The sequence below is a fragment of the Scyliorhinus torazame genome, chromosome 15 (assembly GCF_047496885.1).
Source record: "Scyliorhinus torazame isolate Kashiwa2021f chromosome 15, sScyTor2.1, whole genome shotgun sequence".
In the NCBI taxonomy this organism is placed as follows: domain Eukaryota; kingdom Metazoa; phylum Chordata; class Chondrichthyes; order Carcharhiniformes; family Scyliorhinidae; genus Scyliorhinus; species Scyliorhinus torazame.
Window position 1 is genome coordinate 91,466,467 of NC_092721.1, and position 144,179 is coordinate 91,610,645.

Here is a 144,179-nt window from a genome sequence, read left to right on the forward strand (position 1 = left end):
GAAACTAACAAACATGGTGAGAGAGCTGAATGCCTTCATGGAGCAGAGAGGGGCAGCGGACCCGTGGAGGTCCACATACCCAAAAGAGATCGTCTCCCAGGTACACAGAGCTACTCTAGAATCAACTTAGCGGGGAAGTCAGTGTTTCTAGGGGTAGTAGGAGCTGAATACTCTGCAATGTTATCTCTGACCACGCTCCACATTGCGTGGACGTGAGGGTAGACACGTCCGGGCTCAACACGCCCCCCCTCCCCCCAGCCATGGAGGCTGGCACAGTCCTCCTTGCAGAGGAGGCATTTTGCAATCGGATATCGCAGGCCACGGTTGGGTACATTACCAACAACCAGAAAGGGGAGACCTCACCTTCCACATTCTGGGAGGGGCTGAAAGCGGGTATCAGAGGGGAAATTATTGCATTCAAGGTGCACAAAGACAGGAATAAGAGGGCGGCTAGGCAACAGCTCGTTGACTCCATATACTGGAGGTAGATCGGAGATACTCCACGGCCCCAACCATGGAACTGCTGACAGAAACAAATGAATTGCACATGGACTTTGACCTGCTCTCCACTGGGAAAGCAGTGCATATCTCCTCCAGACACAGGGGACCTTTATGAGCAGAGACAAAACCGGCCACCTGTTCGCTCACCCACCGCGCCCCCCCCCCCCCCCGGCACCCATCCCATCCAGCGAGATATACTCAAATAGCCCAGTAATAGTAGCCATGCTTCGAACTTGGTACCAAATGAGGTCGCATTTTGGTCTAACCGGAATGTACACCTGGCCCCCATCTGCAACAGCCATACGTTCACTCCTGCAACAATGAACACCACCTTAAAAGGTGCAGACAGGTCGAGGGGACTTTGACAGTTAGGGACATATACACGGATGATAAAATAGTGACCCTGGGGGAAGAGGGGTTCCAGCTCTCGAGAGGGAACAACCCAAGATATATTCAGGTCAAAAACCTCCTCCACAAATGACATATCCCAGATACCAGGACACTCACTAGTGTAAAGACTACTGGACGCAGGTGCCCTATGGTTCGCGGGGGGGGGGGGGGGGGGGGGCTGTGCTGACATGTATGGGACATGTTGGAGGAGACACGCTTACCCCTGGCTGAGACAACGGAAAAATGGAATGAACTCGGCATGGAGTTGGGGGGGGGGGGGGAGGACTCGGATCGAACCGCTGAATAAGGCAAACCTCACCTCCACATGCGCAGGGCTGAGTCTAATGCAGCTAATGGTGGTGCATAGAGCACACCTAAACAGAACCCGAATGATCAGGTTCTCCCCGGAGCTGGAGGACATATATGAAATGGTGCCAGGGAGGCCCGGCCAACCACACCCACATGTTCTGTCCTGCCCCAGATTTGTTGGGTACTTGACGTCCTTCTTTGAGGTCATGTACAGGGTTGTGGGAGTGAGGGTGGCGCCATGCCCAAAAGAGGTGGTCTTGGAGGTGTCAGATCAGCCGGGCATTTCATGGGGAAGGGGGCTGAGGCTCTAGCCTTTTCCTCCCTGCTCACCCGTCGCAGAATCCTGCTTGGCTGGCATTCGGCAGCACCACCCAAGGCTGCAGACAGTCTGTCCGATCTGGCAGAATTTCTCAGGCTGGAGAAAATAAAATTTGCCATCCGTTCACCAACTTGTTTCAAGACTTGTTCGGAGCCAACTACCAATAAAATATGGAGGAGGGCAGACATGGGACTCGTCACGGAAAAGAGAGCATGTGGGGGGTGGAGGGCAATGCACACAAGTGGATCGTGGGGGACAAGCAGAAGGGACAAAAGCCACAGAAGACCGGCTAGTAGGCAAGCTAAGGCCTGAACCAAACTACACAAGTGTCTGTAAATACATGTTTTGGCCATGTTGGAGAATGTTAAATATGCAAGAAAAGTACACCTGTTAAAGGGAGGGTGGTCATGGACACAGTGGTTGTTGGGATGCTCCTCTGTTGTGGTTGTCTTGGTTTAGTGTTGGTTTGTAAATTGTTGGGACACAAAATATGAAAACTCAATAAAAATATTTTCAAAAAAAGTTCCAGTTATGGCAATCTCAGAATCCCTAGTGCAGAAAATACCATTCGGCCCATCTAGTCTGCACCGACTCAACCAAGAGCACCCTACCTAAGCTCACTCCCCCACCCTATCCCCTTAACCCCACCTAACCTCCACATCTTTGAACACCAAGGGGCAATTCATCTTAGCCAATCCACCTAACATGCACATCTTTGGACTGAGGCAGTAGTTCTATTTTACGCAATGCAGCAGCTCAATTTCATTCCAGCCATTGCAATCTGTATGCATATGTAGTCATGCTGCATTGCAGGAATTTAAGGGGATAGAGAATATTTAGTTTGATAGAAATAATGTTAACAAAAAGTAGAGAAATCAATGAGCCATATTTTAGTTATAAAGGCCCACAGAGTGGGGAAATCGCTGGGAGGACAGGAACTCATTTACTGTGTCAGTGGGCTTTGCCATGACTTTTTAAACTTAGTCACAGTATTGGCATTGTTTCTGGGTGTCTCGACCAATCCTGACAGGAGAGGCAGGATGATGCATGGAAGGTGTCAAAGGAAGAATTTTTAGCTAAAGGCAAGAGGAGGGTCAGTTATCTTAATTGGCTAGCTGGCTAGCACGTGGATCAAATTAACAGCAACAGCACATGGTTTCATTCCCTAACCAGCTGAGGTAGACTTGGGGCCTGCCACCTTTAAAATTAACGTCACTTTGTGTGGTTCAGCAAATAGTCACCAAGACCCTGCATTTTGGCAGAGAAATCAAGATGACAACTGCCCTTGTAATGCAGTTATTTGCATTGTCAGCATAATGTCACGTGTTGATGCAGACTCGTTGGGCGGAAGGGCCCCTTCTGCACTGTGCGATTCTGTGAACATCCTTGAGAGTACAATTTTCATTTTCAGGAATTGCTCTGAATGAAAAGAGTAGACATATCTTTAGTCCAAATATCCCTCATGCATAATATTTCCACTGTTGGTGTGATCAGAGATATTTTTAACATTTCAGTTTCATGAACTATAGTTCAGGATTTTTCATTAATTTGAAAATCTGAAATTGAAATAAGTTTATTTTATTTACAAGAAACTTCTATATAAAAATGAAAAATTCAAAATTACATCTGCATCTCAGCAAGTGAGTATGTAATCACCAATTGGGGACAATGTTTGGAAGCTGTTAAATACATTCCAATGTTTTGGAAATTTCAGCAACACAAAAGGTATTTTTTTTTGCTTAAGTTTAAAGTTTAAATCCTATCGCTCAGAATTCAGTGGAACAGTCTGGAGAAAGTTCTGCATAGGAGGAGGTATCGGCATACAAAAGCCATCAATCATGGGCAGGGAGCAAGAGCTGCCATTAAGAGTTCCATTTTATAAACAAAATTGCGTCCTTCCATCTTATTCCACAATACTTCCTTGTATGGTCCTCGAAGGTGATTCCATTTATTGTCCTGCATCACATCACTCTTGGGAAGATCTTTGCACTGACTCCTAGGAAACTGGACCACCACTTTACAGCCACTTTCAGGCCCATTCCGTACTGTAAAAAAAAAGGATGCCACTTGAAAGGGAATTTTATAAATAATCACACCTTATTTGTGAATACAGTGAACTGTACAGAAATAGGACCATTTGAAAAAGTTGCTTTGTTTTCAGTGAGCAGGAAGAAAACCAAGTCTCAGTTAATATGCTATCATGGTTATATACAATTGATCATTTGTTATTTTAAAAAGTTGTAACAGGTAACATGAACTTGGATCATTGCAGCAGTGCTCTGGTGTCTAATCTATTATGACTGAAGGCACTTCCAGTGACCGGTTATAGACCAGCGGCCATGGCTATGCTTACCTTCTTCTACTGGCCATTGTGTGGAAGTGAAAACAAAATGAAGACAAGAATACATCAAGTTTCATTCAAAATGCACTTCGGCTGCAGAAGTATCCAGACTTGAACATAGAACGGTATAGCACAGAACAGGCCCTTCGGCCCACGATGTTGTGCCGACCATTTATCCTAATCTAAGGTCACCCTAACCGACACCCCTTCAATTTACTGCTGTCCGTGTGCCTGTCCAAGAATCGCTTAAATGTCCCTAATGACGCAGACTTCACCATCTCTGCTGGCAGTGCATTGTACCCACCACTCTCTGTGTAAAGAACCTACCTCTGACATCTCCCCTATACCTTCCTCCAATCACCTGAAAACTATGTCCCCTTGTGACAGCCATTTCCGTCCTGGGGAAAAGTCTCCAGGCCTATCCACGCCTCTCATCACCTTGTACACCTCTATCAAGTCACCTCTCTTCCTTCTTCACTCCAGTGAGAAAAGCCCTAGCTCCCTCAACCTTTCTTCATAAGACATGCCCTCCATTCCAGGCAGCATCTTGGTAAATCTCTGCACCCTCGCCAAAGCATCCACATCCTTCCTATAATGAGGCGGCCAGAACTAGACACAATATTCCAAGTATGGTCGAACTAGGGTTTTATAAAGCTGCAGCAAAACCTCGTGGCTCTTAAACTCAATCCCCCTGTTAATGAAAGCCAACACACCATACGCCTTCTTAACAACCCTATCAACCTGGGTGGCAACTTTGAGGGACCTATGTACGTGGACCCCAAGATCCCTCTGTTCCTCCACACTTCCAAGAATCCTGCCTTTAACCCTGTATTCAGCATTCAAATTCGACGTTCCAAAATGAATCACTTCACATTTATCGAGGTTGAACTCCATCTGCCACTTCTCAGCTCAGCTCTGCATCCTGTCAATGTTCTGTTGTAACCTGCAACAGCCCTCGACACTATCTACAACTCCCCCAACCTTCGTGTCATCGGCAAACCTACTGACGCACCCTTCCACTTCCTCATCCAAGTAATTTATAAAAACCGCAAAGAGCAAAGGTCCCAGAACAGATCCCTGCGGGACGCCACTGGTCACCGACCTCCAGGTGGAATACTTTCCATCCACTACCACTCGCTGTCTTCTTTCGGCCAGCCAAGTGTGTCCAGACAGCCAAATTTCCCTGTATCCCATGTCCCCTAACTTTCTGAATGAGCCTATCATGGGGAACCTGATCAAATGCCTTACTGAAATCCATATACACCACATCCACTGCCTGACCTTCATCAATGTGTCTCGTCACATCCTCAAAAAATTCAATGAGGCTTGTGAGGCATGACCTGCCCCTCACAAAGCCATGCTGACTATCTTTAATCAAACTATGTTTTTCTAAATAATCATAAACCCTATCTCTCAGAATCCATTCCAATATTTTGCTCACCACAGACCTAAGACTGATGGGTCTGTAATTCACCGGGATTTCCCTATTCCCTTTCTTGATCAGGGGAACAACATTCGCCTCCCTCCAATCATCCGGTACTACTCCAGTGGAGAGCGAGGACGCAAAGATCATCGCCAACGGCGCAGCAATCTCCTCCCTTGCTTCCCGTAGTAACCTTGGGTATATCCCGTCAGGCCCAGGGGACTTATCTATCCTGATGCTTTTCAAAATTTCCAGCACATCCTCCTTCTTAATATCAACCTGGTTGAGTCTATTAACCTGGTTCACACTGTTCGCATGAGCAACAAAGTCCCTCTCTCTAGTGAATACTGAAGCAAAATATTCATTTAGGGCCTCCCCCATCTCCTCAAACGCTAGCCACATGTTCCCTCCACTCACTATACTTGATCGGCCCTACTCTCACTCTGATCATCCTCTTATTTCTCACATGAGTGTAGAACGCCTTGGGGTTTTCCCTAATCCTTCCCGCCAGGGCTTTTTCATGCCCCCTTCTAGCTCTCTTCAGTCCTATCCTCTGATCCACAGCTCTGGTTCCCATCCCCCTGCCAAAACTAGTTTAAACCCTCCCGAAGAGTTCTCACAAACCTCCCACCCAGGATATTGTTTCCCTCCAGTTTAGGTGCAATCCGTCCTTCATGTACAGGTCCCACCTTCCCCAGACGATATACCAATGATCTACATATCTGAAGCCCTCCCTCCTGCACCAGCCCTGTAGCCACGTGTTCAGCTGCACTCGCTCTCTGTTCCTTGCCTCACTTGCACGTGGCACCGGTAGCAATCCTGAGATCACTACTTTCTTGTCCTGCTCTTTAGCTTCCAACCTAACTCCCTAAAATCACTTTTTAGATCCTCATCCCTTTTCTTAGCTATGTCGTTGGTGCCTATGTGCACCACGTCTTCTAGTTGCTCCCCCTCCCCCTTAAGAATCCTGTCGACTCGATCCGAGACATCGCTGGCCCTGACACCCGGGAAGGAATATACCTTCCGGGAGTCTCGTTCGCGACCACAGAATCTCCTATCCGTTCCCCTAACCATTGAGTCTCCTATCACTATTGCTTTTCTATTCTCCCTTCCCTTCTGAGCCACAGAGCCAGGCTCAGTGCCAGAGTCCTGGCCGCTAGGGCCTGCCCGGTAGGTCCCCCCCCCCTCCAACAGCATCCAAAGCGGTATACTTGTTTAGAAGGGGAACAGTCACGAGGGATTTCTGCACTGTCTGCCCGTTGCTTTTCCTTCCCCCAACTGTAACCCCTTGAACTCCAAAGAAGTTGATTCCTCATTCATTGTGCAAGAACTTTATCTTTAGGACACACTGACCTGAAATTGAATATTCGCCATTGGGTGAAGCCACGGTTATCGCAGAAGCATTTCCAATACTCTCCACTGGACCCAGGCCCACATGATTGCTGAAGCTCAATAGATGCCAGCCCATTACTTTGGCCAACTGCTGAACCGCATGGACCTGATGCTGCGACATCTATTAGGGACACCAAAGTAGAAAGATCATGTCTCTTGGAGCTTTAGGATTATCCAAAGATCCTAATTACAGATACAAACATAACATTCACTCTGCAACAAAACATACCACAGGTACTGTGCACTATTAGGGCAGCACGGTAGCATTGTGGATAGCACAAATGCTTCACAGCTCCAGGGTCCCAGGTTCGATTCCGGCTTGGGTCACTGTCTGTGCGGAGTCTGCACATCCTCCCCGTGTGTGCGTGGGTTTCCTCCGGGTGCTCCGGTTTCCTCCCACAGTCCAAAGATGTGCGGGTTAGGTGGATTGGCCATGCTAAATTGCCCATAGTGTCCAAAATTGCCCTTAGTGTAGGGTGGGGTTACTGGGTTATGGGGATAGGGTGGAGGTGTGGACCTTGGGTAGGGTGCTCTTTCCAAGAGCCGGTGCAGACTCGATGGGCCGAATGACCTTCCTCTGCACTGAAAATTCTATGAAAATTCTATGAAACCTCCATTTAAAAGTCTATATTTTAAAAATCAGAAACTGCATCAAAACTGATATAAGTGTATATTATAAAACATTCAAGGAATATTTTTAAAAATTCAAGGGATATTATAAAAAATTCAAGGATAAGCTGGCACCCCTGATGGTGGGGATGTTTGAAGAGGCGATAGGGAAGGGGGTGGTGCCACAAACCTTGGGGCAGGCATCGATTTCACTGTTGCTAAAAAAAAGATAAGGATCCGACAGAGTGTGGGTCGTATAGGCCCATATCACTTCTGAATGTGGACGCAAAAGTATTGGCAAAGGTACTGGCGGGTAGGCTGGAGGAGTGCCTCCCGAAGGTGATAGGTGAGGGTCAGCCGGGGTTCGTGAGAGGAAGGCAGCATTTTTTGAACATTAGGAGGGTTTTGAATGCCGTTATGGCACCGGCGGAAGAGAAGGAAACAGAGGTGGTTGTAGCATTGGACTCCGAGAAGGCGTTTGGCCGGGAACAATGGGGGTACTTGATGGCAGTTCTGGAGCGGTTTGGGATTGGACCAAGATTTGTGAACTGGGTAAAGCTATTATAAAAAGAGCTGAAGGCAAGTGTCCGCACAAACGACAGATTAACTTACTTGCCTTGCAGGTCAGCTGTTGAGTTCGGGAGTGAGAGCTGGGACCTTAGAATCAGCGCGGGAATTTTGAAAAGCGCGGGGGCTGCGAGACAGAGGGGACCATTTAAAAGGTTGCTGTCTGTGGTGAGGTGAGTACAGATTAACTTACTTGCCTTGCAGGTCAGCTGTTGAGTTCGGGAGTGAGAGCTGGGACCTTAGAATCAGCGCGGGAATTTTGAAAAGCGCGGGGGCTGCGAGACAGAGGGGACCATTTAAAAGGTTGCTGTCTGTGGTGAGGTGAGTACAGATTAACTTACTTGCCTTGCAGGTCAGCTGTTGAGTTCGGGAGTGAGAGCTGGGACCTTAGAATCAGCGCGGGAATTTTGAAAAGCGCGGGGGCTGCGAGACAGAGGGGACCATTTAAAAGGTTGCTGTCTGTGGTGAGGTGAGTACAGATTAACTTACTTGCCTTGCAGGTCAGCTGTTGAGTTCGGGAGTGAGAGCTGGGACCTTAGAATCAGCGCGGGAATTTTGAAAAGCGCGGGGGCTGCGAGACAGAGGGGACCATTTAAAAGGTTGCTGTCTGTGGTGAGGTGAGTACAGATTAACTTACTTGCCTTGCAGGTCAGCTGTTGAGTTCGGGAGTGAGAGCTGGGACCTTAGAATCAGCGCGGGAATTTTGAAAAGCGCGGGGGCTGCGAGACAGAGGGGACCATTTAAAAGGTTGCTGTCTGTGGTGAGGTGAGTACAGATTAACTTACTTGCCTTGCAGGTCAGCTGTTGAGTTCGGGAGTGAGAGCTGGGACCTTAGAATCAGCGCGGGAATTTTGAAAAAGCGCAGATTAACAACTTGCTTACCTTGCAGGCCAAGTCGATTTCAGCAGGAGCGGAGCAGGTTAGTCCATTTCTGCGGGGGCAGTGCGGAAGTGATTTCTGGGAGGTAAGTTTCTCCTTTAAATAAATTTTTTAAAAAATTCTAGTGTTTAAGGTGGGAACAGGAAGTCGACCCGCGGACGTCTGGGAAGACCCTCACCAATAAATTCTGGTGGAGAGGAAACCCGAGACACTACACGTGTAGTGTCTCCCACCCGCCCTCCTCCTCTAACCTAATAATAAAACCCTTTGGTGTGAGGTAAGTACCATATTTTATTATTGTTATTAATAATTTTTATTAGTTATTTTTTTTTTTTTTTTTTATATATAAAATTTTTTTTAAATTTAGTTGTTAGCCAGATCTTGGTAGAAAGTTAGAGGAATGGCAGGGAAGGGAGTGCAATGTTCCTCCTGCAGGATGTTTGAGGTGAGGGATGCCGTTAGTGTCCCTGCTGATTTTACCTGCAGGAAGTGCTGCCATCTCCAGCTCCTCCAAGACCGAGTTAGGGAACTGGAGCTGGAGTTGGAAGAACTTCGGATCATTCGGGAGGCAGAGGGGGTCATAGATAGCAGCTTCAGAGAATTAGTTACACCAAAGATTGGAGATAGATGGGTAACTGTAAGAGGGACGGGGAAAAAACAGTCAGTGCAGGGATCCCCTGCGGTCGTTCCCCTGAGAAACAAGTATACCGCTTTGGATACTTGTGGGGGGGACGACTTACCAGGGGTAAGCCATGGGGTACGGGCCTCTGGCACGGAGTCTGTCCCTGTTGCTCAGAAGGGAAGGGGGGAGAGGAGCAGAGCATTAGTAATTGGGGACTCTATAGTCAGGGGCACAGATAGGAGATTTTGTGGGAGCGTGAGAGACTCACGTTTGGTATGTTGCCTCCCAGGTGCAAGGGTACGTGATGTCTCGGATCGTGTTTTCCGGGTCCTTAAGGGGGAGGGGGAGCAGCCCCAAGTCGTGGTCCACATTGGCACTAACGACATAGGTAGGAAAGGGGACAAGGATGTCAGGCTGGCTTTCAGGGAGCTAGGATGGAAGCTCAGAACTAGAACAAACAGAGTTGTTATCTCTGGGTTGTTGCCCGTGCCACGTGATAGTGAGATGAGGAATAGGGAGAGAGAGCAATTAAACACGTGGCTACAGGGATGGTGCAGGCGGGAGGGATTCAGATTTCTGGATAACTGGGGCGCTTTCTGGGGAAGGTGGGACCTCTACAGACAGGATGGTCTACATCTGAACCTGCGGGGCACAAATATCCTGGGGGGGAGATTTGTTAGTGCTCTTTGGGGGGGTTTAAACTAATGCAGCAGGGGCATGGGAACCTGGATTGTAGTTTTAGGGTAAGGGAGAATGAGAGTATAGAGGTCAGGAGCTCAGATTTGACGTCGGAGGAGGGGGCCAGTGTTCAGGTAGGTGGTTTGAAGTGTGTCTACTTCAATGCCAGGAGTATACGAAATAAGGTAGGGGAACTGGCAGCATGGGTTGGTACCTGGGACTTCGATGTTGTGGCCATTTCGGAGACGTGGATAGAGCAGGGACAGGAATGGATGTTGCAGGTTCCGGGGTTTAGGTGTTTTAGTAAGCTCAGGGAAGGAGGCAAAAGAGGGGGAGGTGTGGCGCTGCTAGTCAAGAGCAGTATTACGGTGGCGGAGAGGATGCTAGATGGGGACTCATCTTCCGAGGTAGTATGGGCTGAGGTTAGAAACAGGAAAGGAGAGGTCACCCTGTTGGGAGTTTTCTATAGGCCTCCAAATAGTTCTAGGGATGTAGAGGAAAGGATGGCGAAGATGATCCTGGATATGAGCGAAAGTAACAGGGTAGTTATTATGGGAGACTTTAACTTTCCAAATATTGACTGGAAAAGATATAGTTTGAGTACATTAGATGGGTCGTTTTTTGTTCAGTGTGTGCAGGAGGGTTTCCTGACACAGTTTGTTGACAGGCCAACAAGAGGTGAGGCCACATTGGATTTGGTTTTGGGTAATGAACCAGGCCAGGTGTTGGATTTGGAGGTAGGTGAGCACTTTGGGGACAGTGACCACAATTCGGTGACGTTTACGTTAAGGATGGATAGGGATAAGTATACACCGCAGGGCAAGAGTTATAGCTGGGGGAAGGGAAATTATGATGCCATTAGACGTGACTTGGGGGGGATAAGGTGGAGAAGTAGGCTGCAAGTTTTGGACACACTGGATAAGTGGAGCTTGTTCAAGGATCAGCTATTGCGTGTTCTTGATAAGTATGTACCGGTCAGGCAGGGAGGAAGGTGCCGAGCGAGGGAACCGTGGTTTACCAAAGAAGTGGAATCTCTTGTTAAGAGGAAGAAGGAGGCCTATGTGAAGATGAGGTGTGAAGTTTCAGTTGGGGCGATGGATAGTTACAAGGTAGCGAGGAAGGATCTAAAGAGAGAGCTAAGACGAGCAAGGAGGGGACATGAGAAGTATTTGGCAGGAAGGATCAAGGAAAACCCAAAAGCTTTCTATAGGTATGTCAGGAATAAGCGAATGACTAGGGACAGAGTAGGACCAGTCAAGGACAGGGATGGGAAGTTGTGTGTAGAGTCTGAAGAGATAGGCGAGATACTAAATGAATATTTTTCGTCAGTATTCACTCAGGAAAAAGATAATGTTGTGGAGGAGAATGCTGAGCTCCAGGTAAATAGATTAGATGGCATTGAGGTAAGTAGGGAAGAGGTGTTGGCAATTCTGGACAGGCTGAAAATAGATAAGTCCCCGGGGCCTGATGGGATTTATCCTAGGATTCTCTGGGAGGCCAGGGAAGAGATTGCTGGACCATTGGCTTTGATTTTTATGTCATCATTGGATACAGGAATAGTGCCAGAGGACTGGAGGATAGCAAATGTGGTCCCTTTGTTCAAAAAGGGGAGCAGAGACAACCCCGGCAACTATAGACCGGTGAGCCTCACGTCTGTAGTGGGTAAAGTCTTGGAGGGCGTTATAAGAGACAAGATTTATAATCATCTAGATAGGAATAATATGATCAGGGATAGTCAGCATGGCTTTGTGAAGGGTAGGTCATGCCTCACAAACCTTATCGAGTTCTTTGAGAAGGTGACTGAACAGGTAGACGAGGGTAGAGCAGTTGATGTGGTGTATATGGATTTCAGCAAAGCGTTTGATAAGGTTCCCCACGGTAGGCTATTGCAGAAAATACGGAGGCTGGGGATTGAGGGTGATTTAGAGATGTGGATCAGAAATTGGCTAGCTGAAAGAAGACAGAGGGTGGTGGTTGATGGGAAATGTTCAGAATGGAGTTCTGTCACAAGTGGAGTACCACAAGGATCTGTTCTGGGGCCGTTGCTGTTTGTCATTTTTATCAATGACCTAGAGGAAGGCGCAGAAGGGTGGGTGAGTAAATTTGCAGACGATACTAAAGTCGGTGGTGTTGTCGATAGTGAGGAAGGAAGTAGCAGGTTACAGAGGGATATAGATAAGCTGCAGTGCTGGGCTGAGAGGTGGCAAATGGAGTTTAATGTAGAGAAGTGTGAGGTGATTCACTTTGGAAGGAAAAACAGGAATGTGGAATATGTGGCTAATGGAAAAGTTCTTGAAAGTGTGGATGAGCAGAGGGATCTAGGTGTCCATGTACATAGATCCCTGAAAGTTGCCACCCAGGTTGATAGGGTGGTGAAGAAGGCCTATGGAGTGTTGGCCTTTATTGGTAGAGGGATTGAGTTCCGGAGTCAGGAGGTCATGTTGCAGCTGTACAGAACTCTGGTACGGCCGCATTTGGAGTATTGCGTACAGTTCTGGTCACCGCATTATAGGAAGGACGTGGAGGCTTTGGAGCGGGTGCAGAGGAGATTTACCAGGATGTTGCCTGGTATGGAGGGAAAATCTTATGAGGAAAGGCTGATGGACTTGAGGTTGTTTTCGTTAGAGAGAAGAAGGTTAAGAGGAGACTTAATAGAGGCATACAAAATGATCAGAGGGTTAGATAGGGTGGACAGTGAGAGCCTTCTCCCGCGGATGGAAATGGCTAGCACGAGGGGACATAGCCTTAAACTGAGGGGTAATAGATATAGGACAGAGGTCAGGGGTAGGTTCTTTACGCAAAGAGTAGTGAGGCCTTGGAATGCCCTACCTGCTACAGTAGTGAACTCGCCAACATTAAGGGCATTTAAAAGTTTATTGGATAAACATATGGATGATAATGGTATAGTGTAGGTTAGATGGCTTTTGTTTCGGTGCAACATCGTGGGCCGAAGGGCCTGTACTGCGCTGTATTGTTCTATGTTCTATGTTCTATATCAGCTCAAGATACTTTTCTCTCCACCGTGGGACGAGGCAGGGATGGCCTATGTCCCCCCTGCTGTTTGCACTTGCGATTGAGCCGTTGTCCATCGCATTAAGAAGTTTGGGAGCATGGAAAGGAATAGTGCAGGGCGGGGATAGAGCATAGGGTGTCCTTATATGCCGACGACTTGCTGTTATATGTGTCGGAACCGAGTGTGTCGATAGGGGGAATATTGGAGCTACTGCGGGTATTTGGGTCTTTCTAGGGGGACAAGCTGAACCTAGACAAGAGTGAGTATTTTGCGGTGTCTCGGCCAGGGGTGGGGGCAGGGGTGGGGGAGCTCCCATTCCGTAGGGCAGGGACTCACTTTAGGTATCTGGGGGTGCAGGTTGCCCAGGAGTGGGGGAGGCTTCGCAGGTACAACATCTCGAGTTTGGTGGGGAGAGTGAAAGCTGATCTGGCAAGGTGGCATGGTCTCCCTCTGTCACTGGTGGGTCGGGTACAGGTGGTTAAAATAAATGTGTTGCCGCGATTCCTGTTTATTTTTCAATGCCTACTGATTTTCCTGCCAAAGACTTTTTTCAGGGAGATTGAGGGAAGGATTACGTCGTTCATATGGGGAGGGAAGGTGGCCAGAGTGAGAAAGGTGCTGCTACAGAGGGGAAGGCAGGCAGAGGGTATCGGTCTTCCGAACCTGATGTACTACTACTGGGCGGCGAATGTGGAAAAGGTGCGGAGCTGGGTCAGAGGGGTTGATTCCCAGTGGGTCAGAATGGAGGAGAGTCTGTGCAGGGGGTCGGGACTGAAATCACTAGCAACAGCGCCGCTTCAGATAGCTCCGGGGGAATATTCAGAGAGTCCGGTAATAATAGCTTCATTGAGAATTTCGAGGCAGTTTCGGCAACACTTCGGGTTGGGGGCAGGGTCAAGGGAAATGCCGATTCGGGGGAACCACAGATTTGAGCCAGGGAGGTGGGATGGAAATTTCTGGTAATGGGAAGAGAAGGGGAATAAGATGCAAAAAAATTTGTTTCTTAGGAGTCGGTTTGCAGGATTGAAGGAGCTGGAAGCAAAGTATGGGCTGGAACAGGAAGAAATGTTTAGGTACATGCAGGTTCGAGATTTTGCCAGAAAGGAGATACAGAGTTTCCCAGAGGAACCGGCCTCCACATTGCTGGAGGAGGTGCTGACGACAACGGGACTGGAGAAGGGGGTAGTGTCAGCGGTCTACGGAGCTATTTTGGAAGAGGATAAGGCACCACTGGAAGGGATCAAAGCAAAGTGGGAGGAAGAGTTGGGAGAGGATATGGGGGAGGGGTTCTGGTGTGAGGTGCTCCGGAGAGTGAACGCCTCCACCTCGTGCGCGAGGTTGGGGCTGATACAGCTGAAGGTGGTATATAGAGCACACCTCACGAGGGCGAGGATGAGCCGATTCTTTGAAGAAGTCGGAGATGTGTATGAACGTTGCAGCGGAGGGGGGCGCTAACCACGTTCATATGTTTTGGTCCTGTCCAAAGCTAGAGGATTACTGGAAGGAGGCTTTTAGGGTAATTTCCAAGGTGGTGCATGTGAAACTGGATCCAGGTCCCCGGGAGGCCATATTCGGGGTGTCGGACCAGCCAGGGTTGGAAACGGATGCGGAGGCAGATATCGTAGCCTTCGCCTCATTGATTGCCCGGAGGCGGATCCTGTTGGGATGGAGAGCAGCCTCTCCACCCAGTGCCCTGGCGTGGCGGGGGGACCTGTTGGAATTCTTGACTCTTGAGAAGGTTAAGTTTGAACTGAGGGGAATGACGGAGGGGTTCTACAATTCATGAGCATTATTCATTATGCACTTTCAAGAACTGGATAACATCGAACATTAGTTGGGGGGGGGGGGGGGGGCTATGTGTATTAAGGGTGACTATGGGTAATCCCTGATTCCTTTTTGTCATTTGTTTATGTAAACATGCGGGCTAACGTTTGGGGATTGGTGGGAGGATGGGATCGTTGTTATTGTTATGGGAATTGACATATTTGTTGCTGATTATTGTTTATTGTTGGTGGGTGTAAACTTGGGAGAAAATGTGAAAAAGGAGAATAAAAATATATATTTTTTTAAAAACTGATATAAGAGCAATGGTCTCAGACATTTCACCTAAGGCAGGATTGAACTTAACACTGTCTGTGCCTCATACATTCATTCCCATGTCTGTGTCTCAAAATTATGGAGAAAAGATTCTTCACATAAACTAGCCAATATAGGTGCAGCAATTCAAGTGTTCTGGAATTAAGGACAATATCGATAAGCTATATATTACATTGCATGGAAACTAAATTTCTATCCTTAAAAAAAAATTGGTGAGCAGTATTTGGATTGGATTGGATTTGTTTATTGTCACGTGTACCAAGGTACAGTGAAAAGTATTGTCCTGCTTACAGTCTAGACAGGTCATTCCATAGACAGATCATTCCATAGATGAAAAAACATAGGGCAAACATAAATACACAATATAGGCACAGGCATCGGGTGAAGCATACAGGAGTGTAGTACTACTCAGTAGAGGAGATGTGTGAAGGGATCAGATCAGTCCATAAGAGGGTCCTTTATGAGTCTGGTAACAGCGGGGGAGAAGCTGTTTTTGAATCTGTTTGTGCGTGTTCTCAGACTTTTGTATCTCCTGCCCGATGGAAGAAGTTGGAAGAGTGAATAAGCCGGGTAGGAGGGGTCTTTGATTATGCTGCCCGCTTTCCCAAGGCAGTGGGAGGTGGAGAAAGAGTCAATGGATGAGAGACGGGTTCATATGATGGACTGGGCAGTGTTCATGACTCTCTGTAGCTTCTTACGGTCATGGGCCGAGCAGTTGCCATACCAGGCTGTGATGTAACCAGTTAAGATGCTTTCTATGGTGCATCTGTAAAAATTGGTAAGAGTCAATGTGGAGATGCCGAATTTCCTTAGTTTCCTGAGAAAGTATAGATGCTGTTGTGCTTTCTTGATCGTGGCGTCGACGTGGGTGGACCAGGACAGATTGTTGGTGATCTGCACACCGAGGAATTTGAAGATGTCAACCATCTCCACCTCGACAGCATGGAACATACCACTGAGCAAATGAGCTTTAAATATCTTTAAAATTGCATAAAATTGTCATTTAGAGTCAGCATTTTAAGGAGTCCAAGCACAACCTGATATTTATGATTATGAACCAGTTTGAAAACTGCAACATCTCAGCAGCTGAAAGGCAACGGGTCTATTATAAACAAAAACAGGAAAAGTAGGGCTGCACGTTCAGGTCTAGACATCACATTTACGCCTTCATTCAAGTAAAGAATCAGGAGTTTAATGACGGTTCTATCAGGAGACTAGCAATCATATTTTCAACAAACAGTAAATTGTAAATAACTAAATAAAATTAAATGCCAATAGCTGCGTTATGAAAGCTCCAAAAATAAAAGCACAGAACTAAATCCTGCATTTTGGTTATCAGTGCCAAATTACTGAGAGTTTTAATTAACTGGAAATTCTCAAAGTGCAATTCATACATAATTGCAAAAACTAACTACAAAATATATTTAAATAGAAGCAGGAAGGAGGTCTTTCGGCTCTTCGAGCCTGCTCCTCCATTCATTATGATCATGGCTGATCATCAAGCTCAGTACCTCACTTCAGCCTTCCTCCCATATCTCCATTTAGCCCCAAGAGCTATATCTAATATCTAACTCCTTCTTGAAATTACACAATGCTTTGGCCTTAACTACTTTTTGTGGTTGTGAATTCTACAGATTTACCACTCTCTGGGTGAAGAAATTTCTCTTCACGTCCATCCTAAATGGTTTACCCCTTATCCTCAAACTATGACCCCTAGTTCTGGACTCCCCCACCATCGGGAACATTCTTTCTGAATCTACCCTGTCTAATCCTGTTAGAATTTTAAAAGTTTCTAAGCGTTCTCTTCTCACTCTTCTTAACGCCAATGAATATAATTCTAACTAATTTAGTCTCCCCTCGTATGACAGTCCCGCCATCTCAGGAATCAGCCTGGTAAACCTCCGCTGCACTCCCTCCAGAGCAAGGACATCCTTCATCAGATAAGGACGCCAAAACTGCGCACAATACTCAAGGGATAGCCTCAGAAAAATGCCCTATACAATTGCCGTAAAACATCCCTATTCTTATACTCAAATGCGCCAGCTTTGAAGGCCAACGTAACATTTCCTTACTGCCTGCTGAACCTGCGCGTTTACTTTCAGCAACTGATGCATGAGGAAACCAAGATCTCACTGAGTACCAACCTCTCAATTTATACCCAAACAAGTATTTTTGCTACTGAAATGGATAACCTCACATTTATCCAGGTAATACTGCGTCTGCCATGCAAATGCCCACTCACTCAGCCTGTCTAAATCTTACTGAAGCATCTCTGCATTCTCCTCACAGCTCGCCCTCCCATCAAACTTTGTATCATCTGCAAATTTGGAGATAATACATTTAGTTCCCTCGTCCAAATCATTAATATATAACGATTACAGTTGGGGTCCTAGCACAGGTCCCTGCAGTACCCCACTAGTCACTGCCTGCCAATTGGAAATATACCCATTTATTCCAACGTTTTGCTTCCTGTCTACTAACCAGCTTTCTATCCACCTCAAGACACTACCCGCAATCCCAAGCGCTTTAACTCTCACTGATCCCACCTAAACTAAACTAACTCCCCTACCCCCTCATTCCCTAACCCCCCCCCCTTATTGTATCTGCTAACAGTTTAATTTTCCCCGAAGAAGTCGATAAACAGCTGACACCTCCAAACGAACCCCAACATTGATCCTCTCTCAGAGTGAACTTAATTTTCTCAAGCCTCAGCAACCCGGCCATGTCGTTAACCTATAGCCCCGATTTTGGGGGCTCCGAGTCCCTCCACGCTAATAAGATCCCTCTCCGGGCTACCAATGAGGCAAAGGCCAAAACGTCAACCTCTCTCGCCCCCTGGACTCCCGGGTCTTCCGACACTCCAAAGACCGCCACCTCTGAACTCGGCGCTACCCTAATTTTTAGCACCGTGGACATGACATTGGCAAATCCCCCAAGCTTCGGACATGCCCAAAACATGTGGACATGGTTTGCGGGCCCTCCCGCACACCTCACACACCTGTCCTCGACCCCAAAAAACCTGCTCATTCGGACCACATTAAATTGTATCAGCTGAGCCTGGCACATGATGAGGACGTGTTGACTCTACTCAAGAGCATCTTCCCACAGGCTTGTCTCTAGCTCTTTACCCAGCTCATCTTCCCACTTGCGCTTCACCTCCCCTATCTGGGTTCCCTCCAACTGCATGAGCTCTTCATGAAATTTGAGACATCCCCTCCCCACCCCCGTTTTTCAAACTACCCTATCCTGTATTCCCTGTGATGGTAGAAGCGGAAAGGTCGAAACCTGCCTTCGTACAAAGTCCCTCACCTGCAGATAGCGAAACCCATTCCCTTTTTTAAAAAATATATATTTATTAAAGTTTTTTTAACAACACAAGTTTTCTCCCTTACAAACAATAACCCGCCCCCTCCCCGTAACAAAATAACAAGAACTCACACTGAGCAAGATATATACATGGCAAAATGGTATATTTACATAGCTTTATACACTGGCTCTCTCCCGCACCTGCCAGTTTCCCCAGCCCTTCATGTTATCTCTTGCTCATCCACCCCCCCCCCCCCCCACCCAAGCAATCCCCCATTCCCCCCCCCACCCACGGGTGGCTGCTGCTGACCGACCTTCCTCTAACGCTCCGCGAGATAGTCTAGGAACGGTTGCCACCGCCTGTAGAACCCCTGCGCAGACCCTCTCAAGGCAAACTTAATCCTCTCCAGCTTTATGAACCCAGCCATGTTGTTTATCAAGGCCTCCACGCTGGGGGGCTTCGCCTCCTTCCACATTAGCAAGATCCTTCGCCGGGCTACTAGGGACGCAAAGGCCAGAATGCCGGCCTCTTTCGCCTCCTGCACTCCCGGCTCGTCCACTACTCCAAATATTGCTAGCCCCCAGCTTGGCTTGACCCGAACTTTCACCACCTGAGATATTGCTCCCGCCACTCCTCTCCAGAACCCCTCCAGTGCCGGGCATGACCAAAACATATGGACATGGTTCACCGGGCTCCCTGAGCACCTTCCACATCTGTCCTCTACCCCAAAGAACCTGCTCAACCTCGCCCCTGTCAAGTGAGCTCTGTGAACCACCTTAAATTGTATCAGGCCGAGCCTGGCACACGAGGAGGAGGAATTAACCCTACCTAGGGCATCAGCCCACAGACATTCCTCGATCTCCTCCCCCAGCTCCTCCTCCCATTTACCCTTCAACTCTTCTAATAGCGCTTCCCCCTCTTCTTTCATCTCCTGGTGTATTGCCGACACCTTGCCCTCCCCGACCCATACACCCGAGATTACCCTGTCTTGAATTTCTTGTGCCGGGAGCAACGGGAATTCCCTGACCTCTCGCCTCACAAAAGCCCTCACCTGCATATATCTAAAGGCATTTCCCGGGGGTAACTCAAACTTCTCCTCCAGTGCCCCTAGGCTCGCAAATGTCCCGTCAATGAACAGGTCCCCCATTCTTCAAATCCCCACCCGATACCAGCTCTGGAACCCCCCGTCCATCTTCCCCGGGACAAACCGGTGGTTACCCCTGATCGGGGACCACACCGAGGCTCCCACTGCACCCCGGTGCCGTCTCCACTGGCCCCAGATCCTTAACGTTGCCGCCACCACCGGGCTCATGGTATACTTTGACGGCGAGAACGGCAGCGGTGCCGTCACCAACGCCCCCAGGCTCGTTCCTTTACAGGATACCATCTCCATCCTCTTCCATGCCGCCTCCTCTCCCTCCATAACCCACTTGCGGATCATCGCCACATATGCTGCCCAGTAGTAGCTCCCTAGGTTTGGCAGTGCCAACCCTCCTCGGTCCCTACTGCGTTCCAGGAACCCTCTCCTTACCCTCGGGGTCTTATTCACCCACACAAACCCCATAATACTCCTACCTACTCTCTTAAAAAAGCCCTTGGTGATCACGCTGGGAAGGCACTGAAACACAAACAGAAACCTCGGAAGGACCACCATTTTGATCGACTGCACTCTACCCGTCAGCGAGAGCCTTAACATGTCCCATCTTTTGAAGTCCTCCTCCATTTGGTCCACCAACCTCGTCAGATTCAGTTTATGTAGGGCCCCCCAACTCCTGGCTATCTGGATCCCCAGATACCGAAAACTCCCCGCCGCCCTCCTCAGCGGTCGGTCCCCTATCCCTCTTTATTGGTCCCCTGCCTGCAATACAAAGAGCTCACTCTTCCCTACATTGAGCTTATAGCCCGAAAACTCCCCAAACTCCCTTAGAGTCTGCATGACCTCCACCATCCCCTCCATTGGATCCGCCACGTACAGCAACAGGTCATCCGCATATAGTGACACCCGATGCTCTTCTCCCCCTCGGACCACCCCCCTCCATTTATTAGACTCCCTCAATGACATGGCCAAGGGTTCGATCGCTAATGCAAACAACAGGGGGGACAGGGGGCACCCCTGCCTCGTTCCTCGGTACAGCCGAAAGTACTCCGACCTCCGCCGGTTCGTCACTACACTCGCCACCGGGGCTCTGTAAAGGAGCTTAACCCAGCTGATAAACCCTCCCCGAACCCAAACCTACGCAGCACCTCCCAGAGGTACTCCCACTCCACTCGATCAAAGGCCTTTTCCGCGTCCATAGCTGCCACTATCTCCGCCTCTCCCTCCTCCGATGGCATCATTATCACGTTTAAGAGCCGCCGCACATTAGTGTTTAACTGCCTGCCCTTTACGAATCCCGTCTGGTCCTCATGGATCACCTCCGGGACACAGTCCTCAATCCTCGTGGCCAGCACTTTTGCTAACAACTTAGCGTCCACATTGAGGAGCGAGATCGGCCTGTACGATCTACATTGCAGTGGATCCTTGTCCCGCTTTAGGGTCAAAGAAATTGTCGCTTCTGACATTGTCGGGGGCAGGGTCCCCTCCTCTCTTGCCTCGTTAAAGGTCCTCACTCGTAGCGGGACCAACAGGTCTACGTACTTTCTGTAGAACTCCACCGGGAACCCATCCGGCCCCGGGGCCTTCCCCGCCTGCATACTCCCCAACCCTTGCTCAGCTCCTCCAACCCAATTGGTGCCCCCAAACCAGCCACCTCTTGCTCCTCCACCCTCGGGAATCTCAGTTGGTCTAGAAATCGTCCCATCCCCTCTTCCCCCGCTGGGGGCTGGGATCTGTACAGCTCTTCACAGAAGGCCTTGAATACCTCGTTTATTTTCGTCGCACTCCGAACCGTGACTCCCCTTCCATCTTTGATTCCCCCTATTTCCCTCGCTGCCATCCTCTTACGGAGCTGGTGTGCCAGCATCCAACTAGCCTTCTCGCCATACTCGTAGGTCGCCCCCTGCGCCTTCCTCCACTGTGCCTCCGCCTTCCCTGTGGTTAACAGGTCAAACTCCGTCTGGAGCCGTCGTCTTTCCCCAAGTAATCTTTCCTCCGGGGCCTCTGCGTATCTCCTGTCCACTCTCAAAATCTTCCCACTAACCTCTCCCTTTCCATGCCCTCTGTCTTCTCCCTATGAGCCCTGATGGAGATTAGCTCTCCCCTGATCACCGCCTTCAACGCCTCCCATACCAGCCCCACTCGCACCTCCCCGTTGTCGTTGGCCTCCAAGTACCTTTCGATACACCCCCTCACCTTCCCACACACCACCTCATCTGCCAGCAGTCCCACATCCAGCCGCCACAGCGGGCGTTGGTCCCTCTCCTCTCCCAGCCCCATTTCCACCCAGTGCGGGGCGTGGTCCGAAACGGCTATGGCCGAATACTCCGTCCCCTCCACCCTCGGGATGAGCGCCCTGCCCAGAACAAAAAAATCTATCCGGGAGTAGGCTTTGTGCACGTGGGAGAAGAAAGAAAATTCCCTGGCCTGCGGTCTTGCAAACCTCCATGGGTCCACTCCCCCCATCTGATCCATAAACCCCCTAAGCACCTTGGCCGCCGCCGGCCTCTTTCCAGTCCTTGATCTGGAGCGGTCCAGTGCTGGGTCCAGCACTGTATTGAAGTCCCCTACCATTATCAGGCCTCCTACCTCCAAGTCCGGAATGCGCCCCAACATGCGCTTCATGAATCCAGCATCATCCCAGTTCGGGGCATATACATTTACCAACACCACCTACGTCCCTTGCAACCTACCGCTCACCATCACGCTTGTCCCTCCATTATCCACTACAATAGTCTTGGCCTCAAATGACACATGCTTTCCCACCAATATTGCCACCCCTCTATTCTTCGCGTCCAGTCCCGAGTGAAATACCTGTCCTACCCATCCCCTTCTTAACCTGACCTAGTCCGCCATCTTCAGGTGTGTCTCTTGGAGCATAGCCACGTCTGCCTTCAGTCCCTTCAAGTGCGCGAACACTCGAGCCCTCTTCACCGGCCCATTCAGGCCCCTCACGTTGCACGTTACCAGCCGGATTGATGGGGCTCTCACCCCCCCGCCGACTAGCCACCTCCTTTTCTGGGCCAGTCCCGTGTCCGCGTCTCCCTCACCCTCCAGTCCCTCAGCCGGGGGACCTCCGTCCCGACCACCTCTTCGGTGTCCCCTTCCCTTTCGGCCAGTGCAGCAGCAACCCTTTCCCCAACCCCCTTCCCCCCCCCTCGATCCCTGTCTAGCTTTTTTGCTTCCCCCATATCACTCCCGTAAGTCAGCTGACACCTGCTGACCCCGGCTTCCCCCACCGTCCCTTTGACCGCCCCCCCGTGTGGGAGTCTCCCAATCAATATGCGTTCCTTCGTTCCCCTTCCCGCCTTTCTTCCCGCGCGCGGGAAAAAACCCCGCGCTTTCCAAAGCCTGACCCGCCCCCTCTGGCGCAGCTCCTGTCGCGGCCTTGTCTCTCTTCCCCCAGCCCATGTAGCATTTCCTGCGCGTGATTGACCCCCTATATACAACACCCATCACACGTCAACCCTCAAACATCCCCCCCACCCTCACAAACCCTCAGTTAGAGTCCAACTTTTCAGTTTGTATGAAGGTCCACGCCTCTTCAGGCGTTTCGAAGTAGTAATGTTGGTCCTTGTACGTGACCCACAATCGCGCTGGCTGCAGCATTCCAAATTTCACTCCTTTCCGGTGCAGCACCGCTTTGGCCCGGTTGAAACCCACTCTCCGCTTTGCAACCTCCGTGCTCCAGTCCGGGTATATTCGGATCTCTGCGTTGTCCCACTTGCTGCTCCGCTCCTTCTTGGCCCATTTCAGGACCCTCTCTCTGTCCGTGAACTGGTGAAATCTCACCACCATCGCCCTTGGCGGCTCATTTGCCTTGGGCTTCCTCGCCAGCACCCGGTGTGCCCCGTCCAGCTCCAGCGCCCTCGAAGGGGCCTCCGCGCCCATCATCGCCCCGATCATCGTGCCCGCGTATGCCACGGCATCGGCCCCCTCTACTCCTTCTGCGAGACCCAGGATCCGCAGATTCTTTCTCCTCGACCTGTTCTCCAGGTCTTCCCGCCCACCTCTTGTGTAGCACCTCGTGCCGCTCCACTCTCACCGCCAGGCCCAAGAGCTCGTCCTCATTCTCACTGACTCTTTACTGTACCTCCTGGATCTTCACCTCATGGGCCTTCTGGGTTATCCCTAGTCCTTCAATTACCGCCAGCATAGGCGCCAGCATCTCCTTGCGCAGCTCCTCAAAGCAGTGCTTGATGAATTCCTGCAACTCCGGCCCGCACTCAGCTTTGTCCCCGGCCGCCGCCATTTTGATTTTTTTCCTCGCTTCTCCCGCTGCTCCAATGCCGCTGCACTTCTGGTCCGGTCCATAAAAGTTGGAGGGGGACCTCTCTCTTCACTTCCCCACGGGTTGTCGTCCAAAAAAATTCCGTTGGGGCTCCTCCAATGAGCCCGAAAGTCCGTATTAGCGGGAGCTGCCGAATCGTGCGGCTTAGCTCCGCATAGCCACAACCGGAAGTCTGCGAAACCCATTCCCACCCGGCAATTCAAACTCCTCCCCAAATCCTCCAAACAAGGAAAGCTCCCATCGATAAACAGATCCCCCAGCCTCTCAATACCTGCTCTCTGCAACCTCAGAAACCCCCCATCCATCCTCCCGGGGACAAACCGGTGATTGTCACAAATTGGAGCCCACACCAGCGCTCCCTCCCATATGCTTCTGCCACTGTCCCCAAACTCTCAGACCCACCACCACCACCACCGGGCGTGTGGAGTACCGCGTCGGCGAGAATGGCAGAGGTGCTGTTACTTGTGCCCCCTTTTTACGCAGAGGGTAGTGGGTGCCTGGAACTCGCTACCGGAGGAGGTAGTGGAAGCAGGGACGATAGGGACATTTAAGGGGCATCTTGACAAATATATGAATAGGATGGGAATAGAAGGATACGGACCCAGGAAGTGTAGAAGATTGTAGTTTAGTCGGGCAGTATGGTCGGCGCGGGCTTGGAGGGCCGAAGGGCCTGTTCCTGTGCTGTACATTTCTTTGTTCTTTGTTTGTTGTTCTTTGCCTGTGCTCCTACATGATGCTGCCTTCATCAGCTCCCATACCGACCCCTTCCCCACTACCTGATCATGGCTATATTTTCCACCCAGTAGTAAATACTAAAGTTCGGCAGGACCAACCCTTCGCTTTCCCCCCCTCCACCACCTCGACTCTGCTCCAGCAGCACTTTCCTTACTCACGGGATTTTACCCGCCCACACAAACCCAGATCAGCGCATTGACCCGCTTAAAAAAGGCCTTTGGTATAAAAATAGGGAGACACTGGAAAACAAACAAAAATCTCGGGAGAACAGTCATCTGTAGGGCAGCACAGTGGCGCAGTGGTTAGCGTGGGACTATGGCGCTGAGGACCCGGGTTCAAATCCCGGCCCTGGGTCACTGTCTGTGTGGAGTTTGCACATTCTCCCCGTGTCTGCGTGGGTTTCACCCCCACAACCCAAAAGATGTGCCGGTTAGGTGGATTGACCATGCTAAATTGCCCCTTAATTAGAAAATAAATAAATAAATAATTGGGTACTCTAAATATATATATTTTTAAAAATCTTTACAGTCGGTACCCTCCCCGCCCGTGACGGCAGGAGCATGTCCCACTTCCGAAAGTCCTCCTTCATTTGCTCAACTAACCGGGTCAGATTTATATGCAACTGCCCCCATCCCCGTGCCACCTGAATTCCCGTGCCACCCAAGTACGAAAACTCCCTCCCACCACTTTAAATGGCAACACCCCCAGCCTCCTCCCCTGCCCCCTCGCCTGGATCACAAAAACCTCTCTTTTAACTATATTCAATTTATACCCCGAGAACTGGCCAAATTCCCCTAAGATCTGCATAATCTCGCCCATCCCCCCAGTGGGTCAGAAATATACAGGAGTAGGTCGTCTGCATACGGGGCCGTGTGTTCAACCCCCCCCCCCCCCCCCCCCCCAGACTAGTCCCTTCCATCCCTTTGACGCTCTCAGCACCATCGCCAATGGCTCTATAGCCAAGGAAAACAACATTATAGAATTCCACTGGGTATCCGTCCAGCCCCGGGGCCTTGCCTGACTGCATGGCCTCCAATCCCACCACTACATCAACAAGCCCGATCGGGGCACCCAGCCTCTCCACCAGCCCTTCCTCCACCTTCCGAAACTCCAAACCCTCCAAGAATTACCTCATCTCCTCCACCCCAGCTGGGGGCTTTGACTCATACAGCCGACTGTAAAATTCCTTGAACACCCCATTCACCCCCGCTGGGTCAAAGATCATGTTCCTCCCACTATCCTTCACTCTTCCTATCTCCCTGGCCGCCTCCTGTTTTCTGAGCTGGTGTGCTCCTACTGGCCTTCTCCCCATATTTATACTCCGCCCATCTTGCCTTCCTCAACTGCCCTACAGCCTTGCCTGTGGATATCAGACCAAACTCCACCTGCAACTTCTACCTTCCTTCAACAGACCCGCCTCTGGGGCTTCCGATTACATTCTAACCACCTGGAGGATCTCCCTAACCAGCCTATCCATCTCTGCCCCCTCCACCGTCTCCCTATGAGCCCGTACCGAAATCAGCTCCCCCTCCCCCCTAGCTAATGCCTTCAGTGCCTCCCATACCGTTGCTACCGTAACCTCCCCAGTGTCATTTATCTGCACGTAATTCTGGATGGCCTCCCTCACCCGCACACACATCTCCTCATCCGCTAACAGTCCTAACATCCAATCTCCATTGCGGGCGCTGACCCCCCCCCCCCCCCCCCCCCCCCCCCCCCCTCCTTGCTCACCCATAAATCCACCCAGTGTGGGGCATGGTCCGACACAAGAATCACCGAATGCTCGGCATCTACCACCCCGCCAGCAAAGCCCTGTCCAAAATGAAAAATCAATCCGGAAGTACACTTTGTGCATATGGGAAAAAAAGAAAACTCCTTCGCTCTTGGTCGTCGGAACCTCCGCGGATCTAGCCCCCCATCTGGTCTATAAAGCCCTTTAGCTCCTTCACCGCGGCTGGCACCCTCCCTGTCCTTGAACTTGACCGATCCAACCTCGGTCGGGGGGCGGCACTCTTCCCCCTCTTTCCCCCACCCGATCAACGATAACCCTTCTTAGGACAGCCTCCAGCCCGCGTCCCATGCCTCCTCAGGTCCGCCCTCGGGCGTCCACTGTCATCGATCCCCAATTTGTCTCCAAGCACCAGTCCCTCCACTGTCAGCAGGACAATACCCCCCTACCCCCCGAATAACGCATTTACAATCGCAACAAACCTATCACCTGCTTGCCCCCAGACTGCACTTCCGTAAGCTAGCTCGCCCAGCTAGTCTAGTAGCCCCCGCCCATGGCGCCAAGCATCCTATCCCCCACTGATCCCCCACTGACCCCCCACCCCCCCTCGAACATACATATGCAAAACATCACAATCCCCCAAACACAAAGAAGAAAATTCCACCCACCATCCCCATTAAGAACAAAGTTAACCCACAAAAACTGAGCAACGGCCCAAACCTTAGTGCAAAACAATACATACAAAACCCAAAGAGAAAATAAATTTTGTAGCATATCAAGAACAAACTACTCACCCCCAAGTTCAATGTCCTCCATCACCTGCCAGTCCTCTGTCCTGAACAAAGTTCATCGCCTCATCTGGCGATGCAAAATAAAGTTCCTGGCCCTCATAAGTGACCCACAAACGCGCTGGGTACAGCATGCCGCACTTCACCCCCTTCTTAAAGAGGGCCGATTTCACATTGTTGAAACTCGCCCTTCTTTTGGCCAGTTCCGCACCCACGTCCTGGTAAATACGCAGCTCGTTGCCTTCCCATACGCAGCTCCTCACCTGCCTCGTCAACCTCAAGATCTGTTCATTGTTCAGGAACCGGTGTATTCATGCCACCATCACCCTCGGCGGCTCATTCCTCAGCGGCTTCCTCATAAGCGCTGTGCACCCTGTCCACCTCCAAGGGTCAAGCAAACGCACCTTCCCCCAGCAGCTTCTCGAACATACGCGCCACATATGCCCCTGCGTCCGATCCTTCGCTGCCCTCCAGGAGGCCAACAATCCTCAGGTTCTGTCTGCACGATCTGTTCTCCAAATCCTCCACTTTCTCTTGCAGCCTCTTCTGGTGGTCCTTTATCAGCCCCATCTCCTCCGCCATCGCGGTTAGCTGCTTATCGTGCTCAGCAACCGCCTCTTCCACCTTCTAGATCGCCTGGCCCTGGGATTCCAATATCTGCTCCACACGGTCAATCCCCGTCTTAATCGGATCCAGGTATTCCTTTCTTTGCTGAGCAAAGTTCTCCTGGAGAAAGGCCACCAGTTGCTCTGTTGGAGGCCGGCAATTTCAGTCCCTGGCCCTCCGCCATATTCTCCAGTGCTGCAGACTCCACTCCAGTCTTCGACAAACGTTCTCTCCTTTTCAAACCACTTCTGGTCCACATATCCATAGACTGGTGTGGAATCCTTCCCATCTACTTCACCAGTGTCCTGTTTTGTCGATCCAATCCCCCGTAAATCGGGGGAAAAGGTCCCAGGGGCTAAATCACTGGCTTTGAAAGCAGACCAAGGCAGGCCAGCAGCACGGTTCAATTCCCGTACCAGCCTCCCCGAACAGGTGCCGGAATGTGGCGACTAGGGGCTTTTCACAGTAACTTCATTGAAGCCTACTTGTGACGATAAGCAATTTTCATTTCATTTCATTACAAAGGTCCACCACGAGTGGGAGCTACCAAATAAGCGACCACTCACTCCATGGCCACCACTGGAAGTCCTAAATTTATCCTTTTAATATCAAATAATATTAACTAGTATTAAATAATATTAACTAATATTAAGTAGGACCCTTATTCTCTGCTCCTTGTTATTATAGAATATATAAATGTACTCACCCAATCAGCTCTTTTGATTTCCTGGTTCTGCTTTCAGATTCACTTCTCCTTTATCCTCCCAGCTTCGTTCCCTGACTGTTATATTTTTCAGTTATTTAATTTTCAGCTATTTAGACACAGTTCCTAATCAGGTACTCACCAATCAATCAGCTTACTGCTTTCCTGTGACATTTTTCTCAAACCGCTGCCTGAACAGCTTTTCCCAGACTGCTTCACTGTGATGCTGACTGCAGGACACCTTTCCCAGGTACATAACGTACATAAATCAGCGATGCACCTTTGCCGTTTAGAGTGGGCCGTGGTGTTCTTCTTCTTGGGCAGTACCTCAGTCGAGGATGACTTGCTTCCACTCCAGCGAGGTGGGTTCTGCGGTGGCTGAATGATCCAATCCGGGATCCGCACAATCTGCCACAGGTTTGGCAGGCGGTGTTTGATGAGGTGGATGAGTGGGATGCTCTCAATTCTGCGCTCTCTTTCTGCTGTTTATGCTTGGCCTCTGCGTGCTCCACCCTGCTACGCTCGGGGTGATTGGTGCCTTCGTGGATGCTACTTCTCCAGTTTGTATATTCTAAGGCAAGCGATTCCCACATGTCGATGGGAATGTTGCATTTATTTAGGGAGGCTTTCAAACCAGCCTTATAGCATTTCCTCTGCCTTCCTAGTGATTGCTTGCCATTGCAGAGCACGGAGTAGAGCACGTGTTTCAAGAGTCTTGGGTCGGGCATACAGACAATGCGGCCCGCCAATCGTAGCTGGTCGAGCGTGACAAGTGCCTCAATAAGGGGGATATTGGCTTGGGAGAGGACTCTCACGTTGGTATGCATTACCGGCCAGTGGATTTGCAGGATTTTGCAGAGACAACATTGGTGATACCTCTCCAGGGATCAGAGGTATATGCTGTTCATTGGCCATGTTTCGGATACATATAGGATTTCGGGACCACAACCACTCTGTGGACCATGAGTTTGGTGCTGGATTGGAGGTCTCGGTCTTCGAACACTCATATCCTCAGGCGTCCGAAGACTGCACTGGCACATTGGAGTCGATGCTGGATTCCATTGTCGATGTCTGCTTGCACTGAGAGGAGGCTCCTGAGGTGTGGGAAATGATCCACATTGTCCAGATGCTCATCGCGGATCTTGATAGTCCGGGGGGGGGGGGGGGGGTGGAGGACACTAGTGTTGTGTGGCAGGAGCAGGCAGATAGCGATCCTTTGTTTTCCCGATGTTTATCGGAGACCACTCTCTCATATGCCTTGGTGAATGCGTCGCCGATAGTTTGTAGCAAGGCCTGAGTGCGTTCACACACTGCAGCTCAATGCCAGAGGTTAGGATGGTCTTGGTTCTGGCCGGGAAATGCCGGAGGTTGAACAGCTTCCCGCTTGTCTAGTAGGTCAGCTCCACTCCAACAGGGAGCTTCAGGGTGATGGGGTGGAGTGTTGCTGCAAGGAAAATGGAGAAGACCGTTGATGCAATGCACAACCCTGTTTGACCCCAGTTCGCACACGCATTGGGTCTGTGGTGGTTCCGTTGGTGAGGATCACAGCTTCCATGCCATGGGTGAAGCAGGTGGAGAATGGTGGTGAATGTCTGCAGGCAGACAAATTTGAGGAACCTTTTCACAATCGCTCACGGTTGATAAAGTCTAAGGCCTTTGCGAGATCAACGGTGGTCATGTACAGAGGTCGATTCTGCTCCCTGCACTTTTCCTGGATTTGACACGTGAAGATCATGTCCATCGTGGCCCTTAATGGATGGAAGCTGCACTGAGATTCAGAGTGGAGCTATTCAGCCATTGGGAGAGGCGGTTGAGGAGGATTCTCATGATGACCTTTCCCGTAGCGGAGACTAGAGAAATCCCTCTATAATTTCCGCAGTCGGACCGGTTTCCTTTCTTGAAGACGGTCACAAAAGGCGGACCTGATATCGTCCGGAATGCTCTCTTCCTTTCAGACAAGGGTGATGCTCTCCACCGCATTTTAATACTTCACGGCGAGCTGGGATTGCACTGAGATGGTTGCAGGTAGAGTGTTGTGGGATGGTGTCGATGGCACTTGTGCTGAATGGTCTGTCTTGGTTGAGGAGGTCCTCAAAGTGCTCTCTCCAGCAGGTGTTGACTGCCTCTTTGATGAGCGCCTCTCCGTTTACGGCTGTCAGCTGTGTGGGACGCAGACTGTAGATGGTTTTAATTGCGCTGAAGAAGCCATGCACATTGCGGTTGTCGGCGAGTTGCTGAGTCTCCTATGCTATTTCGATGCACCATCTGTTTTGTAGGTCGAGTTCTTTGTTGCACCAGTGGCAGTCACTGGACTCATAATTCAGAGACTCAGGACACGATCCAGGGACACAGGTTCAAATCCCAACACAGCAGATGGTGAAATCTGGGGCTGGTTTAGCACAGTGGGCTAAACAGCTGGCTTGTAATGCAGAACAATGCCAGCAGCGCGGGTTCAATTCCAGTACCAGACTCTCCGAACAGGCGGCGGAATGTGGCGACTAGGGGCTTTTCACAGTAACTTCATTGAAGCCTACTTGTGACAATAAACGATTATTATTATTATATGAATTTAGTGGAATTAAAATGATGACCATGGAACCATTGTTGACCCCATCTGGTTCACTAATGTCCTTTAGGGAAGGAAATCTTCCATCCTTACCCGTTTTGGCCTACATGTGACACATGTTGACTCGCAATGCCCTCTGAAATGGGAGGGCATTGGCAGTTAGGAATGGGCAATAGGGCAGCATGGTGGCACAGTGGTTAGCACTGCTGCCTCACGGCGCCAAGGACCCGGGTTCAATCCCGGCTCCGGGTCACTGTCCGTGTGGAGTTTGCACATTCTCCTGTGTCTGCGTGGGTCTCACCCCCACAACCCAAAAAGATGTGCAAGATAGATGAATTGGCCACGCTAAATTGGCCCTTAATTAGAAAAAATGAATTGGATACACTAAATTTATTTTTAAAAATAAAAGAAATGGGCAATAAATGCTAATCCTGCCAGCTATGCCGATAATTCCCTGAGCAAATAAAAATAACATTTAAAATATACAAAAAATATATATAAAATAGATCAATGTACAATTTTGATTTAAGACAGCAATAGCCAGTAAACCTAAATAATATGAATTTGCTATACTCATCCTCTTGCAGGAACTGTCCCAAAGAGGGCATCAGAAGTACTGCAGTGATTTGCCATCGTCTTCTACAGTATGGCTGGCCAGCAAACTCTCCAACTCTTAGCCCTGCCATCAGGCATACCGGAAGAATTCAGGCTGTTAACCACCGTGTTTGGCCTTGTTATGAATGCACATTCCATGACCTTCAAGTACTATACTACTATGATGAATTAAAAGCAGACTTGGATCATTGCAATTTCCTCGTTAAAAAGGATCCCTCAGTTCTCAACAGAACAGACGCCTTTCCACATGTTAAATTGGTAAATAATAAGTTATTTTACTCCATTCACCATGACCTGTTTATTCATGGATTCTGAAGTGTCTAACTGCTCCTCATTATGTTGTTTCCCTCATCTAATTACCTGGGATAGAAGGAAGTCTTGCAGTTCCTGCTCCTGGTGGGACAGTGTAATTACTCTTCCATCTCGGTGCACCACCTTAATCTGTTCAACACCAATGTTCAACTGTAGCTGAATTGATCTTAAACAGAGGGAGTGAAAAACTCACATCAATACAGCAGTTCATTTTTTTTTTTGAGCATCGTATCTTTTGAGGTATATGATGTGAATTTCAGATGCTGAAAATGCAAGGAATAAAATTAATCAAATATTTTATTTGCACAGTATTTGGAAAAAACAGGATGACTGCAACCTAGTCAGGTTAGTGAAAATCTTAATCCCAACCAAGGGCGTGACGGTGGCATAGTGATTAGCTCTTCAGCCAACGGCGCTGAGGACCTGGGTTCAATCCCAGCCCCGGGTCACGTGTGTGTGGAGTTTGCACATTCTCCCAGTGTCTGTGTGGGTCTCGCCCCCATAACCCAAAGATGTGCAGTTTAGGTGGATTGGCCATGCTAAATTTCCCCTTAATTGGAAAAAAATAATTTGGTACTCTAAATTTTTTTTAAAAATTAATCCCGAACTAAATAAATAGGTAAATGGGCAGCACGGTGGTGAAGTGGTTAGCAACGCTGCCTCATGCGCAGAGAACCCGGGTTCGATTCCGGCCCCGGGTCACTGCCACGTTAAGTGTGCATATTCTCCCAGTGCGTGCGTGGGTCTTACCCCACCAACCCAAAAATGTGCAGGGTAGGTGGATTGGCCACGCTAAATTGCCCCTTAATTGGGGAAAACAAATTGGCACTTTAAATTTATTTTTTAGAAATAGATAAATAAGAAAGAAGCTTATTATCTAAATTGTGAGAGATTCAGAAGAATCTGGATGTCCTAATGCATGAATCACAATAAGCTAGTATGCAAGTACAGGAAGCAATGAGGAAAGCTTATAAAATGTTATCATTTATTGTGACGAGAACTGATTACAAAAGTAGCGAGGTAATGCTTCAGTTATACAAAGCATTGGTGAGATCACATCTGGAGTACTGTGTACAGTGTTGGTCTTATTTAAGGAGCAATGCTAGAAGCAGTTCAGAGAAGGTTTATGAGGCTATTAATCATAGAATTTACAGTGCAGAAGGAGGCCATTCAGCCCATCGAGTCTGCACCGGCTCTTGGAAAGAGCACCCCACCCAAGGTCCACACCTCCACCCTATCCCCATAACCCAGTAACCCCACCCAACACTAAAGGCAATTTTGGACACTATGGGCAATTTAGCATGGCCAATCCACCTAACCCGCACATCTTTGGACTGGGAGGAAACCGGAGCACCCGGAGGAAACCCACGCACACACGGGGAGAACGTGCAGACTCCACACAGACAGTGACCCAAGCCGGGAATCAAACCTGGGACCCTGGAGCTGTGAAGCAATTGTGCTATCCACAATGCTACCGTGCTGCCCTTAAGAATGGGTCGGTCATCTTATGCGGAAAGGTTGGACAGGCTAGGCTTGGCTCCACTGGAGATTAGAAGAGTAAGAGGCGACCTGATTGAAAATCTCAAGACAAGATCCTGAAAATCCTTGACAGGGTGGATATGGAGAATCGAGAACTAGGGTGCCACTGTTTAAAAGTAAGGGATCACTCATTTAAGCCTGGGATGATGAGAATTTTTCTCTCTCAGTGGGTTGAGAGTCTCTGGAACCCCTTCCTCAAAAGGCAATGAAAGCAGACTCTTTGAATATTTTTAAGGCAGAGGTAGAGATACAAGATAAGCACGGTGCTGAAAGGTTATCGGGGGTAATCAGGAATGTGGGGTTGAGGTTACAATCAGCCATGATCTTACTGAATGGCGGAGCAGCTCGAGGGCTGAAGGGCCAACTCCTGCTTCGAATTCTTATATCCATATGCAAAATATTTCTTGCCAAAAGTTACATATTAAAACCACACAATGGGACAATTAACAGGAGATAATCCATGTGCTGGTTTCCACGAAAATGTGATCAGAGAATTTAGGATATTATAGTGAGAAGTGTTTGATCTCAAGGGTTTATATCAAATACTTGGCAGTGACACATATATTGACCCTTATAGAAAGTGTAAAGAGAAAAGTCAACACTGGGTTGAAAAATAGAGTAACTTTAATATTGCATCAATTCCATCAGTACTCACTTGCAAATCTGCTCATAGCCTTGAGAGGTTATTAATACTTTGACACTAGATTCATACACATCATTAATGTTTGACCAGTGAGCTTGTATCTGTGGATCCTCAATACAACTGGCCAAGCTATCAATTGTCCAAGCAGTTCTAAAATTAAAAGCATAAATGTTAGCTTCAACTTTGATAAGATTCTTATATTGTCCCATACAGCCAAAGATTGTAATAAAATAAGGACGTACAATTTGTCTACTTTATGATTTACACCTCGGTGAAGTGCTCAGGATGTTTTTGTAAATTAAGGTACTATATGAATAAAAATTCTGTACTGAACAATAAATTAATAACATTAAAGAATTCAACACAAACACATTCTACACCAAGAATTGATCTCTAGTGTACCACTGCCATTTCTTGTATACCTGGAAAATTATTTCAATATTTTCAAGATCGAACTGTAATCTCTATTAGGGAATCACGTTTGACCTTACCTCTGTCACTAACATGAAGAATATATTAAAGTGAATTATACTGAAATACGCAATAGCAAAATTTACTGCTCCTGGCATTTTCCAAGGATGCTGATACTATTACAGTATGTTCTTCTGTCTTGATTTCTATGCATGGACCTTGGTTCTTAGACTGACTGTAGACATATTCTGATATTTGCTTAACATCTGTTTATCAGTAATAAATCTAAACAGGTTACAGAGTGGGCATGTAATTCCTAGGCTTGATTCCAGCCCCCCTCTCTTGCGGGAGTAACACATGACTGACTGGAGTCAGTAGTACACCATCACCGTTGTCGTCATTAGCATACCCATCTGTGAACCTTTTATAACAAAGTTGCTTGCACAATTAATTCCAGCATTACTTACCTGCGTCTCAAAAAGATATGCTTAGCTTGTTTCATTATCTTCTCCAGTAACCCTTCATTTTGCTGCAAAGCACTAATCTCTGCTTTATCATATGCCTGAGGTCCTGCTAACCTCATTCTTTTCAGTCCAAAAGGTGCAGTTGCTGGGTGAGGCATCATTGAAGAACTCAAGGTCTGTTTATGAAACTGAAAGATAAAGAACAAATTTTCCCAGGTACAGATAACATTTTTTAAACAAATACTAGTTAACATCCTGGGACATTGCATATGTATCGTCAAGACCAATTAGAATCTTTTGGATCATTCAAGGGTTGAAGAGGCTGGGAAGAGAGAGCAAGAGAAGTGGTCGGGGCTAAAAAGGGCAAAGAATTCAGATCAATAGGAGTAGAGGCAATGAACAGCCAGTTCCATTCCAATCTTGAGACACCTGGCCCTCAAATATTACCAACCAATTATCAACACAAATCAATAGCACAACCACGGTAGCATCAAGAGATGCACACATCTGTCTACATATATCAAGCTTTACGGCTTTCACCTGCAGATATTTTTTTTTCACAACAGTGTAATGAAAAACTAACAAATTCTTAAATTTCCAAATCACAGTTCAAATTTCCTGTGCCAGTGTCATTCCCACACATTTACCACAGATGTTATTCAGCAAATTTCAGCTTTGTCTGCCATGTCGGACTTCACTTTGCTTTTCAGCCAATTTTTAGGTTTCCTCCCTCAACTGGCTCATTTAAAATTTACAGAGTTTAATTTGCACATTATTTTCTCCCCCTTCCCAATATTTCCCAGGCTCTCATCCCTTTTTTTAAGCATTGCATGCCTCCCTTTCCAGCCCTCATACCTCAGTGATATCCCTAATCAATAGTAGACTGGCACCAGTTTACTTCCCGTGCAAGTATGTTACCTACCAGCCTGTTTTGGTCACTGATCCTCCCTGTCAATTCAACAATCTGCACATTTTAAGAAAAGGATTTACAGAAATTTGTATTAAGTGAAAGGTCCAGTTTAAAACAGGAAGAAAATAGTCCTCCTGCTCTGCAAGACACCATTTCCTCAATTTTATTCAACAGCTTCTTCACCACTCAACATTTTTCAATGGTCTTCTTTATACGCAATGAAATAGAACAGATCCAATAATTGCCTTCCTACACAGGCTAATCCTTTGTATAATGAAAATGAACAAACGTATCTGCAATAATTTCATACAATATTCGTCCAGCTCCATTATTTCATGGCCTATTCCATCTCCATTATTAATTTAATTTCCCTTTACTATGTGCATTAATGATTCCATGACCCTTTAAGCGACTTGTAGATTCTCTCCCATCTCCATTATTTATTTTCCCCCTCTCTAGAAAACTTTATAATATTTATCCACCTTGAAGCCCTTCTTTCCCTATCAAAATCCAAAATCCTTTCCTTTATTAATGCACCCAACTAGCTTTGCAAGCTATACTAAGGGACCTCCACAATGTTAAAAATCTTCTGTAAACTTTAATTTGGTTAACAAAATTTATTTGCTCTATTAATGTAAAATGCAAATATAGGCTCTCACCACTAGATGTGGAGAATGGATTTCTGAAAACACAATTTTGTTCACCATTTGTTTTCAAATTTCTTCCCAACTATGTCTGCTGTTGGCAGCACGGTGGCGCAGTGGGTTAGCCCTGTTGCCTCACGGCGCCGAGGTCCCAGGTTCGATTCCGGCTCTGGGTCACTGTCCGTGTGGAGTTTGCACATTCTCCGTGTTTGTGTGGGTTTCGCCCCCACAACCCAAAGATGTGCAGGCTAGGTGGATTGGCCACGCTAAATTGCCCCTTAAATTGGAAAAAATTAATTGGGTAGTCTAAATTTTTTTTAAAAACTATGTCTGCTGCAATATTTCAGGACAAAAAGATTTTAAAAATAGCTTCAAAAATAGATGAATAATTTTAACATTTAAAATAGCCGATGGGACTCTAAGTTCTGTTCACAGCAACAACAAAAAAACATCCAATTTACAGCAGACCAGCACTGGCCATATTTCCCTCCCTTGCTTGCTCATGTGCAGTCCTGTTGGCAAAGTCTGCCCTCCCACAGCTTGTCCCATGCTAGTTCCTTTCCACCATGAAATTAAACCAGAAAAATGGTTTAAAGGTGCCGTTTGCTGCTCGAGAGAATCTTGGTAAAGTAGATCCAAATTAATCTCAACTTTTAAGTTTTCTAAATGTTTGGCACTTGCTCCAAAACCCTTACTCATTCCTATATGACTGTGACAAAGGGAAACAGTCCCTCCTTATTTTTATCTCTAACCTATGATGCGGCTAACCGCACAATTTCCCTTAAAGCCATTGCACTGTTGGCGAGATGGTTGGCTCTGCACTCACCTGATTCCATCCTTCTTTCAGTGATAGTCAAAGATTCAACTGCAATGGCTTCTCATCACATTAGCTCTGGTGCCCCCCAAGGATCTATCCTCGTTCCTAACACTTTCCATTTGTTATTTACATACATCCCCTTGATAGCATCATCCAAAAACACATCAGCAGTTTACACATGTTCAACACCATACTCCACCTCATCATCCTCACCTCTCTAATCCCTCCACCATCTGTAAATTTCCAGACTGCTTTTCCAATGACCAGCACTGGATGAGAAATTGAGAAGACCAAAGCCGTCATTGTCAATCCCCACCACAAACTCTGTTCCCTACCAGACTCTATTCTGTTCCCTCACAACTCTGATTGAATCAGACCAATTGCAACATTGGTGTCATACTTGATCCCAAGAAATTTTTCCAACCAAGTACTTAAGTCGTTGCTCAAACCATCTATTTCCCCTTCTGTAACACTGCCCGACACAGTTCCTGCCTCCATCTGCTGCTGAAACTCTCATCCATGCTTCTGTAACCTCTCGACTGCACTACTACAATGTACCTCTGGCCGGCCTCCCAACGTTTCCAAGGACAGAACTCCGAGAAGTCCCCAGCCCCGCCGAAGCACTCTCCACCCCCTCAAACAATCGGCTCAATCAACCCCAGCCTCGCACAAGAAGTCGAGGCATTGACCCTTTGCAGCACTCCACACCATAATCCTGAGAGGGGCTGCAATACGCATATGGACTAGGAAAATCAGGTTGGTAGCGGATCCCAAGAAAAGGAATTTGTGGAATGTCTATAAGATGGTTTTTTTGGAACAGCTGGTGGTACAGCCCACTATGAGGAAACAAGCAATTCTGGATTTGGTGACGTGTAATGAGGCAGACCTGATTGGCGAACTAGGTGAAGAAACCCTTAAGGGGCAGTGACCACAATATGATGGTTTGAGAGTGAGAAGCTAGAATCAGATGCAATGGTATTACAATTGAATAAAGACAACTACAAAGACATGAGGGAGAAGCTGGCCAGAGTTGCTTAATAATAATAATCTTTATTGTCAGTTTTTGGGGGTTATTCGGGAGGCGCAACAGAAATTCATCCCAAGGAGGAGGAAACATGCTAAGGGGAGGATGAAGATCCATGGCTGACAAGGGACATCAGGGACAGCACAGACGCTAGAGAAAAAGCATACAAGGTGGTGAGGATTAGTGGGAAGTCAAAGGATTGGGAAGCCTTTAAAAGTGAGCAGAGGACAACTAAAAAAGCAATGGGGAAGGGGGGATGAAATATGAGTGTAAGCTACCTAGTAATATAAAAGATAGCAAGAGGATTTTTCATGATATAAATGATAAGAGAGAGGCAAGAATAGACATTGGACCACTGGAAAATGAGACTGGAGAAGTAATAATAGGAAACAAAGAAATGGCGGAGGAACTGAATAGTTACTGAATAGTCTTCACGATGGAAGACACTCGTGGGATACCAGAACTTCAGGAGAATCAGGGAGCAGAGGGGAGTATAGTCGCCATCACTAAGGAGAAGGGTCTGGGGAAACAAAAGGTCTGAAGGTGGATAAATCACCTGGACCGAATGGACTACACCCCAAGGTTCTAAAGGAGATAGCTGAGGAGTTTGTGGAGGCATTGGAGGTGATCTTTCAGGAATCACTATTATAGGCAGGGAGGGTCACAGAGGACTGGAAAATGGCTAATGTAACACCACAGTTCAAGAGGGAAGGAGGCACAAGACAGGAAATTACAGGCCGGTTAACCTGATTTTGGTCATTGGTAAGATTTTAGTGTCCATTATTAAAGATGAGATTGTGGAGTGCCTGGAAGTGCATAGTAAAATAGGACCCAGTCAGCACGACTTCGTTAAGAGGTCATGCCAGGAGAACCAGTGGATGTGATCTATTTAGATTTCCAAAAGGCCTTTGACAAGGGGTCGTATAGGACTGTTAAATAAGTTGAGAGCCCATGGTGTTATGGGTAAGATACTGGCATAGATGAGAGGATTGGCTGACTGGCAGAAGGCAAAGAGTAGGGGTAAAGGGGTCTTTTTCAGGATGGCAGCCGGCGGCTAGTGGTGTGCCTCAGGGGTCGGTGTTGGGACCACAACTTTTCACAATATACATTAACAATCTGGAAGAAGGAACTGAGGGCACTGTTGCTAAGTTTGCAGATGATACAAAGATATGCAGAGGGACAGGTAGTATTGAGGAAGCGGGTGGGCTGCAGAAGGACTTGGACAGGCTAGCAAACCGGCAAAGTGGCAGAATACAATGTGGAAAAGTGCAAGGTTATGCACTTAGGTAGGCAGAATGGAGGCATAGGCTATTTTCTAAATGGGAAAAGGCTCAGGAAATCAGAAGCACAAAGAGATTTAGGAGTCAAAGTTCAAGATTCTCTTCAGGTTAACGTGCAAGTTCAGTCGGCAGTTAGGAAGGCAAATGCAATGTTAACATTCGTGTCGAGAGGGCTGGAATACAAGAGCAAGGATGTACTTCTGAGGCTGTATAATGTTCTGGTGAGGCCCCATCTGGAGTATTGTGAGCAGTTTTGGGCCCCGTATCCAAGGCAGGATGTTCTGGCCTTGGAAAGGGCCCAGAAGAGGTTCACAAGAATGATCCCTGGGGTGAAGAGCTTGTCAAAAGAGGAGCGGTTGAGGATTCTGGGTCTGTACTCGTTGGAGTTTAGAAGGATGAGGGGGGATTTTATTGAAACATACAGGGTACGGAAAGGTCTAGATAGCGTGAACATGGAGATGATGTTTCCACTGGTAGGAAAAACTAGAACTTGAGACTACAGCCTCAGACTAAAGGAACGATCGTTTAAAACGGAGATGAGGAGGAATTTCTTCAGCCAGACATTGGTGAATCTGTGGAACTCTATGCCGCAGAAGGCTGAAGAGGCCAAATCACTGAGTGTCTTTAAGACAGAGATAGATAGGTTCTTGGGGAGGGGGGGGGGGGGGGGGGGGAGGGGGGGGGGGGGGAATCAGGAGTTCTGGGGGGAAGGCAGGAGAAGGGGGGTGAGAAGCATATCAGTCATGATTGAATGGCGGAGCAGACTCGATGGGCCGAATGGCCTACTTCTGTTCCTGTGTCTTGTGGGCTTATAATAATAAGGCCCATCTTCCAGCTTAAAGTTTGTTATTTGCAAAATGACAGATATACAAGGTTCAAAATAGGTATGATGGCATTGCATCAGCCATTTGGGCTCTGTGGCATGAGGAATGTGATCCTTCACAAGCCTCCCGCACAAGCTGAGAATGTCCACTCTGGAACCCTTCTCATGGGGGTGCATCTATCTGCTCCTGTGTCTTATGGTCTTATAGAGGATTGGAATATACAGGCACAGGGGTTATGCTGCAGGGATACAAAACCCTGGTTAGATCTCAATTGGAGTACTGTGAGCCATTCTGGGCAGCAAATCTTAGGAAGGATATTTTGCCCTGGAGGGAGTGCAACGTAGGTTTACAAATGATACCTGGATTACTGCCCTAGTTACGAGGAGCGATTACTCAAATTAGGCCTGTTTTCACCAAACTTTAGAATCATAGAATTTACAGTGCAGGAAGTCATTCGGCCCATCGCGTCTGCACCGGTCCTTGGAAAAAGCACCCTATCCAAGCCCACACCTCCACCCCATAACCCAGCAACCCCACCTAACCTTTTTTGGATACTAAGAGCAATTTAGCATGGCCAATCCACCTAACCTGCACATCTTTGGACTGTGGGAGGAAATCGGAGCACCTGGAGGAAACCCACAGATACGGGGAGAATGAGCAGACTCCGCACACGGAGAGACGTGCAAATTCCGCACAGACAGTGACCCAAGCCGGGATCAAACCTGGGACCCTGGAGCTGTGAAGCAATTGTGCTAACCACTGTGCTACCGTGCCCCCGAAGGTTAAGCGGTGATCTGATCAAGGTATTCAAGATATTAACAGAGAAAGACAGGGTAGATAAGCTATTTCCACTGGTTGGAGATTCTAAAACTAGGGGGCATAGTCTAAAATTAGGGCTAGACCATTTAGGAGAGATGTTAGGAATAACTTCTTCACTCAAAGGGTTGCAGAGATTTTTAACTCTCTCCCACAAACAGTAGTTGAAGCTAGATCAGTTGTGAATTTAAAATTGGAGATAGACAGGTCTTTGTTAAGCAAAGATATTAAGGGCTATGGACCAATGGCAGGTATATGGAGTTAGGTTGCAGATCAGCCATGATCTCACTGAATGGCAGGGCAGGCTCGAGGGCTGGATAGCCTACTCTTGTTGCTTTAATTTTTTTTAATAAATTTATTTTTTCCAATTAAGGGGCAATTTAGCATGGCCAATCCATCTAACCTGCACATCTTTGGGTTGTGGGGGTGAGACCCATACAGACACCAGGAGAATGTGCAAACTCCACACGGACCATGACCCAGGCCGGGATTCGAACCCGGGTCCTCAGCGCCGTCGGCAGCTTCCTGTTCCTTTGCTATGGCTGAATCACAAGTGGCATTACTGACAGATATCAGTGCATTCACACACACCCTGAAATCTTCACGATAGTGAGACAGATTTACATACATTTTCCCATTATTTATAACTTTTTAAAGCAATTCAGATTACCAGAAATACAAACCATTTATTCTTCTAAATAATATTTATTATTCTAAAATGTCTCTTTCACTAAACTATGTTCCTAACCAACAATTCAGATCACTGGAAAGATAAACTAATTATTATTCCAAAATCTTTTCTTCACTAAATCATGGCCCTGATGAACTAAATAATCTGTTGCATACATCTTCCCAGCTATTTTAATGTTCAGTTTTGGCCAGGATTTCTACTTGCATCATCGTCAGTCATTTACCCCCATTTAAGTGACAGGAAATTGAGATTAGAAACGAACAACTTTAAATTGGCCCAGGTTTTGTCACTGTCACGACACCGGTACTGCCGTCAGTTCACTGTGAAGCTGACAGAAACTGCTAGCAGCTGCACATGCACAGTTAAAAGGGAGAAACCCAGAAGTCATTGTCAGTGATTCTTTTTGCCTCCATGCGGTGTGCTTTTGAAGTTCCCGCAGACTTTAGATATCGCTAAACTGACCTCTCTTATGCTCTAATAATCCTGTTGAAAAGTACCCTGTTTTAATTAGATGTAATTGTTGCCATTTGAACAATTTTGGTTTGTTCATAATTTTTTGAAACAAAAAAATGTATTGTCTGTTTCTGATATTTCAGCCTCTAATATTTATATGCCAAACTCTATTTGGCTCTCTCTAAAATGTATTTTTAAAAAGTAAATGAAATCAGTTCATTTTAGTTCCTGGTTTGCTGACAATGAGAATTCTTTCTCGTTCGGCTATTTCCCTGCTTAGCGACATCAATGTTGGTGGATGCCTGGAGATCTTATTGACTTGGTGCCAGATTCAAATTAACAACAGGAAAGACGAAAATCACATCACGGAGATCACTAGATCAATGTGGGAAACTTTCTTTGACGTCAGTAGCAAGCACTGTCGCTTCACTGCTGACAGTAAAATCTGAGCCACATGTCTATATAATTGCCTAATGCTTTGCACCAGACATCATACACAAGTTTAGGTTTCCAAAATATTATTTTTCCATTTGGTTGGTTCTTCTACTGTACTACATTTTACGATTATCAATCTAAAACACTAATTGTTTCTCCCTTCACATACACTGCCTTACATGCTAAGTATTTCCCGTATTTATTATTTTTATTGCAGATTTAAAACATCAACAGTACTTAGCTTTCACCTTAGCTTCGATTCTTAATTTTTCAGGTAAATATCACCAGATTCCAAATTGATTCCCATACAGAAGGGCCACAAGTTGTTTATTTACTTTAAATTCAAGTGTTGCTCATTTCATTGGTATGTTCTAAAAGAAATAGTTCAAAGATTTTTGAAATCCTTCAATACCTCTCTAATTAGCTGGTGAAGATTGTGTTCCAGCACATACAGATGGTCATCAGGCCGTTGCTTCTCAACAGATATTTTCTGGCCTTTTTTATCATTCACAAAGTGGCACAAGGAAATGGATAACTGCAAACCTGAAATACACCATTACATGAACTGATGAGTATCTGTACAGTACCTGAAAATGCAGCTTTTACTGTAAAGTCTATTAAAAGAAAAAATAATGTTCCCGTTTTATTAACTTTACATCTTGTAGTCAATAAGGGTACATTGTAAATACAAAAAAAGCCTCAAAGTCATTAAATTCATTGAAATCACTGCTTTGAGCGCACTTTCAACCCCAAAAGCTTTCATTGCATGAAGATCTGACATCAAACTAATTTTTGAATAATTCCACAAATCAAGTTTATATGAGTAAATAATAATTGACAATTCAAGGAGAATTCTGGATAACTTCTAGGTCAGTCACAATCTTCAAAAAAACACGTCATAGTCCCTGTAGCACCAAACTCTATCAACGTCTGGAAGAACAACATTTATTCCAAAGGAAGGATAACTTTCATTCAATATTCTGTACTCTGTACATCATGATGTACAGAGTATATAATATACACACGGTTTTCATTCTTAGTTCAACAATTGATGTCAGTCCATACTATTGTAAGCTAAGTTTATTTTCATTTAAAGGTCTCAGTCTTATGTGCAGTCATGTGGCAAAGCTTAAATGAGCAAGTTCGGAGAGAGAAAAATAAAATACGTGAAAGCAACAAGCTGTCCTAGTCAAGGTAACAATGTAGCATTTACTAGTGTTCCGAAAGACTGAATTAAATTCCAAGGTCAGGATATACAAATTATTTGTCACTCATTTGGAAAAATTGCATGAGCAGCAGAATATGAAATACTTCAAACAGATTGAGTATTACTGCAGTGCCAAAATCGGAATACCGAAATTAACTTTAAAATGTTATAATGGCTCAAAGTCTTATTCTTTTGTTCTATATAAAATCATTAAAATAATTTATAGTGAGTGGACTAAAATCTAACACAAGAAATATCCATACTCCTTACCTGGAAATGGTTGAGAGATGATCTGATTTTTCACTACAATGTGTGGTATCTGTGATTTAATCTGTACTGCTTCACGAGATAGCTGTGCAAAAATTTCTTTACACAAAAGAACATTCTGTGCTGCTTCTAGCTTGGTCTGCCAATGTGCTGTACCTGCAAGTGATGTAGTTTAACAACAACTTTTCAAACTATTTATTACAAAGTTTAATCACTGCCAAGATACATTTTTAAAGACACAATTATTTGAGGTCAGCTTGGCCTTTCACTTGATAGAAACAGGATATTTTTCCCCATCCAACCCTAATACAAAAACTCAAATCATTGATTACGGGTGGCACGGTGGCTAGCACTGTTGCCTCACAGCACCAGGGACCCAGGTTCAATTGCCGCCTTGGGTCACTGTCTGGGTGTCGTTTGCACTTTTTCCCTGTGTCTACGTGGGTCTCCTCCGGGTGCTCCAGTTTCCTCCCTAGCGGGCCTAGGTGGGGTGCTCTTTCAGAGGGTCAGTGCAGACTCGATGGGTCAAATGGCCTGCATTGTAGTGATTCTATTGATGAGCAGTACTGTCAGAAATTATTTTTGTTGTTCTGGTTTCTGATTGCACATTTAGGTTGGAAACAGAATTCTGCAAACACAACACTTTAGTGAAAGTTTGAAATAATCAAACTTCTTTCAGAATATAAATATTATTTAATATTTCTGCCAAAAGGTGACTTCTTTTCAGACAATGAAGCATATTTCAGCATAATGGATATTAGTTCTGACAGGTGGATGTTCGACCATTTAGGGGACAGGCCTTGATTTTCTACCCCCAGATACCTGCTATGTTGCCAGTCAGGCAGCCAAAGGCAGAAAATAGGCTATGTTTCAGTGTTCATGAACCAGTAGAATCCATCTCAAATGGGCACAAGTTTCACTTTAATAATCACTTGGGAATGAAAGAGTCCTTCAACATACTTGCAGTGTTAGAACGTGCAATATACATTTTGCAATGCTGCTAACTGTGATGGTGAAGGGGTACAGGTTTTCACAAAAGGCAAGTTCAGTTACATTTTAACTTTGTTTGTTCCGTTAGAACTTGGGTTCACATGGCCTTCATATTAATTGTTTAAATTTCTGGATATTTTCTGTCAATAGGATCTTTTTAAAAATAAATTTAGAGTACCCAATTCATTTTTTCCAATTAAGGGGCAATTTAGCGTGGCCAATCCACCTATACTGCACATCTTTGGGTTGTGGGGGCGGAACCCACGCAAACACGGGGAGAATGTGTAAACTCCACACGGACAGTGACCCAGAGCCGGGATCGAACCTGGGACCTCAGCACTGTGAGGCAGTGTGCTGACCACTGCGCCACGGTGCTGCCACCCTGCCAATAGGATCATGAGCAGCACGATGGCAGTTAGTACAACTACTGCCTCACAGCGCCAGGGACCCAGGTTCAATTTCAGCCTCTGGAGACTGCCCATGTGGATTTTGCAATCTCCCCATGTCTGCGTGGGTTTCCTCCGGGTGCTCCAGTTTCCTCCCAGTCCAAAGATGTGCAGGTTAGGTGGATTGGCCATGTTAAATTGCCCTTAGTGTACAGGGGTGTACAACGGTGTGCGGGTTAAGTAGGGTTGCAGGGAAAGGGCGGGAGCCTGGTTTGGGTGCTCTTTTAGTGGTTCGGTGCAGACTCGATGGGCCAAATGGCCTCCTTCTGCATTGTAGTGATTTTATGATTCTATTCTACAAATCTATGACATGCTCCAGTGGGATTCTCAGTGAAAATCCCTCTAACCGAGGTGTTTGGAAAATTAGGATATTTACTGAATCATTCCAGCTCGCATAAAACAAGTTCTGTGCTCACCCATTGGCACTTGCATGTCCACATCTGCTTACGTTATGTTGGCAGATAATTATTCCAGCAGCATTTCCTATTTTGAAGGGAACTTCAGACAACATTCTGAAGATGTATATCTGACTAATTTTAAAGTTGAATGAGTCCTTGAAATGATTGTAGCACATCCTACCTTCACTGTTATTGCACAAAACCAGATACCAGAGCATCACAGTAAACTAGTATAGCTCATTAGATATTTTTTTTCTTTTTATAAATTTAGAGGACCCAATTATTATTTTTCCCAATTAAGGGGCAATTTAGCATGGCCAATCCACCTACCCTGCACATCTTTGGGTTGTGGAGGTGAGACCCGTCAGACACGGGGAAAATGTGCAAACTCCACATGGGCAGTGACCTGGGGCTATAGCACATTAGACATGACTACGCAGCAATAATTTGTCAGGATTTAGCCAAGCAGATGAAGTATATCATCCACTGCAAGGACACTGTGGACTGACACAAACATGTTCTTGTGGTCTGACACTTGATTTTACTTCCTTTGTAGGCATGTTGGTCTACATGAAATGACAGGGTGCAGTCTTCTTCACCATTACCGAATGCAGCGCCAACTGTTTTAGCAGCGACCAAATAAATATTTGAGTATTAGGTCGCGCTGTCATTTGTCTGCAGGAATATGCTTGCGCCTTGTGCTTCTTTTTTTTTTGTCACTTAATTTCCTCCATCTTCAGTCTTATTAAAGGCACCTCATTGGTAAAACATTGTACGGTAAAGTTTACAAGTGTAAGAACACAGGTTTTTTGAGGGACAGGATATTGAAAGTTAAATGACCCCAATTTTTTCACTGGAACTACTAATCTGCAAAACTCCATAGGTTTCAGACTGGAGGTGCTGGATGTGTCATAAATGGTCTGATTGATCACAGAACTGAAATTTGTTTTGCCTGAGGCTGGAAAAGGGGGACTGGAGACTTCAAGCAGTCCCAGTCTTATTTTATGTTCAGCTTTTGTCTGTGTATAAGGGAGCTACTGAAATATAACCAACTAAATTACTTGCACTGATTTTCAGTATTAAGTTTTGATAGGCCGTAGTTGAACACGAAGATCACAGGTTATTACTTTATTAAGTTAATGCAGTTATACAAGTTTGTTAATTATTTGTTCAAATTAAACTGCATTCTTTTAACTCATCCAAGGATGTGGGCTTAATTGGCTGCACCAGCATTTATTGCCTAACCCTAATTGACCTTAAGGCAGTAGGTGAGCTTCCTGCTTCAGTCGCTAGTCCATGTGGCATAGATACAGCCACAGTGGTGTTAGGGAGTGTTTTCCACGATTCTAGCCCAGCAACGATGAAGGCACAGCAATATGTTTCCAAGTTAGGACAGAGTGGCTTAATAATAATCTTTATTGTCACAGGTTTACACGGCAATGAAATTACTGTGAAAAGCCTGCAGTCGCCACATTCCGGCGCCTGTTCAGGTACACTGAGGGAGAATTCAGAATGTCCAAATGACCTAACAGCACGTCTTTCGGGACTAGTGGGAGGAAACTGGAGCAGACGCGGGGAGAACATGCAGGCGCCGCACAGACAGCGACTCAGCCAGGATTTGAACCTGGACCCTCGTGCTGTGAAGCCACCAGTGCTAACCACTGTGCTACCATGCTGCTTGATGGAGAACTTGCAGGTGTTGGTGTTGCCTTGTATCTGTTGCTCTTGTCCTTCTAGATGGCAGTGGTCTGGAGTCTGGAAGGTGCTGACTAAGTAGCATATCTTGTAGTTGGTACACACTGCTGCTACTGTGCGCCAGTGGTGGGGGCAGTGAATATTTGTGGATGGGGTGCCAATCAAGCAGGCTGTTTGTATTGGATGGTGTCAAGCTGGAGTGTTGTTGGCGCTACACTCATCCAGGCAAGGGGGAAAGAGTATTCCATCACAGTCCTGACTTGCGCCTTGTGGATAGTCTTTGGGGAATCAGGAGGCGAGTTACTCGCCACAGGATTCCTAGCCTCTAACCTGCTCTTGTAGCCACCGTATCTAAATGACTAGTCCAGTTAAGTTTCTGGTTAATGGTAACCCCCAGGATATTGATATCGGGGGAATTCAGCGATGGTAATGTCCATGAATGCCAAGGGGCAATGATTAGATTCTCTCTTGTTGATTATCATTGCCTGGCACTTGTGTAGTGTGAATATTCCTTGCCACTTGTCAGCCCAAGCCTGAATACTGTCTAGGTCTTGCTGCATTTGGACATGAATTGTTTCAGTATCTGAGGAATTGCAAATGGCACTGCACATTGTGCAATCATCCCTGAACATCCCCATTCCTGACCTTATGAAAGGTCATTAATAAAACAGGTGATGGTTGGCCTAGGACACCACCCTGAGGAACTCGGTGAATATCAGTGATATCATGGCACTGAGATGACTGACCAACAACCACAACCCATCTCCCTTGGTGTTAGGTATTACTCCAGCCAGTGGAGAGTTGTATCAATTCCCACTGACTCAAATCTTGTCACGGCTCCTTGATGCCATATGCTATGAAATGTGGCCTTGATGGCAAGGGTAGTTTATCTCACCTCTGGAGTTCAGCCCATTTGTCCATGTTTGAACCAAGGCTGTAATGAGGTCAGGAGCAAAGTGGGTCTGGCAGAACCCAAACCGAACATCAAAGTAGGATGTTGGTGAGTAAATGCCGCTCGATAGCAGTTAATGACACCTCCCATCACTTTACTGATGACCTAGATTAGACTGATGGTTGGCAATTGGCCAGTTGGAAATCTCCTGCTTTTTGTATACAGGACATACTTGGGCAAATTTCCACATTACAGTGTAGATGTCAGTGTTGTAGCTGCACTGGAACAGTTTAACCGCTTGGCCAGGGGTGTGGCAAATTCTGGAGCACAAGTCTTCAGTACGATTGTCAGAATATTGTCAGGCTCATAGCCTTTGCAGTATCCAGTGCCTTCAGCCGTTTCTTGAAATCACCTGGAGTGAATCTAATTGGCTGTGATGCTGGGGACCTTTAGGGGAGGCAGAGATGGATCATCCACTTGGCACTTCTGGCTGAAGATTGTAGAAAATGCTTCAGCCTCATCTTTTGCACTGAATTAGAAACCAGATTCAAAAGAGCTCATCAGCAAGGTCCTGGCTTGTATCATCAGCATGGAATCGAAGAAACCATATCCTAAGCAAAGAGAAATGTGAAGTCAAAGGGCTGGGCTGGACTCAGACCTTGTTGGGCTCCTGACTGGGTAGATTGAGAGGGCAAAGTGTATGGAAGGAACATGACTGTATGGACTTCTTTTGTAGTTTCAGTTTTTGGGGCATATCTGAGGAGGTGTGAGTTAATCAGTGCAGAAAAGGCAGGAGGGTCACCAGACTGGTGTGAACGTGAAGTAATTAGGCGTCACATCTTCTAGAATCCATAGAATCCCTACATTGCAGGATGCCATTTGGCCCATCGAGTCTGCACCAACCCTCTGAAAGAGAACCCTACTTAAGCCCAATAGCCTATCCTATCCGCCGCGCAACCCCCCTCCCCTATCCCCACCTAACCTTTGAATATGAAGGGGCAATTTAGCATGCCCAATCCATCTAACCTGCACATCTTTGGACTGTAGGAGGAAACCGGAGCACCGGGAGAAAACTCACGCAGACGTGGAGAAAGTGCAAACTCCAAATTGAACCTGGGACCCCTGGTGCTGTGATGCAGCAGTGCTAACCACTATGCCATCATACTACAAACAATGTGTAACATTATTCTCATCTGTAAGATACACTCTATATTTGAGTGTATTAAACCTCACTAATGCTTAAATAAAATGACTATGGAGTCAGCTTTAATCATTGAACATCCATTGCAAAGGGCTACAATTTAAACAAGAAACCAAATATAATTACTGTGACCATCCAACGAACAAACATCAAGAGGCAAGGACTAGTCCTAAATATAAATCAATTCTTGATTCCGAGTACCTGGATTGGGTTTCTGTATGGGTCGTCTAAAAAGGTTGACTGTGCCAAGATCTCCAATATCATGAGCCTGCTTCTGAATAGAAACCTTAAAAAGGATTATAATTATATGTTAGATATGAAATGTTATCAAAATAGATAAACAAGCCATCTGACATGTAAAGATTATTAGCATGACTGCAACAGTTTAATATATTAATCATACTGATGAATTGAAAAGTAGATTACAGTGGGTACTTAAGAAAATACAGCCCTGAAGATTTTGAATTGAATTAATTTAACAAGTTCGTCAAGTGTTACAAATTAAGTCACTTAAACAGAGATTACATTTACAATAACCCCTTTCACCTTTAACACAAGAAAACAACCCACGGTACTTCACATGAGCATAAATAAGAACAAATTAAAATGGAGCCCAACGGTATTTCACATGAGCATAAATAATAACAAATTAAAATGGAGCCCAAGAAAGAGATAAACGGACAGGTGATTTTGTTCAGAGGTATAAGGAGGGTTTAAAAGGAGGGGGGGGGGGGGAAGAGAGAGAGAGAGAGATGCAGAGACTGAAGGAGGGAATGATTTAAGACACAACCACCAATTATACACCAAAGGAATTAAGGGCTATGGAGAGAGAGCGGGTAAATGGAGTTGAAATCAGCCATGATTGAATGGCGGAGTGGACTCGATGGGCCGAATGGCCTTACTTCCGCTCCTATGTCTTATGGTCTAAAGGGAATAGGTAATGCAAGAGAGGTTAGAGTTGGAGGAACACAATGTTCTTAGAGGGTGATAAAGTGAATGAGGATAGAGATGGGGGAAGAGATAAAATGGATTTTGATAGCATGGGAAAGGATTTGAACTAGAGGGTGAGAATTTTAATTTGAGGCTTTGGTGGATTAGGAACCAATGAGGGGTATCAAGAACAGGACTGATGGGTGCAGGTTAGAATAAAGGCAGCACAGCTTTGGACAAGCTCAAGTTCATGAAGGATGGAAGAGAGTAGCCAGGCCAGGAGAGCAACAAAAGAGCCAATTTTAGAGGCCACAAAAGCATGGATGTGTTTCAACAGGAAATTAACTGAAGTAGGGGCCAAGGCAGACAATGTTAGGGAGGTGGAAGTAGGCTGCCTTTATGATGGAGAGGTACCAGAAGCTGAGCTCAGTATCAAATAATATTGGGAACAATCTGATTTAGCCTCAGACGGATGGCAGGCTGAGAGACAGAATCAGTGACAAGGGCATTAGTGACAGAAACTGAAGACACGGAGCAAAAAGTTAATCTGCCCACCTTTTGAATGCAGGGTGTCTGGATTCATGATCTGCATGTGCCGTTTCCATCAGAGGCGGGCAGCGATCAAATTTCATGCTGCTGGTGCATTGACTGGCTTGGCACACAACCTCCTGTCGCTGTCAAGAAACAAGGAGCTGTCTGGCTCTAACTTGGCAGAGGGCTTCACACAGAGCATACTCTCTGCACAGCCTCTGTTCCATCTTGCTATTATACTGCAGACCCGAAGGACACTTCTGCCCCCATACCAGGTGCAGCCTTCATGTGAACAGATCACGTAACCATCAGCCATTTGGGGGATGTAGCAAGTCTCGCTGGAAAGCTCAACATAAAACATCCAAAAGCATTTGAGTACTTCCAGACAATTGGCAATAACAACGGTTATCTGCAATTTCAGTGCCTGTCCCATTGAGGAGCAAGGATGTATTTCTGAGGGGGTATAAGGCTCTGGTCATACCCCATTTGGAGTATTGTGAGCAGTTTTAGGCCCCGTATCTAAGGAAGGATGTGCTGGCCTTGGAAAGGGTCCAGAGAAAGTTCACAAGAATGATCCCTGGAATGAAGAGCTTGCCATTTGAGGAGCGGTTGAGGACTCTGGGTCTGTACTCGTTGGAGTTTCAAAGGATGTGGGGGAATCTTATTGAACCTTACATGATAGTGAGAGGCCTAGAGTGGACGTGGAGAGATTGTTTCCACCAGTAGGGAAAACTAGAACCTGAGGGCACAGCCTCAGACTGAAGGAATGAGTGTTTAAAACTGAGATGAGGAGGAATTTCTTCAGCCAGAGGGTGGTGAATCTGTGGAACTCTTGGCCTCAGAAGGCTGTGGGGGCCAAAACATTGAGTGTCTTTAAGACAAAGACAGACAGGTTAATGATTAATAGGAAGATCAGAGGTTATGGGGAGAAGGCAGAAGAGGGGTGAGAAGCATATCAGCCACGATTGAATGGCGGAGCAGAATTGATGGGCTGAATGGCCTAATTCTGCTCTTATGTCTTGTGGTCTTATAATAATAAGGCCCATCTTCCAGCTGAAAGTTTGTTATTTGTAAAATAACCAGATATGCAAGGTTCAAATTAGATATAATGGCATTGCATCAACCATTTGGGATGTGTGGCATGAGGAATGCAATTCTTCACAAACCTCCTGCACAAGCTGGGAATGTCCACTCAGGCACCCTTGCCATGGGGGTGCATCGCATGAGCCATGCAGTAAGTGGCTGGCAGACAGCAAGGCACAGGAAAAGGCATCAGGCCTCCATAGCACTACTGGTGCTACAGTTTATCTAAATCTTTAACTGGAGAAAATGGTGGACTGGATGCTGTATAAGCAGTTTCTATTTACCTTAATATACGCTGATCCCTCCAGATCACTAGGAATCATTATGTCAAGAGGGCAATAATCATCTGGAACTTTCTTATCTGGATCCAGATCAGTATTCTTTAGTACTTCAAATGTGCCATGGTGAGGAAAGAGAGATCCTTTGGACAAAAAAAAATTCAGGTTTAATGAAGGGCATTTAACCATCATTCAATAAGCTTATTAATTCAACATATTTTGCAACTTAAGAAATTACTTAAGTGATTTCCAGAAAAATAATACTTTCCTAATATTGGAAATATATGGTGATTTATCTTTAAGATATGTTTTGCAAAGTTAGGTATTTTTGTATTTTATACCGGGTAATGGCTGGATGGAAAGGATGACATATATAATTTTTTGCGTACAAGTGAATCCCAGGTGACGTAAATTCAAAAGATATGTTGCATGCCAAGGGAAGGACTACATAATATAGTCTACTATTGTATTGATATATTTACCTTCCTAGTAACAATGGGATCTTTCAAAGAAAGAAAATTAATGTAAAATAGAATGAAAGATAGTGAGTGATATTATAATGATATAATTTAAATTCAAATAATTGAAAACTGAAACTACTGCATACTGGAAGATTGCTATATAAATATAGAGGTTCAGGAATAATAAATTAAGAAGCATATTAAAATATATTTGTGCATACAAAGAATGGCAACTTTCATTTCATACGTATAAATGTACAAAGCTGAATTCATTTGGAATGTTTTATTTGTTAACATTATACGATATTTCAAAATATTTTATATTTAAGCAAATGTAATTTTCCTTGCTGACTGAAGTACATGGGTGTCAGTGGATATGTGACAGTAGAACAACTGTACGTTGGGAAGCTAGCTTTTTGGTATGGAGGCATAAATCATTCCAAAATATGTTTTAAAAACATTCATAAGCACTTACAGGGTTTCTCACATTCTGTGGAAGTGGGGTGGTGTGTTTGCATGCACTCAGACATAGAAACAAAAGACCCAGAAATAATGAACAGGAGAATTAGAGTGGAAACAGGAATAAGAAGTAAAACCAGATATGGAACAACTCATCATTTAACTGAAAAATATTCTGAAGACTCCAATCAGACCTTTGTCTCCATAATGGTCTATTGAGTAGATTTCCAGAATCCTCACATCGCAAGTTATGCAAGTGCACATCAGGAAATCATGTTCCCTGTGCCTACAGGTTGCTATCTATTGATTTCAATTAGCCAGCACTTCCTAATATACACTTGTAAAATGTGAGTTACTTTGGCACAGGACTTCAAAGATGCATACACGTGTTTTCGGGGATTTTGTTCCTTTAGGCTTATTAGCTCTTTGAATTTCTGCACGTCATAGTTGAGAATTTGAAGCAATGGCAAATAATTTCCGCACAGAATAATTAAAAAAGTTCCTTAAGAATTATTTACGCATTGACATTCTACATACCTGCACTTCTATAACTCAAGTCCCCAAGGATCTTGTCACCCACTTTTCTTAATTTCCAGTGCTGCCGTAGTCTGAGCAGCTCTGAATTGAAGTCTCTTTGACGCTTTTGTTCCTGGTTTTCAGCTACAGATTTATTTAATCTTTCTGCTCCTTTCAACAGAATTTGAGCAGCTCCTGCAAGGGATTTCTTTTTTCCACACAGTTGCAAACCCTGAAGGAAATCAGAAAAATAGGGCAAATGGTGACAAGGCAGTACAAAAGTAAAGGATGAGGCAATCCCTGTTGGGATTCTATGGATATGCATTGAGCAAAAAAAAAAACTCATGCCAGAAATAGCCCTTAAAAGACTTATAGCCTTTAAAGTCAGACATTTCACAACATTTAAAATGCTTAAATGTACAACTGAAAGACAATCGACAGTAAAGCAGTGGGAACCAGGAGTTAACATTAGAGAGGGAAAACAAGGTGCGCAAAGAATTAGGGAGAGACAGATAGCACCAGAGTAAGAAGCAAGAGGGTATTTGGTAGGGTCAGAGGAACAGGGAATGTATTTAGATCTAAATAATGTTTACTGTGCATACATGTAAAGGCATGGAATGTGGTAAACAAGGTTGGTGAGCTGCAGGTGCAGATAGCGACATGGGAATATGGCAATAATGGAGACATGGCTCAAAAAAAGGGCAGACAGTACTAAATACTCCAGGATACAAGATGCTCAGGAAAGATGCAGAAGAAAGGTGAAAGAGTAGCAGTATTGCTTGAAGAGAAGATATAGTGCTGATGAGAATACCCTAGCGAGATCAAAGATAGAGGGAGCGATTCTCCGATATGGAGGCCAAGTGTTTCATGACAGCGCGAACAGGGTCCGGGCACGACTTATTCTGGCCCCCACAGGGAGCCAGCACGGCGCTGGAGAGGTTCACACCGCCCCAGCGTCCTTACGCGGCGCCGAATGGGCGCCGCACCAACCCGCGCATGCGCAGTTGGGGCAGCCCAATCCTGCGCATGCGCAGTTGGGACGCGCTGGGAACGTCTTACGCACGCCGGCCCCTCACCAACATGGCGCCGGTGTTCTGGGGCCGCGCGCGGGAGGTAGGCCCGCTGGGGGGAGAGAGAGGCCGGCCCGCCGATTGGTGGGCCCCAATCGCGGGCCAGACCCCATCGGAGGCCACCCCGGGGAAGGAGCCCCCCTCCCTCCTCTAGAGGCTGCCTCCCGTGTTCCCGTAGAGTTCCCGCCGGCAGCAACCAGGGGTGGACGGCGCCGTAGGGAACCTGTCGTGTCGTGGCGGCCGCTCGGCTATTCCGGGCCGGAGAATCGCAGCTCGCCGGTTCTCCGAGCGGCCCCGTGCGAATCGCGTGCCGCTGGTTTCCGGGGGGCGGGGGAATCGCGTGTGGGGGTCGGGGCGCGATTCGCACTGCGCCCCAGCGATTCTCCCACCCGGCATTGGGAGGGGGGGGGGGAATAGCGCTCCCTAGCTATTTGCTTATAGCTAAGAAAAAACAGAGAGGCACCAATACACTGACTATCAGATGCTTTCTATAGACGATGAACCATGAGTAAAGACTTAGGCGTACAAATTTGATGGGAAATTACAGAAAGTGCAAAAATCAGAGTAATGATAACAGTGGACTTTAATTATCCTAATATAAACTGGGATAATAATGTAGATGTTAGAGAGGGAAGAGTTTCTGCAGTGCATGCAGGAGAATTTTCTAGATCGATATGTTTCTGCCCTAACGAGGAAAGAGGCACTGCTGGATCCGGTTGTGGGAAATGAGGTGAGTCAAGTAGATCAAGTATCAGTAGGAGAACAATGAGTGCACAATGATCGTGAAATCATTTGTTTTAGTTTGGCTATGAAAAAGATCATGGAAAAATGTACAGTAAAGACAATCAATTGGGGCAGGGGCAATTTCAACGATGTGAGAACAAATCTGACCTTGATATATTGAAATCAAAGAATGGCAGGGAAAACTGTAACAGAACAATGCACTGCCTTGTCGGGTATAATCAAGGTGCATTCCTACAGGGGAGGAAAGGTTGGACAAATAATTCAACGATCCCTAGATGAAAATAAGTGTAAGATTAAGCAGAAAAACAGTGCATCTGATAGATGTCAGGTTGATAATGAGAACCGGGCTCAAAATGGAAAATTCAGAGGGAAAGTGAAAAAATAAGAGAAGCAATAAAAGCGTATGAGAAGATATTGGCAGCTAATATAAAAGGGAATCAAAATATCTCCTAAATCATATAAATACTGAAAGGTAGTAAAAGGTTCCTAATTAGGGACCAAAATAGGAATTTACTCATGCAGATAAACAGTATTGCTGAAATACTGAATCAGTACTTTGCATCTGTCTTTACCAAGGAAGATGCTGTCAACGGACATAGTAAAGGGGAGATAGTCAATATCACCAGGGAAAATACACTGGAGAAACTCAAAATCTGACAAATTCCTACAACCTGATGGCCTGCACTCTATGGTTCTAAAATAGGTAGCTGCAGAGATAGTGGATGCACGGATTAGGATTTTCCAAAACTCCCTAAAATCTTGGAAAGTCCTAAAAATGCTTTCGCATTTATATTAGAAATCTAGTGCTAGGAAACAGATAGTTTTTTTTAAAATATGTTTTATTGAAATTTTTTTCCCAAACAACAATTTTTCCCCTCTTACAAAGCAAACGCAACAATAACAATACAGAAATTTTTAACAATACACAAGTAACAAAACCCCTTTATCTTTGACCTAAACTAAACTAAACCACCCCCCCCCCCCCTCCCCCCCCCCCCCCTTCCCCCTGGGCTGCTGTTGCTGGTCATCTGTCTTCCCTCTAACGTTCCCCTAGGTAGTCGAGAAATTGCTGCCACCGCCTGGTGAACCCTTGAGCCGATCCTCTCAGGGCAAACTTTATCTGCTCCAGTTTAATGAACCCCGCCATATCATTTACCCAGGCCTCCAGTCCGGGGGGTTTCGCCTCCTTCCACATGAGTAGGATCCTACGCCGGGCTACTAGGGACGCAAAGGCCACAACGTCGGCCTCTTTCGCCTCCTGCACTCCCGGCTCTTCCGCAACTCCAAATAGAGCTAACCCCCAGCCTGGTTAGACCCGGGCCTTCACCACCCGCGAAATCACTCCCGTCACTCCCTTCCAATACCCTTCCAGTGCCGGGCACGCCCAAAACATATGTGCGTGGTTTGCCGGGCTCCCGCCACACCTCCCACATTTGTCCTCCACTCCAAAGAACCTGCTCAATCTTGCTCCCGTTATGTGTGCTCTATGTAGCACCTTAAATTGAATCAGGCTAAGCCTGGCGCATGAGGAAGAGGAATTTACCCTGCTTAGGGCATCAGCCCACATACCCTCCTCTATCTCCTCCCCTAGTTCTTCTTCCCACTTTCCTTTTAGTTCGCCCACCGACTCCTCCCCCTCTTCCCTCATCTCTCGGTAAATCTCTGACACCTTGCCCTCTCCGACCCACACCCCTGAAAGCACCCTGTCCTGTATCCCCTGTGTCGGGAGCAACGGAAATTCCCTCACCTGTTGTCTAGTAAACGCCCTCACCTGCATATATCTCAAGAAATTTCCCCGGGGCAACTTATACTTTTCCTCCAATGCTCCCAAAAGTCCCATCTATAAATAAATCTCCCACCCTAATTCCCAACTGGTACCAGCTCTGAAATCCTCCATCCATTCTTCCTGGGGCGAACCTATGGTTGTTCCTGATTGGTGACCCCACCAGGGCTCCCCGCACCCCTCTCTGTCGCCTCCACTGTCCCCAGATATTCAATGTTGCCGCCACCACCGGGTTCGTGGTAAACCTTTTAGGTGAGATCGGTAGCGGAGCCGTCACCAGCGCCTCTAAACTCGTCCCTTTACAGGACTTTCTCTCCAGTCTTTTCCACGCCGCTCCCTCACCCTCCATCATCCATTTACGTATCATTGCCACATTGGCGGCCCAATAGTAATCGGCCAAGTTCGGTAGTGCCAATCCTCCTCTGTCCCTACTACGCTGAAGGAACCCCCTCCTTACTCTCGGAACTTTCCCTGCCCACACGAAGCTCGTGATGCTCCTGTCTATTTTATTAAAAAAGGTCTTGGTGATTAGTATAGGGAGACATTGAAATACAAATAAGAACCTCGGGAGGACCATCATCTTAATTGCCTGCACCCTGCCCGCCAGCGATAGAGGCTGCATGTCCCACCTCTTGAAGTCCTCCTCCATTTGTTCTACCAACTGTGTCAGATTAAGTCTGTGCAAGGTTCCCCAGCTCCTAGCGATCTGAATCCCCAGGTATCGGAAGTTTCTTTCCACTTTCCTTAGAGGCAAGCCTTCTATCTCTCTACTCTGGTCCCCTGGATGTATCACAAATAATTCACTCTTCCCCATGTTTAGCCCATACCCCGAGAAATCCCCTAACCACCTCAAAATTTGCATAACCTCTATCATCCCCCCCGCTGGGTCCGACACGTATAACAATAGGTCATCCGCGTATAACGAGACTCGGTGTTCTTCTCCCCCTCTAATCACCCCTCTCCATTTCCTGGAGTCTCTCAACGCCATGGCCAGAGGTTCAATTGCCAACGCGAACAACAATGGAGACAGCGGGCATCCCTGTCTTGTTCCCCTATATAGTCGGAAATACTCCGATCTATGTCGACCTGTAACTACGCTTGCCGTTGGAGCCCCATAAAGAAGTCTAACCCAGCTAATAAACCCGTTCCCAAACCCAAACCTCCTTAACACTTCCCATAAATACTCCCACTCCACCCTATCAAATGCCTTCTCTGCGTCCATTGCCGCCACTATCTCTGCCTCCCCCTCCACTGGGGGCATCATTATCACCCCTAATAGTCGTTGCACGTTAACATTAGGAAACAGATAGTTAACAGTAACTTTAAAAAAAAAATTTAAATATATAAAAAAATTTTTTTAATTTTTAATTTTAATTCATTGACGCAATGTCAGTTAGAGGGGTGCAGTGCTCTGACTGAGATGTGGCAGGTCCGGGAGGCTTCCTGCCTCCCGGATGGCTTCATCTGCAGAAAGTGCACCCAACTGGAGCTCCTCACAGACCGCATGGTTCGGTTGGAGCAGCAATTGGATGCACTTAGGAGCATGCAGGTGGCGGAAAGCGTCATAGATAGCAGTTATATAAATGTGGTCACACCCAAGGTGCAGGCAGAGAAATGGGTGACCACCAGAAAGGGCAGGCAGTCAGTGCAGGAATCCCCTGTGGTTGTCCCCCTCTCGAACAGGTATACCCCTTTGGATACTGTCGGGGGGATAGCTTATCAGGGGAAAACAGCAGCAGCCAGAGCAGTGGCACCACGGCTGGCTCTGATGTTCAGAAGGGAGGGTCAAAGCGCAGAAGAGCAATAGTAATCGGGGACTCTATAGTCAGGGGCACAGATAGGCGCTTCTGTGGACGTGAAAGAGACTCCAGGATGGTATGCTGCCTCCCTGGTGCCAGGGTCCAGGATGTCTCCGAACGGGTAGAGGGCATCCTGAAGGGGGAGGGCAAACAGGCAGAGGTCGTTGTACATATTGGTACTAACGACATAGGCAGGAAGGGGCATGAGGTCCTGCAGCAGGAGTTCAGGGAGCTAGGCAGAAAGTTAAAAGACAGGACCTCTAGGGTTGTAATCTCGGGATTACTCCCTGTGCCACGTGCCAGTGAGGCTAGAAATAGGAAGATAGAGCAGCTAAACACGTGGCTAAACAGCTGGTGTAGGAAGGAGGGTTTCCGTTATCTGGACCACTGGGAGCTCTTCCGAGGCAGGTGTGACCTATATGAGGACGGGTTGCATCTAAACTGGTGAGGCATAAATATCCTGGCCGCGAGGTTTGCTAGTGTCACACGGGAGGGTTTAAACTAGTATGGCAGGGGGGTGGGCATGGGAGCAATAGGTCAGAAGGCGAGAGCATTGAGGGAGAACTAGGGAATAGGGACAGTGGGGCTCTGAGGCAGAGCAGACAGGGAGAAGTTGCTGAACACAGCGGGTCTGGTGGCCTGAAGTGCATATGTTTTAATGCAAGTATTACGGGAAAGATGAACTTAGAGCTTGGATTAGTACTTGGAACTATGATGTTGTTGCCATTACAGAGACCTGGTTGAGGGAAGGGCAGGATTGGCAGCTAAACGTTCCAGGATTTAGATGTTTCAGGCGGGATAGAGGGTGATGTAAAAGGGGTGGCGGAGTTGTGCTACTGGTTAGGGAGAATATCACAGCTGTACTGCAGGAGGACACCTCAGAGGGCAGTGAGGCTATATGGGTAGAGATCAGGAATAAGAAGGGTGCAGTCACAATATTGGGGGTTTACTACAGGCCTCCCAACAGCCAGCGGGAGATAGAGGAGCAGATAGGTAGACAGATTTTGGAAAAGAGTAAAAACAACAGGGTTGTGGTGATGGGAGACTTCAACTTCCCCAATATTGACTGGGACTCACTTCATGCCAGGGGCTTAGACGGGGCGGAGTTTGTAAGGAGCATCCAGGAGGGCTTCTTAAAACAATATGTAGACAGTCCAACTAGGGAAGGGGCGGTACTGGACCTGGTATTGGGGAATGAGCCCGGCCAGGTGGTAGATGTTTCAGTAGGGGAGCATTTCGGGAACAGTGACCACAATTCAGTAAGTTTTAAAGTGCTGGTGGACAAGGATAAGAGTGGTCCTAGGATGAATGTGCTAAATTGGGGGAAGGCTAATTATAACAATATTAGGCGGGAACTGAAGAACATAGATTGGGGGCGGATGTTTGAGGGCAAATCAACATCTGACATGTGGGAGGCTTTCAAGTGTCAGTTGAAAGGAATTCAGGACCGGCATGTTCCTGTCAGGAAGAAGGATAAATACGGCAATTTTCGGGAACCTTGGATAACGAGAGATATTGTAGGCCTCGTCAAAAAGAAAAAGGAGGCATTTGTCAGGGCTAAAAGGCTGGGAACAGATGAAGCCTGTGTGGAATATAAGGAAAGTAGCAAGGAGTCAGGAGAGCTAGAAGGGGTCACGAAAAGTCATTGGCAAATAGGGTTAAGGAAAATCCCAAGGCTTTTTACACGTACATAAAAAGCAAGACAGTAGCCAAGGAAAGGGTTGGCCCACTGAAGGAGAGGCAAGGGAATCTATGTGTGGAGCCAGAGGAAATGGGCGAGGTACTAAATGAATACTTTGCATCAGTATTCACCAAAGAGAAGAAATTGGTAGATGTTGAGTCTGGAGAAGGGTGTGTAGATAGCCTGGGTCACATTGAGATCCAAAAAGACGTGTTGGGTGTCTTAAAAAATATTACGGTAGAATAGTCCCCAGGGCCTGATGGGATCTACCCCAGAATACTGAAGGAGGCTGGAGAGGAAATTGCTGAGGCCTTGACAGAAATCTTTGGATCCTCACTGTCTTCAGGTGATGTCCCGGAGGACTGGAGAATAGCTAATGTTGTTGCTCTGTTTAAGGAGGGCAGCAAGGATAATCCAGGGAACTACAGGCCGGTGAGCCTTACTTCAGTGGTAGTGAAATTACTGGAGAGAATTCTGCGAGACAGGATCTACTCCCATTTGGAAGCAAATGGACGTATTAGTGAGAGGCAGCATGGTTTTGTGAAGGGGAGGTCGTGTCTCCCTAGCTTGATAGAGTTTTTCGAGGAGGTCACTAAGATGATTGATGCAGGTAGGGCAGTGGATGTTGTCTATATGGACTTTAGTAAGGCCTTTGACAAGGTCCCTCATGGTAGACTAGTACAAAAGGTGAAGTCACACGGGATCAGGGGTGAGCTGGCAAGGTGGATACAGAACTGGCTAGGTCATAGAAGGCTGAGAGTAGCAATGGAAGGATATTTTTCTAATTGGAGGGCTGTGACCAGTGGTGTTCCACAGGGATCAGTGCTGGGACCTTTGCTGTTTGTAGTATATATAAATGATTTGGAGGAAAATGTAACTGGTCTTATTAGTAAGTTTGCAGACGACACAAAGGTTGGTGGAAGTGCGGATAGCGATGAGGACTGTCAGAGGATACAGCAGGATTTAGATTGTTTGGAGACTTGGGCGGAGAGATGGCAGATGGAGTTTAATCCGGACAAATGTGAGGTGATGCATTTTGGAAGGTCTAATGCAGGTAGGGAATATACAGTGAATGGTAGAACCCTCAAGAGTATTGAAAGTCAAAGAGATCTAGGAGTACAGGTCCACAGGTCACTGAAAGGGGCAACACAGGTGGAGAAGGTAGTCAAGAAGGCATACGGCATGCTTGCCTTCATTGGCCGGGGCATTGAGTATAAGAATTGGCAAGTCATGTTGCAGCTGTATAGAACCTTAGTTAGGCCACACTTGGAGTATAGTGTTCAATTCTGGTCGCCACACTACCAGAAGGATGTGGAGGCTTTAGAGAGGGTGCAGAAGAGATTTACCAGAATGTTGCCTGGTATGGAGGGCATTAGCTATGAGGAGCGGTTGAATAAACTCGGTTTGTTCTCACTGGAACAAAGGAGGTTGAGGGGCGACCTGATAGAGGTCTACAAAATTATGAGGGGCATAGACAGAGTGGATAGTCAGAGGCTTTTCCCTGGGGTAGAGGGGTCAATTACTAGGGGGCATAGGTTTAAGGTGAGAGGGGCAAGGTTTAGAGTAGATGTACGAGGCAAGTTTTATACGCAGTGGGGAGTGGGTGCCTGGAACTCGCTACCAGAGGTGGTGGTGGAAGCAGGGACGATAATTACATTTAAGGGGCACCTTGACAAATACATGAATAGGATGGGAATAGAGGGATACGGACCCAGGAAGTGTAGAAGATTGTAGTTTAGTCGGGCAGCATGGTCGGCACGGGCTTGGAGGGCCTGTTCCTGTGCTGTACATTTCTTTGTTCTTTGTTCTAATAAATAGAGGAGCTAACTATGTGAGAAACAGGGAGTAAGAAGAGAGAACTAAAGGCCAGACAGCCTAACTTAAGTCATCAGAGTAATGTTGGAATTTATTATTAATGGAGAAACTCGGTGCAGGTGTAGGCCATTTGGCCCTTTGAGCCTACTCCGTCTTTCAACATGACAATGGCCGATTCTCATCTCAATAAAATATTCCCGCGTTCTCCCCATGCCCCTTGATGCTATTAAAATCTAAAAAATATATATTTATTTCTTGAATACATTGTGACTTGGCCTCCACAGCTTTCTGTGGTAGAGAATTCCACAGGTTCACTTCCATTTCAGTGAAGACATTTTTCCTCATCTCAGTCCTAAAGGGTTTAAGACAGTGTCCCCCAGTTCTAGATTCCCGGCATGTGTGGAGTCAGCACATTCTCCCAGTGTCTGCGTGGGTTGCCTCCCACAAGTCCCGAAAGACTTGCTTGTTGGTAACTTGGACATTCTGAATTCTCCCTCTGTGTACCCGAACATACGCCGGAATGTGGCGACCAGGGGCTTTTCACAGTAACTTAATTGCAGTGTTAATGTAAGCCTACTTGTGACAATAAAGATTATATTTAAAAAAAAAAAAATTGTCCTCTTTTGCTGAATTCTAAAATGCTCCCAACCCTCAGGCTTCCTGATTTTGCTGGCAATTTTGTATGTCTCCTCTTTGGACTTAATATTATCCCCAATTTCTTCTTGTAAGCCATGGCTGAGCCACCTTTCCCCTTTTATTTTTGTGCCAGTTAGGAATGAATAATTGTCATAATTCATGTACAGGTATGAACCATTGCCGATCCACTGTCAACTAAAAATAGAAAATTGAATAATCATACGAAGAAAAAATTGCAGGGCTCCAGGGGAGGCAGTGGCATTGTAGTATAGTCACTGGGCTAATAATCCAGAGACCCAGGGTAATGTTCTGGGGACCCAGGTTCGAATCCCACCAGGGCAGAGGGTGAAATTGGAATTCAATAAAAATCTGGAATTAAAAGTCTAATGACAACCATGAGCCCATTGTCGATTGTTCTAAAAACCCATCTGATTAGCTAATGCCCTTGAGGGAAAGAAATTGGTCGTCCATACCCAGTCTGGCCTACATGTGACTCCAGATCCACAGCGAAGTGGTTGCCTCTTAAATGCCCTCAGATGGGCAATAAATACTGGCCTAGCCAGCGAGGCCCATATCCCATGAACAAATAAAAAGAACGGCAGTGGAGTGGAACTAGTTGATTTACTCTTGCAGTGAGCCAGCATGATGGGCCGAATGACCCGTGTCATGCTGTAACTAGAAACCATGTTTCTATTTTATGAACATTTAAAAAGTTTTAAAATCACTTGGAAGATGTAAAGAGAAAATACTCTCAATGATTAGCGGTTGCTTCACAGCGCCAGGGACCTTCGTTCGAATTCTGGCTTGGGTCACTGTCTGTGCAGAGTCAGCACATTCTTCCCATGTCTACTTGGGTTTCCTCCGGGTGCTCCGGTTTCCTCCCACAGGTACCGAAAGACCTGCTGTTAGGTGATTTGGGCATTCTGAATTCTCCCTCTGTGCACCCGAACAAACACCGGAATGTGGCAACAAAGATTTTGACAGTAACTACATTGTAATGTTAATGTAAGCCTACTTGTGACACTAATAAAGATTATGACACTATCTGTAGATATTTTGCTTCATTTATGAAAAATCAGATTTGTTACTACATACTTTTGGTGCATACATTTTCCACCGAAAACAAACATTGTTACTTCACTGCTTAATTGTAAAATTATTTGGATTAACATTAATTTAAATTCGCAACTGAAATCGTAACTTCAGGCATTTCATATAATTCTACTGCATTGTGAAGTGCAAGTACCTGCTTCGAAGGGGGTGGTTCCTGAGAGACAGGGTCCAAGGCCATGTACTTTTTCTCCTTCAGGACATTAAGTACATCATAAAGCACACACATCTCAGTCAGTGTGCTCCTCAAGTTATTCCTAACAGCATCCCAGGGCCACAAAGAGGGTTGAAACTTCAGTATTGCTAAATGTCACAAAAAATGAGCATATTAAAGAAAAAGCTTGCACTTATATTGCACGTGGCACTATTTCAGGATGTCCCATGGTCAATTAAGTACCTTGCGGGGGGAATAGAAAATCCAGATTTTGGGGTGGGGGGTGGTGGAGATAGGGATCCAGGCTTAAGGGTGGGGGGGGGGGGGGGGAAATCTGGGGAGGTGGCAAGATCTGGGGAGGTGAGGGGTTGGAAGGTACTGGGGAGGTGGGAAGATCTGGGGAGGTGGGAAGTTCTGGGGAGGTGAGGGGGGAAGAGATCTGGGAGGGAGGGGGGAAGAGAAGATCTGGGGTTGCGGGGGGGGATATCTGGGGAGGATATCTGGGGAGGCGGGGGGGATATCTGGGGAGGTGGGGGGGGATATCTGGGGAGGCGGGGGGTATCTGGGGAGGCAGGGGGATATCTGGGGAGGCGGGGGGGATATCTGGGGAGGCGGGGGGGATATCTGGGGAGGCGGGGGGGGTTTCTGGGGAGGCGGGGGGGGTTTCTGGGGAGGCGGGGGGGGTTTCTGGGGAGGCGGGGGGGATATCTGGGGAGGCGGGGGGGATATCTGGGGAGGCGGGGGAGATATCTGGGGAGGCGGGGGGGATATCTGGGGAGGCGGGGGGGGATATCTGGGGAGGCGGGGGGGATATCTGGGGAGGCGGGGGGGATATCTGGGGAGGCGGGGGGGATATCTGGGGAGGCGGGGGGGATATCTGGGGAGGCGGGGGGGATATCTGGGGAGGCGGGGGGGATATCTGGGGAGGCGGGGGGGATATCTGGGGAGGCGGGGGGGGATATCTGGGGAGGCGGGGGGGGATATCTGGGGAGGCGGGGGGGGGGATATCTGGGGAGGCGGGGGGGGATATCTGGGGAGGCGGGGGGGGGATATCTGGGGAGGCGGGGGGGGATATCTGGGGAGGCGGGGGGGGATATCTGGGGAGGCGGGGGGGGATATCTGGGGAGGCGGGGGGGGATATCTGGGGAGGCGGGGGGGGATATCTGGGGAGGCGGGGGGGATATCTGGGGAGGCGGGGGGGATATCTGGGGAGGCGGGGGGGATATCTGGGGAGGCGGGGGGGATATCTGGGGAGGCGGGGGGGATATCTGGGGAGGCGGGGGGGATATCTGGGGAGGCGGGGGGGATATCTGGGGAGGCGGGGGGGATATCTGGGGAGGCGGGGGGGGATATCTGGGGAGGCGGAGGGGGATATCTGGGGAGGATATCTGGGGAGGCGGGCGGGGATATCTGGGGAGGTGGGGAGATCTGGGGAGGTGGGGGAGATCTGGGGAGGTGGGGGAGATCTGGGGAGGTGGGGGAGATCTGGGGAGGTGGGGGAGATCTGGGGAGGTGGGGGAGATCTGGGGAGGTGGGGGAGATCTGGGGAGGTGGGGGAGATCTGGGGAGGTGGGGGGGGGGAGATCTGGGGAGGTGGGGGGGGGGAGATCTGGGGAGGTGGGGGGGGAGATCTGGGGAGGTGGGGGGGAGATCTGGGGAGGTGGGGGGGGGAGATCTGGGGAGGTGGGGGGGGAGATCCGGGGAGGTGGGGGGGGAGATCCGGGGAGGTGGGGGGGGGGAGATCCGGGGAGGTGGGGGGGAGATCCGGGGAGGTGGGGGGGAGATCCGGGGAGGTGGGGGGGAGATCCGGGGAGGTGGGGGGGAGATCCGGGGAGGTGGGGGGGAGATCCGGGGCGGTGGGGGGGGGGGGGGGGGAGATCCGGGGCGGTGGGGGGGGGGGGGGGAGATCCGGGGAGGTGGGGGGGGACATCCGGGGCGGTGGGGGGGGGGGGGGGAGATCCGGGGCGGTGGGGGGGGGGGGGGAGATCCGGGGAGGTGGGGGGGGGGAGATCCGGGGAGGTGGGGGGGGGGGGAGATCCGGGGAGGTGGGGGGGGGGAGATCCGGGGAGGCGGGGGGGGGGAGATCCGGGGGGGGGGGGGGGGGAGATCTGGGGGGGGGGGGGAGATCTGGGGAGGCGGGGGGGGGAGATCTGGGGAGGCAGGGGGGGATATTTGGGGAGGATATCTGGGGAGGCGGGCGGGGGGAAGATATCTGGGGAGGTGGGTGGGAGATCTGGGGCGGTGGGGGGGGGGGGGGGGAGATCTGGGGCGGTGGGGGGGGGATCTGGGGAGGGGGGGGAGATCTGGGGTGGTGGGGGGGAGATCTGGGGTGGTGGGGGGGAGATCTGGGGTGGTGGGGGGGAGATCTGGGGAGGTGGGGGGGGGAGATCTGGGGAGGTGGGGGGGAGATCTGGGGAGGTGGGGGGGAGATCTGGGGAGGTGGGGGGGAGATCTGGGGAGGTGGGGGGGAGATCTGGGGAGGTGGGGGGGAGATCTGGGGAGGTGGGGGGGAGATCTGGGGAGGTGGGGGGAAGATCTGGGGAGGTGGGGGGAAGATCTGGGGAGGTGGGGGGGGGAGACCTGGGGAAGTGGGGGGGGGAGAGATCTGGGGAGGTGGGGGAGATCTGGGGAGGTGGGGGGGAGATCTGGGGAGGTGGGGGGGAGATCTGGGGAGGTGGGGGGGAGATCTGGGGAGGTGGGGGGAGATCTGGGGAGGTGGGGGGAGATCTGGGGAGGTGGGGGGAGATCTGGGGAGGTGGGGGGAGATCTGGGGAGGTGGGGGGGAGATCTGGGGAGGAGATCTGGGGAGGTGGGAGTGGGAGATCTGGGGTGGGGGGGGAGATCTGGGGAGGTGGGGGAGATCTGGGGAGGTGGGGGAGATCTGGGGAGGTGGGGGAGATCTGGGGAGGTGGGGGGGAGATCTGGGGAGGTGGGGGGGAGATCTGGGGAGGTGGGGGGGAGATCTGGGGAGGTGGGGGGGAGATCTGGGGAGGTGGGGGGGGAGATCTGGGGAGGTGGGGGGGGAGATCTGGGGAGGTGGGGGGAGATCTGGGGAGGTGGGGGGGCGATCTGGGGGGGGGGAGATCTGGGGAGGTGGGGGGGGGAGATCTGGGGAGGTGGGGGGGGGGGGAGATCTGGGGAGGTGGGGGGGGGAGATCTGGGGAGGTGGGGGGGGGGAGATCTGGGGAGGGGAGATCTGGGGAGGGGGGGGAGATCTGGGGAGGTGGGGGGGGGAGAGATCTGGGGAGGTGGGGGGGGGAGATCTGGGGAGGTGGGGGGGGGGAGATCTGGGGAGGTGGGGGGGGGGGAGATCTGGGGAGGTGGGGGGGGAGATCTGGGGAGGTGGGGGGGGGAGATCTGGGGAGGTGGGGGGGAGATCTGGGGAGGTGGGGGGGGAGATCTGGGGAGGTGGGAGATCTGGGGAGGTGGGAGATCTGGGGAGGGGGGGGGAGATCTGGGGAGGGGGGGGAGATCTGGGGAGGGGGGGGAGATCTGGGGAGGAGGGGGGAGATCTGGGGAGGGGGGGGGGAGATCTGGGGAGGGGGGGGGGGAGATCTGGGGAGGGGGGGGGGGAGATCTGGGGAGGGGGGGAGATCTGGGGAGGGGGGGAGATCTGGGGAGGTGGGGGGGGGGAGATCTGGGGAGGGGGGGGGTGAGGGGATGGGGGGGATCTGGGGAGGGAGAGAAGGGAAGGGGGTGTCCGGCGGGAAGGGGGAACCGGGGGCTCTCAGACTCCGCCTTCTCTCACCCTCCTCGTCGTCGCTGTCCTGCTGCCGCTGCGCCCACTCCTCTCCGGCCTCCTGCTCCTCTCCCTCCGAGTCGCTTCGGTTGAAGTCGATTTTCTGCGCCAGTTTGGCCAGGTTCTCGGACATGGAGAGCGGCTGAACATAGGCCTCGGTGCCGTCCAGAGTCACCTCCTGGACCTGGTTCTCACAGGCCGCCTCGATACTGATGGTAACAGCCGGTCCGGCCGCCATGTTGACAATCTCCCGGAGCCCCGACACAGAGAGAGAGAGACACCGGGACTCAGAGTCCGGGAGCTCGGACACCGAAACCGGCACTGCGCATGCGCACCAGCCAGGCTTCCCCGTGACGTCACTTGTTGGTGAAGTTCAAACCACTAAATAATGAACATAAGGGCCGCCAGTTTTATAATTATCCTCATCTAGCTGGGGTGGCAGTTATTGTTCGATGTTCAGGTTAACAATCCATTCACCAGCGTCAACTGGTACAGTGTGAATAGTTGTGATGCCATCAGGAATGAATCTCTCAAGGGACAAGTTCAGTATGTGGACCATGGTCTGACTTGGGTATGACCGCATCCTCTCAGGTTACCAACTCTGGCTGGAAATATTCCAGGAGATGTTGGCGAAAATTCCATCACCAAAATCTGGTGGCTTGGCGTGAAAGGGTATTAAAGGAGCATGAGAGAGAGGAAAATACATTGAGGCCTCTTTAAACACATTGCAAAAACCCATTTCACACCAGCTAAAAATTTCCAGCGAGAGTCAGAGGAGCAGATAGGTAGAGAGATTTTGGATAGGTGCAAGAGTAACAGGGTTGTTGTGGGAGGGGATTTTAATATCCCCTTTATTGACTGGGACTCACTTTGTGATAGGGGCTTCGATGGGGCAGAGTTTGTAAGGTGTATCCAGGAAGGCTTCTTGATGCAATATGTAGATAGTCCCACTAGGGACAGGGCAGTTCTGGATCTGGTATTGGGGAATGAGTCTGGACAGGTGGTTGAGGTATCAGTGGGGAATATTTTGGGAGTAATGACCACAATTCCGTAAGTTTCAGGGTACAGTTGGGTAGGGATGAGGGTAATCCTTGGGTTAAGGTGCTAAACTGGGGAAAGGCGAATTACGATAACATAAGACAGGAATTGAAGAATTTTGATTGAGTGCGGCTGTTGGAGGGCAAATCAACATCAGGCATATGGGAGTCTTTCAAGCGACAGTTGATTAGGATTCAGGAAAGTCAGGTTCCTGAGAGAACATAGGATAGATATGGGAAGTTTAGGGAGCCTTGGATTAAAGGGATATTGTGAACCTCGTCAAATGATGAGGGGAGGGCAGAGGATGTTGTTTACATGGACTTCAGTAAAGCCTTTGACAAGGTGCCACATGGCAGACTGGTACAAAAGGTGAAGTTAGACAGGGTCAGAGGTGAGGTGGCAAGATGGATAAGAACTGGCTCGGTCACGAAGGCAAAGGGTAGCAATAGAAGAGTGTTTTTCTGAATGGAAGGTTGTGACTAGTGGTGTTCCACAGGGATCTGTGCTGGGGCCTCTGTTGCTTGTAGTATACATAAACGATTTGGAGGAAAATGTAGCTGGTCTGATCAGTAAGTTCGCGGATGACATCAAGGTTGGTGGAGTGGCAGATATTGTTGAGGATTGTCAAAGGATACAGCAGGACATAGATAGGCTGGAGACTTGGGCAGAGAAATGGCAAATCGAGTTTAATCCAGGCAAATGTGAGGTAATGCATTTTGGTAGGTCTAACATAGGGGGGAAATATACCGTAAATGGCAAATCTCTTAGGAATATAGAAAGTCAGTGAGATCTGAGCATGCAGGTCTACAGATCTTTGAAAGTGGCAAAACAAGTGGACAAGAAAGCATAAGGAATGCTTGCCTTCATTCAACGGGGCCAGTGGCGGACCTACATTTTTGGGGCCCTGAAGCTTGAACTGTTATGGGGGCCCCTTCGCAACCAGCAACGAGGTCTGGGTAACCAATGTTATCTTCTTCAGTGGGGTTGTTCCACGACAGATCACCACAAATATTTTACAAATTTAACCACTACATCTCAGATTTTGATTAAAATTGCTGTACTGGATTATCTCACATGTCAAAGTCACTGGTGTGAATAACAATTTCCAATGCCTTATAGTTTTTGAGTTATGGGGGGATGAAAATTAGGGAAATGTTATATATATACATGATGCATCATAGCATGATGAAATAAAACATAGAAAAGATCATAGTCAATATAATCTTTTATTTTAGACACCTATGAGAATACATGCTACATGAAGCACATTTTACAAAATATTCTTTTTTGTTTTTTCTAGCAACATATTCACGCAGTTTTGTCATATGAGAGCTTCCTTGCAATATCATTTTTGAGAGACAATATGCATAAAGAATTTAAGCGCTCTTCAGCCATGGTAGACCAAAATTTGTTCTTTATAAAAGATAGCTTTGAAAAATTCCTTTCTGCTTCACAGCTCGTGATAGGCATTGTCAAGTACAGCTTCAGCGCAGTAGTAATATTGGGGAATACTTCAATTAGGTATTGCTCACAAATAAGATGAAGAACTTCTGTGCATTGCATTTTAGATGGCGTGTTTTCTTCTGTGTTCTGGGATTTCCTACGGTGCAAATATTCTTTGAACTGATAACACATGTTTTCCCATGATTTCTATCAATTCTTTATACATGGGTTTGGATAGGTAAGTAGCATTTTATTTTAACTATTATTTTGTATTGAATTATACTATATTATTAATATTATTATTTTTTTAAAACCCCTTCTCACACAGTAGACCCAAAAATTTTAAGCAATGTGGACTAAAGTCGCTTCTGGGGCCCCTCTGGGATTAGGGGCCTTGAAGCTTAAGCTTCATTAGTTTCATAGTAGATCCATCCCTGGATGGGGCATTGAGTATAAAAACTGGCAAGTCATGCTACAGTTGTATAGAACCTTGGTAAGGCCGCACTTGGAATATTGCGCACAATTCTGGTCACCACACTACCAAAAGGATGTAGAGGCTTTGGAGAGAGTGCAGAGGTGGTTTACCAGGATGTTATCTGGTCTGGAGGGTGTTAGCTATGCGGAGAGGCTGAATAGATGCAAACTGTTTTCATTAGAACAACTGAGGTTGAGGGGGTGACCTGATAGAGGTCTACAAGATTATGAGGGGTATGGATATAGTGGATGGGCAGGCACTCTTTCCCAGGGTGGAGGGGTTAGTCACCAGGGGGCATAGGGTTTAGGTTCTGTGGGGCAACGTTTAGAGGAGATGTGCGAGGCAAGTTCTTTACACAGAGGGTGGTGAATGCCTGGAACATGTTGCCAGCGAAGGTTGTGGAAGTCAATACATTAATGGCGTTCAAAAGGCACCTCAAAAAATACATGGATAGGATGGGTAGAGGGATACGGCACTAGGAAGTGCTGAGGGTTTTGGCCAAGGGTGGTATCATGACCGGTACACGCTTGGAGGGCCGAAGGGCCTGTTCCTGTGCTGTATTGTTCTTTGTTCTAAATTTGTTCCAATTTGCAAAATAGTTATTTTTTGTTAATGATGAAATTGTGGTGCAAGAGAATACATGCTTTAAATTGGAAATTAAGTGGGTTTTTTTGTGATTGTTGGATTTTTCTTGTTCAAAAGTGTTAACATTATAAATGCCTTAAAAAATATTTTCTAAAAAAAATTAAATTGGTAATTAAGCACAGTGGTCCCCAATTGGGAAGGATCAGGGAATAATTACAGGAGTGTATAAACCAATTCACTCTGGGTGTCTCAGAGGAACCAGGAGAGTCTGTGGCTGCTTTGCTGTAAACCTGTTTTAAGGTACAGGCTGGCTTCAGACGCGATCTTCCTCAACATACAATTGTTGGATCTAATATGGTAGCAGAGGATGAACATTAAGCTTTGGTGATTGGATGCTGAATAAGAAGTATGTTTTGTCTTTCTTGTCTGAGAGATAAATAAGTATTCTAAAATAAAGATCCTGACTGCCAAAGCAAATATTCACCCAGCTCAAGGAAGGCTCCCGAACTAGAGGACACCCTGAAGGCTCACCTCAAGAAATGCAATGAGACGTCAATGTCTTGGAGACCCTTGCTCAGATGAGATCTACTTGAAGGAACCTCCTGATTGAAGGGACACAAATCTTCGAGGACACCTGACAGTAAGAGGAGACCCTGAAAAGGAGCCTGAGAAAGGAACACCAGCGATCAAGAGTCCAAGGACCAATCCCATCTCCCGGAAACACCTGCCAAGTGTGTAGTCGAATGTGCCACTCTAGGATCGGGCTCATGCAAGGACCCACAGAACCCATGGCCAGTAACACAGAGTTTCTTAGGTGGGCAATCTGACTCGTTAGTGAGTGATCATTAAATAAGATTCTAAAATAACCAAAATACTGCAGATGCTGGAATCTGAAACAAGAACAGAGGACTGGAAAAACTGCAGGTGTGCCGGCATCTATCAGGAGAGAAACAGAGTTAACATTTTGAGTCAAAGAAACATCATCCTCCAGGATTTACCCAGTTCCAAAGGAAAAAAAAATGTTCTGATGAAGGGTCCATGACTCAATATTAATCTGTTTCTCTCCTAATAGATGCTGGCAGACCTGCTGAGTTTTTCCAATGTCATCTGTTCTTGTTTGTAAAAAAAAGTATTCTGTTGCAGACAAACTTAGTTTCAGAATGGCAGAAGAATGTTGCAAAATCTCAGGCTTTAACTGCCCACTGAGTTTTTAGGAGGGGAACCATATCAGTAATGGAAAATAATTAAATCAAGATGTGGTCAAGGGCTACTTTGTTGCACAGGGGGGGGGGGGTTGGCATTGCCAAACTTGCTTCATTATTATTGGGCGGCGAATGTGGACAAGGTGCGACGGTGGTAGGAAGGAGAAGGGGTAGAGTGGGTTAGGATGGAGGAGGAATCTTGTAAGTGGTCTAGTTTGAGGGCCAAGGTGACGGCAGCATTGCCAATGGCTCTGAGTAGGTACTCAGGGAGCCCAGTGACGCAGTCCACGGTGAAGATATGGAATCAGCTGAGGAGGCATTTTAGGGTGGAAGGGATGTCGGTGCTAATGCCGCTGTGCGGGAATCATGGGTTTGAGCCGGGGGCGGGGGATGGATAGTGTATACAGGAGGTGGAGGGAAGTGGGGCTGGTCAAGGTGAGGGATTTGTATTTGGAGGAAGGGTTCGCCAGTCTGGAGGAGCTAAGGGAGAGCGTAGAGATGCCGAGGGGTAGTGAGTTCAGGTATCTACAGGTTAGGGATTTCGCGCAAAAGGTCTGGAAGGGGTTCCCTAGATTGCCGGGATACACCCTGCTGGAGCGACTGCTGCATCCAGATGTGGAAGGGGAGGGAAGAATTGGGGATACATAATAAGTGGCTGGGGGAGCAGGGAGGCGAGCGGGTGGTGAAGATCAAGAAGAAATGGGAAGCAGAGTTGGGAATATAGATCAATTGGGGAGTATGGAGTGAGGCACTGCGAAGGGTAAACGGGACCTCCTCTTGTGCAAGGATGAGCCTGATATAGCTCAAGGTGGTGCACAGGGTGCATATGACTCGGGCGAGAATGAGTGGGTTCTTTCAAGGGGTATCAGATGAGTGTGAGAGGTGTGGGCGGGGGCCAGCGAATCATGCGCACATGTTTTGGGGTTGTGAAAAATTGGGAAGATTCTGGGCGGGAGTGTTCGCGGTTTTAGCCAGGATAGTGGAGGAGGGAGCGGACCCGCACCCTTTGATGCCGATATTTGGGGCTTCAGAGAAGCCGGAGCTCATGGAGAGGAGGAAAGCCGATGTCATGGCCTTCGTCTCTCTGATTGCACGGTGACGAATTTTGCTGGAGTGGCGGTCGGCATCGCCACCGCGGGTAGCAGCATGGTTTGGTGACCTGTACGGCTTCCTGCAGTTAGAGAAGATAAAGTATGAGTTATGGGGCTCAGCAGGGGAGTTCGAGAAAAGGTGGGGGATGTTTGTGACTGTGTTTGAGGAGCTGTTTGTCGCGGGGGAGGGGGGGTGATGGGGAGGGGGATGTGAAAAAGGAGGAAAATCTGTACAAACTGTATAGTTGATTGTTGGGAAGAATGTTTCCCGTGGTGTTTATTTGTTGTAACCTACTTTGATACAAGTTTGAATAAAATGTGTTGTTTTTAAAAAGGGCTACTTTGTTACTCTAATAGAGGTGAGGCATGGCTTTGGTTTTGTTATTACCAGCAAAACGTAAGATTAGAAATTACGTATTTTCTGAATTGGATGTGGATGGCTTGGATACTGAGGAGGGATTGACCATTCTACTATGGTTTTTGGATGAGTTTTACATAAAAGGATGATCTGTTGGAAGCATATGAAGCATGGTCAATCTTTGATAGATTTTGTAAAAACTGATGATCAGTCAATGCAAGAGGATATAATGGACTTTGCTAACTGGTACAAGGGACTGGAAAAGTCTAACTTTTGAAATGGCAGAATCTGTATTGCCGTTTAAGTTACTCGATTGTGCACATATTTCTATGTCGATAGACTTTTACTATTGAAGGGGTTCAATTTCATGGAGAAGATTCTCTCCTAAACTGCTGCAGCCCTAAAAATGCTTTGGTTAAACAGACATTTCCAGCTACTTTCCCATCAAATATAGGCAACTCTGCAGTAAAGCAAAGGATGGAGGATTCCATGGTGGCTAAGTTTCGAGAGCGACAAAATATTAAATGCAGATTCCAGTGAAACGACATGGTTGCTGATCGGCGGTCTGAAGGTGGTCATACTATTAGCCAATTTAAGAGTCGAGGGAAAAACACGGGTCTGGGAAGGGGAGTGTAGGTGTTTGAACCGAAGAAATGCACAGGGAATAGAGACGATATTATTGGTGTAGTTCTAAGTATCATTGCACAATGAATTGCCAACAGTAAGAAGAATCGGGGGCTGAATTTTCCAAAATGGGGCTGTGTCCCCACATCGGCGTAAAAACGATGCCGTTTCACTCTAGACTTTCCTGAACAAAATAAAGAGCAATTCACTTACCTTCAGGGGGCTGACAGGGCCCGTGGAGCTTCACGCAGTTTTGGCTGCGGATACGGGCCCTCGCAATTCCGGTTCCGAGTCGCGCATGCGCAGTGCGACGGCCTCCAGCGGCCGGCTGTGACTGGAGTTTCGCTGGGAGGGCCTCTGGCAATGGCCCCCCAGCCGCGTCGCGTAATTTACATGCGAGCGAATCTCCGGGGACCGGAGTGGTGCCGTGCCCGATTTGGGCGTAAACGTCGCTTTTCTGCCCCCGCGCCAAACGCGATTTCGGCGCTGGGCTGCGGAGAATCCAGTCCCATGTTTTTGAAATAACGCATGAAACAGATAACAGGCTGAAAATGTTATGGGGATTGCCATGAAGGAATTGTGTTGGTCACTGGGAGTTTGAATCCAGTGATTGTGGTGATATGCCTGTGAATAGTTTTGTACATAGTTAGTAATGCGACCTCCAACCAGTTGGTGGTGTCAGACATGGCTCGTTCAGCTTTCCGGGACGATACAAGATCTCATAATTGAAGGTGGAGAGTTCGATCCTCCACCGCAAGATCTTGTCGTTCTTGATCTTGCCCCGCTGTGCATTATCGAACATGAAACAAAATGGAGATGAGACGTCAGGTGACCTTCCTTGTCTACCAATACACATGAAACTGCCCAAGGCTGGAACTTAGTCTGCTTGTCTGGTCAGGACATTAAAATTTAAACTACCTTTTTTGGCCACTGGATGTACATTTGCAATCTAAAAGGATGATTGGGATGGTATTCTGAATCTGTCAAATAAAGCATTTCTAGCCAACGGCAGAAGTCAGAGTGGTTGCATTGTACAATGATACCTGTGGCTTCAACGACCACAGGAATGGAAAGGATATATAGGAAATAGGAACAGAAGGTCATTCGGCCCCTCAAGCTTTCTCTATCATTTAACTTGATCAGGGACGATCTTCTACCTCAAAGCCATCATCCTGACCTATCCCTGTATCCCTTGATGTCATTGTTATAGTGAGTGCTGAGGTTTGCATTGAGTGCTGAGGTTTGCACTGAGTGCTGAATTTGGTGCATTTTGAGTGCGACAGTAAGAGTTTGGTGACCGAGGGAGTATAAGGCTTCATTTTTATCTAAAGTTTAGTCTTTCTTTTATTTAGTTAATTAACTTAAAAGTTGCTGTTTGGTTTAGAAGAAGGTGAATTTTCAATCAGCTTGAAAAAAGCTTCTACTTGTAGGCACTTGCAGCTGGAGCTTGTTAATTAGTTAATTGGATTAGGCCAGTTTTCAGAGGCTAGATTCACAGTATAAAAGTGATCCCCTACAGTGCAGACTTTGTTTGCACAGAGTGCTGAATTTGGTGCATTTTGAGTGCTATAGTAAGAGTTTGGTGAGGAGGGAGTAACGTGCTCTTTTCATTTTGTTTCAGACATTTCCTCAAAGAGTGAGAAGAGAGCCAGGAGTTTACAGAAAGTGTAGCTGACTGGGAGCAGAGTCGGAGGGCGGAGATCTAGTTAGTCCACAGGGCAGCTATAGTCTGTCAGGTCAGAGGGGATGGAGGCTAGGCCAGTTGCATGCTCCTCCTGTAGGATGTGGGTGGTGAGGGATACCACCGGTGTCCCCGCTGACTATACCTGCGGGAAGTGCACCCAACTTCAGCTCCTCAAAGACCGTGTTAGGGAACTGGAGCTGAAGATGGATGAACTTCGGATCATCTGGGAGGCAGAGGGGGTGATTGAGAAGAGTTACAGGGAGGTAACCACACCCAAGGTACAGGACAAGAATAGCTGGGTTACAGTCAGGGGGAAAAAAACAAACAGGCAGACAGTGCAGGGATCCCTCGTGGCCGTTCCCCTTCAAAACAAGTATACCGTTTTGGATGCTGTTGGGGGGGATGACCTACCGGGGGAAGGCCCTAGCGGCCAGGTCTCTGGCACTGAGTCTGGCTCTGGGGCTCAGAAGGGAAGGGGGGAGAATAGAAAAGCAATAGTTGTAGGAGATTCAATGGTTAGGGGAATAGATAGGAGATTCTGTGGTCGCGAGCCAGACTTCCGGAAGGTATGTTGCCTCCCGGGTGCCAGGGTCAGGGATGTCTCGGATCGTGTCTTCAGGATCCTTAAGGGGGAGGGGGAGCAGCCAGAAGTTGTGGTGCACATTGGTACCAACGACATAGGGGTGTGGAGGTAATAAACAAGTTTAGGGAGTTAGGCTGGAAGTTAAAAGCCAGGACAGACAGAGTTGTCATCTCTGGTTTGTTGCGGGTGCCACGTGATAGCGAGGCTAGGAATAGGGAGAGAGTGCAGTTGAACACGTGGCTGCAGGAATGGTGTAGGAGGGAGGGCTTCAGGTATTTGGATAATTGGAGCGCATTCTGGGGAAGGTGGGACCTGTACAAGCAGGACGGGTTGCATCTGAACCAGAGGGGCACCAATATCCTGGGAGGGAGGTTTTCTAGTACTCTTCGGGAGGGTTTAAACTAATTTGGCTGGGGAATGGGAACCGGATTTGTAGTCCAGCAACTAAGGTAGCCGATATTCAGGACGCCAAAGCCTGTAATGAGGCAGTGGGGAAGGGAACACTGACAAAGGAGAGTACTTGCAGGCACGGAGATAGGTTGAAGTGTGTATACTTCAACGCAAGAAACATCAGGAATAAGGTGGGTGAACTTAAGGCATGGATCGGTACTTGGGACTACGATGTGGTGGCCATCACGGAAACTTGGATAGAAGAGGGGCAGAAATGGTTGTTGGAGGTCCCTGGTTATAGATGTTTCAATAAGATTAGGGAGGGTGGTAAAAGAGGTGGGGGGGGGTGGCATTGTTAATTAGAGATAGTATAACAGCTGCAGAAAGGCAGTTCGAGGAGTATCACCCTAATGAGGTAGTATGGGTTGAAGTCAGAAATAGGAAAGGAGCAGTCACCTTGTTAGGAGTTTTCTATAGGCCCCCCAATAGTAGCAGAGATGTGGAGGAACAGATTGGGAAACAGATTTTGGAAAGGTGCAGAAGTCACAGGGTAGTAGTCATGGGTGACTTTAACTATTGTGGAATATATTTAAATATTGAGTGGAAACTCTTTAGATCAAATAGTTTGGATGGGGTGGTGTTTGTGCAGTGTGTCCAGGAAGCTTTTCTAACACAGTATGTAGATTGTCCGACCAGAGGAGGGGCAATATTGGATTTAGTACTAGAACCAGGGCAAGTGATAGATTTGTTAGTGGGGGAGCATTTTGGAGATAGTGACCACAATTCTGTGACTTTCACTTTAGTAATGGAGAGGGATATGTGCGTGCAACAGGGCAAGGTTTACAATTTGGGGAAGGGTAAATACGATGTTGTCAGACAAGAATTGAAGTGCATAAGTTGGGAACATAGGCTGTCAGGGAAGGACACAAGTGAAATGTGGAACTTGTTCAAGGAACAGGTACTACGTGTCCTTGATATGTATGTCCCTGTCAGGCAGGGAAGAGATGGTCGAGTGAGGGAACCATGGTTGACAAGAGAGGTTGAATGTCTTGTTAAGAGGAAAAAGGAGACTTATGTAAGGCTGAGGAAACAAGGTTCAGACAGGGCATTGGAGGGATACAAGATAGCCAGGAGGGAACTGAAGAAAGGGATTAGGAGAGCTAAGAGAGGGCATGAACAATCTTTGGCGGGTAGGATCAAGGAAAACCCCAAGGCCTTTTTCACATATGTGAGAAATATGAGAATGACTAGAGCGAGGGTAGGTCCGATCAAGGACAGTAGCGGGAGATTGTGTATTGAGTCTGAAGAGATAGGAGAGGTCTTGAACGAGTACTTTTCTTCTGTATTTACAAATGAGAGGGGCGATATTGTTGGAGAGGACAGTGTGAAACAGACTGGTAAGCTCGAGGAAATACTTGTTAGGAAGGAAGATGTGTTGGGCATTTTGAAAAACTTGAGGATAGACAAGTCCCCCGGGCCTGACGGGATATATCCAAGGATTCTATGGGAAGCAAGAGATGAAATTGCAGAGCCGTTGGCAATGATCTTTTCGTCCTCACTGTCAACAGGGGTGGTACCAGGGGATTGGAGAGTGGCGAATGTCGTGCCCCTGTTCAAAAAAGGGACTAGGGATAACCCTGGGAATTACAGGCCAGTTAGTCTTACTTCGGTGGTAGGCAAAGTAATGGAAAGGGTACTGAAGGATAGGATTTCTGAGCATCTGGAAAGACACTGCTTGATTAGGGATAGTCAGCACGGATTTGTGAGGGGTAGGTCTTGCCTTACAAATCTTATTGAATTCTTTGAGGAGGTGACCAAGCATGTGGATGAAGGTAAAGCAGTGGATGTAGTGTACATGGATTTTAGTAAGGCATTTGATAAGGTTCCCCATGGTAGGCTTCTGCAGAAAGTAAGGAGGCATGGGATAGTGGGAGATTTGGCCAGTTGGATAACGAACTGGCTAACCGATAGAAGTCAGAGAGTGGTGGTGGATGGCAAATATTCAGCCTGGATCCCAGTTACCAGTGGCGTACCGCAGGGATCAGTTCTGGGTCCTCTGCTGTTTGTGATTTTCATGAATGACTTGGATGAGGGAGTTGAAGGGTGGGTCAGTAAATTTGCAGACGATACGAAGATTGGTGGAGTTGTGGATAGTAAGGAGGGCTGTTGTCGGCTGCAAAGAGACATAGATAGGATGCAGAGCTGGGCTGAGAAGTGGCAGATGGAGTTTAACCCTGAAAAGTGTGAGGTTGTCCATTTTGGAAGGACAAATATGAATGCGGAATACAGGGTTAACGGTAGTGTTCTTGGCAATGTGGAGGAGCAGAGAGATCTTGGGGTCTATGTTCATACATCTTTGAAAGTTGCCACTCAAGTGGATAGAGCTGTGAAGAAGGCCTATGGTGTGCTCGCGTTCATTAACAGCGGGATTGAATTTAAGAGCTGTGAGGTGATGATGCAGCTGTACAAAACTTTGGTATGGCCACATTTGGAGTACTGTGTACAGTTCTGGTCACCTCATTTTAGGAAGGTCGTGGAAGCTTTGGAAAAGGTGCAAAGAAGATTTACCAGGATGTTACCTGGAATGGAGAGTAGGTCTTACGAGGAAAGTTTGAGGGTGCTAGGCCTTTTCTCATTAGAACGGAGAAGGATGAGGGGCGACTTGATAGAGGTTTATAAGATGATCAGGGGAATAGATAGAGTAGACAGTCAGAGACGTTTTCCCCGGGTGGAACAAACCATTACAAGGGGACATAAATTTAAGGTGAAAGGTGGAAGATATAGGAGGGATATCAGAGGTAGGTTCTTTACCCAGAGAGTAGTGGGGGCATGGAATGCACTGCCTGTGGAAGTAGTTGAGTCGGAAACATTAGGGACCTTCAAGCAGCTATTGGATAGGTACATGGATTACGGTAAAATGATATAGTGTAGATTTATTTGTTCTTTTTTAAAAAATATATTTTATTCAAAGTTTTTTGGCCAAACAAAGGTTTTCCTTTTTTCAACAATAAAACTGTATAAATAACAGTGGCCGTTTTAACAAATAAATAAATAATATATAAACTAAATGGCAACTGCCATATCAAAAATAATAACTCTCCAAAAATAAAATCAAGCAATCCAATATACATAACCTGGTACAAATATCTATACACAAACATCCCTGAGGACCCGCCCGCCCCCCCCCCCCCCCCCCCCCCCCCCCCCCCCCCCCTGGGTTGCTGCTGCTAACTTCCCATTTCCTTTATCGTTCTGCGAGGTAGTCAATGAACGGTTGCCACCGCCTGGTGAACCCTTGAGCCGAACCCCTTAGTGCGAACTTTATCCGTTCTAGTTTTATAAACCCTGCCATGTCATTTATCCAGGTCTCCACGCCCGGGGGTTTGGCTTCTTTCCACATAAGCAATATCCTTCGCCGGGCTACTAGGGACGCAAAGGCCAAAACATCAGCCTCTCTCGCCTCCTGCACTCCCGGCTCTTCTGCAACCCCAAATATAGCCAACCCCCAGCCTGGCTCAACCCGTACCCCCACCACCTTCGAAAGCACCTTTCCACCCCCACCCAGAACCCCTGCAGTGCCGGGCATGACCAAAACATGTGGGTGTGGTTTGCTGGGCTTCTCGAGCATCTCCCACATCTATCCTCTACCCCGAAAAATTTACTGAGCCTTGCTCCGGTCATATGCGCCCTGTGTAAAACCTTGAATTGTATCAGGCTTAGCCTGGCGCACGAGGATGACGCGTTTACCCTACGTAGGGCATCAGCCCACAGCCCCTCCTCAATCTCTTCCCCCAGCTCTTCTTCCCATTTCCCCTTCAGCTCATCCACCATGATCTCCCCCTCGTCCCTCATTTCCCTGTATATATCCGACACCCTACCATCCCCCACCCATGTCCCTGAGATCACTCTATCTTGAATCTCCTGCATCGGGAGCTGCGGGAATTCCCTCACCTGCTGCCTCGCAAAAGCCCTCAGTTGCATGTATCGAAATTCATTCCCTTGGGGCAACCCATATTTTTCCTTCAGCGCTCCCAGACTCGCAAACGTCCCGTCTACGAACAGATCTCTCAGTTGCAAAACCCCAGCTCTCTGCCATGCTCCAAATCCCCCATCCATTCTCCCCGGGACAAACCTATGGTTATTTCTTATATTTATTTGTTCTTAAGGGCAGCACGGTAGCATTGTGGATAGCACAATTGCTTCACAGCTCCAGGGTCCCAGGTTCGATTCCGGCTTGGGTCACTGTCTGTGCGGAGTCTGCACGTCCTCCCCATGTCTGCGTGGGTTTCCTCCGGGTGCTCCGGTTTCCTCCCACAGTCCAAAGATGTGCAGGGTAGGTGGATTGGCCATGATAAATTGCCCTTAGTGTCCAAAATTGCCCTTGGTGTTGGGTGGAGGTGTTGAGTTTGGGTAGGGTGCTCTTTTCAAGAGCCGGTGCAGACTCAGGGGGCCGAATGGCCTCCTTCTGCACTGTAAATTCAATGATAATCTATGATTAATCTAGGACAAAGGTTCGGCACAACATCGTGGGCCGAAGGGCCTGTTCTGTGCTGTATTTTCTATGTTCTATGTTCTAAATCTATCAATCTCTGCTTTGAGCATACTTAATGACTGAGCCTCCACAGAACAATAGGATAGAGAATTTCAAAGATTCATCACCCTCTGAGGAAATTCCTCCTCATCATGGTCCTAAATGGCCTACCTCTTATTATCATAGAATTTACAGTGCAGTATTCTGAGGGTGTGTCCCCTAGTTCTAGACCCTCCAGCCAGGCGAAACCATCCTTCCTGCATATACACTGTCGAGCCCTGTAAATACTTTGAGGTCTCCCTCATTCTTCTAGATTTCAGAGAACACAGGCCCAGTCTTGTCAATCTTTCCTCACAGGACAACCCCATCATCCCAGGGATTAGCCTTGTGAACCTTTCCTGCACTCCTGAGGCCTTTGAATCTCGTGAGGCACTGTTTCTGGGTTCAAGAGACCACTCTCCATTTTCATTTTCACCTGCTGTGCTTGAGAGGCTGGCTTCTTCTTCCCGTCCTTAGGTATGGAGACCAAAACTGCACACAATACTCCAGGTGTGGGCTCACCAAGGATCTATACAAATGCAACAAGACTTCCTTACTCCTTGAACACGGATGTGAAAGTATTGGCTAAGTTGGCGGGGTGGATGGAGGACTGTGTCCTGGGGGTGGTTGCAGAAGATCAAACGACTTTATGAAGGGCAGGCAGCTCACGAGTAATATAAGATGGCTGTTGAATGTGGTGATGGATCCGTTGGGGGCTCTGGTACCAGAGGTGGTGGTGTCCATGGATGCGGAGAAGGCATTTGATCGGGTGGAGTGGCGGTACTTGTTCGAGGTTTTGGGAAGGTTTGGGTTTGTGGCATGGGTGCGGTTGCTGTATGTGGCACCAAGAGTGAGGGTGAGGACGAATGATATGAGCTCACAAAGCTTTGTACACAGGGGTACAAGGCAGGGTTACCCACTGTCGCCGTTGCTGTTTGCGCTGGCCATAGACCCATTGGTGATGGCTCTCAGGGGGTCGGTGGAGTGGCGGGGATTATGAGGGGACAGAGGGAGCATCGGGTGTCGTTCTATGCTGATGACCTCTTGCTGTATGTTTCGGATCCGTTGGAGAGTATGGGAAGGATTATGGGCCTGCTGGGAGGTTTGGAGGGTTCTCGGGGTACAAACTGAATGTAGGGAAATGCGAGGTTTTCCCGGTGAATGAGCTGGGACTGCGGGCTAATTTGGGGGGGAATGCCATTTACGGTAGCGAGGAATAGGTTTAAGTATTTGGGGATTCGGGTGGTGAGGGAATGGACGAGGTCCAGAAGTGGAACTTAATGAAGCTGGTGGAGGAGGCCACAGAGGATCTTAGGAGGTGGGATACACTGCACTTAACGTTGGCGGGGAGGGTCCAAGTGGTGAAAATTAATATTCTCTTGATGTTGCTGTTTATCTTTTAGGCTCTCCTGATCTTTATACCAAAGGCCTTTTTTCGGAAAGTGGGTGGGGAAAGTGCCGAAACTGGGAGGACCCTGCTATAGAGACAGCAGGGCAGGTTGGTGTTGCCAAACTTACTGCATTATTATTGGGTGGTGAATGTGGACAAGGTGCGGCGGTGGTGGGAAGGACAAGGGGTAGAGTGGGTAAGGATGGAGGAGGAATTTTGTAAGGGGTCTAGTTTGGGGGCTATGGTGATGGCAGCGTTGCAATGGCTCCGAGTAGGTATTCAGCGAGCACAGTGATGCACTCCATCGTGAAAATATGGAATTAGCTGAGGAGGCATTTTAGGACGAAAGGGATGTCGGTGCTAAGGCCGGTGTGCGAGAATCATGGGTTTGAGCTGGGGGGTGGAGGGAAGTGGGGCTGGTCAAGGTGAGGGATTTGTATTTGGAGGAAGGGTTCACCAATCAGAAAGAGCTAAGGGAGAAGGTAGAGCTGCTGAGGGGAGTGAGTTCAGGTATCTGCAGGTTTGTGCGAAAGGTTTGGAGGGGGGGGGGGGGTTCCCTAGGTTGCCGGGATACACCCTGCTGCATCGACTGCTGCTTTCGGATGTGGAATGGGGGGGGGGGGGGGAAGAATTGGGGATACATGGAAGAAAGGAGGAAGAGGAGACCTTTTGGCCCTTCGAGCCTGCTCCGCCATTCATCACGATCATGGCTGATCATCCAACTCAATAGCCTTATCCTGCTTTCTCCCCATAGTCTTTGATCCCATTCACCCCAAGTGCTATATCTAGCCGCTTCTTGACTATATTCAATAATATATACAAATGACTGGGGGAGCAGGGAGGTGCAGGGATGGTGAAGATTAAGGAGAAATGGGAAGCGGAGTTGGGAGGGGAGATCAATTGGGGAGTATGGAGTGAGGCACTGCGAAGGGTAAACGGGACCTCCTCTTGTGCAAGGATGAGCCTGATATAGCTCAAGGTGGTGCACAGGCTGCATATGACTCGGGCGAGAATGAGTGGGTTCTTTCAAGGGGTAGCAGATGAGTGTGAGAGGTGTGAGCGGTGTTATGATATGCAAACATGCAACCAATGAACACTAAGAATAGGACATAACCAATGGGCAGTCAGGACACTCAGAGGTGGCATCACCACAAGGGGGCATGGCATAAACACTATAAAAGGGATGAGGCACTCACACCCTGCCTTTTGCCACAGACAGACATCTAGAGAGTTAGACAGGGTTGATCAGCAGCATCACACCCCAGCACGTGGCTTAGAGCAAGCTGGTACAGTTAGACTGAGTTACTACAGTTAGATAATCAGAGAGTCGAACTCATTTGACAACTGTTAATAGTTCAATAAACACGTTGAACTCATTTCAGAGTCTGGAGCATCTTTTAGTTAAGACTGCATCAAGTAGCAGCCTGTGTTATCTGAAGCAGCATAACACAACATGATACCAGGAGTGACTGTTCAATCTATTTAGTTCAACTCAGCAAGATCCGTGACAACCAGCTAATGAATACAGGCACAATGGACAAGATTCAGGCTCCTCATCCGTTCAGGACCATCTGCAATCCTAGTGCCAACTGGCGATCATTCAAGCAGAAATATCAACTATACGTGGACGCATCCGACCTCAATGGCGTGACCGGTGCTCGGAAGATAGCCCTTCTACTCACCACTGGGGGTGACCATGCGATAGAGATCTTCAACTCCTTTCACTTTTCGGAAAGGCAGGACAAAACGAAGTACCAAACCATCCTGGACAAATTCGACAGCCACTGCGAGATGGACACCAACAAAATCTTATGAGCGCTACATCTTCAAGCAGAGGATGCAAGGTAAAGACGAATCCTTCACCTCCTATCTAACTAACCTTAGACTGCTAACGCAATCCTGCAACTTCGGTGATATCACTGACTCCATGATCAGAGACCAAATAGTTTTTGGAGTCCACTCTGATCCTCTGCGAGAGCAATTGTTGAAAATCAAGGACATGACCCTGCCAGTCGCGATTGAAACGTGTACTGTGCATGAGCACTCTAAAAATCGCTATTCACGGTACAAAATCGCAGAAAGTGAAAAACAAGCCTCCCACAAGGTGGAGTGTTCAGGCCATCTCCCGGATGCAGCGCCTCCACATTGACGAAAGCGGCCATTTCGCGCGCTCTTCCCGGGGCCCGACGCATGCGCAATGCGATCGGGAACACGAAGCGGCGAAAACCACACTGCGCAGGTGCAGATGTCCGAGAACCGCAACGCGCATGTACAACGACGCACTGAGCATCATGCTGTCGACGTCATGACGTGTGCGAACTGCGGCACCGCCCATTTTAAAAAAAACTGCCCTGCAAGAGGCAAACGCTGTTTAAACTTTGGGAAACCAAACCACTATGCAACCCTGCACCACCAGTCAGGATCCAGCACTCCCAATTCCGACAGCGGCGCATCAGAAGTGTGCAACACCGAATGCATGACTCTGATCCAGGCAGTGCGATGGATCCAGATGATGAATACCTGGACAACACTCACCGGGTGGGCATTATTACGAAGTGCGAATCCGCCACACCGGACACATTGCGAGTCCAATCAATCCTGGCCGTGGATTCCGAGGACGAATGACATGCAGTGATGAAGGTCAACCACTGCCCCATCCAGTTCAAACTGGACACAGGTGCCTCTGCCAACCTGATTTTGCAGGTGGACTTCAAGAGAATCAAGAAGCCCCCCACAATCCCTCCAGCTGCCTGCAAACTCCTGGACCACAATGGAAACGCAATCAAGGCACTGGGGTCCTGACATTCGCAGGTGTCCAGCCGACACACACAAGCAAGCATACGCTTCGAGATTGTTAAACCAGACAGGACGTCCCTGCTGGGTGCGCACGCCTGCAAGCAACTGAACCTCATTCAAAGGGTCTACACCATGACGCCGTCCCATTCGGATCTTCAGGCCAGCACCGACGACATCCTAACCCAGTACCCAGATGTATTTAGCGGGATGGGCACACTGCTGTATGAGGACAAGATTCTACTGCGGCCTAATGCCAAGCCAGTGGTCCACGCACCACGACGTGTCCCTGCTCCACTGAGAGAGCACCTGAAGGTAGAGCTCACGAGTCTACAACAAAAAGGCATCATCTCCAAGGTCACTGAACCAACCGATTGGGTCAGCTCGATGGTGTGCGTAAAGAAGCCTTCGGGGGACCTACGCATCTGCATTGACCCCAAGGATCTAAACAAAAACATTATGCGGGACCATTACCCCATCCTAAACAGGGAAGAAATCACAAGTGAGATGGCACACGCACGATTCTTCACAAAATTGGACGCTTCCCAAGGATTTTGGCAAATCCAACTTGAAGAATCCAGCAGAAGGCTCTGCACCTTCAACACACCTTTTGGCAGATTCTGCTACAACCGAATGCCATTTGGCATGATCACGGCATCAGAGATTTTCCATCGCATCATGGAACAGATGATGGCGGGAATAGAAGAGGTTCGTGTCTATGTTGACAATATCACAATCTGGTCCACAACCCCAGAGGAACATGTGTCGCTACTCAAGAAAGTATTCCGACGCATACATGAACATGGCCTCAAGCTAAACAGGTCCAAGTGCTGTTTTGGGACATCCACGCTGAAGTTCCTGGGCGATCAGATTTCGAGACACGATGTGCGCCCGGACACAGACAAAATTAAAACCATCGAGACAATGAAAGTCCCCGAGGACAAGAAGGCAGCACTGCGCTTCCTGGGAATGGTCAATTTCCTTGGCAAGTTCATCCCGAATTTGGCCACACACACCACGGCCCTACGCAACCTGGTGAAAAAATCAACCATCTTTGAGTGGAAGGCGGAGCACCGAACAGAGTGGCTGGAGCTGAAAGCCAAGCTCACCACTGCATCCGTCCTTGCATTCTTTGACCCAGACTGAGAGACCAAGATATCCACAGATGCGAGTCAGGGTGGCATTGGGGTGGTGGGTACCAGTAGCATACGCGTCACGTGCAATGACACCCACTGAGACCAGATATGTGCAGATTGAGAAGGAGTGTTTAGGTCTTCTCACCAGCTTCCTCAAATTTCATGATTATGTCTACAGCTTGCCAACATTTACTGTTGAGGCGGATCAAAGGCCTCTGGTCCACATCATCCAAAAGGACCTGAACGACATGACGACTCGTTTGCAGAGAATTCTGCTCAAACTCCGGAGGTATGATTTCAATTTGGTGTACACACCTGGCAAGGAGCTCATCATCGCCGATGCATTGTCCCGCTCCGTCAACGCACCCAGTGAACCATCGAAGATCATCCAGCACATTGAATTGCAGGTACAACTGTGTGCAAGCACTCTCCCGGCAACAGATGAGAAGATCGTTCTCATCCGAGAAGAGACGGCCAAAGACCCCCTGTTGCAGTGAGTCATCCACAACCTCAGCAATGGCTGGCAGAAAGGGCAATGCCCTCAATTCTACAAAGTAAAGGTCGACCTGACGCTGATCAATGGCATCCTGCTCAAGCTGGACAGGATAGTCATCCCGCTACGTCTCTAGAGCATGGTGCTGCGGCAGATTCATGTGGGACACCTGGGCGTAGAAAAGTGCAGACGCAGAGCCCGGTAAGCTGTCTACTGGCCCGACATCAACCAGGACATCACAGACATGGTCCTGAACTGCGAAACCTGTCATAGGTTCCAACCAGCGCAGAGCAAGGAGACGCTCCAACCACATGACCTAGAGACCTCTCCGTGGTCCAAGGTTGGCAATTGACCTATTCCACGCAAATATCTTAATCATCGATTAACTTTTCGAACTATCCTGAGATGCTGAAGCTGCCAGACCTCACCTCACGGACCGCCAACGAAGCGTGTAAAGAGACATTCTCACGGCATGGCATCCCGAAGACCGTCATGAGCGACAATGGCCCGTGCTTCCAGTCGAGAATGATCCACGTTTGCATTTCAGGCATGTCACCTCCAGTCCGCACTATCCGCAGTCCAATGGCAAAGTCGAAAAAGGGGTGCACACCGTTAAGCAGCTCATCCGCAAGGCCTCGAACTCCGCTTCCGACATACACCTTGCACTACTTGCGTGCTGGGCGACTCCCTTGTCCACTGGCATGTCGCCAGCTCAACTGCTGATGAACAGGGACCTGCAGACGACGCTTCAGCCATACACCTGCCCAACCTTGATCACCTCCCGGTGCTGCAGAAGATGCAGCAGCTTCGCGACAGCCAGAAGCAGGGCTAGGACGCACATGCCACCGATCTGGACGTGCTTTCCCCGGCAGACACGGTCAGGATCAAGATACCGGATGGTGGGTGGTCTGCTCTGGCTGTCGTTGTTCGACAGGCCGCGCCCAGATCCTATGTCATACGTATGGCTGATGGCTCCATTGTGCGAAGGAATCACAGGGCACTGCGAAAGGTTGCTTGCCCACAACACTTTCCCCTCCATTTCCACATGTCGAATTGCCATCTCAGACACCTCGAACCACGAGGCCACCAGTCGTGCCTCCCATTTGCCTGTCAAGACACCGTCATCCCCTCCACCAACTCTCCGGCAGTCGACGAGGATCAGACGCAAGCCTCAGAGACTGGACTTATGAGTATTTGTTTTGTTTGTTCTGTTCTGTATTCCTCAGTCTGTCACATTAGACAGACACATTCACATGTATATACATCTAAAAAAAAAAGAAAAAAGGGGAGATGTCATAATATGCAAACATGCAACCAATGAACACTCAGAATAGGACACAACCAATGGGCAGTCAGGACACTCAGAGGTGGCATCACCACAAGGGGGCATGACATAAACACTATAAGAGGGATGAGTCACTAACACCCTGCCTCTTTCCACAGACAGACATCTAGAGAGTTAGACTGGGTTGATCAGCAGCATCACAGCCCAGCATGTGGCTTAGAGCAAAATGGTACAGTTAGACTGAGTTACTACAGTTAGATTAGCAGAGAGTAAAACTCATTTGAGAACTGTGTTAATAGTTCAATAAACACATTGAACTCATTTCAGTGTCTGGAGCATCCTGTACTTAAGATTGCATCAAGTAGCAGCCTGTGTTTTCCGAAGCAGCATAACACAACAGGCTGGGGCCAGCGAATCACGCGCACATGTTTTGGAGTTGCGAAGATTCTGGGCTGGAACGTTCGCGGTCTCAGCCAAAGTAGTGGAAGAGGAGGTGGACCTGAACCCTTTGGTGGCGATATTTGGGGTTTCAGCGAAGCCGGAGCTCACAGAGAGGAGGAAGGCCGATGTCATGGCCTTCGCCTCTCTGATTGCATTTTTCTGGAGTGGTGGTCGGCATCGCCACCGGGGGTAGCGGCTTGGTTGGGCGACATGTACGACTTCCTGCGGTTAGAGAAGATAAAATATGAGTCAATGGGCTCAGCAGGGGAGTTTGAGAAAAGTTGGGGAATGTTTGTGACCGTGTTTGAGGAGCTGTTCGTTGCAGGGGTGTGTGTGTGTGTGGGGGGGGGGGGGGGGGGGGGGGGGGGAAAGGGGGTGAAAAAGGGGAAAAATCTGTACAGACTGTTGGGAAGTATGTTTCCCGGGGAGTTTATTGGCTGTAGCTTACTTTGATACATGTTTGTAATAAAATACTTTTTTAAAAAAACATAATTTCTCGGCTTTTTGGCGAAGGTCAAGCATCAGATCAAGCCCAAGATGAGGTACAATGCCTTTTCTTATCAGCTTGGATCTTGCATGTCTCTCTTGACCATGATTGGCTTCAATTTGAATTTGGTTTTAGTAGCAAGCAATGATATGGATTAAGGGTTTGCCCTGACCAGTCTGCGCATTGGCTTTGTAACTTTACGGTTTGGGATAAAATATTTTTTAAAAACATATTATGACACCTGGGCTGGTGCGCAGTCAATTCCAGCGCCACTTGACCCGGAATCGCAACACAGGTGAAATTAAATTTTAAATTAATACCCTTGGCTTTGGTTGAGTTGAATTGACAGTCACCAGGTTTATAGAAACCAAAAGAGAAAATGCTAGAAAATCTCAGCAGGTCTGGCAGCATCTGTAAGGAGAGAAAAGAGCTAACATTTCGAGTCCAGATGACCCTTTGTCAAAGAGTCAGCAGACCCTTTGTCGAGTCGTCTGGACTTAAAGAATCATAGAATTTACAGTGCAGAAGGAGGCCATTCGGCCCATCAAGTCTGCACCGGCCCGTGGAAAGAGCACCCCACTCAAGCCTCCACACTATCCCATAACCCCACCCAACCTTTTTGACACTTAAGGGCAATTTAACATAGCCAATTCATCTGACCTGCATACCTTTGGACTGTGGGAGGAAACCGACGCACCCAGAGGAAACCCACGCAGACACGGAGAGAACGTGCAAACTCCACACAGACAGTGACCCAAACCGGAATTGAACCTGGGACCCTGGAGCTGTGAAGCAACTGTGCTAATCACTGTGCTACCGCGCTGCCATTGTTAGCTCTTTTCTCTTAATGTCTGAAACGTTATCTCTTTTCTCTCCTTACAGATGCTGCCAGACCTGCTGAGATTTTCCAGCATTTTCTCCTCTGGTTACTAGGTTTATCGCGTTTTACAGCACGGAAAGAGGCCCTTCGGCCTATCATGTCCATGCCGGCCATCTTACACCCAACTATTCTAATCCAATTTTCTAACACTTGGTCCGTAGCCTTGTATGCTTTGGCATTTCAAATGCTCATCTAAATACTTCTTAAAAGGTGTGAAGGTTCCTGCCTCTACCACCCTTTTAGGAAGCGAGTTCCAGATTCCAACCACCCTCTGGGTGAAAAAACTTTTCCTCTCATCTTCTCTAAACCGCCTGCCCATTACCTTAAATCTATACCCCTGGTTATTGATCCCTTCACTGAGGGGAACTGTATCGTCCTATCCACCCTATGTCCTTCAGAATTTTATACACCTCAATCAGGTCCCCCCCTCAGCCTTCCCATCTCCAGGGAAATCAACCCTATGTTATCCAGTGTCTCAATAGCTGAAACGACCCAGCCCAGACAACAACCTGGTTAATCGCCTCTCCACCTTCTTCGGTGCAATTATTTCCTTTCTATAATGTGGTGACCAGAAATGTACAGAGTAGTCGAGCTGGGGCCTAACCAGTGTTTAATACGGCTCCAGCAAAACCTCCCTGCTCTTATATTCAATGCCTCGGTTAATAAAGGCAAGAATCCCATAGGCTTTCTTAACAACCTTATCTACCTGTCCTGCTGAGTTCAGAAATCTGTGAACCTGCACACCAAGGTCCCTTTGATCCTCTGTACTTCCTCGGGTCCTACTAATCATTGTATGCTCCCTTGCCTTGTTAGCTCCCAAAATGCATTACCTCACACTTTTCATGGCTAAATTCCATTTGCCACTTTTCTGCCCATTTGTAAAATTTAAACACAAGTAACCATTTATTATCAGTAATTATAATAGGCAAAAAAATATAATTGGCTATCCACCATCCGATTCCCAACGCCCCCTTTCTAACTACCCCACTCTCCACACACAAACAACACAGAGGGAAAAGAGTGGTTAAGAGGTAATGAAAATATAAAAGGATAAGGATCGTTGATTCAGATGGATGTCTTCCCGTTCGATTATTTCTCAAGGTTAGGCCTTCATAGAACATAGAACAGTACAGCACAGAACATGCCCTTTGGCCCACGATGTTGTGCCAACCATTTATCCTAATCTAAGATCAACCTAACCTACACCCCTTCAATTTACTGCTGTCCATGTGCCTGTCCAAGAGTCGCTTAAATGTCCCTAATGACTCTGACTCCACCACCTCCGCTGGCAGTGCATTTCATGTACCCACCACTCTCTGTGTAAAGAACTCACTTCTGACATCTCCCCTATACCTTCCTCCAATCACCTTAAAATGATGTCTCCTCATGACAACCATTTCCACTCTTGATAAAAGTCTCTGGCTATCCACTCTATCCATGCCTCTCATCACCTGTACACCTCTATCAAGTCACCTCTCTGCCTTCTTCGCTCCAGTGAGGAAAGCCCTAGCTCCCTCAACCTTTCTTCATAAGACATGCCCTCCATTCCAGGCAGCATCCTGGTAAATCTCCTCTGCACTCTTGCCAAAGCATCTGCATCCTTCCTATAATGAGGCGACCAGAACTGGACACGATATTCCAAGTGTGGTCTATCCAGGGTTTTATAAAGCTGCAGCAAAACCTAGTGGCTCTTAAACTCAGTCCCCCTGGGGGTTAATGAAAGCCACACACCATACGCCTTCTTAACAACCCTGTCAACTTGGGTGGCAACTTTGAGGGATCTATGTACGTGGACCCCAAAATCCCTCTGTTCCTCCACACTTCCAAGAATCCTGCCTTTAACCCTGTATTCAGCATTCAAATTCGACCTTCCAAAATGAATCACTTCACGTTTATCTAGGTTGAACTCCCAACTGCCACTTCTCAGCCCAGCTCTGCATCCTGTCAATGTCCTGTTGTAACCTGCAACAGCACTCGACTTTACCTACAACTCCACCAACCTTTGTGTCATCGGCAAACTTACTAACCAACCTTCCATTTCCTCATCCAAGTCATTTATAGAAATCACAAAGAGCAAAGGTCCCAGAACAGAACCCTACGGACACCACTGGTCACCGACCTCCAGGCTGTATACTTTCCATCCACTACCACTCGCTGTCTTCTTTCGGCCAGCCAATTCTGTAGCCAGACAGACAAGTTTCCCTGTATCCTATGCCCCCTAACTTTCTGAATGAGCCTACCATGGGGAACCTTATCAGCCTTACTGAAATCCACAAACACCACATCCACTACCCGACCTTCAGCAATGTGTCTCGTCATATCCTCAAAAAATTTAGTGAGGCTTGTGAGGCATAACCTGCCCCTCACAAAGCTATGCTGACTATCTTTAATCAAACTATGTTTTTCTAAATAATCATAAATCCTATCTCTCAGAATCCTTTCCAGTATTTTTCTCACCACAGACGTAAGACTGACTGGTCTGTAATTCCCAGGGATTTCCCTATTCCCTTTCTTGAACTGGGGAACAACATTTGCTTCCCTCCAATCATCTGGTACTACTCCAGTGGAGAATGAGGACACAAAGATCATCGCCAGCAAAACTAAAGAGCAGGTCATTGACTTCAGGAGGCAAAGTACTGTACACAGCCCCGTCAGCACCAACGGGGCCGAGGTGGAGATGGTTAGCAGTTTCAAATTCCTAGGGGTACACGTCACCAAAAATCTGTCCTGGTCCACCCACGTCGACCCTACCCCCCAAGAAAGCACAACAGCACCTATACTTCCTCAGGAAACTAAGGAAGTTCGGCATGGCCACATTAACACTTACCAACTTTTACAGATGCAGCACAGAAAGCATCCTATCTGGCTGCATCACAGACTAATATGGCAACTGCTCGTCCCAGGACCACAAGAAAGTTCAGAAAGTCGTGAACACACCCCAGTCCATCACACAAACCTGCCTCCCATCCATTGACTCCATCTACACCTCCCGCTGCCTGGGGAAAATGGGCAGCATAATCAAAGACACCTCCCGCCCAGCTTATTCATTCTTCTAACTTCTTCCATCAAGCAGGAGATACAGAAGTCTGAGAACACGCACGAACAGACTCAAAAACAGCTTCATCCCCGCTGTTACCAGACTCCTAAACGACCCTCTTATGGACTGACCTCATTAACACTACACCCCTGTATGCTTCATCCGATGCCGGTGTTTACGTAGTTACATTGTGTACCTTGTGTTGCCCTATTATGTATTTTCTTTTATTTCCTTTTCTTTTCATGTACTTAATGATCTGTTGAGCTGCTCGCAGAAAAATACTTTTCACTGTACCTCGGTACACGTGACAATAAACAAATCCAAATCCAAATCCAAAGGTGCAGCAATCTCCTTCCTTGCTTCGCGTAGTAACCTTGGGTATATCCCGTCTGGCCCAGGGGACTTATCTATCGAGATGTTTTTCAAACTTTCCAGCACATCCTCCTTCTTAACATCAACCTGGTTGAACCTATTAACCTGGTTCACGCTGTTCTCACTAGCAACAAGGTCCCTCTCTCTAATTAATACTGAAGCAAAATATTCATTTAGAGCCTCCCCTACCTCCTCAGACTCCAGGCACAAGTTCCCTCCACTTTCCCTAGTAGATCGGCCCCACTCCCACTCTGATCATCCTCTTATTTCTCACATAAGTGTAGAAAGCCTTGGCGTTTTCCCTAATCCTTACCGCCAGGGCTTTTTCATGCCCCCTTCTAGCTCTCCTAAGTCAATTTTTGAGTTCCTTCCTGGCTACCTTGTAACCCTCTAGAGCCGTGCCAGGTCCTTGCTTCCTCAACCTTATGTAAGCTTCCTTCTTCCTCTTGATTAGAAGCTCCACTTCTCTTGTCATCCAAGGCTCCTTCACCTTACCATTCCTTCCTCGTCTCAGTGGGCCAAAACTATACATCACTCACTATAGGGGGCATGAAAAAGTCCTGGTGGGAAGGAGCAAGTGCTCCTTAAACAATCCCCATATTACTGATCTACATTTCCCTGAGAACAGCTGTTCCCAGTTTATGCCCCTCAGCTCCGGTCTAATAGCAGTATAATTTCCCCTCCCTCAATTAAATAACTTCCCATACTGTCTGTTCCTATCCCTCTCCATGACTTTGATAAAGGTCAAGGAGTTGTGGTCCCTGTCACTGAAATGCTCTCCCACCGAGACATCTGACCTGGTTCGTTGCCAAGCACCAAATCCAATATGGCCACCCCCCTAGTCGGCCTATCTCCATATTGAGTCAGGAATCCTTCCTGTACACACCTGACAAAATCTGCTCCATCCAAACCATTTACACTAAGGAGGTTCCAGTCAATATTAGGGAAGTTGAAGTCATCCATGACAACAACTCTGTTACTTCTGCACCTTTCCAAGATCTGCCGCCCAATCTGTTCCTCCATCTCTCTGCTGCAATTGGGGGGTCTCTAGAAAACTCCCAATAAAGTGACTGCTCCTTTCAGTTGGATATTTTATTTTCCTTAGCTTGTAATGATCTTCATTACAGACTCATGGAGACATCAGGGAATCGGCAGCAGAGAGGGAGAATCGCAGCTCCTCTTCCTTTGAGGGTCTAGAGCCTTCTGTGAGGTTCTCTCTGAAAATAAAAACACCTGGTAGGAACAAATTGCTGATTGTTGTCAGGCAGAACACTGTCCCTGGCTAACCCACCGGTTGCTAGTTAGCCAATCAAATTGACTTCCTCCAAAACCAGTTCCTCATATTCACTCGGCTCCGTTGAGTCTGCTTCTCCTTTCCAGAATACAAAACCAAGGCGCACACCATCCCGGCAAGCATTTATTTGTTTCAAGGCACATTCCACTTGTGGATCCATGGACCAAAAGTAACAAATGGGAACAAAGGAAATAAACAGAAAGGACACTTCCAACACCCATGACTTTTGGGACATCAACATTTCTCAATCTCTCCCCATTTAAAAAATACTCTGCATTTGCTTTTTCTGTCAAAGTGGATAACTTCACATTACATCTGCCATGTTGTTGCGCACTCAGCCTGTCTAAATCTCTTTGAAACCTCTTTGCATCCTCCTCACAGCTCCCATCAAGTTGTTTCCTTCGGAAACTTAGAAGTAGATTCCCACATCCAAGTCATGGATATAGATTGTGAATAGCTGGACCCGTAGGAGGAGTAGGCCATTTCAGCCCTTCAAGCCTGCTCCATCATTCAATTAAATTATGGCTGATCTGTGGCCTAACTCCAAAAACCTGCTGTTGACCCATACCCTTAATACATTTGCTTAAGAAACATTTATCTATCTCAGATTTAAAATTAACAACTGATTGTCAATTGTCGTCTGTGGTAGGAATCCAAACACTTTGTGATTAGAAGCCTTTCCTAATATTTCTGCTGAATGGTCTGACCCTAATTCTTGGCTATTTGACAGGTTACTGTCATCCAATGTGTCAATGATCTGCCATTGCATCATGGTGTTGGATTCATCTACCATGAGTAGAGTCGTGTTGAACTTTTCAACCGTGTCGCTGATGCTATTATGATCATATCCGAACTCAGCCATGTCTGAGTAGTATTCTTTGATAAACAAATCATCTTCTGTGGTTTTGGATTTGTTTTTGTGTTCTTCCCTTTTAATTAACAAATGATCTTCTTCAGTTTTGGATTTGTTTGTGAGCGTTTCACTTTTAATGAACAAATCATCTTCTTTGGCTTCAGATTGGTTATTGAGATCTTCACGTTTTATTAACAAATCATCTTCATCAGTTTTGGATTTGTTCTTCACTTTTTATGCTGCAAGTTGCTAGTTCCATGAAAGTTTTTTCAACATTTTGTTGAAGTTCAGGCAATGTTGTGCCTTGTGATGTTGAATTTTTGGTTTTGTACCTTTAAGAGTCTTAATTGTGATTTGCAGGCATTTCCCCTTTAAGTGGGCGTGTTCTGAGTCTTCTGACATCATGACGCTCATGACGTCAAGCGTAATCGATTGTACATGCGGAAATCGATCATCGGGCGTTGTGCGTTTTGTTCAACTGCGCATGCGCAGATCCATGTTTGAACGGTGTTCAATCTTTTTCTGACTGCGCATGCACGGATTGCTTCATGCGCAGAACAGTCTTTGCACAAAATGGCTATTTTCAACTGCGCATGCGCAGAACCAGATTTGCGTCTTTTGTTTCCCGGGCAGTTTAAAATGTGCTCAGGTGCCATTTTAACTTCTTTAGATATGTGTAAAAGAATTTTTTCGGGAATGTTGCCTCCAGTAAGAGACTGATTTTTTTTACCAGGGGCAGTAAGAAGGGCTCAGCCTCTCAAACACAGGTGAGAATGAAAATGGTGTGGTCGTTTGGACCCAGAAACAATGCCCTGAGAGATTCAAAGGCCTTGGGAGGGCAGGAAAGACGAGTGGTATAGCTCTTTCAGGGGGCCAATCCCCACACTTATTTTGTAGCACAACACGATTCACACCAATACACCTTGCAACTTCACAAATTCCTGACTTTCCTCATATTCCCAACTAAATAGCCGGCATTCACTCTCATCGTTGTACCATTTTACATCCATACCTCAGTGACCATTTCAAAATGTTGCCCTTCACTCTTCATACATTTCTCATACTTTCAGCTCTGCTTTCTTTCCTTGCAGAAGTGAGATCAGAATTCCAGTGATGGGTACCGTGACGGCCACTGTCAACGTGTGACTGCCTGGTTCAGAGGAGGTCTTCTTCCAGGGTCATGTGCTAGGCCCAACCATCTTCAACTGCTTCGTTAATAACCTTCCCTCCAAAGTTCAGAAGTGGGGATGTTTACTGATGATTGCAGTGTTCAGTACTATTCACAACTAATCAGACACAGCAATGTGTGCATTTGCAGTAGGATCTGGACAAAAGTGGCAGGTAACATTTGTACTACAAGTATTAGGTACTGGCCATATCCAACAAAAATGTAACCGTTTCCGATTAATGGCAGACTTTTGAGGAATCTACCATTAACATCCTGCGACTGACCAGATTGATCAGAAGCTGGACTAGTCATTTACTGTGACTATGAGATCAGGTCAGAGGCTGCGGATTCTGTGGTGAATAACTCATCTCCTGACTCCCCAAAGCTGGCCCACCATCTACAGGGCTTCCAGTGAGAAGTGTGATGGGGAGCTCTCCAACTTGCACTCCCTTGACACCACCCAGGACAAGGCAACCCACTACCTTAAACATGCACTCACAAAGTGGTTACGATGTACTAGCTACAAGCACTGCAAGTCTCCAGCTTCTGAAACCCCCACCATCTAGCAGGGAAGCAGATGCATGAGAACCACATGCACGATCCCCTCCAAGTCACACAGCCTCATAACTTGAAGCATATCACCATTCCGTCACTGCTAATGGGTCAACATCCTGGAACCCCGAAACAGCACTGTGGATTTACACCAGATAGAATACAGTGCATTACAGCAGCTCACCTTGCCGACACTCATATTATGTGAACAAAGAGTGGTGAGCCTGTGGAATTCAGTACCACAGGAAGTAGTTGATGCTAAAACTTTGAATATATTCAAGAGGTGGCTAGATTATAGCACTTGGGGAGAATGGGATCAAAGGCAATGGGGAGAAAGCAGGATTAGGCTCTAGAGTTGGATGATCAGCTATGATCATGATGAATGGCGGAGCAGGCCCGAAGGGTCAAAAGGCCTCCTCCTGCTCCTATCTTCTATGTATATATATCTATGAAAGTCCATGTTTGTTACTTCCCTGTTGGGTGCAGTTCTTGAAGAGGTGTATGTTTAGAAGGTATACACATTTGAAATTAAGGATCCCAACCTGGGAGGTTTGTTTTTTTCTCAAATATATTTTAAAAATCATGTCTCTAAACTTATTATAAATTATGATATACAAACTAGAAAACACTGGATTGATATTTTTTAAACTATAAACTAATCATAGAATTTACAGTACACAAAGAGGCCATTGGGCCCCTCGAATCTGCACAGGGCTCTGGAAAGAGTTCCCTACCCAAGCTCATGCCTCCACCCTATCCCCACAACCCACCTAACCTTTTGGACACTAAGGGGCAAGTTAGCTTGGCCAATCCACCCAACCTGCACATCTTTGGACTGTGGGAGGAAACCAGAGCACCCGAAGGAAACCCATGCAGACACGGGGAGAACGTGCAGACTCCACAGAGACAGCCGCCCAAGGTCAGAATCGAACCCAGGTCGCTGGAGCTGCGAGGAAGCAATGCCAACCACCCTGCCAATGTAATAGGTCTTAACACTTCGGCTCCCTGGTCCATACTGCCCAGGGCTCTGCTCAAACCCCCGTGCGATTGGCCCCGAACCAGTCAAGTGATCGGTGGAACCCACTCCCTTAAAGTTGCTGCACTACTGCATCCCTCCCCCATTAAGTACTGTAGTTCAGAGGATGGGTTGACCTTGGATCTGGCCTACAGGTGGCAGAGGTTGAACAGATTCCCGTTTTTTTCTGTAGTTTATCATAGAATCCCGACAGTGCAGAAGGAGGCCATTTGGCCCATCGTGTCTACACTGACTCGCTGAAAGAGCACACTACCTAAACACCCCATCTTATCCCTGTAACCCCATAATTCCACCTAACCAGATACTATGGACAATTGAGCATGGCCAATCCACCTAACCCACACATCTTTGGACTGGGGAGGAAACTGGAGCACTCGGAGGAAACCCACGCATAGATAGGGAGAACGTACAAACTCCACAGTCACCAGAGGCCGGAATTGAACACGGGTCCCTGGAGCTGCGAGGCAGCAGTGCTAACCATTGTGCCGCCGTTCCATAGTCTCAACAGGCGACAAGCTCTTCACCCTTAGTGAATTTAATGCCAGAGTTGGAAAGGACACAGACCTCTGGGGAGGTGCCAATGGCAAAGACAGAGGGGGGAAATCCAACATCAACGATATGCTGCTCTTGACAAAATGCTTAGAACACGGCCTTGTCATAACCAACACCTTGTTCCATCAGAGAGACATGTACCCGTGGTGGCCACGAGCTGGGTGGCTTTGCACGAAAGGTGGCTTTCTCTTAGAGACTTTGGTTTAAGACATCTTAACCCCCCCAAATGGGCACTAGAAGTCCAAAACAATTCCCAGCTTAATCTCCATCTACTACTCAACCGACCAGGATGCCGGTAAGCCAGTAACCAAGCCGCAAAAACAGCAAAAGTAGGGAGTGGAAAACCTCGACCCATAACAGGGAGCCTGCGAGGCGACCCAGAACCAAGCATGGCCGACCCAACTGATCTGCCAACACCGGCCCAGCCGATGATGGAGAGGCTGATTGAGTTCATCACAACAAAACTCCCGAAGTACAAAGAAGCGGCGAAAGAGGACCTCATGGTGGCAATGAGGTCAAAACACACCTCCCAGCAAGGATTGGGGGGGGGGGGGGGGAAAGAGTAAGAGTACTGATTATCTAAAACAGTCAGACAATCCAACAAAAATAGCTGGTTTTATTTGTGGTACTTTGTCAAAGAATTAGCACATTTGGACACACTGTACAAATTCACAAAATCGCATATTTGATACTAGGTATGATTTCTCAGATTTGCATTATTACACCGGAATTCTAACTAACAGTTGCCAAAATGGAAAAGCTCCCACGTTCAAAACTGGCAACATTGCGTATGAGGTTCAAATTTGAACAGAAGATAACATTTATTGAGCGATTCAGTTGAAGAAACTAATTTTCCAATGTGTATAATAAGTACTTTTAGACAAAATTGTATTAATTAGCCTATAAAATGGATAAATATAAAATGGTGTTTATAGATTCTTACTATATATAAAGCATTAACACACAACTTATAAAAATGAGTAACCATCTAAAATTCTAATTATCTATTACAGGCATCTTCATGGAAAGAAGCTTTAAAACATTAAAAATAAGGTATTCATAATAAAATAGCACTAAAACAACAGACCAAAGATACATTAATTATGTGAATAAGGTTGTGTAGGCTGTTCTTGATGGGTTCATCGATCATGCAGCATCACTGGTCCATTTTTTTTAGCTCTTAACTTTTCCAAAGTTTTCTGGGGGGAAAACAGAAACATAGCTTTCAGTAATGTTCTGAAAGACTACTGCGCCACATATTGGATCTGTATTGAACATGTATATTATGTATTCATTTAGTGTGACTAAAAGATTTGTCTGATTGACAGATGGGAGGTATCGATGTAACCGGATATGTACCTGGACTCATTGAGCATACATAATAAGTAACCAGAAAATGGTGTTTGGTATTATATAACGTAGATCGTTGAGTTTTACAAATGCATTAGGTATACATGTAAGAAAGAAGCATTTTGCCCTTATACTGTTGTGCTAGAAATTTCACAATTTGTTAATTGCATTAAGCATAGCCACAAATAAGTTGTGGTGAGATCAAGGCAGCATTTGACCGACCCTCAAGGAGCTGTCGTAAAACTGGAATCAATGGGATCAGGGGGAAAACTCTCCACTGGTTAGAATCAAACCTAGGTTGTTGGAGGTCTATCGTCATGTCAGGGTATTGGTGCAGGTGCTTCTCAGGGTAATGTCCTAAGTACAATCAGTTTCAGCTTCTTCAATGACATTCCCTTGATTTGTAAGGTCAGAAGTGAGGGCGTTTGCTGATGATTGCATAGTGTTCAGTATCATTCAAAACTTCTATGTTCACATGCAGCAATACCCGAATAACATTCAGGTTTCAGCCAAGTGGCAAGTAACATTTGTGCCGACAAGGGAGAATCTAACCATCTCCCCAGCGCTTGCATTGCTGAGTCCCCCATTATCAATCATCCTGGAGTGGTTACCATTGAGCAGAAAATTAACTGGATCAACCATATAAATACTGCGGCTACAAGAGCAAGTCAGAGGCTGGGAATTCTGCAGAGAGTAACTCATCCCTGGCCTAATAATTGCATTCAGACAGAAAGCAGTCTTGAGTGACCACTTGAGGTGGTGACTTTGGAAGGAATGGCGACATAGCTCCAAGTCAGGATGATCTGCAGATGTTAATCATTGTGAATTAAAAAAACAAAATCTTTCATCAAAAATGTCTCTATTTTCTCACCAACTGTTTTCTTGGATTTTCCCATGTCAGACACCATCCTTGGTTGATAGAAAGGGAGTATGAGTGTTTTGCTACCAGACCTCTGCTCATCATGATGTATAAATGGCTATTACTAAACATGATAATAATATGAAGTGAAATTCCATCTAATTTTTCACGCGAGTATCAACTACTTAAATTGGTCACATCTCCATCTGAAACGCAACTGCTGCTTTTTTAATGGACGGATGTCAGGAACTCACAAAGTTATTGGGGCACGCTAGTTCATCCTGGCTCCACAAGAATGTCAAAGAAGAAAAAAATATACTTTTCAATTGACCACCACCAGGTCACTCAGTGGTAACTCATTTCACCAAAGGGCCCTTCAATAACTGTCAGCCCCTGATTTACGTAGGATACCGAAAGAAAGGGCCCCATAAATTTAGCAATGGAACAAATACCTACGCTGATTGAGCTATCAACTTGGTAGATGTTGATCCTGGATAGCGGATTAAGTGCAAACTAATTTCTAATCCATGCAGATACTCCATTACCGCTCTGTTGTTTTCCATTATTAGAAGTACCATTCACCTATAATAAGTACTATAGTTGTCCAAATGAATGACATTATTATGCCATATACAACAGATCAGTCTGTGTTAATAATACAGAAGAAAATATTAAATCAGCTACCGAGAGAAAAATTGAACCTCTACTTGGCAAAAGCAATTACTCAAAGAAAAGCATATCAACCTTGTCACTGATCATTAGTAACTAAGAAATGAGAGGCTTGGAAAGCAAGGAAGTGGCAGGTGGATTATCCTTCTGAAAATTTATTAGGATTCCTCAAGTTATTTCTCAGAAATGGAGGGATATAGACTGAGCACTTACCTTTTGGAATTCTTTTACTTTCTCACGATTTCTGGCACACACAATTTGACTGGTCACTTTCTTTTTCCTGTTTTTCACCTCATCTAGCTGGCTGTAGAGACTGCAAAGTATGAATAATATGCCAATGCAAGGGAATTAGGACAGAGCAGACCGAGAGACATTTATTAAAATTAGGCACCAACTAGATTAGAAAAAGGGAGTAGAAATTTGATGGATCAATGAGCAGCTGAAGCTAACTGCTTGCAATTCCTGCGGCACAGGGGAACTTCAGGATACTTCATGTACCTTGGATATGACCATGTGTGCAGGTAATAATAATAAAGCTATTGTCACAAGTAGGCTTCGATGAAGTTACTGTGAAAAACCCCTAGTTGTCACATTCCGACGCCTGTTCGGGGAGGCCGGTACGGGAATTGAACCCGCGCTGCTGGCATTGTTCTGCATTGCAAGCCAGCTATTTAGCCCACTGTGCTAAACCAGCCCCTGACTGGTTTGTGTCTCCAAGCTTGAAGGGCAGCTGGTGTCACTGCAGAGCATCAGGGAGGATGAGTGTTTCTGGATTCCTGGACATTCCAGGGGTGGTTACCCCATATACAATGAGAGTTCAAGATTAGAGATGGTTGGCCATCTGGAAGTAAAGGTAGAGGCCAGAAGTGCAGGAACCTTCAGGATGTGTGCCCCTTTCAAACTGGTACTCAGCAAAAAGACTGCTGAAAATGACAATACTTTGAAGTCCAGTCCAGACCATAGCACCAGTGGACAAGGAAGTACAAAAGGGGCAGAGCAAAAACATTTAATGCAGTCCTGATAGCAAGTTTTGATAGTTAGGGGAACAAGCTTCTGTAACCATTATTGTGAATTGTGCATGGTGTGTTGGCTCCCTGGTGCCATGCTAAAAGGACAACACAGTGAAAAATATTCTGCGGGGAATGGGAGTGAGCCAGAAGAACATTAAGAGAGCAGGTATTGAGATCCAACAGTCAAGACTTCTGGCAGCTGGGAGAAAGTTAAATAGTATGACCTCAAAGATAATAATCTCCAGATTACTCCCAATGCCATGTGCTTTTGAGGCGAAGAAATAGGCAGATAGGGAGAATCAATGTCTGGCTTGGGGCATGGTGCTGGACATGGAGAAACCTATTCAAAAGGAACAGGTTACACCCTCAACAAAACTGGAACCAATGTGCTCAAGGCAATGTTCAAAGGAGATTCAACACACAAGTAGAAAATAGGGAAAAGGCATAAAGTCAGAGTTCTGGAAAGTACTAGAGAAGGAACTAATGCCATATTAGATGGGAACAAACTAAGAAGGAATACTAACATAGGTTTACAACGTATGTAAATGGACAAAGTGTGGTGAATAAGATTGGTGAGCTATAAACACAACTAGCCGTGTGGAAATATAATATAGTGGCAGTAAAAGAAACGTGGCTCAAAGATAATGAGTGGAAGCTTAGTATTCAAAGATATTAAGTTTTCAAAAACGATCATGGAAAAGGAGGTGGGATAGCAGCACTGATTAGGGATCACTGCAGTATTACAGGAAGAGGATGTGCTGGAGTGTGCAAAGAAAGAATCCATTTGGTTTCGAGTTCAGAAGCTAAAAAGGGATAGACATGAATGGAATACTCTGTGGGCGGCACAATGGTGCAGTGGTTAGCACCGCTGCCTCGAGGGTTCAATCCCGGCCCCGGGTCACTGTCCGTGTGGAGTTTGCACATTATCCCCGTGTCTGCATGGGTCTCACCCCCACAACCCAAAAGATATGCAGGATAATTGTATGGCCATGCTAAATTGCCCCTTAATTGGATAAAAGGAATTAGGTACTCTAAATTTAAAACAAAATGATTGGCATATTCTATAGCTTTCCAAATAGTTAGAGGAGCAAATCTACAGGAAAATATTATGAGATATGCAAGAACTATAGTATAGAGCTGTGATGTTAGAATTCCTTTTGGAACAAAGGAGATTGGGAGGGGCTTTGGTAGAGGTATACAAGTTTGGCAAGTTTAGATAAAAGTATACAAAAGAAAAGCTGTTCCCATTAGCTGATCACACTAGGACTAAATGACACAGATCTAAGTTTTGCTCAAGAAATGTGGAGGGGGGTGGTGGCGATTATATGACGACGAGTTTCTTACCCAGTGGGAGGTAAAGACCTGGAGCTCACTGCACCTATGTGGATGGTCAAAGTAGAAACAAAGAATGGTTTCAAAAGGACATTGGATGGGCACTGGAGTTGAAATAAACCTGCGCTGTACAAGGAGCAAACAGGAGAATGGGACTGATTAGATTGTTCTGCACTGCTGGCATGGACTTGATGGGTCGAATGGTTTTCTGTGCTGTGACAAGGAGACTGACAATCCAAATACATTTAAACTGAATTCATGAAACTAGTTGAGCAACTAGAGATCGGTTAGTACCTTTTTGCAAACAGTAGTATAAATATGGAAGGTACTAAGGTGCAAGGCTAGATTTTGTTTGTACTTGTAATTAAGACCAGCAAAACCTGAAATGTTATTGGCATTTTTAACCTGGTTACAGAGGTCAGGAACAACTTTCTCATTTTCATCTCATTCAAGCACAAACGCCAAGGAGTTAAACTTGGGATTTTCAGAAAATCTAATTAAGTCTGCCTACATTTATTCCTTTATATAAAAGGTATTGAAGGTACTGAACAAACGGCTCATTCATTGAAAGGAATTTCAACCTGCAAAACAGGTGGGTTTGGATTAGGTTCAAAGTAAAAGCATAAAAATTGGCAGCTTGAGTTTTAGAGGCAGGAAAGATGCAGCGGGGAAGGTAGTGAGGCCACGGTTGAAGTTAAAAAAGAGAAGAGAACAGTTTTAAACCTATCAGCAAAAGATACTCAGCTATCTGGGAGCTAAATATCCTGAAGTCACTGAGTTAATAAATTCTTTGCAAATAAGTTCAGTGTTACTGTATGGGGAAAAAACGTACTAGATGCTGCTGTAATGAAAACTGTTACTTGGATAGTTTACTGAACAGTTATATTTTATAAAAAGATTTACATTTATATATTATCACATCTCAAAGTGTTTCACAAACTTAATGACTTGAGGTGCAGTGACAGTATCAGAGATAAACATGCAACTATTTTGCATATACTAAGATACCAAACAGCAATGAACAACTTCTATTTTGGTAATGCTTTCTATGATCGCAGGATATTGCAAAGTGCTTCACAGTGAATGAAATACTTTGAAAGTGTAGTCACTTATTTTTTCTTTAAATTTAGAGTGCCCAATTCATTTTTTTCCCAAGTAACGGGCAATTTAACATGGCCAATCCACCTACCCAGCACATTTTTGGGTTGTGGGGGTGAGTCCCACTCAGTCAGGGAGAATGTGCAAACTCCACACGGACAATGAAGGTCTGGGATCGACTTTGGTTCCTTGGCGCCTTAGAACATAGAACATAGAACAATACAGCGCAGTACAGGCCCTTCGGCCCACGATGTTGCACCGAAACAAAAGCCATCTAACCTACACTATGCCATTATCATCCATATGCTTATCCAATAAACTTTTAAATGCCCTCAATGTTGGCGAGTTCACTACTGTAGCAGGTAGGGCATTCCACGGCCTCACTACTTTGCGTAAAGAACCTACCTCTGACCTCTGTCCTATATCTATTACCCCTCAGTTTAAAGTTATGTCCCCTCGTGCCAGCCATATCCATCCGCGGGAGAAGGCTCTCACTGTCCACCCTATCCAACCCCCTGATCATTTTGTATGCCTCTATTAAGTCTCCTCTTAACCTTCTTCTCTCCAACGAAAACAACCTCAAGTCCATCAGCCTTTCCTCATAAGATTTTCCCTCCATACCAGGCAACATCCTGGTAAATCTCCTCTGCACCCGCTCCAAAGCCTCCACGTCCTTCCTATAATGCGGTGACCAGAACTATACGCAATACTCCAAATGCGGCCGTACCAGAGTTCTGTACAGCTGCAACATGACCTCCCGACTCCGGAACTCAATCCCTCTACCAATAAAGGCCAACACTCCATAGGCCTTCTTCACAACCCTATCAACCTGGGTGGCAACTTTCAGGGATCTATGTACATGGACACCTAGATCCCTCTGCTCATCCACACTTTCAAGAACTTTACCATTAGCCAAATATTCCGCATTCCTGTTATTCCTTGAGGCAGCAGTGCCAACCACTGCGTCACAGTGCCGCCCCATGTAGTCACTGTTGTAATGAAGGAAATGTAATGTGATAAATATTCAATTCAGGAGTCTAGGACTAGGCAGGATAATCTAAAAATTAGTACCAAATTTTTCAGGAGTGAAATTCAGAAACAAGGGGCTGGATTCTCCGATTTTGAGACTTAGTGCCGACGCCAGCGTGGGAACAGTGGCGTTTTACGACAGAAAACCCTGCGCAACAGCTGCACCGATTCAACTACTTTAAATGGGCTAGCAGCATCGCCATGCGGAATACAATCAACTATGTGCAAAATGGTGCCATATTTGCCGGGCTGCACATGAGGCTCACACGCTGCAGCTGAACCTCAACGATCCATCTTCCCACACACACCGTCCCAGCTAACAAAATGGCTGGAAGGAGAGCCAGGGTTCAGGGACGCTGAGCTGGACACCCTCATGGACTCTGTGGAGGAGAGACTGATGACCCTGTACCCCGGTCCGGGAGGAAGACCCTCCAGGCTCAGTGCCTGGGCGCAGGTGGTCAGCGGCATGCAGTGCAGGAAGAAATTCCACGACCTCGTCAGGCGGCCAGGGTGAGTAGGCAGCGCGGTGCCCCTGGCACTAACCCTGCGCTCACCCACCCGCCCCAGGGACAGCCGAACTCCTACTCCGCCCCACATGCCAGCCACCACGGCCAGGTGCCCTGGCCACTGAGGCCACTATCTTTCCAACCCCTGGGCTGCTTGCGTCGGAATGTCTAACGGTTGTGCTGTTTGTCCCTCCCCCCCCCCACCCAGAAGGCTGTCCGAAACCGCCATGCGCTGGAGTAGACCAGAGGGAGACCACCAGAACTGCGGCATCTCGCCATCACCGAGCAGAGGGCACTGGACGTGGTCAGCAGCCCGGAGGAAAGGGAGGTCGCCGAGGCGTAGCTTGGCGGCGGGCGAGAAAGTGTGACTCTGCTTAGTTGCAGGTCCCCATTACACATGTGCCCCCCCCCCCAACCCACCCACCCAACCTGCAGAGACCCAGGGACCACAAGAGGGGATGACAGCGGGCATCCAGCACCTGCAGGCACAGTTGGAGGAGTCCATTTGCATGCAGGAGCAGGAGATGGTGCCGGTCATGCGTGCCACCCAGCGGCACCACACAGGTGGCGTCCAGTGAGGCATTGGGGGCAATGGCTTCGACTATGGATTAGCATATCCGCGTGTCCAAGGCCTGGGAAATTCTGAGCAGGCGGTGGCGGAGGCCCAGGACAGGGCTGCCCTCTCACAGGCTGCCATGTGCCAGAGCCACCTGGACATTGCAGCGGCGCTCCACAGCATGGCCCAGTAACAGCTGGCCATGGCTGAGAACATCAGCGGCATTGCCCAGTCGCTGGCCAGCAGGGCACACCCACTGGGCGGGGTGGTCCTGTCCCAGAGGGAAGGGGGCCAGACCAGAGGGAGGTGGCCCAGTCACTGGCCGATGTAGCACAGACCCACAGGGTGGTGGCACAGTCGCAATGTGATGCGGCGTAGTCCCAGACGGAGATGGTCCACCCTCTGTGCTCCATGGCCGTGAGCGTGCAGACCCTGGTCGAGACCAGAGCCGGCCTCCAGGACCGGCAGCGCCAGGTGGTGGGGGGTCCTCAGGATGGCTGCGCTCGCACTCCAATCCAATGGAGTAGCCCGGGGACCATCGGGCACCCAGAGGGAGGGGGAGCCGATGGGGACCATGCCGGTGACTCCCGCGGGGGAGGTATTGGACCACCAAAGCACCTCGGACTCACCTCACACACCCCCACCCCCCCCCCCCCCCGGCCGCCTGTCACTGGTGCATCTGTTGGGCAGCGGGCAGAACATGGTGGCACCACGCCACCCAGGACACCCGAGCAGCGGCCAGGCACATCTAGACTGGGTTGCCCAGGAGACGTGTGCCAACGGGGCATCTTGTCACAGGGCAGGAATCACAGCAGGCATCTTCCACTCCTGCTGTACCATCTGGGGCACCACCTAGGCGCAGTGTTAGGGCCTGCAAGGCCAGAACATTAGACACCAGTTAGGTTGGCACAGGTGCAGGTCACAGTTCCATCATCGGGGTTATGGCACAGACGGTGTATATTTCTTCACAATAAACACCTGCTAACACCGTTAAATCCTGCCTCGGTGCTGTGTGTGATGGGTGTGGGCTAGTCCGGGCACGCTGGGGGAGAGTGGGAGCGGGGGACCATTGCAGGCCCTGTGGAAGGACCGTGCTCTCCACCCCCCAACCGACCGCCCCCAGCACCCCCAGCCCAGGGATTTGACGGGACCATGTGATGGTCTGGCCAGCTCGCATGCGGATATCACCCAGGTGGAAGGCGCTACTGTGGGCATGAATCAGACGTCGACATACGATGCGGAGCACCAGAGCTCATCGCAGAGCGGGTTGGCATAATCCTCCGTCCCATGGACCAGACCCGCTGTCACTGCCAACCCAGGGCCCCCAGCTCATAGCGTTGCAGGTATGTATAACGGAGAGGTGTGCAAACGGGCAGTGTGGGAAGTGAGGGGGTCTGGGTCTGGGACGTGGTGCCCGTGGCCTGGCCAGCACCCCCCCCCCCCCCCAAGTTGGTGAACCTGGAGGCAATCAGAACATCCCATGCACGTTGGCCCTGGCGATGACATCGTGCATCATCCTGTGCCTGCCCAGGCGCCATGTCCTGCATCGTCGCCCCCTGCCCCGCATCCTCCTCGACGGACGAGGCCTGCCCTTCCTCCTCATTCAGCACATCGCCCCTGGGCTGCGCGATGTTGTGGGGATGCAGCAGGCGACCATGATGCAGGCGACCCTCTCAGCATCATACTGGAGGACCCCTACAGAGCGGTCCAGGCACCTGAAGCACATCTTCAGGATGCCAAAGCACTTCTCGATCACACTCCTGGTTGCTGCATGGGTTTGTTATAGCGGGTCTCCGCGTCGGTCTGTGGCCTCCAGATAGGTGTCATCAGCCACGGCTGTACCGGGTACCCAGCCGGGGGGCTTGATCATGTCAGGAATCACTGAGTGCGCCAGGCTAAAGGAGCCACGTACACTGCCCGGGTATCGGGCGCAGAGGTGCACGATGCGCAGCTGATGGTCACAGACCAGCTGGATGTTCATCAAGTGGTACCCCTTTCGGCTAGTATAGAGCAGCACGTTATCCACAGGTGACCGTAGGGTGACATACATGCTGTCTATCACCCCCTGGACCCGGGGCATCCCGGCGAGTCCCGCTGCCCGGGCACCTTGGTGGGCTCGGTCCACATGGTACTGGATGTATTGAGGCGTCTGGGCATAGGAGGCTTCCTGATGCACCTGTGCGCCAAGGGCTGTGTGATCCCGGACAATCCCCACTGGGCGACTGGAAGGACCCCGTCGCATAGAGGTTCAGGGCGACCATCAGCTTGATGGTCACCGCGGTGGAGCTGGTGTCCTTCCCCCATACCCCCACAGTGCCAGGTGTGCCATCATCTGGCAGATGCATCGCACGGTCTCTACGCTCAACCGGTGTCTCCGACAGTGGAGGCCATTCAGCCCATCGAGTCTGCACCGGCCCTTGGAAAGAGCACTCCACTTAAGTCCCACACCTCCGCCCCATCCCCCTTTAACCCATTAACCCCACCAAACCTTTTTGGACACTAAGGGCAATTTATCATGGCCAAGCCACCTAAGCTGCACATCTTTGGACTGTGGGAGGAAACCGGAGCACCCGGAGGAAACCCATGCGCTCACGGGGAGAACGTGCAGACTCCTCTGACAGTGACCCAAGCCGGGAATCGAACCTGGGACCCTGGATCTGTGAAGCAACTGTGCTAACCACTATGCTACTGGTCTGCACGCGGTAGCACATTAATAAACTTGGGCCTTTGAATGACAGGTGGTGCTGGTACACATGAGGCCTCATGGGGCACCTCCTTCTCTACTACTCTCCTTTAAAGTGCTCCTTAAAATCTACCTCTGACCAACATTTGCCATATGGCCTCCTCTGGGTTAGTTTCAAATTTTGCGAAGTCTGTTGGGGTATTTTACTACATTAAAGATGCTATTGCAATGCAATTTGTTGTTGATATGCAACATAAATTACACATTGAAATAACACCTAATCACCTTTCAGATTTGGATTTTGGCTATTCTTTTTTAAAATAAATTTAGAGTACTCAATTATTGCCCCCCTAATTAAGGGGCAATTTAGCATGGCCAATCCACCTATCCTGCACTTCTTTGGGTTGTGGGGGTGAGACCCACGCAGACATGGGGAGAATGTGCAAACTCCACACAGTGACCTGGGGCCAGAATTGAACTTGGGTGCTTTTGGTTATTCAGTTATAGTTTAGATTTCTGTATGTGGCAAAACTTCAATATGTCATCTGTACTAAGATGATGAAAATAACAATGTTGCACAGCAAAGTATGCACTAACGCCAACTGTGACCAAGTTTGCTATTATTTCTAAACAAATCACACCTATAACCTAAGGGAGTTTAATATGATTCAACAACCATTTCTATCATACCGGAGTGTTCGTTGCCGCATCTCTATTTCTACATCCCGTCTATCTTCAGGAGTAGAGACTCTCACTTCCCCCACCATCTTCAATTGGGCTGCTAGTGATGATGATGCTGGTTAGTACAGAAAAATGAATGGAATTAGGTCTGTATGTCAAATAATTTGAGCAAATAATGAAAAATATATGGGACAATTCTTACCAAACAAAGTCTGTTCTTGTTTTAAAGGTATTGGTTTCTTGCAATGTTCAACAGACTGCACTACTCCAGATCTTTCCTTTCTTTTCATGTCCTCCAGTCGTTTTGCAGAATTTGCAAGAAATTTATGTTTTTTCTTTAGAACTGCTTCAATCCGAACCTTGGGTGATCCAAACTCAAATATCATAACTGGAAAGCAGAAGAAACATTTATGAATGATAATCGCTCTATCCTGAAACAAGAACCAGGTTGTTGTGAGGTATTGTAACAGAGGAATCAACCCACTTTAAATAAATAGCTATTAAAGCAGTGGACGAAAATGGGAATTTCATGTGAAAATGTGCACCACATTAGCACAAGTTTAGACAATTTATTTTCAAGTTAATTTTGCATTGTAATTTCAAGGACCATATACGATTGCACAGATTATTTCCATGGCTCTGCTGTTGCTTCTTCTAACATTCAACTATCCTCACCCTGTCTCTATTTTATGAAGGCTACAATAGCAAATGCGCTTTAGAACTCATCTTTCATTCCTCAGCACAAAATATGAAACACGTTCTCCCATCACAAGTGCTGCCTGAGTACCTACAGTATTTTTGTTTTATTTCAGATTTCCAGCATCCATGTTATTTTACTTGTGTATTTGTTTGTGAAAACATTTTTATTGAGTTTCACATTTTGTATCCAACAATTTACAAAACAACACTAAACCAATACATATTCACAACAGAGGAGCAACCCGACAACCACTGTGTCCGTGCCGCCGCCGCCACCCCCCCCCCCCCCCCCAACGCTTTAACAGGCGTACGTTTCTTCTGTATTTAACATTTTCCAACATGGCCAAAACACATTTACACATTGGGCAGCACGGTAGCATAGTGGTTAGCATAATTGCTTCACAGCTCCAGGGTCCCAGGTTCGATTCCGGCTTGGGTCACTGTCTGTGCGGAGTCTGCACATCCTCCCCGTGTGTGCGTGGGTTTCCTCCGGGTGCTCCGGTTTCCTCCCACAGTCCAAAGATGTGCCGGTTAGGTGGATTGGCTATGATAAATTGCCCTTAGTGTCCAAAATTGCCCTTAGTGTTGGGTGGGGTTACTGGGTTATGGGTTTCCAAGAGCCGGTGCAGACTCGATGGGCCAAATGGCCTCCTTCTGCACTGTAAATTCTATAAATTCTATAAGACACTAATGTACAGGTTGGTTTGGGCCTTAGCCTGCCTACGAGCCGATATTCTGTGGCCAGTCCCATGTCTCTCCCCCCCCCCCTACTTTATTGGTAGCTGACTACGAACAGGTCTTGAAACAAGTTGTGAATGGCTTCCACGTCCTGTGCAATCCTTCTTCCGACCCACGGATGGTGAATTTAATTTTCTGCAGCCTGAGAAATTCTGACAAGTCGGACAGTCAGTCTGCAGCCTTTGGTGGTGCTGCCGATCGCCAGGGGTGAGCATACCTCCTCCAACAGTCCCCCATACTCCTCCAACAGTCCCCCATACATGTCAGCACAGTTCCCCCTGCCCAGAGGGCACCCACGTCCAGCAGTCTTTCTACTAGTGTGTCCTGGTATCTGGGGGAATGTCATTGATTCTTGGTGGAGGAGATTTTTGACCTGAATATACCTCAGGTCGTTTCCTCTCAGGAGCTGGAACTTCTCAATGAGTTCCCCCAGGGTCGCTATTCTACCATCCGTGTACACACACAAATGGCACGATTAACCTGCGTTGAAAAAGGCCTCGGGATCTGAACAGGAAGAGGTACCTGGGCAGCATGTTCATTTTGATCGTCTGCACTCTCCCTGCCAGGGGGAGTGGGAGTGAGCCCCACCTCTGCAGGTCCTTTCGACTTCCCCACCAGACTCGTCAGGTTCCATTTGTGGATCAGTGTCCGATCGTGGGCTATTTGGATCGCAGGTAGCAGAATTTAGCCAGGGCCCGTTTGAATGGCAGTCCTCCATCTCTGTCCCTTGCCCCTGCAGTTCACAGGGAAGACCTCCCTCTTGCTCAGGTTAATCTTGTAACCCGATAAGGCTCCGAACTCCTTTAGGGGTATCATTGCCCCATCAATGCTGACCTTGGGGTTCAAGATGTAGAGGAGCAGGTCATACAGGAAAACTCTGTGCTCTCCCTTTGGATAACTCTCCACCTCTTCATCGCTCTGAGGGCCATCGCCAGTGGCACCATTGCCAGGGCAAACAGTAGTGGGCCTGCCTCGTTCCTCTGTACAGCCACAAGTATCTAGAGCTGATGGTGTTTGGCCGTATGCTCGCCATGGGAGCACTGCACAGTAGTTTCACCCAGGTGGTGAACCCTGGCCCGAACCCAAACCATTCAGTACCTCTGGAAGGTACTTCAATTCGACTCTGTCCAAAGGCAGTTTCTGCGTCCAGGGAGATAATCACTTCTGGTGTTCTCTCCCCGGATGGGGTCACTATCACATTCAGTAGGCGCCTAATGTTCACCGTTAGCTGCCTGTCCTTGACAAAGCATGTCTGGTCTTCCGTGACTACCTCTGGCATGCAGCTCGCCAGCTGCCTCGCCAGGATCTTTACGTCAGCGTTTAGGAGTGAAAAGGGTCTGTCGGACCCACACCATCGGGTCTTTGTCTTTTTTGGGTATCAGCGGTATTGAGGCTCGAGGCAGCACTGGTGACAGGATACCCCTTACTAGTGAGTCTGCGAACATCTCCTGCAGGTGCCGGGCCAGTGAGGGTGCAAATGTTTTGTAGCGGTCCGCCGGGAATCCACCCGACCCCGGCGCCTTCCCCACCTGCATAGAGTTGATGCACTCCATGACTTCCCTCAGTTCTAATGGTGCTTCCAGGCCCCGTCTCTTATCTTCCCCACGACTGGCATGTCCATTCTGTCGAGGAACTGCTTCATCTGAGAGTCTATTTTCATGTTGATTTAAAGTAATCAGAGTAATTAATTGAGTTGTAGAGGAAGAAACTCTCACTGCATTTTTCAGCCAGCACAGAGATGATGGGCAGAGTGGCCTCCTCTTTGTCATAAATCTTTCCAAGTTTCTAATAAAACATTCAGTTTTTCCCACATAATTCACCAGACTGAAGAGTTTATTACTACCTATGACCATTAATAGGCAGGAAGCAAACAATTTCTCTAAAATCATTTACTACCAGTTGAAAGAAAAATGCAGTGTAGAAGGAACAATACAATTAATGAATTGTACAAACTAAACATTGTGTCGGTGTTTTCCACATTAGCATTCTGAAGTTATTTTTCATACCTGTTGGAAATTTTTGAGGTGAAGATTCTTTGTAATTTAGTTTGTGATTTGCAACCGTTAAGGTGTGCAATGTGGAAATTGTGTGATCTGTGGTATCAAGCTTTGGTTGCAATCCACTTGCCTACGTAAAAAGATAGAATACTTATTATTCTACATGACTTGCAAAGCCAAAAATATTAGGGAACAAACAAATTCTAAAGTTCTAACTCATAACTTACAGGAGTGGAATGGAATACTCTCCATCTGCCTGAGTGAGTGCAGCTCCAACAACACTCAAGAAGCTTGACACCATCCAGGACAAAGCAGGCCGCTTGATTGCTCCCCCTTCCAAATTCAAACCCTCCACCATTGACAAACAGTGGCAGCTGTGTACACCATCTACAACGTGCAAGGTTCCTCAGACAGCACCTTCCAAACCCATGACCACTACCATCGAGAAGGACAAGAGCAGCAGATACCGGAAACCCCACCACCTGGAGGTTCCCCTCCAAGTCATTCACCACCCTGACTTGGAAATATATTGCTGATCGTCACTGTCACTGGGGCAACATCCTGGAACGTCCTGCCTAACAGCACAGTGGGCTTACCTACACCTCAAGGACTGCAGCGATTCAAGAAGGCAACTCACCATCACCTTTTGAAGGGCAACTAGGGATGGGCAATAAATGCTGGCCTAACCAGCGACGCCCATATCCCGTGAATGAATTGAACAAACACCTCAGTTAAAACACCACAGTTCAAATGGATTCTCTAACACTTAAGGGCCAATGGTGGTGCAGTGGTAATGTCAATGGACGAGCAACCCAGAGCCCAGGCTAACCCTTGTGAAGTTACAATCCCACTTTACAAGCACAAGTTAAAATCCCACCATGGCAGCTGATGGAATTAAACTGAAATTACTAAAAACATCTGGAATATAAAGTTAGTCTCTATAATGGTTATCATGAAATTATCATTGATTGTCTTATAAAAACCCACCTGGTCTGGCATATGCGAGACTCCAGCAATGTGGCTAACTCGCAACTGCCATTTGAAATGGACCAACAAACCACTCAGCTCAAGGACAATTGGAGATGGGCAACATACGTTGGTTTGCCAGTGATGTCCACATCCCATGAAAGAAAAACAAGTTTTTTTCTTTCGCTCTTTTAGCACCTCATGTCCAAACCGAAAGGAAAAAGATACATAAACTAAGGGCAGTAGCTTAAAGAAGGGAAATTTTAGAAAGCCGAGGAGGGGGTTTGCTGAACCGTTGCTCAGAAATAGGATATTAAATGGGAAATAGAAACTGGAGCCCAATCTGCCCAAAGTATTTTCCTCCTTCCTGCCCAAAGTTACACCTCCCAATTTTGGACGCAACATTGATGCCTCCTCTCAGCCATGATTAATCCAACCAGTGCAATGATGTCGTCCACCCCTCCCCTCAATATTTTCCCATCTTTTTTCAATCTGGCTGCTATGACCAGGAAATGGATTCCTGCCACTAAATTTAACCCGAGGAGCCCGGTGGCAAAATTGCAACTTCACCCCACCCCAATACTAATAATCTGGGTCTGTGTGTCTAGTTGCATAGGACATAATGTATTCTACGTGTTTTACAGAACCATGGCTTACATCACAACTGAGTTTCAACAACTTGTAGGAAGCTACAGTATAAATGAATGTTTGTTCTAAAATGCATCAACAATATTGTTATTCTTTAAAAAATATATATAAATAAATAAATTTAGAGTACCCAATTATTTATTTTTTCCAATTAAGGGGTAATTTGGCGTGGCCAATCCACCCAACCTGCACATCTTTGGGTTGTGGGGGTGAAACCCACGCAGACATGGAGAGAATGTGCAAACTCCACACGGACAGTGACCCAGGGCAAGGATTCAAACCCGGGTCCTCAGCACCGCAGTCCCAGTGCTATCTACTGCGCACATGCCACCCCACAATATTGTTATTCTTGATTGAATATTTATGTTCACGAGCATGTAACATAGTAAATATAATTTTAATTACTTTTGCTTATGAATTATAGCCATGGTCAAACCAAGGAGGGCTCCCGTTCGGCAACCGCATTTTTGGGGGTTTAAGCCCGGTCCCAGGGTCCACGGAGGTGGCAGAAGCAGGGAGAAGGCACGGAGGAGGCACAGTGAAGACACAGGAGGAAAAAAAGAAGAAAAATGTCGAGGGCGAGCAAGAAAACGGCCGGAAAAAAAAACAGCTGGAGGTCCGTCGGGGAGTGGAAAGGTCACCGCGGGGTCACCAAGGAAAATGGAGGCTGGAGCACCAGGGAAGACCGCACTGCTTACAGCTGAAGAAATAATTAAGGTGATGGCTGCGGAATTTGAAAAGCAGTTGGCGCAGATTGCGAAATGCATGGAGACGGTGAGGAAGGAGATGAGGGAGGTTTTGAGTGTGCTGGTGGAGGAGGCGGTTTCCCCGGTGAGGACGGAGGTGGCGAGCGCAGTGGCGGAGGTGCGAGAGCAAGGGGAGGCGCTGAAGGAAGTGGAGGAGACGTTATTGCAGCACGGTGATCAACTTGCCTCGATGGGGAAAGAGATGCGGAAGGTGATGGATACTAACAAGGATCTGCAAGGAAAAATGGAAGACCTGGAAAACAGATCCAGGCGACAGAATTTGAGGATTGTGGGGCTGCCCGAAGCAGTTGAAGGACCGAAGCCGACTGAGTATTTTGCCGTGATGCTGGCGAGACTATTGGGGGAGGGGGAGGATCCCTCCCGATATGAACTGGATCGGGCTCATCGGTCGTGGAGGCCTGTACCAAAGGTGAGTGAGCCGCCAAGGGCAGTGACTCTGTGCTTCCGTAGGTACAGGGTGAAGGAGAAGGTCCTGAGCTAGGCCAAGCAGAAGCGGGTGGTGCAGTGGGCTGGAGCTGGTATATGTGTATACCAGGACTTTACGGTGGAGCTGGCAAGGAGGCAGGCTGCCTTCAACCGGGTGAAGAGGGCACTGTACATTAGCAAGGTGCGGTGCGGCATTGTATATCCAGCGAAGCTGAGGGTGACTTACAAGCTCAGGGGCTTTTATTTTGGAACGGCGGAAGCAGCGGATGAGTTTGTGAAAGCAAAAGGACTGTGGCAGAACTGACAAATTGGGGAATGGCCATGTGCCGATGTAACCTCATGATTGTATTTTCTTCTTTTTTGTATCACTGCGTGCGGGTGTAGAGATTAAAGGAGCCAACGTGGTATATATTTGGACAAGGGAAGGGACGGGACTTTCACTCGAAATGAGAGTTCTTTGGGGTGTAGGTGGATATGTGGGGTTTGTGTGCTAAAAGGGGATCTTTGGGCTTTCCTAGGGCCGGGGAAGGGGGGGGGGCTGCGGCCATCGGAGCCTGGCAGAACAGGGTCCGAGTGGTCTAGCCGGGGTGGAAAGTTGGGGGGAAGGAACCGAGGTTGGGAGGAGGAGTTTTACAAGAGGCAGTGGACGGGAGGAGCTGGAGACCTGTGGAAAGGTTTGAGACAATACCAGATAGACTGAAACTACTCATTCCAGCTCCCCAGGCCCATGTAAAGAATGCTGCCCAAACCATTTTCAGAGCTGTATGGCCATAGGCCAACTCTGCATAACTTGAAGTCTGAAAAGATCAGCGAAGGTCGAGCCATTCCAAAACACTGGACCTCGGCAACTCCTGATAAAACTAACTCGTCATAACCCAGGGCCGTAGGAATTTAAAACAAAGATAGGTTCAGGAAGAAACAAATATATTTTGACCGTTCAATGTTCCCTCCGAGGACTAAATAATGGTATGAGTGATATGACCAAACATGGTCTGGTCTTTCCTTCCGTTTGTATTTCCGATTAAACTCCTGACCATACTGTTGTCACATAATCTTGATAAAGTTAATGTATAAATATTGAGCGAATTCTCCACGAAAAGCGCGGAACTTGTGAAAGACTGAGCAGTTTCGTTGAATGCCCTCTTACTTCAAGTTTCAGCCATTACTGCAAGCAGTTGTTTTCGAAAATAAAGCTTGTTATTCTGTCTTAATGAGTGTGTTGAATTTTTCTCACAGAAGCGAAAATATTGACTTTCACACATTAACTAGTCTAATCATAGATATTTTAAATTTCTGGAATTTAACGAAGGGATCATACCGTACAGTGCTTTTTATTATTCAAGAGTTACTTGGCAGTACAATCATAATAAATTCAAGTTATATAGTACTGCACTTCCCATCACATTCTTTTTAACCTCTGATTTTTTCATATCCAGTGACACTTCTTAGATCAGCTCTCAGCTGCAATTCAATACCTACAAAAATACATCTTCTGACAATGTGGATATTACTCAAGCGTCTTAATATCACCAAAAGATATAGTGGTGTTATTGTATGCAGCCTCATCTACTCAAAACAGAAGCGATACCATTGCACAAACCTAACCATAGGATCAGAAAAGCTTCTAAATTCCACAAGGTCAGTTATTTAAAAGATTAGTTTGGGGATTCTTACTCAGTGTTACAATCAAATGTTTGCAACACAAATAGGCTAAATTTAATAAAGCCAAATTTGAACCCAAATATTCAAGGGTCAGAAGACTAAGTGAATTTCTAGGCTTCTTATGACAGCAGTTGATAACTCATGGTAGTTGATAACTGATCTCTGGAATTTGCTTTATGTTCAGGTGGCTATGTACATTACTTAAATAATTGTACTATTTCACAAGAATGGAAATATTTATCAAAAAAACATTATTGGCTCCCCAAGATCTAATTTTTCAAGAAAATAATCAAATCAAATGTGGCTTTATTTCTAATGTGGTACATGACAAGATTAATTTTCTTAAAAAGTTCAGGACTAGTACATCCCATTCAAACGTTAGAATTTTTTAACGTTTAAATAAAATGTCTAAAATATTTGCATCTGATGAGATAAACAAATTATCAAACTACACCAAATTGTAGTCCTGAAATTTATTTAGATTTACTAACATTAGGTTTAAGTTAGGGGCTGGTTTAGCACAGTGGGCTAAACAGCTGGCTTGTAATGCAGAACAAGGCCAGCAGCGTGGGCTCAATTCCAAGTACCGGCCTCCCCGAACATGCGCAGGAATGTGGCAACTATGGGCTTTTCACAGTAACTTCATTCAAGCCTACTTGTGACAATAAGCAATTATTATTATTATTAAGTTGACCCGTTGTAGAAACCAACTATTTTCTAATACACCTGATAGGTAAAAGATAGCTATTTAGCCTAAATATTAAGCCCCAGTCTTTAAATACCCATTTTACATTCACTCATAACCTCAGGCCATCTCAAAACATAGAGACACAAAACTGCATGAAACAGCATAATTCCATTAGAGATTAAAACAGCACTTCTACTGGGCAACGAGGAGAAAGCCATTGTTCTAACAAATACATTTGCAAGACAGTTTGACACTATACTTGTGCTGTACCATTTATCAGATCAAGGACATTGCAACACCATAGCATTGGCATAGTAATATGAAGGCACCATTGTTCACAATACAGATAACAGCTAAGTCAGCAGAAGACCAGTTTAAACTGGTTGTGATAACAGCACAGAATCGCATTCCATAACATGCACAAGTATTCAGACATGAAACATTTAAAATTAATGTTGCATTGAAGATTGACAGCTAACCGTCAAATCAAACTCATTTGATTCTAACCCAAACCAATTAGGATGACTTAGAGGTGTAGATAGATGGCTAAAGACGGATATGATTTTGTATAACCGTGAGGGTCCGTGCGGCCATCTTTAATCATGAATCATCTATACTTTGATCGAAACTATTCGCTGTTTCTATACTTTCACTTTTCCACTCTAACTCTTGGGAGTAAATGCAAGCTGTTTTGCCGTAAGCAAGAAACCATTTCTGTATTATTTTAAAAGGTTAAATTGTGTACAAGTTGCTCATCGGACTTAGAGAATAAGATTAAAGTAACTCTCAATTGTAATCAAATAGAGGCAATAAACGATTCTTATTTGCACCCGAGAAGTTTTAATTCAAATTTCTGAGTTTCAGTGTCGCAAGTGCCACTAAATCCGCATGGTCAATCCCTACACCCGTGCAGCTGAATTTTGCTTATGGTATTATGTCAGTGTGGGAATACAAGACAATTTGCAAATCAAAGATGTGAAGCCAAAGAAATAATGTTCATTTGACATTTTACCTGAGAAAATGCTTGGAATTCATTCAATTCATTTTTACTTGTCAGATTTTCAATTGGAAACTCCTGTCCGAGTTCATCATCTACTAAAGATGAATCATTCAATGTCAACTGCGTTAATTCAGGTTCTTCCATGATCCCAACATCTGACTCAATCTCCTAAAATGAAATTTATAAAATGGATCATTAGAACTCCCCATCAGTCGCATATATATCAAACTTTAAAATATCATATTTCTGACTATTTAATTCATAACTAATATAGTCAAAGTTTTAAATCCAATTATTTTAATTAATGTCAAACCTATCAAAATTGAAACACGCATGTCAAAAGATTACAAAAAAGTCTGAACTTCAAATTTGGTAGGGTGGTATACATATATTTATAAAAGTAATGGAGGGGATGATCCAGTGAGTTTTTGTATTTTTTTTTCAAAATTTCTATAACCTGGGTTTATACATCACTCAGGATAATAATTATCCTCCTTGCTGGTATGAATAAGCTGGACAATATTGATCCAGTTCCTATTGGCCATGAGCCCACAACACAATGTGGCACAAACTGACAATCCCATTCAGAGCACAACAAACTTGGCTCTGGAAATACAAAATAAAAAATCTTGGTACAAGAGGAATGGAGATACATTGTTGAGACAAGGGATGAGCTTTACTTTGCTGCAGGTGACACTTGGTCGGTGACATAATTAAATAATAAAAATGTAAAAAGATTATAAAAATGTAAAGGGTTACAAAACTGCCAATTCTTTCAACAAAAACAAACAATTTGCGATTATAAAATTGCACCAACTTGCTATAAGTAAACAAAACAAATGGTTTACACAATGTAATCAATTCAATCCATTCTTTGTTCACAGGCACAACCATTGATTTTTAAACCAACTATAGATGTTTAAAAACATACCCACACTGGCATAATATTCTGAATTGTGCAAACTTTTGACGCAAGGTTTGAAGACCGAGGCAGATCCTGTTCAGCCTCACATTCAAATTCATTTTCCAGTATAGCAACAGTTTCTGCTCTTGCAGGGTGTAACTGCTCAGAATTCAACATGTGATTCTGCTCTGAAACATGGTTCACTTCACTACCAGTGCAATACTGTTCCTCTAGTAACATCAACTTAAAGGGTTCAATAGGTAGATCATTCAAAGTAGCCACTTCATTCGCCTCATTGGAGTTTATTTTGGTAAATGTGATGACCTGTGGAGTTTTGCACTCACAATCCTCCAATTGTTTTCCATTTTGATCAGAAATGTTATCGTTGTCATCATTTATTGAACTCAATGTTGCATTTAGCTGGGAGAATGAACCAAAATACTCAGAGGTTTCTCTGTCACCTCCTCGCAAATTGTCAGTTGCTAAGTCAGAACAAGTTAATCGGTCTGCAGGTTCCAGAGTCTGTGAAGCAGCAGTTACAGTTCCTGGTTTTATAATACGAGTTGTAGGACGGTATTCACTGTTTATTGAAGATGCTTCATTATTAAATTGTTGTTCTGAAATTCTGTCATATGTTGAACTTCCACCAGAATGGTCCATGTCCAAACCTGGAATCATTTCCAGTTGAAGTCCTTGAAAAGGTTTTAACCCATTATCTTCCAAAAGAAAAACAGAATCACCGTTAGTCACATAACACATCACATTTGTGCACATCACATAACATACAGTACATTTTCAGCAAAGTGGTCAATATTATATCGTCTGCTTTTGAACACAAAAGCATTTGTTTTGCCGACTGTATTTACTGAAGCTAAATTTTAATATATACTACATATGAAATAATTCAATCAAGCAGGCCCTAGTTTCCTTTACAAAGAGCAAATTATTAAGACATTTTATGTGTTCCAGACAGGTGAATGTGATCCAGATAGTTTGGGGCATACTCAGTTTCAAAATGATCCAAATTAACTGACAATAAAAATGGCACATAAATACTGCTAAAATTTGGTGAAACACTTGTATTTGCAACAACAACTGTTATATTAATCAACAAAAAAATGGTAAAGACAATTATATTGGTCAGTTTTTATTTGCCCGGGTTATTTTGATTAGTTAGTTTAAGGGGCACATCTAGAACTGAGTATATGATGCACATGCAGCTGCCAACAGTTAATGTAATGACAGCTGGGTGGGGTAGAGTTAAGGGGAGCCCAACAAAGAAACCCTGGCAGAAGAGATGGTTACCGTGAGGGATAGAAATGGTAAAGACATAGGAAAGATGGGGAGTGAGGGAATGACATGGGAGGTGTGGATAAAATAGTGGAATTGGTCAAGTGTCAGGTACAATTGTGCCAAAACTGAAGATTCATTAGACTTAAAAAGGGTTTTAGAAAAACTGTCAGGTGAATTAAATGAATACATCAACATTTATTCTGCAGAGAAAGGAGATGTAACAGTTCAAAAGCTCCAGGGTTTCCATACAATTTAACTCGGATAGCTATGCCACCACACAAACTTAATACACAAGAAAGGAGCAGTTATCAGGCTGCTATGTAACTTGAATCCTAAAAATGAATGGTGTCATAGAATACAATACAAAGCATGGGGGCCGGAACAGCAGGAGTTCCTCAGGCGCTGCGTGGAGGAGCTTAAAAAGGAGGTGCTGGCGCCAATGCTGTTGGCGATCGAGGGGCTGAAGGAGACCCAGAAGGCACAGGCGTTGGAGCTCCGTGAGATGAGGGATAAAACTTAATGAGAACGAGGATGAGATCCTGGGCCTGGCGGTAAAGATGGAGGCGCACGAGGCAGTGCACAAGAGGTGGGCCGAGAGACTAGAGGTCCTGGAGAACAGGTCGAGGAGGAAGAATCTCCGGATTCTGGGTCTCCCCGAAGGAGTGGAGGGGGCTGATGCCGGGGCGTATGTGAGCACGATGCTCCATTCGCTGATGGGTGCGGAGGTCTCTCTGAGCCCCCTGGAGCTAGAAGGGGCTCACCGGGTCCTGGCGAGGAGACCCAAGGCTGGCGAGCCGCCAAGGGCGATAGTGGTGAGGTTCCATCGCTTCGCGGACAAAGAGAGTGTCCCGAGATGGGCCAAGAAGGTGCGGAGCAGTAGCTGGGAGAATGCGGTGATCCGAGTCTACCAGGACTGGAGTGCGGAGGTGGCAACCGCCTGGCTTCAACCGGGCCAAGGTGATGCTGCATTAAAAAAAGTGAGATTCGGAATGCTGCAGCCTGCGCGACTGTGGGTCACTTATCAGGACCGACACCACTATTTTGAAACGCCAGAAGAGGCTTGGACCTTTATCCAAACAGAAAAATTGGACTCGAAGGAGGGGCTGTGGCTGTGGGGGAGATGTTGAATGTATACAGGGTTGTAAATATGGGTAAAGAATGTTTCACGGGTGGGATGATGGATGGGGGAAAAGAGTTATTTTTTCTTTTGATGAAATAGTGGGGAATGTGGGAGTCGGTGCTGGAGGGAGGCGAGACTCGGGGATGGGGGAATCTGGGATAAGGCCGCAACGGGAGCTGCGCCATGGGGGGCGGGGCTGGCTCAGGAAAGCGCGGGCTTTTTCCCACGCTAGGGGGGGGGGGGGGGGAATGGAGGAATGCAAGGAGGAGGAGAGATTCCCACACGGGGGAGATCAACGGGAAGGCGGGGGAAGCCAGGGTCAGCTGCTGCACTGGCCGAGGGGGAACTGAAAATGGAAGAGGTGGGCGGGGCGGGGGTTCCCCGTCTGGGGGACTGGAGGGTGCGGGAGATGAGGGCACAGGACTGGCCTAAGATAGGGGATGGCTAGTCGGCAGGGAGAGGGGGGGGGGGGGGGGGGGGGGGGGGGTAGCCCCCCAATCCCGCTGACCACGTGGAATGTGAGAGGCCTAAATGGGTCGGTTAAGAGGGCCCGAGTGTTCGCGCACTTGAAGGGACTGAAGGCAGACGTGGTCATGCTTCAGGAGACACATCCGAAGGTTGCAGATCAGGTCAGGTTAAGGAAGGGATGGGTAAGACAGGTGTTCCATTCGGGCCTGGATGCGAAGAATAGAGGGGTGGCAATACTGGTGGGGAAGCGGGTGTCGTTTGAGGCCAAGAACATAGCAGACGACAATGGAGGCCGATACGTTATGGTGAGCGGTAGGTTGCAGGGGACGGGGTTGGTATTGGTAAATGTATACGCCCCGAACTGGGACGATGCTGGATTCATGAAACGGATGTTGGGGCGTATTCCGGACTTGGAGGTAGGGAGCTTGATAATGGGTGGGGATTTCAACACGGTGTTGGACCCAGCATTAGATCGTTCCAGATCTAGGACGGGGAAGAGGCCGGCTGCGGCCAAGGTGCTCAGGGGGCTTATGGATCAGATGGGGGGAGTAGATCCGTGGAGATTTGCCAGGCCTTAGGCCAGAGAATTTTCTTTTTTCTCCCATGTACATAAGGCCTACTCCCGGATAGATTTTTTTGTTCTGGGCAGGGCATCGATCCCGAAAGTGGAGGGAATGGAGTATCGGCCATAGCCATTTCAGACCACGCCCCCCATTGGGTGGAGCTAGAGCTGGGGGAGGAGAGGGACCAATGCCCGTTGTGGCGGTTGGATGTGGGACTGTTGGCAGACGTGGAAGTGTGTGGGAGGGTGCATCGAAAGGTACCTGGAGGCCAACGACAACGGGGAGGTGCAGGTGGGAGTAGTATGGGAGGCGCTGAAGGCGGTGGTCAGGGGAGAGTTCATCTCCATCAGGGCTCATAGGGAGAAGAGAGATGGGTTCCCAGTGGAGTTCTATAGGAAGTATGTAGACATGTTAGCCCCGTTGCTGGTAAGGACCTTCAAAGAAGCAATGTCCGACAATGTCGTAGGCGACGATCTCTTTGATCCTGAAGCGGGATAAGGACCCACTGCAATGCGGGTCGTATAGACCGATCTCGCTCCTCAACGTAGATGCTACATTGCTGGCAAAAATGTTGGCTACAAGGATTGAGGACCGTGTCCCGGGGGTGATTCCCGAGGACCCAGACGGGATTCGTAAAGAGTAGGCAGCTAAATACCAATGTGCGAAGGCTCCTAAATGTGATAATGATGCCATCGGTGGAGGGAGAGGCGGAGATAGTGGCAGCTATGGAAGCGGAGAAGGCCTTTGACCGAGTAGAGTGGGAATATCTCTGGGAAGTGTTGCGGAGGTTTGGGTTTGGAGAAGGGTTTATCAGTTGGGTTAAACTCCTATATAGAGCCCCGGTGGCGAGTGTGGTTACGAATCGGCGGAGGTCGGACTATTTTCGGCTGTATCGAGGGACGAGGAAGGGGTGCCCCCTGTCCTCCTTGTTGTTTGCACTAGCAATTGAACCTTTGGCCATGGCATTAAGGGAGTTTGGGAAATGGAGGGGGGTGGTCCGAGGGGGAGAGGAGCATCGAGTGTCGCTGTATGCAAACGACCTGTTGCTGTATGTGGCAGACCCAGTGGAGGGGATGGTGGAGGTCATGCAGATCCTAAGGGAGTTTGGGGACTTCTCGGGCTATTAGCTCAATGTAGGGAAGAGCGAGCTCTTTGTGGTGCATCCGGGGGATCAGGGAAGAGGGATAGACGACCTACCGCTGAGGAGGGCGGATAGGAGCTTTCGATACTTGGGAATCCAGGTAGCTAGGAGCTGGGGGGCCCTGCACAAACTTAACGAGGCTGGTGGAGCAGATGGAGGAGGACTTTAAACGGTGGGACATGTTGCCACTCTCGCTAGTGGGCAGGGTACAGTCGATTAAAATTGTGGTCCTTCCGAGGTTTCTTTTTGTATTTCAATGCCTTCCAATTGTGATCACCAAGGCATTTTTAAAAAAATTTTTTAAAGAGGGTAGGCAGGAACATTATGGGCTTTGTGTGGGCGAGTATGACCCCGAGGGTAAGGAGGGGGTTCCTGGAGCGTAGTAGGGATAGAGGAGGGCTGGCGTTGCCAAATCTGGGTGGCTACTATTGGGCAGCCAACGTGGCGATGATCCATAAGTGGGTGATGGAGGGAGAGGGGGCGGCATGGAAGAGGTTGGAGATGGTGTCCTGCAAAGGAACGAGCCTGAGGGCGCTGGTGACGGCACCGTTGCCGCTCTCGCCGACAAGGTACACCACGAACCCGGTGGTGGCGGCAACGCTAAAGATCTGGGGGCAGTGGAGACGGCACAAGGGTGCGATGGGAGCCTCGGTGTGGTCCCCGATCAGAGACAACCATCAGTTTGTCCCAGGAAAGATGGACGGGGGGGGGTTTCAGAGCTGGCATAGGGCAGGGATTAGAAGAATGGGGGACCTGTTCATTGATGGGACGTTTGCGAGCTTAGGGGCGCTGGAGAAGTTTGGGCTACCCCCGGGAAACGCTTTCAGGTACATGCAAGTGAGGGCGTTTGTGAGGCAGCAGGTGAGGGAATTCCCGCTGCTCCAGGCACAGGGGATTCAAGACAGGGTGATTTTGGGCGTATGGGTCAGAGAGGGCAAGGTGTCGACGATATACCAGGAGATGAAAGAAGAGGGGGAGGCTTTGGTAGAGGAGCTGAAGGGTAAATGGGAAGAGGAGCTGGGGGAGGAGATTGAGGAGGGGCTATGGGCTGACGCCCTAAGTAGGGTTCATTCGTCTTCCTCATGTGCCAGGCTTAGCCTGATACTGTTTAAGGTAGTTCATAGAGCGCATATGACGGGGGCGAGGCGGAGTAGGTTCTTTGGGGTGGAGGACAGATGTGGGAGGTGCTCAGGAAGCCCGGCGAACCATGTCCATATGTTTTGGTCATGCCCGGCACTGGAGGGGTTTTGGAGGGGAGTTGCGAGAACAGTATCTAAGGTGGTGAAAGTCCGGGTCAAGCCAAGCTGGGGGCTAGCACTATTTGGAGTAGCGGACGAGCCGGGAGTGCAGGAGGCGAAAGAGGCCGGCATTCTGGCCTTTGCGTCCCTAGTAGCCCAGCGAAGGATTTGTTAATGTGGAAAGAGGCAAAGCCCCCCAGCGTGGAGGCCTGGATAAATGATATGGCAGGGTTTATCAAGTTGGAGAGGATAAAGTTTGCCTTGAGGGGGTCTGCGCAGGGGTTCTACAGGCGATGGTAACCGTTCCTAGACTATCTCGCAGAGCGTTAGATGAAGGTCGGACAGCAGCAGCAGCCCGGGGGGCGGGAGGGGGGGGGGGGGGGGGGAGGTTTTTTTTTTCTGGGGGGCATTTGAGCAAGAAAATAAATGAACGATCCGGAAAACTGATATGTACGGGAGGAATCCAAGGTACAAAGTTCTGTATCATATTGACTTGCCATGTTCATGTCTTGCTATGCGAGCTTTGTTACGAGGGGGGGGTTGTTTGTATGGTTGAAAATTGTTTAAAAATTCTTAATAAACATATTTTTTTTAAAAATAGAATACAATACAATATAGTTAGGATAGCGGTTTTACAAATGTTTCACATTCTGCTATTTTGCTTTCAGAAAGCGCCGACCGTTGCTCTGCTATTTGCACCTACTCCAGACCAATGCTTTTTTCCTTTATTGCTACCATTCCCACTCTATTGGCCTTTTGTTCCGAGACAATTTTGTAAATTAATCTCCCCTGGCCTTGAACCTATTCCTGTGTTCCCTTTTTGCTCCACCTGACCTTTCCATTTTTATAACTGCATAAAACCCAACACATTTTTGCCTCTCTTCAGCTCTTCAATGTTAACTGTGGCTCATGCTCCACTGATGCTGTCAGGCCTGCTGAGTTTTTTAACCTCACGATGCTCCACGTCTCCAGCTTCCACCCTAAACACATTGAAGAAGCCATCCCCTATGGACAAGCTCTCCGTATACACAGGATCTGCTCAAACTAGGAGGAGCGTAACAGACATCTACAGACGTTGAAAGATGCCCTTGTACGAACGTGATATGGCGCTCGACTCATCGATCGACAGTTCCAACGCGCCACAGCAAAAAACCGCACCGACCTCCTCAGAAGACAAACATGGGACACAACCGACAGAATACCCTTCACCGTCCAGTACTTTCCCGGAGCAGAGAAACTACGACATCTTCTTCACAGCCTTCAACACGTCATCGATGAAGATGAACATCTTGCCAAGGTTTTCCATACACCCCCACTACTTGCCTTCAAACAACCGCGCAGCCTCAAACAAACCATTGTTTACAGCAAACTACCCAGCCTTCAGAACAGTGATCATGACACCACACAACCCTGCCATGACAATCTCCGCAAGACGTGCCAGATCATCGACATGGATACCACCATTACACGTGAGAACACCACCCACTAGGTACGCGGTACATACTCGTGCGACTCGGCCAACGTTGTCTACCTCATACGCTGCAGGAAAGGATGTCCCGAAGTGTGGTACATCGGCGAGACCATGCAGACGCTGCGACAACGAATGAACGGACATCGCGCGACAATCACCAGGCAGGAATGTTCCCTTCCAGTCGGGGAACACTTAGCAGTCAAGGGCATTCAGCCTCTGATCCCCGGGTAAGCGTTCTCCAAGGCGGCCTTCAGGACGCACGCCAACACAGAATCGCCGAGCAGAAACTTATAGCCAAGTTCCGCACACATGAGTGCGGCCTCAACCGGGACCTGGGATTCATGTCGCATTACATTCATTCCCCACCATCTGGCCTGCAAAATCTTACCAACTGTCCTGGCTTGACACAATTCACACCTCTTTAACCTGGGGTTACCCTATCTCTGGGTCTGTAAAGATTTAATCACCAGCTGATGCTTGCATCCCAAGCATTGTCTGGCATCTTTGAATTTGTCTATATATATGTTTCTGGAACATACCTCTTCATTCACCTGAGGAAGGAGCAGCGCTCCGAAAGCTAGTGATATCGAAACAAACCTGTTGGACTTTAACCTGGTGTTGTAAGATTTCTTACTGAGTTTATTTCCAGCACTTTATTTTTATTACCACTTTGCCAATCTTTGAGGGTAGGCTGGTCAGGAAATAGTTGATCAGATTGGATTTCCCCTGTTTTTTTGGACCTGAGAAATGAATGTGAATCTGTCCCGTGTTGCACTTTCATCAGGTTGGCACCTCAATTTTAGAGAGAGAGAGAGGGAGAGGGAGAGAGGGAGAGAGGGAGAGAGAGAGAGAGAGAGAGAGAGAGAGAGAGAGAGAGAGAGAGAGAGAGAGAGAGAGAGAGAGAGAGAGAGAGAGAGAGAGAGAGAGAGAGAACAACGGTGAGGGAAAAACAGATCAATGGAAGAAATTAAATTGAAATGAAATCTGACGCTGCCAACTGTATACCACTGTGCAGTCACCTCTGGAGGGCCTGTCCTATTAGTGGATCAAGGCATGCTGATGGGAGGAGCTTGGGACATTGGGTGCAAGATCGGAATCTCTTGAGTATGACCATGTCAGGTTGTTATTTGGCTAGTCTGTAGGATAGGTCTTCCAGTTTCAAACACATGATTGCTACCATCTAGAAGGACAAGGGCAGCAGATACAAGCGAACACCAAGCCTGTACCACTCCAAGTCATTCACCATCCTGATGACTTGGAAATATAATCACTGTTCCTTCACTGTCACTGGGTCAAAATCCTGGAATTCCCTCCCTTATAGCACGGTGTGTACCTACAGCGGTTTAAGGAGGAATTTCACCACCATCCAATGAGGGATGGCAATAAATGCTGGTGTGTGTAGCCAGCAACACCCATATCCTGTAAATGAATTTTAAAGAATCTTGGGCCTTGACAAAGGGATAGTTATCCTTTGTCAAAGCCAAAGTGGAGAGATGGGAGTAATGTTACATGACTCCCTGGCTGGTGCAACGAGTAATATTGCCTTTTGGAGCTGCAAAGTTCAGTCAGCCATTTTTCCATCTTCATAGCAGCAACACAGAAGATGGGCACTGTCCAGGTTTGACGGCCTGGCCCCATCTATAGTGTTTCAACTGGAACCTTTGTACCTCCCCTACAAGACTGAATCATCTCTGCATGCCGACCTCATCATGAAGTCAGCTCTACAGAAGTGAATTATCCAGCATCAATACAGCCTACTGACCTCTGCGAAATAATAAATCACTGGACTCTGATTCAGGACTCGGGTGTGTCATGCGAGAGTGCCTTTAAGAACTGGATGTTTAAGCAATGTACCTTTAAGAAAACAGTGATGTCATAGAGTGGGTGGAGCTCAGCTCAGTTCAGCCATTTTGCAGGTTTTTAGTTTGTTTAAAAGCAGTGTTTGTGTGTCTGTGTTTTTCCAGAGAGCTGCAAGTTTTGCAGTTTGGTTTTGTAGCTTAGAAAGTGCCTGGCTGGTTTTGCTGAGAGCAGTTTAAAAGTGCCTGGAGCTGAAGGCAACCAAGCTAATATGTCTCTGCCATTCTACAGAAAATATATATATCCTTTAACCTGATGTGCTACTGTTGAAAGGTGTTAAGTCTCTTGGAAGTTTGAAGGAACATTTTAAGGAGTTACTTACTGTTGCAATATTTTCTGAGTTATCATTGAAGTAAGGGGTGTTAAGAGATCCAGTGTTTATTTGAGATGTTAAGTTGAGTTCATGGAATAAACAGTGTTTTATGTTTAAAAACCCACGTGTCCATAATTGTAATCCCACACCTCGGGAAAAAGCCGCGTGCTAGGAAAAGCAACAAATACATTAAAGGGTGAGGTTGGTTGAACTCCATGATACATTTTGGGGTTCTGAAAACCCCTCGCCCGTAACAGGTGGAACAATAATTATTTTCTGTGGTCTTTGTCCTGTAAATCTTTCTTTCTCTACCTTTCTTCTACCATATGAATGAAAAGGAATCAACATCGCTCTGGTCATTTGACTGGTGTAAATAAACTAACCTTCTGAGTTCATCCCATCCCTTGGGTGCGATTCTCCGCTCCCGCGCCGGTTTGGAGAATCGCCAGGGTCGCCAAATTTTCCCGCCACGCCGGTCCGACGCCCTCCCGCGATTCATGGAAGCGGCCAGATCGGCACAATCGCGTTTTGTGCGGCGCGGTCCAGTGAATCGCCCGAGACAGCCAAAATGGCGATTCACCGGTACCCCCGCGATTCTCAGTGCCGGATGGGCTGAGCGGCCTGCCCAAAACGGCGGGTTCCCCCCCGGCGCCGTCCACACCTGGTTGCTGCCGGCAGGAACAGCGCGGGAACACTGGGGGGGGGCCTCAAATGGGGTCTGGCCCGCAATCTGTGCCCACCGATCGTCTGGCCGTCCTCTCTGAAGGCGGACCTCCTTTCTTCCGCAGCCCCGCAAGATCCGTCAGACATCTTCTTGCGGGGCGGACTCTGAGAGGACGGCAACCACGCCTGGCGTGCGTAAATGATGCAGCGCCACTCCCAGCCCATTATCGGGCCCTGAATCGGTCGGGATAGGGGCCGTTTCGCGCTGTCATGAACCTCGACGGCGTTCACGGCGGCGCGAACTCTGCCTCCATTTCGGAGAATTCCGCCCCTTGTCTTTCAATAAAAAAATTGGATCATACCAAAATGGAGGGGTTGGGAAACATACCATCACTTATAAAGGGGGAAGAATGTTTCCGTTTTCCGATGGGTGACGAGGAGAAATCCGGGCTATTTAAATGAACCCACCTCCTATCTATAACTGTCCAAATAGAAAACACAATCTATGTGCAATATTCCCTCTTATTTTGTTCCTGAATGCCTGTGGACCTTTCTACAGATTTTACAGTTACACAAACACGCAAGGTGAATGTAGCCATTGCTGTACGATAACCATTGCGTACTGTTCAGACTTTCTTTTTTTAAACAAATATTTTATTAAGGCAGGTTTTATAACAAAATATACAAATACAAACATAATTCAGTGCGTAACACCCCTCTCCATTATTCATAGAATTTAGTGAAGGAGGCCATTCGGCCCATCGAGTCTGCACCGGCTCTTGGAAAGAGCACCCTACCCAAGGTCCACACCTCCACCCTATCCCCAGTAACCCCACCCAACACTAAGGGCAATTTTGGACACTAAGGGCAATTTATCATGGCCAATCCACCTAACCTGCACATCTTTGGACGGTGGGAGGAAACCCACACACACACGGGGAGGATGTGCAGACTCCGCACAGTGACCCAAGCCGGAAGCGAACCTGGGACCCTGGAGCTGTGAAGCAATTGTGCTATCCAATTTGCTCCCGTGCTGCCCCGCTGTTCCTGCCCAAGCTAAACCAAACTAACCTAACTCCCCCTGTACTGTTCAGACTTTCAATAGAAGTGTAGCATTGGTAGATAAAAGTTTGCTGTGATGATCGTTTTTGTAAATTTGAGTGCAGAGAAAAGATTCATAGCCCGTTCTAACATTTCAGTGGAGCCAAATTCATATATTTATCATTATTGCTTTGGTGATTTTGAAGCTTCGGAAACAGCTGAATAATTAAGCTGAAACATTTACATTTGATATTAATGCTTTTGGTGAAATAATGCTGAAGCTACTAAATTTAGTTTTATTGCCAGGGTTTCTTGAAATAGCTCTAATAACAAGTGGCTCATAAGTAGTCAGGGTACTTATATTGCAGTTGCATATGATAAACTGAATAAATACGGAATCATTTCTAACAGCTTACCAGATGAAGCATGCAATCTCAAGGAATTTGCTTCATACATTCAGTGAGTTGGTATAGGAGTCACGATCTCAAGACTAAAAATAGGATTTGCACTTAGTACACTTAGGACTGTTCCAGTCTTACTCAGGCCCTCTACCACAACTCTTTCTACTACATCAATGCCTGTATGGGTCCCATTTCATGCTCTGGTCTGGACCTGGAAGAATTTCTAGATTTTGCTTCCAATTTCCACCCCTCTCTCATCTTCACATGGTCCATCTCCGACACTTCCCTCGCCTTTCATGATCTCTCAGTCTCCATTTCCATTGAGAGATTGACCACCAATATTCATTACAAGGCTACTGACTCCCACAGCTACCTCAACCACAGCCCCTCAACACGCTCCAAGGGCTCAATGCCATTCGTCTAGTTCCTCAGCCGCTGTTGCGTCTGTTCTGATAATGCCAGCTTTCAAAGTGCCACGTCGGACATGTTATCTTTTTCCTTAATTGAGGTTTCCTCCCACCTGTGGTTGACAGGGCACTCAACCAGGTTCAACCCATTTCCCGCAGCTCTGCCCTCACCCCTTCCTCCCAGAACCGCGGTAGGGTCCTCCTTGTCCACATTTTCCACACCACCAACCTCCGCATTCAAAGGATTATCCTCCGCCATTTCTGTCAACTCCAGCATGATGCCACCACAAAACATATCTTCCCCTCAAACCCCTGTCAGCATTCCACATGGATGGCTCCCTCCACGACATCCTGGTGCACTGCTCCATCACCTCCAACTCCTCAACCCCTTTCCACAGCACCTTCCCAGTCAATTGCAGAAGGTGCAATCCTGCCTCTTTACCTCCTCGCTCTCCATTCAAAGCCCCAACATTCCTTTCAGGTGAGGCAACATTTCATTCACACCTCTTTCAATTTAGTCTGTTGTATTCATTGCTTCCAATGGAGTCTCCTCTACATTGGGGAGATTGTACACTGACTGGGTGACCACTTTGCGGAACACCTTCTCTCAGCCCACAAGCATGACCCCAACCTTTCTGTTGCTTGCTATTTCAACTCAGCATCTTGCTCTCATGTCCACATGTATGTCCTTAGTTTTCTGCAATGCTTCAGTGAAGCTTAACACAAACATCTTCCGATTAGGCATGTTACAGCCCTCAGGACTCAACATTAAGTTGAACAATTTTTGACTGTGGCTTTTCTTTATCTTGACCCTTTAAAAAAGTATATTAAAAGCATCTTTTGTCCAATGAAACACACTTTCCTCCCCCACTGGGCCATCTGTTACTTGCCCTTAAGTTTTGCTTTCATAGCACTGATGTTTATTCTCCAATTAACACATTCTGATATCTTACCTTGTGCAACTACTAGCACCTTCTCCTGCTATTAACACATCCTATGCATTACCTACACATCTTTATTGAATCTCGCCTAGCTCCCATCAATCACTGACGTTCTATTCTGCTCCAGCTGCTACACTCCCTTTTGTACGGTACATAATCCATCACATTTTTACCTATCCTTAGCTCTGAAGAATAATCTCACGGACTCGAATCATTAACTCAATTTTTTCTCTCCACATATGCTACCAGACCTACTCAGAACTATAGTATGGGGAAATCGCATAATCCAATGATGGCAAGATAACTGGTTATTCACCATTAACACTATATTTCAATGAACACCATAGCATTCTAGGCTTCAATATGCATCAGCATAGCTCATGAATCATAATTTGCCTAGCTGGAAGTGAGATAGCCCTAATGTGTTGCAGGAACATCCATTTTAAAATTACTGGAATTTTCTGGAAACAATGATAAACTGAGCATTATCTTCTTGTAGATCTGCATCCTTTATCCAAATGTATAGTCAAACTTCAATGTTGACATGTGGCGTTGAATAGGGAAATGATGTATGGGATGTGATTTATTATCACACAAATAGTGGCAATTTTTAGGAGCATAGATTTGTATACAAAGTCTGAGCTACTCTGGTTGCACTACATAGGGAAGTGTAGAAATGTCCAGGATTTGGTGCAGTCTGTTGCACTGCACTAAGTCATTTGCCTATTATGTATCAACATATGACCATTGTTTTTGCATACAACAGGATTGTAGAGCTGAAAATATGTTGCAAAACATTTCACCAGGAATATAACATTTTCTGAACCATTTAACATAAAACTATTTGGGTATACCAATAGGCACATTATTACATTGGAACGAATTGGTGGGTTTTCCCCAGATACTTACCAACATTATAACCCTGCTGAATATATTCTTCCTTTTGATCTATACTGCAAGCTGTTCTTCCATGGTCAACAGTGGATGCAATGCTGTCAGTGAAGGGCTTGATCTTTGAGCTTGTGGCTAGATTAGAATGCTGATCTATCGTGGTGCCATTAGTATCAAGCACATATGAATTCTGTAACAATTTGAAAGAAATGTTACGTCAGTTCTTCCCAATTTTCTCCAAAATGAGTCATTTTAAAGATAATTTAGGAAAGCTGAAGCATCAGTAGCATTGCTACATTTTGCGATTACGAAATTAGGAACATCAGACCTTTCTCACTTCTGAACTGCAAAAGTTCATACTAATGGAAGCTTCTGCCAGTTGTAATCATGAGATCTAAGAAGGAAGATAAAGTTGGACAAAGATAATCCAACCACGTAATCATTTGAACTTTTAACATTCCTTACACACCTTAGGAAAATGACAATTGAAATCAGGATGAAGATCTCTTGCAGGTCTTAGACAGCTGTATGTAAAGGAAGTTGCAATATCCTTTCCATTAAAGACACTTGTTATACTCATACCAATTCAAATAACCTTAAATAACCCTCCATACCCTTCAATGGTAGTCATTTCAAAATCTTTTCCCACTCAATTTATGCCTATTGAGAGCTCCTGTTCTTTGAACCAATTCTTAGGGTTTAATTTTGAGCCTCTTCAGTTGGACATTTTTACCTCAGTTGCATCATTTCAAGGGTGGATTTCAGCACTTCACGTCAAGTTGCAGCATGATCAATGCATGATTGACAGGATTGCTTCCTCCAACAGACACTGCACCTCTCATAAAACACATTGTTTGTTGATGACCAAAAATTAGATTGATGCCTTGAGGATCTAGTTTTCACTGACTCCTTGATCCCTTTCCTCATTAAAAAGATGAAGCTGAACGTTATTTCATTTATTCTTTCATGGGATGTGGGCATTGCTGGCTAAATTAGCATTTCTTACCCCATCCCCAATTCCCCTCGTGAGCTGCCTTCTTGTACCATTGCAATCGATGTGATGTAGGTTTAGCCACAGTGCCGTTCGGGGCAGAGTTCCAGAACTTTGGCGCAACAGTGAAGGAACTGTGATATTGTTCCAACTCGGAATACCGCGAAGCTTCGAGGGGAACTCGCAGCTTAGTCCTGGATGTTGTCGAACACAAGGCAAATGCACCACACGTCTTGTTCCTTGTAGACAGTGGACAGGCTTTTGCGATTCAGAAAGGGAGCTATCCGCCACAGAATTCTCAGTTTCTGATCTGCTCTTACAGCCACAAGTGTTTGTATGGCTAGTCCAGTTCAGTTTCTGCTCAAATGGAACCCACAAGATGTTGACAGTGGGAGATTCAGCAACGTAAATTCTGTTGAATGTCACGGGAAGATGGTTAGATTACGTGTGTTGAAAATGGTCATCTCCATGCACTTGTAGGGTGTGAATGTTACTTGCCACTTATTAGTCCTAGGCTGAATATTTTTCAGGTCTTTCTGCATATGGACAAGTTCTTCAGTATCTGAGGAGTTGTGAATAATGCTGATCATTACACAATCATCAGCAAACATTCCGACTTCTGACCTGATGGTGGAGGGAAGGGTTACCGATGAGCTGAAGATGGTTGGGCCTGGGACACAACCCCGAGTAACTTGTGCAATGAAGTCCAGGGACTGAATTAAACCAATAATCCAAAGTTGGCATAGAAACCAGTTTGGTTCTAAACAAACTTTTATATGAAATGAAAGGATAAAGATCTTTTGGATGACATTTGTCATGTTCCAGTTTATTATGAACTTTCAGACAATACTTTTACAACTTTCAATACAAATAGTCTGTTAAAATGACCGCTGCACATCACCAGACCTTTGGTATGCTGGGTCAGACAGTCCTGTATCCCAAGCAAATACCTAATTTATTAATTTTTAAATAAATTTATAGTACCCAATTCATTTTTTCTAATTACGGGGCAATTTAGCGTGGCCAATCCACCTAACTTGCACACCTTTGGGTGGTGAGGGCGAAACCCACAGGGACAACGTGCAAACTCCACGCGGACAGTGATCCAGAGCCGGGATCGAACCTGGGACCTCGGCGCCCTGATGCAGAAACCGTGCTGCCCACAAATACCTAATTAAGTATGGACATTCGCAGCCATCTCAGAAATGTATACATCCCTGTGTTTAAGGATGGGACCAGCGATCAACAGAGCCGTAGCATTCCAGTTGTTTCACTTTTCTGTTTCACCAAGGACAATAGAGACATTGAAACTATGTGCTGGACGAATGTGAAAGGGATCCCATCAATCCTCCACTCTATTATGACGGTTACTCTCATCAAAGCTACACTGGATGAATTTCAAAGTGTCAAATGTCAATACAGGATGTGTAATCAACACATCAACTTTCTTTCAACTGAAAAACTTTGAATCTGTACAATTTACATGATGAGCTGAACCATGCTTCCTGCCTGCTTTTAAAACAGTAGAAACTGCTTAGAGAATTCCATCAGAGAAACCCTTTCACCAACTGCAAATCAACTAGACACGCAATCTAATGAAGAGCAACACAGTAAAAATAGAAAGATCCTTCCCAACCTGTTGCAACTTCAAGTTGTGAAAGGACCTCCTGGAAATTCAACTGCAGGGAGCTTATTGAGAATCCTCTGCTTTTCAAGACCTTCAGTCCAACCAAGGGAATGAACTCATCTAAGAAACTGTAGGTGTGCTATGAAAAAGATGGAAATAATCCCGATCTGTAATTATATTTTTCTGTCTTCACCTGTAGTTAATCTTCCTGCGTGTGACAGTGCACGTGCGATGAGTGAGATGTTGATTTATTGTTAAAAACAAGTGTGTGATAACAAATAACCTCTATTTTTAAACTCAGAAAAAGCTTGCTGCTGTAAATATTTAAATTGGAACAACCATTAGAGTTAGATTGTACCCGGTTACGGGCCAGGGTTTAGAAAACTCCAAGTATATCATGAAGTTTATCTGAACTCCAACTGTTTATTGAATTTCGTTACAATGAGCACAAGAGCCTGCCTTTCAGGTGTTATTCAACAGAGTTCTTAGGCGCTTTTAATCAAAAAACAAGCTTTATTCTACGAATTTAGTTAATATTTGTATAAACATGCAAACATAAAGCCCCCACACAGCTACAGTAACCTAGCATTAATCCTTAAATGAATTCCCCCTTAACTGTTCCAATTCAATAGCAAAATCCAAATAAAACCAGAGACCTCTTTTCAAAGGTGTGGCCCAGCACATGGCACTCTTACTGGTATAAGACTTGTTATTGATACTCTTGTTCCCCTTTCCAACAGCAGGCTTGAATTTGTTCCAGAAAACAATTATCTCCAAGTTATCAGCAGTCTGGAAACAGCTTTTAAAATGAAGATAGAGAGACACTTATTTCAATCTGTGCAGCTCAAAACAAGTCTAAAACTCAAAGCAAAAGTAAAACTAAGAGCCACAGTCCAGCTCCACCCACACAATGACATCACTGAAGTCATGTGATAAGACAAAAACATTTCTTAAAGAGACACTCCCATGACAACTCTCACCCAGCATACAACTTTGATCAGGCATTCCATGTCAGTATCAGATCACATTAAAATTTAAAACTGCTATTTGCGACTTTTCGGTTGCGGCGATGCAGTGAGCACATCGCGCTTTTGGCCCTAGCTGCGCAATTTATGGATATAATTTGGGGGGAAAAGCAGAAGGAATTTTTACTTACCGGTCTCTCCTCTGGTTGGGATGCTTACAGGGGGTAAAACCAGGCAGAAGACGAGTGGAGGTTCCACACCAGATTCGACAGAGCCGCGTGGTGAGGAAAAACATGGCGGGGCCCTGTTGACCCCTTTCCTGGGGCCAACAGAGAAATTGATGGAATTCCTTGTGGGGGGAGTTCCATAAACAAAGGCAGTCGATGGCGGAAGATCTTTCCAGAGCAATCGAGGAAGCGGTGGCCCCCCTTCGGGTAACCGTGGAGACGGTAGAGCAGTGGATGGAGGCACAAGGCGTGAAGATCCGTGAGATGGAAAAAATGGCCTTGGAACATAGTGACAGATTTTCCTCTTAAGAGGTTGAGCTTTTGTTGATGGCGGAGACCCAAAAGGTTTTAAGAGCCAAGGCTGAAGGCTAAGAGACCAGGCCCAGGTGCCAAAATCTGCGGATTGTCGGGCTACCAGAGGGGATCCGAAGGCATAAATGCCATAGGATTTGTGGTGAAGGTGTTTGGGAAGTTGGCAGGGCGGGGATCTGTGTTACCCCTCCCGGGTGGATCGGGCCCACTGGTCACTATGACAAAATTTGTGGATCCACCCCGGGCAGTCGTAGTCTGCCTTCACAGATTTCTCGATAAAGAGCGGATCTTGAAGTGGGCGAAGGCCACGAGGGAAAGCTATTGGGAAGGGCACCATATTTGAATTTACTAGGACATCGAGGCAGAATTGGCAAAGCGACGAGCTGGGTTCAACAAGGCCAAGGAAGCCCTTTACAAAAATAAGGTGCGATTTGGAATGGTGCACCCAGCTCTTCTTGTGGGTCACGTTTAAAAACAAGGACCATGGGCTGGATTCTCCGTTTCTGAGGCTAAGTGCCGGTGCGAACAGAGAATCCGCTGGAAGTTCGCGACAGGAAAACCAGCACGAACCCCTCACCGATTCCGGTACATGTAAAGGGCTAGCACCGGCGCCGCATGAAACTCCCGTGGATCGCGCCGAAAACAGCTGGGCCCCGGAACGCACATGCGGAGGGCAGACGACATGCATCGGTCGCGCCGTAAAACATGGCGCCAGCCGTGCTCGAACCTTAACCCGCCAACCGCGTCTCACAGTCCACCCCTCATCAGTCCCCCCAGCCCTAGCAGAAGTCCTCCAGGCCAGCAGCATGGATCCCGGACGAGTGTGGCAGCGCTAGACACTGCCCACAGCCAGCATGCCAGTTTCCCGACTGCTGGGACGCCACGTAGCCCAAGCCGTCGGGAACTCGACCCATCGGAGGTGGAGCATCCCAAGTGGGCCGGCCGATGAAGCGGCAACGGCATTGAAACGACGCGCCGTGTGAGTCACGATAACAAAAGCAAAGTGGGGGTCTGGCTGCGACTGGATGCTTGGGTGGGAATGGTTTCTGTTTTGTTTGTTGGGTGAGGCAATGGGTTTAGGTTGATTGGGTTTTCTGCATTGGGAGTGGGAGCCTATTTGATGTGGGAGGATGGTTAGTAAATGTTTGTAAGTCAGAGGAACATAGGGTGTCCCATTACGTTTTGTTGTTGTACATCTCTAATCCTCTCACAGGTATGAGAGGAAATATGGATCTGTTGAAAAAATTCAGATCCTTCTCAAGGTACAAATTGATTATGAGCAAGAGCGCAATCTTCCCAGTGAATTCCCTGGGGAAGAGGACAGATTTGGGGAGGCTGCCTTTTAAGCTAGTCAAGATGAAGTTTAGGTATTTAGGGATTAAAGTGGCACTTGATTGGACACTGTTACATAAACTGGACTTGGCCGGTCTGCTGGAGGAAGTGAATGGGGATCAAGTGGGATGCCCTCCTGCTATCCTAGGCGGGGAAAGTACATACGGTCAAAATTAATGTTTTGCCAAGGTTTCTAATTGTGTTCCAAATTCTTCCGATCTTCCTCCCAAATCTTTTTTCGCTAGGCTTGACAGATCAATCGCTGCCTTTGCTTGGGCGGGAAAGCCTCCCAGGATTATAAGAGCCTTCCTGCAGAAAGGGTGACAATCTGGTGGGTTGGCACCACCAAACCTGTTGCTCTATTAATGGGCTGTGAACATTGGTAAAGTGCAAAGATAGTTTGAGGAGCTAGATCAGGGGTGGGGATGGATGGAGGAGGCCTCTTGTGTAGGGTCGTGGCTAAGGGCGCTGGTTATGGCCCCTCTTCCGTTCTCCCCAGGCAGGCTCTCGAAGGGCCCGGTGCTAGTGGCACCTTTAAGAGTTTGGAACCAGTTTACCATCGCCAATTTATGCTAATCATAGGTTTGTACCGTCAGGGATGGATGCAATGTACAAGATCTGGACGAGAAGGTGTTCAGCCAAATTTCCCACATTGACTTCACTGAATAAGAAAGGGCACATCCTACCCAAACCACAATACACATACACGTGGAGGACTGCCAACCTGTTAAGTACCTTCTTTATTGCTACTCTCATTATCTGATCCAATATTGCTACTGCCTCCTACTTTACAGCTAGATTGGCAACATCCATTTCTCCAATGAAGACAGAAGCAAAGTAGTCACTTAGCATCTCAGCCAGCCCTGTGCATCCACTAAAATATCTCCTTTTTGGTCCCTATCATAACCCCCACAGAACCATGGCGAAACAATCATTGTTCTCCTGGTGGGACTTCAGCAGTGCGAGCTCCCCAGGTAGAGGACAGAGGCCAACCACCTGGGGCTCATTATGAGCAAGGTTTAAAAGCGATTTTCTAAAATTGTCTTGATTCAGCAACCTTCTTTTTGATTAGTAAATTGCACTCGCCTTCCACTTGGAATTCCATTGGCCCCCACGATATTTCAGCGTGTTATGGAAAACATCTTGCACGGCCTGCCGAATGTGGCCGTCTATTTGGATGATGCTCTTTAATACCGGCTCCACGAAGCAGGAACACATGGTGGACCTCCAAGGAGTTTTCCACTGTTTTGCCCATGTGGGCACCAGACTGAAGCGCAGTAAGTGACTTTCCCATGCCAAAGCAGTGACCTACCTCGGTTACCCGGTGGACAGTTATGGGCTGCACCCAGTTGAGGCTAAAGTGGTGCTATTAAGGGGGTCCCCACTAATCTCTGGTCACTTTTTGGGCCTAGTTAATTATTATGGCAAATTTATCACCAACCTGGCCTCCGCTGCATCTATTGTTGCGAATGGACCAGAATTGTTGCTGGGGCGCTTCTCAGGATGAGGCATTCGCGGCTATGAAGAGAAGTCCTTCTTCAAAGTAACTCCTGACACACTGGTCTGTTTAGGCCCCTGATTTTAATGTGTGATGCTGTTCCTTATGGCATCAGAAGTGTTGACCCAAGAGTGTGACGACGGAATGGAACGTCCCATTGTGTTCCCTTCGAGGACCTGGTGGATGCCGAGCACCGCTATGCACAGATGGAGAAGGATGGTCTGACTGTGATCTTTGGAATTAAGAAATCCCATCAGTACATACATGGACGATATTTTGTTATCATGACTGACCACAAACCGCTGCTCGGTCTCTTCCAGAAAGACATGAGCATCCCACCAATTGCGGCAGCCAGAATCCAACATTGGGTGCTCCTGCTTGCCACTTCAGAATAAAATTTCCAACACCGCCCGGGTACCAGGATTGACCATGGAGACGCCCTCAGCCGTCTGCCTTTGCCCGCGAATGCCCCGTCCCTGCCTGCTGCAGATGAGGCTATTGCGATGTTGAATTTTATGGACGCCTTACCAGTGAGGGATGCTTGTGTGCGTGTGTGAACACAGCAGGACCCGGCGTTGAAGAAGCTTTGCCTTATGCTACTCGATGGTGGCAAAA

General features: G+C 47.2%; 2 protein-coding genes across 9 annotated transcripts in view; both read right to left on the bottom strand.

The window, feature by feature from the left end:
- Positions 1-3,081: 3,081 nt before the first annotated feature.
- Positions 3,082-69,046, bottom strand: med17 (mediator complex subunit 17). The gene is made up of 12 exons (XM_072476433.1): positions 68,734-69,046; positions 64,968-65,134; positions 54,215-54,425; positions 52,764-52,900; positions 50,137-50,221; positions 44,317-44,469; positions 43,252-43,382; positions 34,949-35,133; positions 34,083-34,220; positions 31,937-32,054; positions 6,637-6,796; positions 3,082-3,564 (listed from the first exon to the last, which is right to left on the bottom strand). The coding sequence occupies exons 1-12, from the start codon at positions 68,960-68,962 to the stop codon at positions 3,356-3,358; spliced, it is 1,923 nt and encodes a 640-aa protein (XP_072332534.1). The 5' UTR covers positions 68,963-69,046; the 3' UTR covers positions 3,082-3,355.
- Positions 69,047-101,127: 32,081 nt separating this feature from the next.
- Positions 101,128-144,179, bottom strand: part of cep295 (centrosomal protein 295) — a 142,690-nt gene continuing 99,638 nt past the window's right edge. For 6 of the 8 annotated variants that reach the window (XM_072476437.1, XM_072476436.1, XM_072476438.1 and 3 more), the window contains 8 exons: positions 136,631-136,802; positions 122,832-123,520; positions 121,913-122,068; positions 115,753-115,873; positions 112,512-112,697; positions 112,319-112,424; positions 103,628-103,727; positions 101,128-101,735 (listed from right to left, as the gene is read on the bottom strand). In XM_072476437.1, coding sequence (XP_072332538.1) covers positions 101,676-101,735; positions 103,628-103,727; positions 112,319-112,424; positions 112,512-112,697; positions 115,753-115,873; positions 121,913-122,068; positions 122,832-123,520; positions 136,631-136,802 — 1,590 coding nt within the window. In that variant the 3' untranslated portion in view covers positions 101,128-101,675. The remainder of the gene's footprint in view (positions 101,736-103,627; positions 103,728-112,318; positions 112,425-112,511; positions 112,698-115,752; positions 115,874-121,912; positions 122,069-122,831; positions 123,521-136,630; positions 136,803-144,179) is intronic. The other 2 variants (XM_072476435.1, XR_011935156.1) reach the window with 2 other exon arrangements.

What these genes read in the sequence shown, in the direction of transcription:
- med17 (XM_072476433.1), bottom strand. Translation starts at nt 68,962, where the DNA reads ATGGCGGCCGGACCGGCTGTTACCATCAGTATCGAGGCGGCCTGTGAG. An exon ending in TTCACCAGCTAATTAGAGAG is followed by an intron (nt 35,134 to 43,251) that starts GTATTGAAGGAT and finishes TTTATCTTTCAG; the next exon opens with TTTCATAAACAGACCTTGAG. An exon ending in TGGCGAATATTCAATTTCAG is followed by an intron (nt 3,565 to 6,636) that starts GTCAGTGTGTCC and finishes TTTTTTTTACAG; the next exon opens with TACGGAATGGGCCTGAAAGT.